The following is a 103,468-nucleotide window of genomic DNA, read 5'->3' as shown; positions in this document are numbered from 1 at the left end:
TTGTGGGGTGCAGGCATTTCCTCCCACAAGTCACCTCACCCCTATGAGGTTCCTGAAGGGTAATCTTGAGTGTTTACCGAGGGACACTCAAGAAATCCCCTCTGTAGCCACATTAGTGAGAGTGAGGTTTGATCAGTAGGTTTTGCAAAATCGGGTGCCCAAGCCCCAGAAGACAAACAGGGCCAGCTCGCACAACAACCGCTTCACATGCGCTAGATTCCCTCAGCCTGTGAGCCCTGGCCCCAGTCCCTCCTTGGCTGAGTCCCATGGGGAAAACACGGCCTCCTTCCTGCACATACTTAACCTCCAGAGGAGACTCCCCTGCCTGCACCCCCGCCACACCCCCTGATTCACACAGTGCCCTTCCCCAGCGCCTGGGTTCTCAGAGGGACGTCACATCAGCTACGGCTACTGGGTAACTTCTCGCCCCTTTGCTCCCTAATTGCTGAAGAGGCCCGTTGAAGGCTTGTTTCTCAGTCTGAAGCCGTGGCCCTGGGTCACCCCTCGGGGAGCACACTCCCCAGCTGCCTTGCTGAGTGACCCCGAAATAAAACTCTTCCGGGGGGAGGGGTGCTTGGAAACGTTCATGACAAAGCATGAAAGGATTGTGGAATTTCCCAGGAATGTTTTGAAGCCCCTCACATTACAAACCCGGATCGACTGGGCTCTGTCACTCGTCCCTGCACCTTAAACACCTTTCTGGTCACTGTGGGTTACGCATTGGGCTGGTCAGCCATTCAAAACCCCCAGCCACTCTACAAAAGGAAGGTGAGGCCGTCTGCTCACGTACAGACTTGCAGCCTCAAAACCCACAGGACCAGATCTGATCCTACAGAGTCACCAGCTCTTTGGTCTGTGCCCACAAAGTAGGTTGAACAGTGCCACCCAAAGAAAATGTCCATGTGCTAATACCTTATGATCATGACCTCATTTGTAGGACCCTGTTAAGGACCGGGGAGGAAGAGGTCACCCTGGATGAAGGTAGGCCCTCAAAACAATGACCATGTCCTTGCAAGAAGGCTGCATGCAGACCCACAGGAGGGTGGTCGTGTGACTACAGCAGAGATGGGAGGGATGCCGTCGGAAGCCAAGGGACGTCAAGGAGGAGGCATGGTCTAGGACAGGCCATCCCTCAGTGCTTCCTGAAGGAGCCTGCCCTCCCAACCCCTACCCCTCAGAACCTGTCTCCTGAGCAGAGACAAGCTGCTTCTCTTGCTTTGAGCCGCTCAGTCTGACAGACATTGGTCAAGCTGGCCACTGGAACCAGGAAGCAATCAACGACACAGGTGGTCCTTCCACTCCCCCCCCCCCAAGTGAAGGTCACAGCAGCTGCTGGGGACACTCCTGTGGGTGAGGGCAGGCCTCACCTAAGCCCCTCCTCATGCCCACCCTGACTTAAGCAGGAAGGCCTGATACCAGGACACCTTGAGCTTGACACCTGGTAAGGACTCCCCACCTCATGGTCCCCAGCTCTGCTGTCAGTGGATCAGACATTCGGTGGGCCTGGGGCTTCCGAGGGCAGCTCTCAGTGCCACCCAAACCCTGTGACATCCCAGGAGGGGATGTTCCCCAGGATGGGAGTGGCAGAACCAGTTGCCCGGGTACCTGTCCCCACTCCAGCTAGTCAGACGCCAGAGGACTGATGGGAAAGGGGGCTCAAGACAGTGGTCAATGCCCTTTCCTGCCCAGGATGGCAGCTTCAGGGGGGCAGCTGCCCCCTAAAGCCCCCTGGTCACTGCTCTACCTTACTCCCTTCTGGGCACAGCCTCACCCTGCTCCCCATTCGCAGCAGGTGGCAGGGGACTCAGCCACCTCCTCCATTTGGGTCAGGGAGGGGAACCCTAATCTGCTTAAGCAGTAAGCATCACAGACCCTGGGGCCAGTCCTGTGACCCGGAGACCTTCGAGACTGTGCGGTGAGTAGTCAGCCAGGGCCTTTCCTGGAAGCCATGGGTGGGGTGGGCAGACGGGCCGGGCAAAGGGTCAGGTCTGTGGGGGGGGTCTACCCTGTCCTGGGAGGGTGTCCCAGCTCACCAGCTCTTCAACTCCCCTGAGGCAAACCCACCAACACTGGGGTGGTGGTCTGGGAGCCTGGGTGCTTGCTCACTCGTGGGACCCACCCCAGCCTGGGCAGTGGTCTCCTGCCTGCTCAGGCTCTGTCAGGACCAGAGCCATCCCACTGGCTTGTGGTCTCAGAGCTGGCTCATTGCTGGGCAGGCTTTGCCCATGTGGGGCGAGGGAGTCTGAGGAGCCATCTGCCTGGGACCCTGAGTGTACAGGCCCCTGAGCCTCACTCCTTCCAGCTGGTCCTGGTCCCAGTGACGGAAGCTGAGTTTTGAAGGGAAGGCATTTTGGAAGGGTCACCCCAAGCCCAGATGCCAACACCCCCGCCCCCAGCCTTCCACCTCAAAACGGGCAGCCCATCCACACCCCAGCCCAAGAGAATGCTGCAGAGGCGGAATGGAGACCAGAGTTGGTCCTGGGACAGTGGGCTCGGGCTGTTTGTACCAGTGCATGGTCTAGAAGGGCCAGGGCGGCCCACTGTGGCTCTGGAGCCGGATGCGGTTCTTTCAGTACATGCCTGTGGCTCAGTAGTGAAACAGAAACAAAAAAATTAAGGATATTATTCAGCTAGTGGCGATTTCATTTGTTTGTAGAAATATATTTATGACGCTCAACTAGTTTTTAAATTGTATGGAGGGGCAGGATTTTCCGACCTCCTGCAGCCAGTGGGGGTCTTGTGGTCCCCTGGGGCACGGGGTGCCTCCTTCTGGTCCTAATAGGCTTAGAGGACACTGAGCAGCCGAGGTCACTGGGGCTTTGGACCACAGAGGCGAGGAGGGGCACCTTGTGAGCTGTGGAAGGACTTGCTTGCTCAGCAGAACAGACTGGCCGGAGCCCAGCGGGTGGTGCCTGAGTAGGGGGAGGGGGTGGGGCACAGCTGGAGCAGCGTGAACACCCAGAGCTCAGCATGTCCCACCTGTGTGTGAATGGGATTGGGTGAGGAGTACCCACTACTAGGAGGCAGAGACCGCCCCCTGCAGGCACTGCCCTGCACTCACACTCTGCGCACAAGCACGCACACACGCGAGTGCGCGGTTGGAGGCAGGGGTGCCACCTGACACTACAGGTGTCATCCTGGCCCCGTTAGATTCCTCAGGTGGAAATTACCTAAATTTTTGGCTTCACACGAGAAAGAAATTCATGCCAAAGACTAGTTTGTGATCCAAGAGAGTTTTTATAAAAGACAGAAGTTTCACATTTTATCACATTTTACAGTTAACCGAACAACACGGGACTGCACCCTTAAACACGTGGTGACCTGAGGCCAGTGAGAGAGAGAGAGAGAGGAAGGAGAGCGAGGAGCGGGGAAACAAAGGGGTGGTGTGTCCTGGTTCCACCCTTTTTGGGTCTTTGGGCTGGGAAGCATGGTGCACAGCACTGGTTGGCCCCATTGGCTGAATTAAGCCCACCTGGCCTAGATTGGGTCATTCCAGGTGTACTGCCCACCTAGATGTACCGTGCCGCCCCCCTCCCTAACCTCAGGGCCTGAATTGGTACATGCCTGGTGGGCACCCTGGTCCCTGTTCCGCTACCTAACAGTCTGTAGATAAGTACCTGCCACAAAGGCTAAGCCCCCAAATCCTAGCCCACTGCAATCAAGTCATCCCAACCTGGGTGCCTGTGGCTAGAACATGAGCGCCGCCAGGTTGCCAGGCACTGGTAGACCAGGTACCTTGAGAAATCAGGACTTCAGAGAAAGCAGTGTGGGGGTCTGGGAAGGTCTCTGGGAGGAGGGACTACTCACAGGACAAGCTGGGGGGTGGGGGTGGGGGCCAGGAGGGAGATGAGGCTGTCGGGCCCTGCAAACCTCTGCCCCAGATTTTGCCCAGGGGGACGCCCAGAGGCTTGGAGCAGGGGCCAGGCTCTTCCTCAGGGACCCCCCCCCTTACAAGGGGGCCTAGATGGGGGGCTTCTGCAGGTGGTGTGGAGAGGCCCTCCCTTTAAGGCAAGGTAGGGAGAATCGGGGATGAGATGGGTTGGGGGGGTTGAAAGCAGGGGCAAGGGTGCCCCAACTTGGGGTTGGGGACTTCCTAGGAAGATGGAGGGGATGGCAAGTTCAAGGCAGTCCGTCCTGTACCATGCCGCTGCGTCCCTTCACTGCGCAGGGGAGGAGCCAGAGGGAGGGTTGACAGGCCCTCTGCCTGGTCTGCCTCCAGCTGCTGCCCGAGGGACCGTGGAAACCAGCACCACCACTGTCCACCTCGCCATGAACTTGGAGCCCCCCAAGACTGAGTTCCGGCCAGCCACCAGAGTGACTGGGGGACCTGTTACCCCCAGGAAAGGGCCCCCCAAGTTCAAGCAGCGGCAGACCAGGCAGTTCAAGAGCAAACCCCCCAAGAAAGGCATCCAAGGGTAAGCAGGGCTGGGGGTCAATGGGGTAGGCTGTGGGGGTCACTCCAGGTGGCCAATGAAGGCTGGGCTGGCCCCCTGCTGCAACTGGCATGGGGGAGGGTGTGGGAAGACCTGGACAGGGCCTGGCTCAGTGAACCCCACTTCCTAGGATGGGGGCACCGGAGGGGCTCAGGGGGGCTCTCGTCTCCAACTCTAGGTGCCACTGCTGAGTGGGTTCAGAAGACACACACGTGTGCACATACACCCCCAAGGGCAAAGATACCCCTCAGGCACACTCACAGTGCACCCCATGTCCCTCCTCCACCCGGCCCCTTGCTCTGGCCCCATCATCTTCTGGGTCCTCTGGGGGGGGGCACCTGGAACATCTGGGCAGGTTTCCAGTGGCTCATTCTGGTCCAGGCTGGTTGTACGCCCTGCTGGGAACTTGCATCCCCTGCCCAGCTCAGGCCCCAGGTGGCCAGTGGGGCTGAGTAAGGAGCACAACTACTCAACAGGGGTCCACTGTGTGAGGGGTTCTTGCCCCTTTGGGGGCGGTGGCCTGGGGTCACTGGCCCTGTGTCCTTTCAGGTTTGGGGATGACATTCCTGGCATGGAAGGCCTGGGAACAGGTAGGATGGACTCTCCCCTCCCCCATTGTGCCTTACCCCCACCAGGCCCATGGTGTCCCCTCACCGCAGCCCCCCAGACCCAGTGCCCCCAGCCTGCCCTGAGGTTCATTTGGGGAGCAGTGCCCCCAGGCACCCTTTACCTCTCCACAACAGCAAGTTTCTATACCCCATGCAGAGGGCGGCCCCCCGCATCCCATGGCCCACTCAGAGCCAGGAGTAGGGCTAAAATAGGGAGCCCTGGGTGCCCTACAGCAGCAGGGAGCCCCCACTGACACCTGCGGATCTACATCCCGGTAGATCCCGGGATCTACCTCTCACCTCCGGGAAATCATGGGTGTAGATGGGGGCACTCTCAGTGGTGGGCTCCTCCCCATGACCGGCCCTGCCCGCAGACATCACCGTCATCTGCCCGTGGGAGGCCTTCAACCACCTGGAGCTGCACGAGCTGGCACAGTATGGCATCATCTAACCCCCCCCAGAAGCGCACTCACCTGTCTGAGGACGGCTGCAACCACCTGGAGCTGCACCAGCTGCCACAATATAGCATGATCTAGCCCCACCCCTGCCCCGCCCCCAGCCTTGCCCCGCCCCACCCCCACAGGCAGAGGAGACCCTGAGCAGAGCAGCCCAGCTCTGACCTCCCTCTGCGGTCCCTGCCCATTGTTAAGCCCGCCCCAGCCCCTGCCCACTCCCGGAGACCCTGCCCTCAACCCCTGGACCGGCCACTGACTTTGGAGATCCCCTGGCCTTGCTCATCAGGGGCCGTGTACCGAAGACAACACCAGCCCATCCTGTCTCTGGACAGTGGGGACAGTCCCCAGGACCAGCCTCAGCAGCAAGTCCCAGCTAGGAATCTGGGGCAACGTGGTCAGACAAGGGGTGGCAATCAGAGAGAGCCAAGACCCTCCCCACCTCTCGCCTGCCTCCCCACCAAGCCCATCCAGCATGGTAGAGGCTCATCTTACTGAAATAAAGCAGCTGTCCTACTAGCCTGAGGCGCTTTGTGAGTGGAGCAGGGCTGCTTGAAGGTGACAAAGGAGCCACCAGAATGTACCAGTGCCAGGGCGGCGGGGGCAGGAGGAGCTGTCTCTGTGAGGAGGCAGGAAGCCCCTGTGGCGAACAAGAGCTCCCTGAGGCTGGGCCATGACCAGGTGGGGCCCACAGCCAGGACATTGTGTGTTTGAGGTAGGCAGACCCACCTAGAGCGTCAAGCTGGGGCTGCCATGAACCCCCATCCAGGGATTCTGAGCACCTTGGGGTTGAGTTGATGGTCAGGTTGCAGCAGGGAACAGCCTGGACCAGTTAGGGTTCTGGACCTGGTGTCACACTTAGCTTCTGTCTGCAGGACCTGCTCCTGTCTCAACACCGCAACGTGGGGAGAACAGAACTGCTGACAGAGCTCTTGGGTGGTCTGTGTGGAGACAGCAGCCAGCCAGGAACCAAGAGGACCCTGTGTGGGGGTGGTGGGGTTGGGGGGGCATACAGGTGGAGGCAGTGGGGCCAGCAGAGGGGAGAGAGGAGAAGGCTAGAGGGTCAGGAGGGTGACTTGTTGGATGGAGACAGAGGTGGGCCCTAGGATGGAAACCTGATGTGGGGGCTAAAGGTGGAGAATGGGGTGGGCTTCATAGTGGGCTATAGACTGGAGGCAGGACATACAGGTGCAGCCTCAGAAGCATCCTGGGAGTGGGGAAGGAGCAGGGTAGAAACAGTGGGTGGGGTGGGAATAGGGACCAGGGTGGGGCCTCCAGGGTGGAGACTGGAATTGGGGGCTGGAGGGGGAGCCAGATTGGAGTTGGGGTGGAGCCTCAGTTACCATCCTGAGCTCAGGGCTGGGCTGCTAACATCACTCAGTTCAGAGCACAGTACCAGGTGCCCGCAGTCCGGAGAGGGCGTGGGCATATGTCCTGAAGCCAGAGGCCATCAGGTGGTGGTCTAGGTGTCTCTTGGAGGCCACAGGGCGGAGGGGGGGGGCGGTGGGGCTGGGCAGGGGTGATGATAAAATCGTGGCTGCTCACACCCTGACCGGGCTCTGGGGGCGAGGAAGAGCCATCTGCCAGGTTGACAGTTGGCCAAGTGTCCACCGGACGGCACCCACTGCCCACTGATCACGGCCAGGTTGTCAGCAGCTGCGCAGCCAGCAGGAGCTCCGTGCGGCCTGGACCACCAGGACACCCCAGTGCGCCTCTGCTGGGGCGCCCGCAGAGCAGCTTCCCCCCAGGCGCGTCCCACAGTGCTCGCGGGACTCCAGTCTCGGGCCTCTGCCTCACGCAGGACCCCCACTGCGTGGGGACGGAGAGCAACCTTGAGGGTGGGGCGGGAGTCTAGGCAGCAGGCGGACTGGACGCTTCAGGCCTGCAGCCCCGGGGAGCTGCAGTTGAAGTCCTGCTGAGCAGGCAGTGCCTTCAGATACCACCGCCACCCCCCCCTCAGCCCCCAACCTGGCCAGCCTTCAATGGTCCCTGGCTGCACATGGCCCCAGCTGGGTCGCTCACATGCGCTGTCACGTGCGCAATGCGCAGGAACAATCGAGATGCTCACACACTGATACCCTAAGCTGCATGCCTGTCAGGCAGCTCTCTGCACACTCTTACACACACACACCAGAACGTGTGCTCATGAGCCCACGTGCACACCCATCAGATGCGCATTCACGTACAGACATGGAGGCCAGTGTCCTGGGCTGTACCCCCACCTTGCAGCCTCTCCACAAGCAGGTGGGTTTGGGGGGGCCACCATGGCAGGTGGGAGATGGGTGGTGAGCTCCGTCGTCAGGTGGCTGAGGGGAGACTTAGCATTTGAGGAGCCGTGAAGAGAGACCCCTCACTCAGTAGATGCGGTGGGAGGGGTTTGAGCCCCAGACTGGGTGGGAGTGGGTGTGGGCTGGGCTCCGGGTGGGGCAGGAGTCTGCATCTATGAGTGCACCCTTGTGAGACACACGTGTATGTGCACCTGTGAGTGGGCTCACGTGAGCATCCTTGAGTATGTGAGACTAGAGTGGCTGAGTGTACACGTGTGAGCGGGCTTGAGTGTGTACATGTCAGCACATGGGTGTGTATTTGAGTAGTGGCTACATGTGTATATGCGAGCAATGTGTGTAAGAACACATATGAATGTGGGTATTATGCGCCTGAGCACATGTGAGTGTGTGAGATTAGTGAGTGTATAAGGACACATGAGCAGATGATATTGGTGACAGGATGTGCGTACACATGAATGTGCACTTCTGAATGTGTGAGATTAGTGGGTGGAGGTGTCAGTGAAGCATGAGTGTGTGCATGTGTCAGTGCGTGTGAGTGAGCGCCCTTGTGTGTGAGATTAATTAGTGTGTGTATGTCTGAGCATGTGGGAACGTGTGTGAATGTGTGAGATTAGTATATGTATATATGAGTGTGTGAATATGTATGAGAATAGTGAGTTGATGTGTGGATGTGTTTGAGTACGAGCTTGTTTGCTTGTGAGTGTGAGTGTGTTTGCGGGAGATTGGTGTGAGTGCCTGTGTGTTTAAGCCTATTCCGTGTGAGTATGTGTGACCTGTCTTCCCCTTCCCCTCTGCACCCCTGCCCCCTCATGGGTTCAGCTGCCAGTCCTGGCAGGAGGAGACCCCACAGAACCTCAGCCCAGGCTGCACCTGTTTCAGGGGGAAGTACAGGTCCAGGTCGCATGTGGGCAATGGCCACACAGAGGCTGTGGTCCAGGCAGTCCTGCAGTGGGCCCCAGAGGGCCACCATCAGGGTGTCCACCACGGCCTTGAGCACCAGGAAGATGAGCAGGCCGGCAGAGAAGCAGCACAGCAGGCAAGCGCTCACACAGGGCACCCACGCAGCTGGCCAGGCTCACCTCAATGGCCGCAGGCTCCCCGCCACCCCATCCCTGAGAACCAGTGCCAGCTGCTCATAGGTTTCCTCTAAGGAGTCTCACCTGAGAGCAGGCTGAGACACAAAGGCAGGCGGGGATGGGAGTGCTGGGTGAGCACCAGCACGTGGCCTGCAGAACACCTCCTGCCCTGAGGGGATACTCACCTGGCCAAGCAGGGGGCTCCTCTCCCCATGCTCCATCCTCTACCCTAAGGGAGAACCCCAAACCAGAGCAGGAGACCCTCCAGTTTCCAGGTGACCCGGCCATGATAAAGCCTGGCCAGACAGGCCTCTGCTGTCACAGGCAGGTCATAGAAGGAGTCACGCTGCAGGGCTTATGGCATTCCCTCAATTCCCGGAGCCTTGTCTGTTTGCTAATGTCGTCAGGGCAGCTTGAGCTTCTTCCTTCCACACCACTGACTCTTGGTCATATGCCAGCTCCTGGAATTGGTGAATGTCAACTGTGTTTTTTGGTTCCGGGACTCTGCAAGGTCAGCAGTCCAAAACACCAGCTGCTCCAAGGGAGAAAGACCTTTCTCCTCTATGGGCTTTCTATTCCCATAAAGAGATACCATCTCAGAAACTCACGGGGCAGTTCTACCCTGTCCTATGGGGTTAGGGCTCTCTATGGGTGGCCCTGGACTCGATGGCAGTGAGTTCAATTTTGAGCTTGACTCAGTATTGCAACTGGAGGCAGAATGTCTTCATCCAGGCCGTTCTCAATTAAAACAATTTTTTCAAAGCTATTTCATTCTCATATTTTAAATTTTAATAAATAATTTTATGGGGGGGGCGCTTGCAGTCCTTATGACAGCCCATCCATCAATTATATCAAGCATATTTGTACATACATTGCCATCAACATTTCCAAAACATTTTCTTTCTACTTGAGCCCTTGGTATCAGCTCCTCTTTTCCCCTCCCTCCCGCTATGCAGCTCTTTCTTTTCTTTTTTTTCACAGCAACAGCCTTACATCATTTATTGTTAAACTTGATTAGGAAGCAAAAAACCAAGGAATAAACCAGATTATTTGCCAATAGAAGTTCAAGTCATCAGATGGGGACAAAATTTGAGCCTGGGAAAATGCAGCCATGCGTGCCACCCTTCAGGGGGCTCCTTACAGCCCCAGCTTGGTTCTTCTCCAATGTCTTCTCTTGGAGTTGTACCTGATTTTATTACCGGTTTTCATTCGAATCCATTGGGGAATGGACCGATTCTGCTTCTGTTTCTTGGCCAGGAATCTCTTGATCCTGAAAGTCTTATGAGACGACATGGTGAAGTCGGAGCACCACCGCACTCGGGGTGGCAGAGAAACGGAGAGAGGGAGGAGAGGGCTAGGCAGCTCTTTCAACCTGACATATGTTGGGCTTAGTTTTCTGACAGACAAGTGGTGGAACAATTTTTTGTTGTGCTAAAAATGTACATAATGAAGTGTATTGAATATGCCATCAAGATCCATTCTAACTCAGAGTGACTCTGTAGGACATAGAAGAACTGCTTCACAGGGGTGGGGGTGGGGCAGGGGTGTTTCCACGGGGGCGTGGCCAGATGGGGAAGAGGCGGGGATTCGAGGCCCCGCCCCCGCGGGCCCGCGGCCGCGCCGCGCATGTGCAAGCCAGCCGTTGGCCTGGCCAGCCGGAACCTAGTTTTCGGGGCTACGCGCCCGGGGGAGCGCGTTGAGTGAGGCGCCCGGACGTCGGCGCTGGTGGAGGCCGGGCGAGCGAAGCTGGAGCGGCGGCGGCGGCGGCGGAGGGAGGCCGGGGCCGGGGCTGAGGCTGCGAGGCCCTCGGGGCGGCAGGCGGCGGCGGCGGCGGCCCGGGGCTCGAGCCCAGAGGGAGGAGCGGCCGCCATGGCCGAAAGCATCGTAAGTGGCGGCGGCCGGGCGGGAGCGGGGCGCCGGGATGAGGCAGCAGATTTACCGGCCTCGGCCGGTGGGGAGGCGGCCCGCGACCCGGCCCCTTCATCGCTCGCCGTGACTTTCCCCGCCGCGGCCGGGCTCCCCTCCCTTCCCCCCTTCTCCCGCGGCCTCTGGCCGCCCCTGCCCCAGCCGGACGGGGCGCGGCTCCGGCGTCTCTCCCGGGCCGGGCCGGACCTCCGGGAGGTTTCCCGGTCCGCGGAGACGGGTGGGCCTTGCAGTCAGGCGCCCCCAGCCAGCCCTGCGTCGCCCCCAGGCCCCCGGCGCCGCCTCACCCCGCCCAGCAAGTGCCTCGTCACGAGCCACCGCGAGGGCCGCGTCCGCCGGCACGGCCGCCCCCGGAGCACCCAGGCCGGAGAGCGCGGCCCCGGCCCGGCCGGAGCGCCGGGGCGCAGAGCGAGGATTCCACGGGAAGGGCCGTGTCGGTTCAGTCTCACAGTCCGCCTCTGAAAGGAGACAAGCCAGAGTGTGAAGAAAAGGAAGCCGAGCGTTCCTCACCTGAGAAAACTTTCCCAAGTTACCGAGACAGGAAGAGGAGCGGGCCCCTGGGACTGTGGCAGTCGGGGAGCTGGCACGTCCTGGGTGACAGCACCTGACAGCCACTGCACGGGGCATCCCGCGTGGTGGTGGCCCTCCTCCTGGAAGTCTGGGTCTGCAGGAGACCGGCTCTTCGCTGCCTGCCCTTTCTCAGCGCTCTTGGGGCCCTGATGTCGCCCCTACACTTCACAGCCTGGAGAGGAACCGAAGGAATAAATGGGGCCCAGGAGGAGTTTGAGAAAAGTCAATTCCTTAGGCTAGAGATAGAATCTGCTTTCAGGTTGTACCCTTAACCTGAAGAAAGTGTGGGGGCACAGTGAGTTTGAGACTTTTCCCCACAAGCATGTATGCCTAAGGTTAGGCTTTCTCACGGATAGCCTGGAGTATCTTCTCACAGTCACTTAATTTGTGAGCAGTTAAAAAGGACCCTTCAAAACAAAAAAAATAAATAAATAAAAAAATAAAAAGGACCCTTCTTTTAAAACTGCCTCCAAATGGCTTTCTTCTAAAAATCTTTCTGGTCTGACGGAATGCACTGAAAAATCTACACCCCCCAAATTTTATGGTTTCTTTCCCTTTAGATTAGGAGACCTACTTTACAAGAGGCTCGGTTTTTGTGAATGTCAGTCTGTGTCCTATGATGGGGGCCAAGCCAGTGGCCCTCCTTAGCACAGATGCTGTTTGCTTTTTGTTAAGGACTGCACTGCTCCAGGGGACCAAATATAGTGACTGAGTTTGTTGGAGCTCCTGCAGGACAGAGGGCATGCTCTCATCCCTACAACAGCGAAGGAGCAAGCCATTGAATCCCACACTGGAAATAAGAACAGCGCTTTTCTTAACATGCCTTGGTGTGGTGGAGACTCATTTCCTAAATAAGTGGAAACGTTTTCCTTGGGTCCTCAGTCCAGAGTGGAGGCCCTGGCAGCAAAAGCTTAAAAATTAATGTGTTTGCTCTTTACACGGATGAGTGATAATTAAGTAACAATTATCCAGTGCTCTTAACCTTTGGAGTATCTACATAGGGCTCCTTCTAGACAAACCATGAAAGTTGCTTAACAGTACAAGAGCCAGGATTCAGTCAAAGGAAACTAGAAAGGGAGACAAGGTCAAGCTCTTTCAGGAAAATCTAGGTTATTAATGATTTGCATCCCAGAGCAGGCAAAGTTTAGGAGTTCATCAACCTTCATGGTTTTGTCGTGTGTCTGTGAAACTTGTTTTAATACGGCTTGTGGCATTTTTCCTCTGCAATTGCATTGTTTCGGGTACAATGCCCAGCACAGGGGCTGCTGTTCACGACAGGTCCCTCCTGACTCCGGCGGCGGGGCAGCCTCCGCTGTGCTGCCTGGAGCGGACATGCCCTGTCACGCTCCGTGACTTCAGAGCAGGAACTTGCACAGTCAGTTGAGGCTTTGATCAGAGTACACACCAAGCCTGGACCATGATGCTTGCTCGCTGTCTGTGCTTCCAGACCTCTCCCCATTTCAGGCTTGCCATGAAAAAGCTGTTTAAAAACCCCACTAAGTTTTACCATGATTTTCTTTTAATCTTTGTATTAAAAATAAATGGTGGCAGATTTTGCTTGGTGTTCCCTTAATTTGTCGTGTCTGTGTATAGATCTTGGAACCAAGCAAAACCACTGTCTGAAGAAGCCAGTCATTCGTGATTGGGGGGGGGGCTTGTTTTTGTAAATCTCTGTGTCTGTAGAGCAGTGGTTCTCAACCTGTGGGTCTTGTGGGTCTTGACCCCTTTGGGGGTTGAAAAACCCTTTCACAGGGCGTCACCTGATTCACAACAGTAGCAAAATTACAGTTAAGTAGTAATGAAAATAAGTTTATGGTTGGCTCCCCACAACATGAGGAACTGTGTTAAAGGGACATGGCATTCGGAAGGTTGAGAACCGCTGCTGTAGAGGAAGGGTGGTGTTTCGTAGTGATAGAAGATCCGAGTTGCTGTTTCTGAGCGGAGCAGGCTAAGGACTGGGAATAGGGGTGGGTGGGCAGGAGGTGATCCTCAGGAGAGCGGTGTTCCCCAGATGTGGATCAGCCCCACCCTGCTCTCGTGAGACTGGGCTGGGTACTGAAGGAGGCAAGGTATGGCTTGCCTTTCAGTTTCAGTGGCCCAGGTGCTGATGCCCCATCAGGACTTTCCTATTCTGTGCAGTCACCTCCTTGTTTCGTTTACAACAGATCATCCGTGTCCAGTCCCCAGAGGGGGTGAAGCGGATTACAGCAACAAAGAGGGAAACAGCTGCAACGTTTTTGAAAAAGGTACCTGTGGGATGCAGGAGTGGGGAAGGGGGATTTCAGGAGTGGGAGATGAAGGCGGGAGGAGTGAGGGGGTGCCAGAACTGACTGATTGCACATCTCATTTTAAAGGTGATTTAACCTTGGGGGAGGGAATGTTCTAAAAGTGATATGGTAATGATTGTACAATTCTGCATATGATTGAGCTATTGAATTGTATGCTACGTGTAAATTATGTGCCAATAAAACTGTTTTCAAAAAAGGTGCCTGTGGCTTTGGCATGCATCTCCTGGGCTCCTCCTCACTCCACTGCACGCCCCTCTCTGTCCCCTTCCTCTGGTCCTCAGCTGTCCCAAACTTAGTCTCCTCCCTGCTTGTCTCTGTCATGATCGGGTTAGGTTGGGTTGCTGTAGGATCAGGTGTGTGTCCTGATCTCTACATAAAAATATAGGAGCAAGGACCACCAGGTGTGTGTACAAATATTTCACTAGAGCAACAACTTATATTTGTAAATGTTTTGTGGTGAAAATACATAAAACATGCCATTTTACAATTTCTATTTGCTACTTCAGTAATCTTGATTCTGTTCTTCAGGTTGTGCGACCGTTCTTTCTGTTTGGGTCCAAATCATTCCACCACTATTAGCATTGCCTTAAAGCAGAACTCTCACTTACCCCTCTTCCTGCCTCTGGTAAGCACTAGTAATCTGTGGCTTCTCTAAGTGGGGTTGTGTAGTATTTGTCTCTGCAACTGCGACCTGCCTCCTTCTTTGGCATGTTCTCAAAGTGACATGCATTAAGACTTCTCTTGAGAGCTGAGCAATGCTCCACTGCTCTGTGCACCGCATTTTGCTTGTCCATCCATCTCCTGGTGGACATTTAGGTGGTCCCCAGATTTTGACCCTGGTGAGTTCTGCCCAGAGAAAGATGGGGCTTTCTCCTCCTTTAAACAGTTACAGTCTCGGAATGTCAGCGGCAGTTCTTCCCCTTCTTAGAGGGCTGCTATGAGTCAGCTTCGACACCGTTGGTTTTGGTTTGAAGAGTACCATTTACACAGGGGTGCAGCCTTCTCTTTGCCTTCATTTCTGGGTCGTGGAGTAGTTCTCTGTGCAGTCTTTTGATGGACCTCCCCAGTCCTCTTTCCAAATTTCCTGCCCACAGTGGATGAGGGTGCCCCTCGTGTATGTCCTCGCCGACACCTGCTGTAACATATCTATCTGATCGTTGCCATTTCGAATAGATGCGAGGCGGTAGGCAACACAATTTTTAGGAACAAAGTCTGGAGAAAATCTCAGTGTCCCATTGGAGGGTGGCTCTAGTTCAGGCCAGGGCATGTGTGCTGCATAGTTTGAGAGCCCAGGGGCCTTGTGCTCTGCGTGGCTGGTTGAGGGAGAAACATTAGGTGGCAGGAAGAGTGGGTAGAGCATCCTATTTTCAGAAAACTGACGTATGTTAGTGGGCCCCAGGAGGAAAGGCCCCATTCTGCTTTATAGTCAGATAGCTTGGCAAGCCAGGGCCCGTGGAGCCAGCCACTAAATGCCATGACACAAGAGGGGTGGAGCCCAGCCACACACCCCTGTGCTTACATATTATGAGTGGCTGCTTTTGAGCCACCATGGCAGAATTGCATAGTTGCTAGAAAGACCTGAAAACGTTTGCAAGCCTGCTCCATGGGCGTCTCTGTCGGGGTTTGTCTTAAGCGATGACAGACATGGCAGGTTCTCTTGGTGCGAGAGCAGAGATAAGGTGTGAGTACACAGGGTCTCTTAGGCCAGCCTTTCTCTTCATAAACTGGGACTGAAGCCTGCGGGGGGAGACTGCCTGAGGATCACCCAGTGCCTGTGCTCTGCCAGAGAAGCCAGCCCCCACCCGGGATAGTTGGCTTACGGAAGGTAGTTGCTCCCATGATGCCAACCATTGCTGTGCTTAAAACCAACCCAGAGCCCATTGCCATCAAGTCCCTTCCAACTCAGAACAACTCTGAGGGGCAGAGTGACGAGGCCAGGCTTTCAAGGCTATGGTTTTTCCTTTCTGATCATTGGGAGCTCTTAGAGATTTCGTAACCTTCCGTAGTTGAGTCTCATCAAGCTCTTGTTCCCACAATCCGTTTCCAGACGTCCTCTTCCTTCCTGACCGCCTTACTATCGGCTCCCCTTGATCACATATTTTCCCCTAAACCCCAACCCTTAGTGTATTATAATCTATATGTTATCTGTACATTTTCCCCCTCTGTCTTAACACTAGCTAATGCATCCATTCACCTACAATTCTGTTGTCGCTCTCCTTGAGTGGGGTTATACAGTCGTCATGGCTGTCCAACCCCCCCCTTCCTGTGCCTCACGAAACAGTTACTCCTGTTACTTTTTTTAGGGGGGTTACCTATGTTGGTTTTCATGCATCAAACGATCTTTATTTTACTAATGACCATGTGCAAGTCTAACAAGGTTAGAACTGAAACCGTAATAGTAGGGGAGGATATGTTTAAGAACCAGAGGGTGCTTCTGTGTTTTTTTTATCAGTGCTATTCCACACCCTGGATACATCATCCCTTCCTTTTGGTCCTTCTATGAGGGACCAGTGATCTTACAGGTGGGTTTTGGGTCTCCACTGCATCCACGCTCCTTCACATCGATTCGGTTGCTTATTGTTGATGTTCGGATACCTGTACCTGTCGACATCTCATGATCACACAGGCTGGTGTGTTTCTTCCATGTGGGCCTTGTTGCTTCTGAGTTAGATGGCCGCTTGTTTAACGTCAAGCCTTTAAGACCCCAGATGCTATGTCTTAATAGCCGGGCACCATCAGCTTTCTTCACCACGTTTGCTTACACACCCTTAGTGATCTTGTCTGGAGTGTGAGTATCCTACAGGCCACATTTGTTAGAACAGACTGTTCTTGTACTGAGGTCTATTTTCTTCCTTGCTGTATTTACATATATATACACATATAAACAAGTATACCTAAACTTATGTACTTAAATATTTACATATATACATATCTATAAATAATATTTTTCTTTCCTATTCTTCCTGCTCCATCCTCGTGTTTACCCATCATTCACCTGTCAGTAATTTCACTCTAATACATTTTGATTGATCCAACATGACAAGAGTGCTATACCTTCCTTGCCGTCTATTTTAAAACTCTTACTGTTCCCCTGTCCCTGTCATAAATGGCTCACCGTTCACCTCCTCCCACCACCTTCTCTCCCTTCTGCCCCAGAACCATTGGGCCTGTCACTATCTCCTTGGGATTGCCTATCTTGTGTGGATAGACACCAAAGAAAGAAGAAGGGAAAATGAGAAGGACCATACAAATAGGACCAAGTCTAGCTCACTTTGTGACCCCGAGTAGATGAATCTCTCTCTGTTAGATGGCAAGCAGTCCCTGTCGCCTAACAGCACTCAGATCCTTTTAGTCCTCAGCATTCATGTCCGAGAGGCGCACGTCTAACAATCCCCATCACACTTCCTGTGGTCAGGATGCCCCGTGCTGCCGGTCCGTATTGCCTGCTCCTCAAGCTGGCGTCCGTCCGTCACTGATGGTCTCCCTGCCCTCCCCTTTCTTGCCTTTCCTCCTGGCCATCTGTCAGGGCTTTTGGCAACACCAGCAGGAGAGTTACACCTCTAGACTTTCCCTGTGGGCCCCTGTGAGTAACCCCCACCCATTTTAGATGAGGTGCCAAGTGCTGCCTCCAGAATCGGTCGGTATTCCTCAGGCTGGTCTCTTGAGCTCTCCTTGAAGACTGGAGTTGGCTCCTTTGAAGGTTTGCCCTCTGAAACCCTACTTCGTTCGAGTCGCTGCGAGTCAGAATGGGCTTGATGACAATGGGTTTGGACCCTTAATGAAAGCATCTTCTCTTCTGGAGCAGCTGATGGGTGTGAACTGCCGATCCTTCAGTCAGCAGCCCAATTCTTAACCCACTGCTCTTCCAGCAGCTCCTCCGGGTCCACTATAAGGAAAAAGGAAAAAGACCTAGAGGCAGTGATAAGATGTCTGAGCCTCTGAGAGAGTTGTGCTGGCCCAGGCTTCGGCCCTGCAGCAGCAGCTCTCTGTCACCGCCTTGCTCCTGGGTCCCATCCTGGGGCTCAGTCTGTGCCGGCATCTGCAGGACATCACCTGGGACCTTGAGGGAGCAATCAGTGGTTGGGGCTGAGATGGACTTCCTTGGGCCCTGTGGTCAGGAAATGTGTAACCATGAATCTGTGAGACCCTTCGGAGAGAAGGGTTTGTTTTCTGCTTGAGGCTTTAGGGCCTGGCAGGGTAAGCCCAGCAGGTGTCAGAGAGCCTTAAAATGACAGCACTGCAGTTCTGACTCCTACTACTTCCCTCCAGGTAGCTCCGGGTCCTGGCCTAGGGTATCCCGACGACGGCGGCTAGTCATTGGCCGAGGTTGGTGTAGGTGAGGCATAGTTTCACCCTGACTCCATGCCACAAGCAGGCTTGAGCACCATCATCTTTAACAGCAAACACACTAACTGCACTGAAGCGTCGTACCCAAAGTGGGAATCTTTTTTCTTGTTGTGAAAATAATAGTCTTATGATTGCATTTCAGCAACATAGGAAAGCAGAAAGAAGCACAACCACCGTTAAACTAGCCTCTCTCCATGCGCGCACGCTCCCACGCGGACACACCCACCCATACACGTGTACCCAGGAGGGGTTTGCTATACTCTGGAAGCGTGTCATCAAATGGAAGACCGCAGAGTTTAAGGAAAAGGTGGTCTCTGTTAGGAAGGCTTTCTTTCCGTTCATAGCTGATGGAGACTCGCGGCACGGAAGGAGCCGCTTTTGGTCACGTGTGACTTAAGGCAGTCATGAGGAGGAGACTCAGTGAAGCTGTGAGGAGAGGTGCCCCTGCGTGTGACGGTCAGGGTCCAGCCCGTGTCAGAGAGCCTTGCTCTCTGCTGTCAGGGGTCCTATACTCTTGATAGCTTACCTGCGGGGCTCAGTGGCCAAGCTTGGGACCCTCTCCTTGGTGGATCATGAAATGACTTGTTGGATGGGAGGATTGAGGGGTCTGAGCATGATTTTGAACGATGCAGTTGACTGTGAGGTGTGTCTAGGTGACAAAGATCTCAAAATGGTGACAATAGTAGGAAGAGGACATCTTACACGTGACTTGCTGCCTCTGTGTTTATGTCACTCAGACCCTCTACACAGCCTCCTCTCTTCAGACGCATCTGAGATGTGTGCTCAGGTTGTAACCAGTTGATTTGAGTTGTCCTGGGAAGAAATTGATGCTTGTGAGCAAGAGGCAGTGGTCATTGTCTAAATCGTTCCAGGACCGTAGACTGATCAGCCTCAGCTTTGGGCTGAGGGCAAGTTCTTTCTTCGCTCTGGCTATTGTGCCTGCTGCCCTTGTGCTTGCTTCCTAAGCCACCTTTGCTCCCCTACCCCGTCATCCAGCCACCTCCTCTGCTGGAGCCCCCGGCAGCATGTGACCCCCCAGCTCCTGTCTTAGAATACAGGAGCTTTCTTTTCTAAACACTGTAAGCTGAAGTACGTAACTAACATCATGCTTAGATAATATGGCGCCAAGGCCTAAGTGGGAAGCTGTGTTGGCTCCACAAGGCCCGCCCTGTCCAGCCTCTCTTCTGACTCGGGGCGTGGGTTACCCATCCCTCTGCAGTCTAGCTTTGCTTGGTGGTGCAGTACTTAAAGTACTTGGCAGGTATCCAAAAGATTAGGGGTCTGGCCCAAGCCACTCCCCAGGAGAAAGGTGTATCATGGCCACTCCGTCCTGGAGGGTGGCTGGTAATCAGGTTCTTTGGCTCAAGGGCGGTGGGTTTGTTTCAGTTTTTGGTGGGATTTTGCACTTCACATCAGTGGGCTTAAGCTCTGCCCCCTCGGGGTCCCCAGCTTCTTTGCTGCCTGACCTGTATTTATCTTTGCTGGGCAGGTACATTAGGGGGTACACCAGGTCTGATCACAAGGGGGTTAGGTGGCACCCTACTCTCTTATGCCTGGCCAAGATGTGCTTTTGAAACCTTGGTCCATCGTGGCAGGTTGGCTTATCTGGGTAAAAGTGTCACAAAGGTGACAGCAGTAATTTTGGTGGGACCCTCGCACATTTCTGCGTCCCTCAGAAGGGGGCTCAGCACAGGCAAGCACTGTTGCTGGGCTTTGGGTCGGGTCGGATCTGGGAATGCTGCCTCTTTTGCTTCAGGATCACCTCTCTGGAGCTGATGTGTCTGAGCTGCCCAGCCCCTGAGGACCTGAGTGTAGCCAGGCTCTAGCTCTGGTTGGTTGAGGCTGGGTGGGCTTCCCTGAGGCCCTCTGCTGCCCCGGGTTCATGCTGCCTGCTCCTCAAGCTGGCGTCCATATGTCACTGATGGGCTCCCTGCCCTCCCCTTTCTTCCTTTCCTCCTGGCCATCCGTCAGGGCTTTTGGCGACACCAGCAGGAGAGCCAGCCCCAGGACACTGGGCTCCCTTTCCTCACCTGCCCAGTCTAAGCCACCTTGGCACTTGGCACAGGCCTAGGTCCACCTGCCACAGAGTGGGACTGTACACAGGGGACTTGGTGATGCGCCTGCCCTCAGCCCTTGGAGGCCCTCTGCCCAGCTGCTGGGCCCCTTTCCAGGCTCCTTGCCTTGCAGCCTTTTCTCCCTGGCCTGGCCTCACTGGACTCTGCCCTTTCCTGCCCCCTGGTGGTGTGCTGGCCCCTCCTGCCAGTGGCACTCTCCCAGCTCTGCGGACTGGGCTGCACCCTCCTTAGCTTCTGCTCAGGCGTCCCTTTGGAAGAACCACCTCTGAAGCTGAGTCGGAGGCCCCTGTGCTATGTTCTGCACATAGTCCTTGTGCTGCCTCCAGGTCCCTGAGGGAAAGCTGGCCACCCAGTCCTTGTGCTGCCTCCAGGTCCCTGAGGGAAAGCTGGCGCCTGGCTGAGCTTTTCTATTGGGTTCCAAGCGACCTACCCTGGTGCCCGGCACAGCCCATCCAGTGACAGCCCCCTCGTCTTTCTTAGAGCTGTCCTGGGTGTCTAGGGTGTGTCACGGGTGTAGACTTAACATCTAGAGCAGCTGCTCCCCTGTACAAGCACGACTTTGTTCCCTCACCTGCTTCAGGCGCTCTCCTGTCTGTCACCTGTCCAGGCGCCTTGCTTCTCATGGGCCAATGGAGAGTGACACTGCGAGAGGAGTCCAGGGTGTGAGGGGGACTTCTGGGGACTGGGCCAGCAGCGGCTGTCACGGGGTGCCCTCTGGTAGTGCTGACCTGTCTCTCTCAACCCTGTCGTTTTGGGCTTATTTAGGTTGCGAAGGAATTTGGCTTCCAAAACAACGGCTTCTCGGTTTACATCAATAGAAACAAGACTGGAGAGATAACAGCCTCATCCAACAAGTCCCTCAACGTGCTGAAAATCAAGTGAGTGCCAGGGACGGTGGGAGGATGGGTGCTTCTCACCCCACTCAGGCCCCCGTCTCTCCGACCCGTCCTCAGAGCCCACTGTCTGGCTTTGCAGCGTCCCGGGGCCTGTGGCTGGGGCCTGAGAGGGCAGGGCTGCCCTCGGACTCTCCGACCTGTCCTCAGAGCCCACTGTCTGGCTTTGCAGCATCCCGGGGCCTGTGGCGCTGGGCCTGAGAGGGCAGGCCTGCCCTCCGTCTCTCCGACCCGTCCTCAGAGCCCACTGTCTGGCTTTGCAGCATCCCGGGGCCTGTGGCGCTGGGCCTGAGTGGGCAGGGCTGCGCACACACACCTGCACAGCTGCTTTTTGGCAGCTGCCGTGCTACTTGGAGAGCAGAAGTCTGGGGCAGCCGTGTCCTGGTCACCAGGGCACAAATCCCTACATGAATCGGGCTCATGGGGGCTCCAAAGTGTACAAACTCTGCCCTTCAGAACAGGGGCCGGGAGCCTGCGGCCCACCACCTGGTTCCAGGAGCTCTGTTGGGACACAGCCATGTGGACTGTGAACATGGGTGCGTGACTGCTCACCGGAAGCCTGGCTCCGGCAGTCATGGCCATGTACCCTGGAATAGTGGGGCTACTGGGGCATGAGGACATGGGAACTGGGTTTGAACCAAATTCAGCAAAAGTTACAGAGATGGCCATCCTGGACTGTGTCCTGGCCGGTGACAGGCAGGTGGCTCCTCCAGGAGGTCTCTTGTGCTCAACTGAGTCACCACAGCCCAATCAGCTTAGGAGCAGACGCTGCGGATGCCGCATTGAGTATAGGCCTCATCTGTTGGAAGCACGCCTGCCTGTATTTCACCCTTGTTTTTAAAACTGGGAGCCCCTGTCTACAGCCTACAGTTTGGCTGCTCGCTGGCCTGTCACTATTCTGTTTGCTCCTTGTGGTTGGAAGGTTTTTTCAGGGTCCCTGGAGGTCTGCTTGTCGTGGTTCACACAGCTGGTGGTGGGTTGATCTGATTGTTCCTTTGAACTTGCTGCCTGATGTGAGTTGGCCGTTTCCTGTGTGCAGGCATGGGTGTCTCTGCCCCGTTTGTGTCTTTGATGCGTGCATGAGAACTGTCTCCTCTAGACTTACTCTTCTGTTCTATTACTTCGGGGATTACATTCCTCACTTTTAAAAATTCTGTTTGATTCCTTTTCATATCTGGTTGGTTGTCAAAGCACCTGTGTAAGGTAGGCTAGGCTAGCTATCTACCTATCTGTTTTTAGAGGAGCTGTTTTCAAGGTGTGTCAAAAGCAGATGGTGGTGTGCCCTCCCCAGCTAAGAGAGTGATGGACGGTGGCCAGTCTTGTTGCATCTGCACATCTGTCCGCCACCTTCCTTTTCCGGAGAGGTGTTGGGAAAACCCCGGGCGCAGGGCAGCTGGGAGAGGTCCCCTCTCGTGGACACCTCCAAGGGCCAGGGAGAGTTGCACGCTGTGCTGACTGCCACGCAGCATGTCGGATCGTGTAGTTGCCCAGGCATCTGGCTGCAGACACTGGCCTTTGGCTCTACTTTGTTTGCTTTAGCTTTTTACTATGATTTAAGTGAAAGTTTATGGAGAAAAATGGGTTTTCATCCACCGCTTTCTCTGAGACACGCACATGTCCTGGCACAGGTTGTCATCCTGCCATGTCCTGCACATTTCCTGCTTCCTCCCTGTGTTTCCTGCTTCCGTTTACACTACTTTCCTGCCCTTCCTGCTGCCTGAGCTTTTCCCCGGGGTGGAGGCTGCCTGTCGGGCCTCCTGTGCCTGCTTGCTGGAGGAGCGGCGACTTCACATGCATTGGGGCCACCATGGTGAGCTCAGCAGTCTCCGTCTGACCCGTAAGCCTGGCCTTGTGCATGGGTTCCTACCTTCCTGTCCAGGCCTCCTCCTGTGGCCTTTCAGAGTGATCCAGGTCTCCTTCCCGCCTCTTCACCCTCCAGTGCATGCCCTCCTTCCTGCCTCTTCTGTGCGCTGTGCTGCTTGCCGGTCCTGGCGGCCTGCGGGTCAAGTGCTGGCTGCAATGACCAGAGTGGGTGAGGCCAGGGAAGACTGCTTTTCCCTTCACATGCTGAGCTGCTTCAAGATTCTGTCCGAACCCACAGCCGTCACTAAGCGGTGATGTCCAAGCACCATCCTTTCCATTCCCTCGGTGGCTGGAACTGAGCTCTTCCTGCACCACTGCCGCTCCGGACCAGCTCGCGGGGTAGGGTTGTCACTGCTCCACGCTATCAGCTGGGTTCCTAATGCTCTGTCAGTGGGGTTCCCAGGACTTGTTGTTCAGCCTTGTCTCGGTTCCACCTGCCTCCTCCACTGCACATGTCCTGCCGCTCTAGGACACAGTCTTAGAGCCAGGTCCTCCCCACAGGCCTGCGCACATGTGCACACAAGTCTCGGAGTCACCGAGCTCTGGTTTAGCCCCCTACCCCACCTCCCACAGGCTTGGGTCCTCTCTCCGTCACCCTGCCCCATCATGTCCTGAGCTGGCTGCTGGCCACAGTGCTCACGGGCTGCACTGCTTAAGCGCCTGCCCAGTTTCTTGGCCCTTGGCTCCCAGAGAGTTCTGTCTTTCTAGCCCGCCAGGCTGGTTGGTGCTCCACAGCTGGCATTGGGTCTCGGGCTGCTGGCAGTCCGTTTTCTGTGGTGGGGCTGAGGACCCCGGCACTGGTCTTGCTCCACCTGGTGTTGTGAACTTCCTGTAGGACTCCCGTGGCAGTGTAAGGCTCTGCGTGCAGGGAGGATGGATTGGGATGGTCCCATGGAAAGGTCACTTTAAATCTCACTTCATTACCAGAATTTCCCCCACTTGGACCTGTTTACCATTTCCCGTATGACTGCAGTCTGCCTGTTATTATCAGTCAAAGTGCTTTGTTCTGCCATCTCTTGACTGCTTCCTTGTCTGTCTGACGCAGAGCTTATAAAACTCCCGGCCATCCAGGTGATACCAGCTCATAGCGACCCTGTAGGACCGAGGAGAACTGCTGCTCTGGGTTTCTGGGACTAACTCTTCACAGGAGTAAAAAGCCTCATCTTTCTCCCAAGGAGTGGCTGGCCATGCATGACAGACCAACACAAAACCACCCCAGAGTGCCGTGCCAGCAGGGCCCTTCTTGAGAGCTTGTATTTCCTAAGTTTTCTCTTTGGGAATCCTTAAAGATGCCTTGGTTTAGTTGCTTTTCCGAGGTTTGTGTTTGCTTTGTTGGCCACGAGAGGGAGCCGTGGACCTCGAATGCTCTGGAGTCCGCCTCCAGTCTGTTTCCTGAGCCGCTCCAGTCCCGCCCCCAGATGTAGCCGAGCCACCTTGGCTGCGAGTTCTCGGAGAATCCGGTGTTCTGCCCTCAGATGTGCTGGCTTGTGTGGGAGTCTTGTGCCAGCTGGCTCACAGACTGGACTGGACCTCCTGATCCTGGCACCAGCCTAGACCACTGTGACCCTTGCCCCCTGCCACTCTTGTGCCTGTGTGCTGTGTGGGTTTGTCTAGAGCTCAACAATGTGTCCTAAAAGTCCATGTATTTGTTACAATTCATCCAGTAGCTGGGTCAGCTTTTTAGAATGTGCTGTTTAGCTTTTGAGGCCAAAATTGAAGGATTTCTACAAGTCCAGATCAGTGCCCTTCGTAGTTGCAGTGTCGGGGCCCCGAGTCCATGCTAAAGCAGAGGGAGACCCTGCCCTCTTCTGAGCCAGCCCTTGATTGTTACGCTTGAGTCCATGGCTGAGGCCATGTGTAGTCCATCTCTGCAGTGCCTGCCTTTTTCCTTGACCCTCCCTTTGCCAATTACCAAGCATGGTAGCTTTTCCCCGGGATAGGTCTCATGATCACCTGCCCAGACTAGGTGAAACGTAAGTGGGTGAGGCGACGTCTTCCCATCCTTGCTCACAAGGGGCATTCTTGTCACATCTCCTCCAGCACCAGTGTTCGTTCTTGTGGCTGCGTCACTCAGATGCATCGCTCCTTCTCCAGCTATTCATTGTCCATGGGTTTGGTCGGGCCCACCTTGGTCCCCAAAGTGACATTTTTTCTTTTTACCATTTTAAAGAGGCCTTGTGCAGATTTTCCCATCAAACACATCATTTAATTTGGGGCTGCTGCTTCCAGGAGCTTTGTGGCTCCAGGTAAACTGAAATCCGAGACAGTGGCAGTCTTTCCTCCACGTGTGTTTGTGTTTATTGCCTATTGGTCTGTTTGGAATTTTCTTTCTTTTTTTTAAATCATTTTTTATTAGGGGCTCATACAACTCTTATCACAATCCATACATACATCAATTGTGTAAAGCACATTTACACATTTTTGCCCTCATCATTCACAAAACACTTGCTCTCCACCTAAGCCCCTGGCATCAGCTCCTCATTTTTTCCCCCTCCCTCCCCGCTCCTCCCTCCCTGATGAACCCTTGATAATTTATAAATTATTATTTTGTCATATCATGCCCTGTCTGACGTCTCCCTTCACCCACTTTTCTGTTGTCCATCCCCCAGGGAGGAGGTCACATGTAGATCCTTGTAATCGGTTCCCTCTTTCCAAGCCACCCTCCCTCTATCCTCCCAGTATCGACACTCACATAGCTGGTCCTGAAGGTATCATCCGCCCTGGATTCCCTGTGTTTCCAGTTCCTATCTGCACCAGTGTACATCCTCTGGTCCAGCCAGGTTTGTAAGGTAGAATTGAGATTATAAGAGTGGGGGGAGGAGGAAGCATTTAGGAGCTAGAGGAAAGTTGCGTGTTTCATTGTTGCTACATAGCACCCTGGCTGGCTCGTCTCCTCCCTGAGATCCTTCTGTAAGGATCTGTAAGGATCTGTCCAGTGGCCTACAAATGGGCTTTGGGTCTCCACTCCGCACAACCCCGCTCATTCGCTATGATAAGATTTTTTGTTCTGATGATGCCTGATACCTGATCTCTTCGACACCTCGTGATCACACAGGCTGGTGTGTTCTTCCATGTGGGCTTTGTTGCTTCTCAGCTAGATGGCCTCTTGTTTACCTTCACGCCTTTAAGATAACCGGGCACCATCAAGCTTTCTTCACCACAGTTACTTATTCACCTGCTTTGTCATCAGCAGTTGTGTCAGGAAGGTGAGCATCATAGAATGCCAATTTAATAGAAGAACATATTCTTGCATTGAGTGTGGAAGCCCAATGTCCATCTGCCACTGTAATACTAAACCTATAAATATATGCACATAGATCTACTTCCCCATCCTCATATATAAGTATATTTGCATATGTACATACCTTTATTTAGACCTCTATAAATGCTCTTTGCCTCCCAGCTCTTTCTTCTATATCCTTTGACTTTCCTTTTGTCCCACTATCATGCTCAGTCTTCATTTGGGTTTCAGTAATTCCTCTTGGTTACATTAGCCATGATCATGCCCTCCCAGGCCTCCTACACCCTCCTCACCACCGATTTGGATCACTTGTTGTTCCCTTGTTCCTGGGTTTGTAAACACCACTACCTTTCTCCCCACATACCCCTCTCCCATGTCCCCCCAGAACTGTCGGTCTCATTTTCTCCTCCAGATTGTTCATCAGCCTATCTTATTTAGACAGGCCTGCAGAGATAATAACATGCACAAAAACAAGACAGAGCAAAACCAAGCAACAATATACAACAAACCATCAACAAACAACAAACCAATAACAAAAAACAAAACACAAGAAAGAAAAGCTTGTAGTTAGTTCAAGGACTGTTTGTTGGCCTTTAGGACTGTTTTACGGTCCAGTCTGTTGGGGCACCACACCCTGACCCCAAAGTCCACCTTCAGCTTTCCCTGGGGACCTTGCCGCTTCAGTTCCTTGCTGTTCTGTTGCACCCCTTAAGTGTTTCGCCTCGGGATCAGATCGGGCTCAATTCTCACACTGTGTCTCCAGTGTTGTCCCCTGTAGGACTATGGGTCAGTGAGAGATGTCATGTCTCATACTGGGGCCGGCCATGTGGTCCTCTCTGTGAACCGGCTTCTCTAATCAGGAACATCGTCCTCAAGGCCTGGTGGGCCAGGATGTGCTCCACTCTCTCCTCCCCCTTCATCTGCTTCCGTGTGCTCCGATCAGATAGGTCCATCTCCCAGAGCTGCAGATTCAATGCCGTCCTTTGAAATAAATTCTTCTGGAGGGAGGGGCAGGTGTCCACGTAGTAGTTGGGATTGAGGCCGGCCGCTCAGACCTCTCTACTGGTTCCCTACTGAATATAGTTTTCTTTGAGTTATAATTCATACTGAATGCCCTTGAACTTCATCACCATGTGCCTCGAGCCCTCTCTGCTTTCAGCAAACAGTTGTGTGATCTGTATAAAAAACAGTACTAATGAGTCATCATCTTCTCTTGAATTTGTCATTTCCCGCATAGTAAACCATAAAATTGTTGGACTCAAAGTATCCCATAGTAGTCCATTTCAGCATACTGATGTCTTTGTGCATTTTGTTCCATTTAGACAACTTCCAATGTCTTATGTGCACACGTCATCCCTCCCACATCCCAATGGTTATATCCTACGTGCACACACCATCCCTCCCACATCCCAATGGTTATATCCTACGTGCACACGCCATCCCTCCCACATCCCAATGGTTATATCCTACATGCACACTTCATTCCTCCCACATCCCAATGGTTATATCCTACATGCACACGCCATCCCTCCCACATCCCAATGGTTATATCCTACGTGCACACACCATCCCTCCCACATCCCAATGGTTTGGTTATACCCTACGTGCACACGCCATTCCTCCCACATCCCAATGGTTATGGGGTGCTTGTAGCTGTTGCTTCTCATTTGAGTCGTGCTTCCTCAGCAGAGGAAGATCCAGAAAACTCTGCTTCACACCCCTCATTGAGATGGACTGTACGTTGAGGATGTTGAGTGCCTTCCAATCATGCTCAGACCCCACCCTGCTGCTGTCCTTAAGGGCTCAAGGACTCACCCCTCGGAAGCGGGGCGCTGTTCCTTCTTCTTGGTCTGCAAGCTTCCTGAAACCTGTTCACCAAGGACAACCCTGCTGGGAGCTCAAGTATCAGTGACATAGCAGCAATCCTCAAGAGGCTTGGTGACCTCTTGGATGATGCATTGAGCTGCTAGCCCCAGGCCAGCAGTTTGAAACCATGAATCACTCCTGGAGGTAAAGATGAGGCTTTCTACCCCTGCTAAGATTTACAGCCTCAGAAATCCACTGGGGGCCATTCGGCTCTGTCCGTCACGTGGCTCCTCGGTGAACTGCTCCTGGTTGGCAGGGTTTCTTTGGCTTCAGCTTGTGCTGCTCGGTGGCACTGGGCTGTGGTTTGTTGGTTTGTTTCTCAGTTAACTGACAGGACATGCCCATTCATGGTCTGTGGTCTTTAATTGTGCTAAACTGTCTGTAGTTGGTTTCATGGGGTCTCTTCAGTTCAGGGTGAGAGGTCTTGTGAGCACGTCTGTGGGTGGTGGTCCATCGAGTTGGCTCAACTCCTAGCGACCCTGCGCAGTCCTGTGCCGCCTTCCAGGCTGTTGTGTCTGTCAGTCAGTCTCATTGAGGGTCCTCCTTGCCTTTTCCAGGCACTGGTCTCTCCTGACCACGTGGCCGATGTAGTTGAGGCAGAGTCTTGCCAGCCTTGCTTCTAAGAGGCACTCTGGCTGTACTTCTGAGACAGATTTGTTTGTTCTTTGGCAGTCCATGGTACTTTCAGGATTCTGCCGGTTGATGGATTCAGGGTTCCCTGCCCTCTTTCCTCCAGTATCACTGAATCCAGGAAGTCTAGTTTTCTTAGGGAATGATGTCTTTTCCCCTACATTTTTCCTCCTATGTGTGTTCTTGGTACAAGAACATTCAGTTAGGGTCGCGGGGAGCAGGGCACCCTGCACTTCTCGGGCTCTGGTGGCCGTGGCCATCGTCCTGGGGGTGGTTACACCTGCACTTGCTCTCTCTCCAGTTCCTGCGTCTCCTTGTGCAAACCAGAGGGTAGTTGGATCCTGGGTCAGGCTAAGTCTTTTGTAGCCACAGGATGTTCTGGAATATCTAACTTACTTCTGGAAACAGGAATCTTGATTAAGTTTGCCAGTTTGATCAGCCCTAGGGTACGGAAGAAAATAGAGAGAAGACCTGTGGCCGGGTTGCAGAGCGGTGAGACCAGCGCGGTTGGAGAGCTGCAGGGGAGACTCGTTTCCATGCGGCCTCGCACTATCTGTGTTTCTGGACGTCTGCTGTTCTTTCCACTCGTGGCTCAGCTTGTGGCCGTCTGTTTCCACTCATGGCTTAGCATCTGTTCGTTCAGACTTCTTTCCTGGGCGGGTATCTGTTGACAGAGTGAAATATTTATCACGTGGAGCTGCTGCGGCATTCTCTTCTTGGCCCCCTGTTGATTTTCCTGTGCTACAAACCATCGCTGCAGGCGGAGCTGGCCGAGGTGCCGCAGCCCACATTCCCTGAGCTGGTTTCTTAGCTTCAGGTTGTCCTGTGAGACCATGGTGTTAGTCTACAGTATGCGTCTGGTTGAGAGAAGTGCAGGCATTCGCTGGGCGACCAGCGTTCCGACAAGGGCAGCCGGGATGCAGGGCTTTGGAGCAAAAGTGACGCAGACTGTAGTTTTCCTAGTTTGGAATTGGAGTGGGAAAGATGATTGTGGTAGAATCCTGTGAGCCTGAGTCCCGTCAGCGGAGTGGCAGGTGAACAAAACAGGCCACTGGTGGACACCGTGCACTTGTACAAGTAACCGCTTGTAGTGGTTTGGTTATGTTGCAGGGCGGGGAGGGATTTCTGTGTGAGAAAAGATGTGGAAAGTGTGTCTTCGATTATGTCACTTTTGTAATGATATATGTGCCCCATAAACACCTTTCACAGACACGTGTGCAGTAAAGGCAGAGGAAACAGAAAGCCATATGTGCAGTGGGTGCCAAGCTTGCAGTGGGTGCTGACGAGGGCAGAAAGGAGAGGAGGAAACTGGAAGGGAGGCCGCCCAGACCCAAAGCACACGGGGCTTCCCTGCTGGCTCCCAGTGGTCAATGCCGGCAGGATGTGTGCTGTGAATTGTAATTTTTTTGTTTTTTAAAGAAAGAGCAAGTTCCAGAAATTTTTATTGTTTGAATAACAGCACACATAAAACCAGGCAGAGAAGTCCCCAATGAAATGGTGGTCCTGTTTCAGTGCTATCTATCCTTTGGTCCTTCACCTTCTACGCACTTAGATATTTTTCTATTTATGCTATTAGGCATTTATTTTGATCACAAATACAATCCAAGTGTGAATAAGTAATTGTTTTCTATCCTTTAATACTTCCCCCCACGTCCCTTTAAATTGGGGAAAGGTGCTCAGTGTCTTCTCAGAGCCTCCATTGCTTTAGAAACAGACTGACTTGGTCTTCCCAAATCCTTTTTTTTTTAATCATTTTATTGGAGGCTCGAACAGTTCTTATCACAATCCATACATGCATCCATTGTGTCAAGCACATATGTACATTTGTTGTCATCATCATTCTCAAAACATTTGCCTTCTACTTGAGCCTTAATATCGGCTGCTGATTTTCCCCCTCCTTCTCCCTCCCTTCCCCCTCCCTCATGAACCCTTCATAATTCATAAATTATTATTTTGTCATATCTTACACTGTTCAGTGCCTCCCTTCACCCTCTTTGCTGTCCATCCCCCAGGGGGGAGGCTTTACGTAGATTCTTGTAATCAGTTCCTCCTTTCTACTCCACATTCCCTCCACCCTCCAGACATTGCCATTCTCACCACTGATCCTGAGGGGTTCATCTGTCCTGGATTCCCTGTGTTTCCAGTTCCTATCTGCACCAATGTACATCCTCTTGTCTAGCCAGATTTGTAAGGTAGAATTGGGATCACAATAGTGGGGGATCACGATAGTGGGAGTGGGGGAGGAAGCATTTAAGAACTTGAGTAACGTTATATGTTTAATCGTTGCTACACTGCACCCTGACTGGCTCATCTCCTCCCCACAACCTAGGGGTATCCGGCCAAATCCTTCTTGAACTATAGCTTTTTTTTTGGCTAAATCCAGGGGCCACAGTCCTTACTGGTATTGTCGATTGTCTCCAAAAGGGGAAGATAGTCACGGGCTGAAGGCAACTGGGAGGGATCGTCAGCAAACAGAACTACCGGGAAGCTGAGCGGAGGCACATCTTGTCAACAAGATACCAGCTCCTTCCATTAAAGCGAGGAGAAGGCCACCCATTGCCGCCACCGACCCATTTCTTGACTCCTGTTAGGCACCCCTTATGATGGAGTTCCAGGGGTCGTCTTTGTCTCTGACTTGAACCCTACTGCAGTCAGTCATGCAAAACTGCCTCCCAACTGTGGCACCCTGGTCTTAATCGCTGTCAGACCCCCTCGTAGTCCGTGGCTGACTCCCACTGGGGAGTTCTGAAAACCTTTGATGGCTTGGAAGAGACCACGACCTATGGTGCCCAGTGTGCAGGCTCCACCGAGCTGTCCACGATGCTCCCAGGCAAGGGGTTTGCGCATGCTCCTCCATCGTGACTCCAGCCGCTCGCGTGCATTGTAATTTAAACTCCTGCTGCTGCTGCCCTGGTCCTGCCCTGAAGCACCCTGGGGGCTGGTGGGGCGGGACTTGTCAGGCACCGGACTCTGGCCCCACTTGGTCTGGCCCATTTGACTCTGTTCTGGGTGAAGTTGACAGAGCAAGTTAGCCTCCCACTCAACGATTTACGTGTCCTTTGTGTGGGGATGCGAGTTGCAGTTCCCTCTTGTGGAAACACTGCGTGCACCTCCGTCCTGGGATCTCTGCTGTCCCTTTGTACATCCTCCTTGCTGCCCAGCTCGTCTTGAACGGCTGATTGTGGCGCCGTGTAGGCCGTGCTCACCGTGGTTACTGTGTACGTTAGGGGACCTGGTGGTGTAGTGGGTACTGTGTACGAGAGGGATGGTCTCAGAAACTCACGGGGCAGCTCTGCCCTGTCCTATAGCATCGCTATGAGTTGGCATCGACTCGATGGTGGTGAGTTTGTTTTTAGCTGAAAGTCATCTCCTGGGGAGATGGATCGAGTTGCAGGTTTGTAGAGAATCTAAAAGCCAGAGCCATGGTTCTTCTGTTAGTCTGTCAGACCAGTACGTCAGGAGTTTTCAATGATGTGCTGTTCTCCCACATGTCTAGGACCTTCCACTGTGACTCCTTCAGAGGCTGGGAATGGTAGCTGAGCTCCGTCTCGTTCTGGTTTCAGGCTGGGGAATGTTGAGCATGTGATCCCAACTGTCCTTGAGCTTTTCGTTTTCTTCACTCTTCTCAGCCCCTCCCAAGCACTTAGACCCAGGTTGCTACTCACCAGAGTTGGAAGTAGAGCATCTTCATGGACTGTGTTGCACCCCCTCGCCTAGATGACCTCAAAATCCTAGTCCCAAGCCCTCAGTTCTTCTGGGGTGGCGTTCCCCAGATGTGGGGAGTCCCGGGGAGCGGAGGCGGCCATCCGCCTGACATGTGGTGTTTGCACAGACACGGTGACCTGCTGTTCCTGTTCCCCACGAGCCTTGCGGGGCCCTCCTCCGAGATGGAAACCTCCTCCCTGCTGGGGTTGAAAGGTTTCGGGGCGCCCAGCGTGGTGGAGGACGAGATCGATCAATACCTGAGCAAGCAGGATGGGAAGATCTACCGGAACCGGGACCCCCAATTGTAAGTGCACCGTGCCCTCCTTTAACTGCCCCTGGGCCCCACACATGAACCTGATGGTGTGCACACTATGAGTTTGACCATCTGTATCCCGGCTTAAAAGTGATCTTGTTAGCTTGGCTTCCCGTTGTTTGAATCTCATAGAGTATGTTTCCACATGTTCATTCACAGTTTGAAACTACTTGGACACGTGTGGGAGGGGAGCCCTGGCCAGATGTTTACTGTGATAGGCCCTGGAGACACATGGTCGGCACGGGGCCAACGTGGGATTTAGGAAGTCCAAAGAAAGGGCCAGATACATGGAGCCTCCTAAAACAAGCTGCTTGGCATCTTACTTGGTGCCGGCACCACGAACCTTCTGTGGTTCTGTCCTTTTGAGTGGTGCTCTCCCCCATCATCCCCTCACCCAGGGTTACGTAAGGTGCGTGTGCACATGTGCAAGACTGTTTGAGCTCTCACAGCTCCTTGTCAGGCTGTGAGGCGCTGAGCGAAGGTGCCAGCGCTTGTGCTGGCTCTCTGATTGTGGTGGCAGCTGACATTGAAGTGCTGCAGGAGAGCCGACACCGGGCCACCACGCAGCCACAGCCACGAGCCGGCGCGTGTCCTCCGTTTGCCAATTCTCCCTCTGCTGCAACCTGCCCCCTTCCGGTGTCGTTAGGAATCTTGGAAAAAGAGAGAGAGAGTTTTCTGAAAAATTATCAATAAGTGTTTCCCTTTTGGGGACAGAAAGGTCACCTTTTCTCTGGAGGGGTAGAACCCACCCTGGCTTAGCAGGCAGGTTAAGGGACCACAGCCCTCCCCTAGAAGGACAGCTCTGGTTTTTACCTCCAAAATCTCTGAGACTGGCTGTGCCAGAAGAAAGTCCCCAGCCCCCGTTGTCCCTTCGAGTGCACACCCAAAGGCTCGCGTCAGCCCAGAGGTCGTGGCTGTGCATAGGTGTCTGCCGTGCTCCGCTGCAAGCTTCCTGGCTTTTGACTCGGGTTTGAAGACCCGTCACTTTGGCTGTTGGTGGTGGGTAGGTGATGATGTCACTAGTCTTCCGCAGGCCTGCTCATCCTTGTTGGTCTCTGCAGGTGTCGCCATGGCCCTCTGGGGAAATGTGTACACTGCGTCCCGCTCGAGGTAAGAGTCCATGGGTAAACCCGGGAGTGGCCGGGCCGCTGCTGCACTGAGCTGATGGAGCCACTGCCTCCAGAGCTCCTCCTGGGCCTCATGTCCTCTGGTCAGCCTGCTGGGGGTAGGGGGAGGCACCTTTATTTATGGAAGTGACCTTGGGATTACAGAAGGCCTGGACATTGTGCTGTGGGGCCAGCCTTGACAGCGCCCCTGGACCATCCTTCTGCAGCTACATGAAGCAAGCGCAGAGCCTGCCTGCTTGTGCTCAGTGCTGTTCTGACTGATTTACTCAGAAACTCATGCTCCCTGCACTGCAGACGTGTCTGCTGAGATTGAGAGTCCCTGCATAGTGCTGACAAGGAAGGCCGAACTAGATTGATGGCAGCCAGGCTAAGTTGACTCCCCAGGCCGCCCCGCCTCAGACTGCAGCTCCAGAGTTTTCTTCTCCTGAAACTTGCTTGCCTTGGAACATTCCGTAGGTGGTGAAGGGAGATCCGGTTTCATTTTGAAAGGGTTACCCGTAAGCAGAGGAAAGCTTAATCGTGCCCTTGAGCGCATGTGCAAGCCCAGCCCCGGGACCCCTTGCGCACTGACTGAGGACACGAGTGCGTCTGCCCCGGGCCTGGCGGGGCCTAACAGGGCCTGTGTTCTCTCTCTGTGTTGGCAGCCGTTCGATGAGGACTACCTGAACCACCTCGAGCCCCCGGTGAAGCACATGTCCTTCCACGCCTACATCCGGAAGCTGACCGGAGGGGCCGACAAGTAAGCGCTCCAGGGTGGGTGGCCAAGTTAGCCATGGCCTGGGCACACGAGTTTCACGCCATCGGTGCCCATGGCCATCAGGCGGGTCTGTGGGTCCCGCCCTGGTCCTGGAGGAGAGCAGGGTGTCGGGATCGTCCTGCTCAAGCGGAGCCTACAAGGCCTGAGGCTGGGTGGCATCCTCGTGTTTCAAGTCTGTGACTGCGTTCTTCCTCTGCTCTTCAGAGAAGGGAGCTACCAGGGTCATCTCAGCTGCCCACTTCACAGCCCCTACAGCCACAGCCCTTCCCACGAAGTCCTCACAGCACAGTGAGGCCGCAGCAACTCTGCTTGGGGGTGGGCTCTCCGGCGCCTTGAGCACCTGTGGTCACAGACTTGGACGGGCAGGGCAGAGCCCGACCAGGGATGGGCGGGAACCAGGACAGGACCCAAGTGACTGAGGCAGTGGGACAAGAGAAGGGCAAGTGCAGGCGTTTGATTCTGCCCTTGCCTGTGTGGTCCCTTTTGTGGCTGTACATCGACTGTCCCAGAAGCACCTGGGCCCCGTGCCTTTAGCTACAATTCCCGTCAATCCCCCAAGGTGAAGAAGAGCTATGACCTCCAAGGGGTGTCCCTAGCACCCACGGACATCACGGTACAGCCATGACACAGGTACACGTTGGCTTACGGGTAAGGTCACAGCCGGGTCACCAGTGTCATTGTAGGAGCCAGGCTTTTGCGGTGATCATCTCCTAACAAGTTCCCATTTAGAGCAAATGTAGAAAGAGTGCACGTGTCACGGAGCATCTGCGTAGCTGTGAGTCCTGGGCTGACAAGTGCCTGCTGTTGGGGACCAGCGATGCCTAAGAGGCTCCAGGCTCTGGGGCTCACTTCAGAAGAGTGCGTGTCAGACGGGGCTGTTTCGGGGAGCAGCGGGAAATCTGCCTGTCATCTCGCACAGGGGGAAGTTCGTTGCCTTGGAGAACATCAGCTGCAAGATAAAGTCAGGCTGCGAGGGACACCTCCCATGGCCAAATGGCATCTGCACCAAGTGCCAGCCCAGTGCCATCACCCTGAACAGACAGGTGAGAGGTGGCCACACACCACAAACTTGCTTCACAGACGTTTCTTTCAGCGTCCTCCTTGGGAAGGAATGGCGGTCACACAGCAGGTGTATTCAAAACGTGTCTGATGACTGGCTGGACCCTTTGTGGCCACCATGTGCTGAGGGCTACCAGGTCCGGTAGGTGCAATTGTACAGCAATAGCGAGTAAAGATTGTAGTAAAGTTACAGAGAGCATGAGAGCTAGAAGAGAAATACTGAAATAAGTGGAGTCAGACACAATTCATAGCAGCATGCTCACCTCAGCCCCGCTTAATGGTCCATGTGGGGAGAGAGAGAGAGAGAAAATGCTGGAGGAAGTCTTTAATGCTAACTAAGGCTGCAAGCCCCCTAATGACAGGGGAAGAGGTATATCATAGGAAGGAGTTGTGCTATAGGTAATACAGTAATGGAAGAGGGTGATCTAGGGGGATCCACACAATAGGAAGAGGAGGGATTGGGGATATACATGTGACAAGATGGGCAGATCCTACATTTAGGATGGCAGCTTCATTTTGACCTGTTTTCTGGATCTCCATATAAACCATTATCAGTAGGGTGTGAACTCCACCTACAGGAACCAAGCCTCAGGGAGAAGTAATCCATTGTCCCCAGCATTAGGGTGGGGTGGGGCGAGTCAGCGGTCTGGCAGCATTGCCTTCAGGGAGGATGTCTAAGCATGCGATCTCCCCCACAGAGGGGTCAGTTGTCAAGTGCTCGCCTTCCTGGTCAGCCGGTGGGGGCAGCCTTTCCCTCATAGTAAGGGGGGTGTCTGACCCTCTGAGATGCTGCAGAGCTGCTGCCCTGTGGGTGTTCCTGCAGGGCTCTGGTCCAGCTAGCTCATCAATCCCCTCGCCCCTCCGGGCTGTGAAGAGTACTTACTCCGTGGCCTCTAAGAACTAAGTGAAAGGCGCTCCTGTGCTAGTTGTGTAAGTAACGTGCCCTTGTCTTGATGCAGAAATACAGGCACGTGGACAACATCATGTTTGAGAACCACACGGTGGCAGATCGCTTCCTCGACTTCTGGAGAAAGACGGGGAACCAGCATTTCGGGTACTTGTATGGCCGATACACGGAGCACCGAGACATACCTCTTGGCATCAGAGCAGAGGTGGCTGCCATCTATGAGCCCCCCCAGGTAGACACCCAGGGCTTGCAGTGGAACCCGTACAGGTCAGGGTGTCGGTGTTACCTTGCTCCACCGCTGTGTGGCGCCCTTTCCTTTGCATTTTCACTTGTTTTCTGAGATTTAGTCTGCGTTTGTGGTGAATAAGATCTCAGCCTGCTCGCAGGCTGTGTTCCAAAGAACACGAGTGTTCTCTCATTTCCTGCACACACATCTCAGCTTTTGATGCAGGGTTTTCACCTAAACCCCCCACCACCCCCCCACCCTCCCCGCCTTCTCATGCACACTTCACCGTCCTGGTCTCTCCGCTATCCCAGGGCGAGTTGAATGGGAATATCATGGGCTATACCCAGCGGTCTGAGACTAGCCAGACTCCAGCCACCATGAACAGGACTGAGACTGGAGTAGGACTGGGGAGAGGTGTCCTCAGGGCGTGTCCCTCCAGGTGGACGTTGCTCAGTAACTGGCTAAACCCACTGACTAGGTCCTCTCTGTGCCGTTACGTCACAGCTAGAAACACCAGGGTGGCGTGTTGGCGTCTGTCTGCCCGCCCTGCTGCAAAAGCCAAAGGAAAAACGAAGTACATTCTGGTTAGAGATGCCTTTGCTGGGGTGTGTCGGGGATGTGTGCTCTTATTGGGGATTTCCTTTGGCACGTGACTGGAAAACTGAGATGCGTGGAGTTGGATTAAAAAGGAAAAAAACCCAGATCAGATGCCCTCTGGTGGGATCTGACTCATGGAGACCCATGTGTGTCAGAGAGAAACGGCCCATGGGGCTTTCCTGGGGCTGAATCTTTGTGGGAGCAGGTCAGCATGTCTTCCTCCTGCAGGGACAGTGAATGGGTTTGAACTGCCAACCTCTCAGTTAGTGGCCCGGCACTTACCTGTATGAGTCACCTGGGGCCTCCATTGTGGGATGGATGGGAACACTCAGTGTCAGGGGTAGAAACAAAACAGGACACAGTGGATTTTCCCCGTGAAATCCTTCAACTGCTCTGTTCTGGAGAGTTCTATTACAAAGTTCTAGGAGCGAAGAAACTGCTCGGTTCTGAAGTCAGAACTGTAAACCAGGTGCACCTCCTCCCTTTCTCCACTTCAGACGACGTTTCACGCTGGCCTTCTTCAAACATGAAAAGTTTAGTTTTTTAAACAAAAGGAGACATGCATGGCCCCACCATGCACAATGGGGAGTCAGATGTTCGGTGGGAAAATTGCCATTATCTTTAATTCCCTTTTTCCATGAATGTTTTGAAGCCACCAACCCCCTCACCAGACCCCCACATACCGCTGTGCTCGCTTCTCACGTGACAGCACCATCTCCAGCCCATGCCACGTGGTGCCTCTCTCCGGCTCAGCCACGGCATGCTCTCCTCACCTCACAGCACAATTGCCTCAGCTTCCTCAGCTCACAACAGACCCCCCGTACTACATAGCTACTCCTATCCCCATCCTCACCGCCTCGCCTGAAGGCGCTTGGCTGCCTCGTCACCACTCGGCCCACGGCGCACACTCCTCACATCTACAGTTGCTGTCTCCCTCCCCTGAGTGTAGCTCAGGGTTCAACCCCTGTCACATTGGGGCAGTTTGCCAGGGTAGTGTTTCCGGGAAGTTGTGTGACAGTTCATCCACTCCAAGGAGGTGCTGGCTGTCGGTAGAGACATCACCGTGGGACCTTGAAGCGCCGGGGACTCTGTTCCTGTGGTGCTGTGATGCACAGATGCCAGTTGCCATGATTCGCTTCAAGAACCATGTGGAGAAGGAGGCGATGATGTCCCGTGCCCCTCCGCGTGCCCTCTCCCAGGCACAGTGCCCGGCAAACACGTGACTTTGTGGCTTTGGTAGAATCGGGCTAATTTTCAAGCAGCTATGAGATTGTTATAACTTTGGTATTGCCTTCACTTTCGTAGTCCTACATCTGTGATTTCTGCTCAATCTAGTACTTTCTGATGACACTCGGGCTGCATTTAAACAAAAGAAACCATTTCAAAAGTGCTGTTCGTTCCACGAATTGTTGTCCTTGGGTGGACTCAGTGCTGCCTGTGAGCCAGCAAGGCCCAGGCTCACCGTGCAAGCCAAAGCTGAGGGCTCTGCTGACACGGGCTGGTTTTCAGTGCTGTGCAGGTTGTTGGGTGCAGTGCCAGTCTCACCCTGATGGTCTGTGAGGCAGCTGGGAACCTCCCTGTGGGAGCTGCCAGCAAATTTTCCAAGAGACTCTTCTGGGGACAATTTGCCTCCTATCTTTTAATCTTGCCTGATCTTTCTGGACACTCGCTCAGGGGAGTGACTTTCAGACCAGGTCTAGACAACCTTCCCGGGCCCTGAACAAGCACACACTGAGTTCAGAGCTCCTGTGTGTGGGTCACGCCTGCGTGCGCTCTCCTAGAGTCTGCCTGGAGGGCTGTGGTGGTGGTATCTGATCCCCGTGTGGTGGTCTGTTGCCATCATTCTCTCTGGTAGCCAGAGGCCAGCAGATGGGCAGGAGCCGAAAGCTCTGAGCCCACACCACTCAGATGGCTTCTCTCTGACTCCCTTCAGATCGGAACCCAGAACAGCCTGGAGCTTCTTGAAGACCCGAAAGCCGAGGTAGTCGACGAGATTGCCGCCAAGCTTGGCCTGCGGAAGGTATAGAAGGATCGGGCTGGGGGAGGTCCTGGTGGAACAGCACGGTGTCCGTGGGCAAGGGTGTAGAGCAGTGGTTCTCAACCTTCCCCCTTTCATGTAGTTCCCATGTTGTGGTGACCCACCCCCACCCTGAACAAGGGTCGTTCAACACTCCCCAAAGGGGTCGTGACCCACAGGTTGAGACCTGCTGGTGTAGGGTATGGTCCCAGAAGCTTGTGCAGCTGATGGCTCTGTCCCTCCGTTTCTGAAGTAACGTGGGTCACTTCTCAGAAGAGCGCTCGTGCTGCAGATGCAGGAGCTGCTGTGCTGAGCGCTGTCGGCCTCCCTGACTGTTCTCCCGTGGGGGTGAGGGGGTAATGCTCCCTTCCTGGCCCAGAGATGGCCGTGCTGTGACATGCCTGCCCACCTGCGTGCCCTGCAGGCCCCTCACATGAAGGCCCTCCACTTGGCCCCCGACTAGGTTCACTTCCGGCCCAGCATGCTGACAGCTCCTGGCACACACACCAGTGATTTCCAGGTTCCTCTACAGGCCTCGGCCCAGAGCTTGCTTTTGAGTCTGTCGGCCTGGTCTGTCTCAGGTCTGGGACAGGGTCTCCCATGGGGTTCAGCTAGGCTTTCATAGATGTGTGTTTGCCTCGGAAGTCTCAGAAGTTCAATCGTAAGAGATAGCGCACATGTAATTTAGACAGGGAAGAGTATACTCTTCCAGATAGCAGGGGGAGGGGGGGGCACAGGAAATGTGATTGAAAACCAGGAGTGTCACTAAGCAAGTCACTCTATTACAGCGCTACTTTCTAAAGGAAAGTACCTACTGCTTGTAACAACTAGTCAGAATTTCGATTTAGGGCTGCATTTTGGTTTAACTTGTGCAAGTGTCTCTTCAACAGAGAACTCGACACAGTCGTTGGTCTGCAGTTGAGGCTGTCTGTGCTTGTAGACCAAGTGACTCCATTGTCTTCCTCACACGGGCACCTTGGCTTGTGTGTGTGTCCATTACGCCATCCTCTCCCCCAGCCTTCGGTTCACACGGGCATTTCTTGGCCAGGCATGTCTGTAGACAGTCCCCGGGCAAGGCTGTGCTGGCAGGCAGAAAGTGATGCCCTGGGCTCAGGGGTTGGGTGGTGGGTGGTGGGCAAGGGGTCATGGAGTCGATTCTGATTTCAGCCATCCGTGTGTCCCCTTTTTCCTTTTTATTCATTTTACGCTGTTTAACCTGGAAGTTGACTCCGGGCACTAGGTTCTCGTCTGACCATCTTTATGCAGACGTCCATAATGTGCCTGCTCAATTCCCCACCCCTTTCCCTTGGCTGGAGAGTAATGTTGGCCAGTTCGTCTCCTAAAGATGCTGTTTTGTTTTTAAAGGAGCTCATTGCACGTGCTGATAGTCTGTCTCTTGTTCAGCTGTAGACGCTGATCTTTCTTTGACCAGGTCGTTCTGCCTGCAGAGCTGCTGGTGGTGGGTATGAACCGCCAACCTTTCGAGTCACTTCTTGAAGGGAAGTGACGAGAGTACACTGATGGGCAGGGGCTATTTGGGGAGCTAGTGGGTAGGCGGGAGTGCGCCTCAGAAAATCTTCAGGGCCACCTGCCTTAGGACTCTAATCGTGCCACCCTGCCACGGATCCCGGGAACAACTGTGTCACCTCCCTCCATCTGGGGGCTTGCTCTCAGGCGCCGGCGTCATCTCTGGGGAAGGAAAACTGCTGCCGGAGCTGCTTGCTGGCAGAGAGCGAGTGCCTTGTTACTCTCTGCGCAGAAACCCACAAACTGCGTGCTCGCCTGGGACACACTGGGAGCATGTCTCCTTTTTGTTCAGGTCGGCTGGATATTTACAGATCTCGTCTCTGAAGATACCCGGAAGGGCACGGTCCGATACAGCCGTAACAAGGTGAGGCGGGGGCAGAGGTCATGGCCTATAACATGGGCCTGTGTGCCCAGCACCTAGCGCTGCTCTCCACTTCCCGGACCATGGGAGGTCAGAGCGGCTGGCTCTAAAAGAGGAGCTCATGCCCTCGGAGGGCCAGCCGGGGACCCGTCTCCTTCACAGTCCAGTAGAGGCCACCTGCTGGCCGACAGCATCCACACCCGCCTCACTCAGCACAGGCTCTGAGCGCCTCCAGCACGGTGCTTGCTAGAACAGTGCACGGTGTGGCCTGACGGGTCGTTTCTCTCCCCTTAGGACACCTATTTCCTGAGCTCAGAGGAGTGCATCACTGCAGGAGACTTCCAAAACAAACACCCCAACATCTGCCGCCTCTCCCCAGATGGGAACTTCGGATCTAAGTTTGTCACTGCAGTGGCTACAGGTATGGGCCTGGACAGGGCTGGGCTCTGAGGGTCACGTGCTGAGCGTGTGTGGCCTCCTGTTGAGCAGCTTTTCCCCCTAAACTCAGCTATATGCTGCTGCTTGACGGCCCACGAACCATGGGTTCCCTTATTGGCGTATGGTAAGAATCCTGACTCTTTCTGAACGGGGCTTATGTGGTCCTGCCTTAAAGCCAGGCTGCTCTTTCCAGGGTGTGACTTTGCCAAGTGGACTCTGCTCAGGGCCGCCCCTGCCCCGGCCCAGGCACCCTGGGTGACTGTGCAGGCTGCTGGGCAGTGGGGGCTGCAGCCATTCTCCCTGCCGGAGGGGACCTCACCACTAGGAGTGCCGTTTCCACAAAGCTTTTGAAGGCGTGGGGGGAGAGAGTGTGTGTGTGCGCGCGTGTGCGCTCTGTGTTGTTAGTGCGCTCTCTGAGAGCGCACACTCAGCTCTGCCCCCTGAAAGAGGGTAGAAAGGTGGACAGGTTGCCCCCGTCAGAGCTGTGCCCTGGGTTCTGGGTCTTGCAGTTTTCACTCCACGCTGGCAGCCGCTGCTTCAGGCCCCCCGGCCACGCCCACTTGTGGCTATTTCTGCAGGGAGATGATTCCTTGGCCACACCATGGAGACCGCACTCTCTCCCCGCATTGAACCATATCCCTGACTGCGGCTTGAAAACAATACCTGTTGACCGTGGGATTTTTGTCTCAAGAATTGGCACTTGAATGAAAGGTTTTGGGATTGTGAGGCCAACAAATAAAATGTCTGTAGCTAAGATCCACCTCTACCTGTGTGCCAACCTGTCCCCCTCGGTGACATGTGAGAAGCTTGGGACACACTCTGCCCCCCTTTCCCAGGGTCCAGCCTGCAGCGGAGGGGGGCATTCCTCACTGATGCAGATGCCATCTCAATTCTTAGTCCACACCCTGCTGGGCCAGAGTGCTGTGTGAAGCCCCGTTTGCGTACCCTCCTTTTGTGGTGAACAACCCAACCCCAGCTGGGCAGGAAGGGGCGGCACGGCTCCACCTTGTCTGGATCTTACCGTCTTTAATCCGTGCTACTCATCCAGCCTGAAACCCAGGCCCTTGGTGTGCCAGAGGAGAAGGGCGGGAGGCCCAGGCCCTTGGTGTGCCAGGGGAGAAGGGCGGGAGGCTTTGCTTCCACTCCGCAGGCAGCGCTGCCCCCACCCTTAGCATTGACGCCCACAGCACCCTTGGGCTTCAAGGATACTTCGTGAGCAACTGGTTCTAAAAACAAAACTGCATGTCACATTCAGTGATCACTTGGCTCCTCTGCAGCTGCCCCTTTCCAGGGTCTTCCACCCGGCTCACCCGGGGATTCCTGGCGGCTGACCTGTTGCCTTTGTGCTGCCCGTTAGCTTTCTGGCAAGGTGGAGTGAGCCTCAGGGCTCCGGCTTCTTGTTCCGAGTAGAAAGGAGTATCCTTTGGAGACTTTCCAGATGGGTAACTTCGCCTTTTTAACAGCTTTCTGTTTTACCGCACTGCTTTCCATCTTCCTCCCATTCTCAGCGGCCTGATTTGTCCTTCTCCAGTGGCCCACCACACTTTACAACCAAGCTACGATGCATGCCGCTTTTATAGCGCCACACCTGGGGCAACAGCTATATGCGCGCACACCTTACATCACGCCCAGCCCCAAGCCAGAGGTACCATGCTGTGCTTCCTGCCAGCGTAGGCACAGGGCACTTTTGTCCAGAACTGGCCCTGTTGAGACATCTCTGGAGCCAGTTCAGCTCAGTGTCTCGAAGCTGGCGCAGCCCGCCCTCCACGTGCAGACAGGCCTGCCTGCTCAGCTCTAGTCCACCTCCATCCCTTCTCCTGGGAGATGCGCTTGGCCTTTCTCTTCCCTGATCAGTCAGTACATGACAGAGTTTGTCACAGAAACTGAAATAGACCGAGTGCGGGTATGAGCGGATGGTGTCAGTTCCACAAAGAGTGATGAGTCAGGATCAGAACAAAACTGCTTCCTGTGAAGTGGAGCTCGGTCATGTCTCCTCTCCACAACTTTCCCACTGTTTCTGACACCAGCCATCCTCCCCAATTCCCTGCTGGGTTCAGCAGTTCATTTCAGTGGCCCCTCACAACTCCCGAATTATGCTCACAATTATGTGGCTTTTATAAAGGACGTTGTAGGCTATAACTCAGAATCAGAATCAACTTGGGATTAACAGGATACAGTTCTTCAGTCAGGGCAACTTCCAACCCAGCAGCTCTCAGCTTCTGGGCAGCGCCTGCAGGTGGGCATGCCATCCCTCAGCCACGCCCACACAGGCTTTCTCCAGGCCATGCCGTCAGGCAGCTTCACCAGCAAGTATCCAGACGCACCCTGCTTTTCTAGCAAGCCTCCTGCCCAAAGACACCCAGCTCTGCCACTCTGTGTTGGCAAGGCCACTACAACGGCCTCGTGCCAGGTTCCAAGCTCCCGCTGCTGGTACTGCTGCGACCATTCCTCTTCCACGGGGCGCTGCTGCTCTCGCAGTGTGCGCTCTCTGGGTCTAGGAGGTCTTAGCACAGGGCCCTGGATCTAAATGACCGCTCCAGCCTCCTCAACGATAATAAGGTTCCCCCCAACTTCTGTGTAATTGCCCTTAAATAAGACAACTTCTTGTCAGTTTCAAGTGCTGGTCATCCCCTTGGCGAGCCACAGGTACTTAGTTTGCACAGTAACCGACCAGTTCACCACTGGGTAGTTTCACACTCCTGACCCAGCGGGTCACTGGGCAGAAGGTTCACAGGAAGGCCCTATATAAGGAGCTCCTGGCATTGCAGAAGGCTGCGGTACATTTTGCTCTCTAAACTCAACGTGAGTGGATGTTTGTGTCCCTGTGCCACACGCACGGCCTTTGGGGCCCTCCCAGCGTTGCCTATCGGATCCCTCTCAGTAGAGGGATGAGTCACCGTGCCCCGCTCCGTCCTACTCGGCAGCTCTCAGAGCTTCATTGCCCCTGGGGTTAAGTCCTGGTGGCCACTGACAGTGGTGAAGAGTGCAGGCCAGGCTTGCAGTGAAAGGCAGCAGTGGGTGCAGCATGTGGTTGTAAGAAGGCCCGAGCTGGGGGCTTTTCTGTGTTGCCGATGGCTCCGTGGCCAGTTCCCACTTCCAAAACGTTGAGGGCTTTTACCTCAGTGGGCACGTTGCCTTGTAGGGTTGATTAGGATTTATAAAATAGAAACTGCGCTGGGTAAAATACCAAGGAGTGTATCTGCCTTGCTGTTCTAGGCTGGGCTCTATAGAGAAGCAAAACCAGTTAAATGATTACAGTACAGGGTCGTGGAGCACCTTGATAATAAAAGCTGTGGGAAATTTCCATTATATTTCTTTTAGGCTTTTCCAGCACCTGTTTTTAGCCCCTTCTTGTGTTAAAATGTACATACACACATCTATCTCAAAGAAATGTTTCACATGGTTGTAGAGACAGTGGCCAACCCTAAGTCTCTAGGTCAGGCATCAAGGATGGAGGCTTCCCCTGACTCCCCTGGCTGTAGGGACAAGTCCCAGGTCATACAGTAGGCGACTGCCTCAGGAGAACAGAGACAGTGTCAGTTTTTCCAGATATACAAGGGACTTGATTCAAAAATAATTCATGGGGGAAAAAAAACTAGCAGCTAAAGACCAAAAACATGGAAAAATAGAATTAGAAGACAGTGAAATTTTCTCATGACATTTTTGAGGTGCCCTCATATATTAGATGCAGGCCAGAACCCCCCTTTTTGAGCAAGATGGTAACTTGAGTAAGGGCATCGCTTGAGTACGCTGTACCCCACAAGCTTTAGAACGTGCAGCACCGTGTGTACAATGCCACAGTCCCAGGAACCATGGCCTGGCCCAGGTGACACATGACGTTGACCCTCACACGTGCTCTCCTCCTCTTTCCAGTTCCCTCAGTAGCAGGTTTTCTGCAGTGCGGAGCCTGGCACCGTGGAGGAAAGCTGCTGAGGACAGCTGGAGGGAGTTTGCTTTCCTCGACTCGGGCGGAATGTGCCATGGGTAGCAAGTGGTCATGGAACAAAGCGCCTCTTGGCACTGGGCCTTGGGCGTGGGACAGAGGGGTCTGCACGCCATGCCCTAACGCCTTTGAGCTTACTTTTCTGTTGGCCAGAGGCAAGAGTGACGGGTGTTTCGTAGTCCCTTGGGTAGGTTCTCGTGTTGAAGCTGTCTCTCTTACAGGTGGCCCGGACAATCAGGTCCACTTTGAAGGGTACCAAGTGTCCAACCAGTGCATGGCCCTGGTCCGAGATGATTGTCTGCTGCCATGCAAAGACGCCCCTGAGCTGGGCTACGTCAAGGAGTCCAGCAGCGAGCAGTATGTGCCCGACGTGTTTTACAAGGTGAGCACACTCTGCCCTGGGTCCGCATGGTCCACCACACTGCCATCGGAGTCTGGGATGGCAGGTGCCGTGACCTGAAGCAGAAGTGCAGGACATACACACCAAGGCAGATCATCCCAGCCTCTGGAACATATGGTCCCAGCCTCTGGGAAAGGTGTCGCCAGGGCCAGGGCAGGCCTGCAGAGCAAGGATGTGTGGTCATCCCCAGGCTCGCTCGCGTCTCGTTCCTAATCTGCCGCAACAGCTGCCCTCGCTCAGACACATCGTCGCCCTTCTCAGCCGCCTCACTTACCTTCCTGGTGGCCTGGCCCCCCACCTGGCAGCACCACTGTCCTGCTAAGGGCCCCCATTCTGAGCACTTTGTGGGGTGCAGGTGGGTCCTCTGTCCGTGACGGTGCTCCGCTCTCCAGATTCTCTGGTGATGGGCGGGCTCCTTGACCCCCGGGGTCACACTGTCCCGTGTCCATTGCATGACCCCCCGTGGCTCTGCTCAAACTCTGTTCTCACCCTGGCTTTGTGGTGGTCCTTGCATGTGTGAACTATGTGTTGTCAAGGAGGGGCAGTTTACAGAGGGCTTCATCCATTTTACATCCCACAAAGCCCTCCGTGCAAGGCCACCCTGCACACCTCTTTCCGTTTCCTCCTTCCACCACTCCTCCTCCCTCCACTTCCTGAGTTCTGTCTTTGGGAAATGCCGCCCCACTGACCCCAAATGGCTGATTGTTCCAAGGTGGGCACCTTGTCAGCAGCCCCGCACACACCTGGTTTGTCTGGGGTCTGTGGGTCTGTCGGTTCCATTGCCTGTGGAAAACGTTCGGTACCCAGCTCTCTGTGGACCAGCATGCCCCACATGTACATCGCGGTCTGTCATGGAGAGGGACGCACGCCCTTGGGTGTCCGCCGGGGGGATGGGTCTCTTTGTGACTGTCCGAACACATCCCAGAGGTGGAGGTCAGAATCGGAAAACGACGTGATGGTCTCAGGTCGGTGTGTGCGTGTGACGGTTTCTGTGATTGCTGCCACGTCTCGCCGCGGCTTCGTTTCGGCGCAGCTCCCATCCTGTGCAGTCTCCCCAGTAGGCGCCGGCTAGGGTCCTCACAGTGCTGCGAGGCTGCCACTTCATCCAGTTTTAGAACCTTGGTGCCCCCACCCTGAAGGAAGCCCTGCACCTGTTAACCGTCTCCCTGACCGCCATCAACCACTGATCTCCCCTCTGGACATTGCTATCCCAAGGCCTCCCGTGTCTCCCTTCTCTCCGTGGCACGTGGTTTTTAGGTTCCGTCACTGTGACTGGTACCAGCGCCACCCCCTTTATGGCAGAATCCCATTGGTTGCCCTTCAGCAGGTGGCAGACCCAAGATGTGGTGTCCACATTGTGTCTGTTCAGAGTGACCATGCCTATTTCCCACGGTGCCAGGGAGAGGCAGGTCTCCGGTTTTTGTTGGTGGTCACTGTCCCGTGGGCTGAGTTGTCAATGGTCTGCAGTGTGAGTCCGTCTGTGCTGCTCTCCGGAGATGGAGGGGCTTCGTGTCTTTGGGCCGAGGGTGTTAGAGGGGGCCTGTGTATGGTGGGAGTGTCCTGTCAGTTCACCCTGGGGCAGGCGAGAGCGGGAGAGTACAGAGGTCTGGGTCAGAGTGAGTGCTCGCTTAGGGGGCAAGGCTGTCCGAGCCCTCACCTGCACAGGCCTCTGCCTGGTCACTGTGGGGTGAATGCAGAGGCAGTGTGTTCAGACCACTGTGACTGCCTGCTTTGCGGCCATCCAAAGGGGAGGACGCCACAGGTCGCTGAAGGAGCCCAGGGTTCAGGCCATGGCCTGTGTGTCACAAACTCTATTGGTTGCTTTAGAAACGGTCTCTGTAAAAACAGCAAACAGCTTCAGGAATTGATTTAATGTTCTTCCTTATCAAAATCTTAAGTTTTTTCCAGATGTGAAACTTGTGAATAAATCATTGCACATATCTGAACCAATGGGATGATATGTCATTTCTGCTTTATAAAGGGTGTTGGGGCCCCTTTAAAAACCCCTGCCCCCGGGGGAAAGGAAGTGGTGTTAACAAACCCAGGGACAAGGGAACAACAAGTGATTCAAAATCAGTGGTGTGGAGGGTGTAGGGTGCCTGGTAGGGCTTGATCAAGGGTAGTGTAACCGAGAGGAATTACTGAAATCCAAATGAAGGCTGAGCATGCTAGAGGGAGGAGAAAAGTAAAAAGAATTAGTGGAAAGAACTAGGAGACAAAGGGCATTTATAGAGGTCTAAATATAGGCACATACATATGTAAATATATTTAGATATGATAAAGGGGTAGTATTAAGGTACAGATGGACATTGGGCCTCCACTCAAGTACTCCCTCAATGCAAGAACACTTTGTTCTATTAAACTGACATTCCATGATCCTCACCTTCCTGATAACGATCACTGATGACAAAGAAGGTGCATAACCAACTGTGGAGAAGAAAGCTGATGGTGCCCAGCTATCAAAAGTTAAAGCATCTGGGGTCTTAAAGACTTTAAGGTAAACAAGCGGCCTTCTAGCTGAGAAGCAACATAAGCCCTCATGGAAGAAGCACACCAGCCTGTGTGATCACAGGGTGTCAAAGGGATCAGGTATCAGGCATCAAAGAACGAAAAATCTTATCATTGTGATTGAGGAGTGCGGAGTGGGGACCCAAAGCCCATCTTACAGAAGGGTCTTGGGGAGGAGACGAGCCAGTCAGGGTGCAGTGTAGCAACGCTGAAACATACAACTTTCCTCTAGTTTCTAAATGCTTCCTCCCCCCCACCCCCCTCACTATCATGATCCCAAATCTACCTTACAAATCTGCCTCAATCAGAGGCTGTACACTGGTACAGATAGGAACTGGAAACACAGGGAATCCAGGACAGATGAACCCCTCAGGACCAGTGGTGAGAGTGGCGATACTGGGAGGGTGGAGAGAAGGTCGGGTAGAAAGGGGGAACGGATTACAGGGATCTCCATATAACCCTCCCTCCCTTGGTGATGGACAACATAAAAGTGGGTAAAGAAAGACATTGGACATTGTAAGACATGACAAAGTAATAATTTATAAATTATCGAGGGTTCTGAGCGAGGGGGTTAGGGAAGGGGGGGGGATGAGCTGATACCAAGGGCTCAAGTAGAAAGCAAATGTTTTGCGAATGAGGATGGCAACAAATGTGCTTGACACGATGGATGGATGGATTGTGATAGAGTTGTACGAGCCCCCAATAAAATGATTTCAAAAATCAAAAAGACGAAGAACCCTGCCCCAGGGGCAAGTGGGTATGGACTGTGAGTCAGTCCTAGAATGCTGTCTTGCCAGGATCCAGTTCTGGCCCCTGGGGGCTGACATTGGAGGCTGGAGACAGCCTGGCTGGTTCGCAGACCGATGGAATGGAAGCAGCCACATGGCTGCCAGGAATGTGCCCTCACTGGAGTCCAAGGAGGAGCAGAAGGAAGCACTGTGAGGATGTCGGGGTGCGAGTTTGCTCACCTCAGAACAGTAAGCCTGCCTCACTCTGGGTCTCCGTCTCCCCCTGCGTCTACGCTGGCTCGGCTGCTGGGCTCTCGGCTGGGGCCTCAGCCTGCAAGTCCCCTATGAGCTGTGCTCTCAAGTCTGGTCTCAGAGAGCCCAGTGCCAACACTAAGCCCCTCGAGGAGCAGTTGTTACAGGGCTCACATGTGGCATCAGACAGTGGCTGCTCTCAGCAAGTGCTGCCCAGGCTGTCCTAGGAGGCCCTGATGCAAACCAGCCACCCTTCTGCAGGGCCTCAGGCCAGCTGCTGCTGTGAGCACCAGCCATGAAGGCTGGCTGCAGTTCAGTCAACCCTTTGGAGGAAAATTTGTCAGTCTCTGGGCTGACGTCAGAGCCCATGCCCTCAGGAGAAGTTGACTGGGGGGGGCATTGTCTGGACCCTGGCTCAGCCTAGCAGAGCAGTGTCTGTGTGCTTGGGCAGCCGTGCTGTGGTGACCCACTGAGCGCCGGTCCCTGACAGAAGCTCTCCTCTGTCATCTCAGTGCAGCGCGGCGCCGCTGTTGCTAGCAGACCGGTGTGGGCCTGGCCCGTGGCTCTTCGCGTGAATTTTCAGAGGTGCAGATCAGGGACAGCACCACCCAGCTGGGGTCCGTGAGGGTCTCCTTTGCCACTCCCTGAGTGTGGTGGGCACAGTTGTGTGGGGTTTTCCCCATGAGGAGCGTCTGCCCTCTGCACTAGACCAGCCCTGGGTGCCCTTTGTTGTTCATGGACCGAAGATAGAGCTCTTTCAAGTCATGTTTTTGATCCGGTTTCTGTTTGAATCCATGGGTGGTCAGCATGGCACAGCCCGAGACAGGGCAGGAGGCAGTACATTGCATTGTGGCCTCTCGGTGTCCCCCCACGTCCAGAACCCCCTGACATCCTGTCTGCAGCCTAGAGCCGGCACACTGACCTGCCTTTGCTTGAGTGGAAGCTGAGTGACTGGCTGGGGAGATGGAGTGGATCGTGGGGTAGGGGGTCCTGGGGTGAGGTTGAGCTTGGAGTCTTTAGACTGAGAATGGGCACTGAAAGCTGCAGGGATGGGGTGGGGGTGGGGGCCTGAGCACCACCCAGGAAGCAGGTCATTGTTGGGAGCACCCATTCACACAGCTGAGGGGCCCTTGTCCCTCCACCAATCTGCCTGCCCACTCCTGGATCCTTCTCAAGCCGCAGCCCCCGTCTCTGTGAGGGCGCAGTCTGCACTTGGTGGCGTACTGCTCAGGACCTTGGCTGTGTAGCCAAGACCTCTATACCACCCCCCTACCCCCCCACCCCCACCCCCCACGTGAGCTCAAGCATAGGTGTGCTCAGGGCCTCACCCCTCAGCACTCCCAGCTCCTTCAACCCAGATGCCTGTGGGTATGGTCCAGGTCCTGGTCCCAGTGGGTGAGCACTGTGGGTGCTTTCTGATGGGACCACCCCTCTGCTGCCCTGTGGTCTGTGTCTGAGCCCTTGGCACAGAAGGCGTTAGCTTTCTCCCTGCTGTCGGTTTCTTGGCAAGACCCAGCAGGGGGCAGTCGTCTGGCCTCCCCCCAGCTCTTGCTCCAGGTGGAACTAAAATTGCAGACACTTGGCAGCTGTCCCGGCACAGTCCATCTGACACTTGCCCATGAAAAGTAATTGCCTTTTTAAATGGCAGGTGGGCTTGGGGTTGCTGGTGTCAGTGCTGGGGAGGGTGGGGAGGGGTGGCTCTGCATAGGAAGAGAGAGCGCCTCGCCTTTATTTTCTGGGGCAGCAGAGATGGCTGTTAATTTGAAAGAGGTTTGCAGGACACAAAGAGAGAGGTGCAGCATTTAACAAGAAGTCCCGAGGGGAGATTAAGGCGAGCAGGTGCTAGAAGGATGTTTCTGCATATTAGAGCTTAATTAGATTGGAAGCTGAATTCCAGATGGGCTAATTACGCGTGAGTTGTTGCCGTTTCCTTCTTGTCTTCCTTGGAAATGGTGATCTCTCCGTTACTTGGACTTAGTACCTGCCACCACGCAGCCTTCATCTTACTCATCTGGAAGCCGCCCTGCTGCCCCCTGCAGAGACCAACACTCCCCCACCCCCCACCCTCCTGACTGGCACCCCCTAGTGTTGGAATGTCATCTCCCGGTCAGACTCAGTGTCACAGACAGTGCTGCAGGTGGCACTGGTCACCTGTCTACCCAGGGTGGCTGGAGCAGCCCCCACTGTAGGCCAGGGAGCTTTCATACCAAGTGAGCTCTGACGTGGGCCCCTGTAATTGGGGATGATGGCTGTGTAATTTATATATGACTTGGTAAGCAATTTATATACTGTTAAATGATGATTTATATAGGAAATATGACCCCCTCTTGCAGAATCCTTAATGAAAAGCGTCGGTTCTTATGAATTTATTTCTCGAGCTCTGTATGAACTCAGCATGTCTGACATAAATCAGATCTAATTGTCATTTTATGATTAATGAACATATGCTGGCCGTTTTCCCCATAATTAAACTTTATGTACCATGTGTCTGACAAAGCAAAACAAGTTGAGACTTTGACAGATTGGTGGTAGGCTGTGTGGGTGTGCGTGTGTATGGGTGTGCATGCACGCGCACACTCTCCCCTTGGTGTGTGTCTATGGTGTGAACATACAATATGAAGTTTCTAAGAAGTGTGGGTCAAAGGTGTGAGTGAAGATTTTAAGAATTTGCATTCAGACCTGTCATTTAGGGAAGGCCCCTTTGTCCCTCTGTGTCGATCCGGAGTCTCACATGTGGTGAGCTAGGGCTGTGGGGTGGGGGAGCAGCCTCCTTGGAGACACGTTAGGTAGAGCTCGCCCCTTGCCATCCTCGGTGCTTGCACAGCGGCAAGGGATCCTGAATTTGGCTTGTTTTCCCCACAGGACATTGACAAGTTTGGCAACGAGATCACCCAGCTGGCACGTCCCCTGCCTGTGGAGTACCTAATCATCGATGTAAGCTGCCCTGTGGCGTGGCAGCCACGTGGGCTGTGTGGACGGGGCAGGGGCTGAGTCCCTGAGCTCCTGGCATCCCCAAGGCTCCCCATGTGCAGGGAGGTGGGGTCGTCTTGGGCCTGTGGGAGCTCCGACAGCCGATAGCCCAGGGCAGATGTGCTGCTGAATGAGCCCAGGTGGCAGGAGTACAGCCTTTCCAGGCAGCTGTGGCCAGCCTCTGTTGGGGTTGTTTTGAACCAGGGGTAGCCACATAAGCCAGGCCCTAACCCCTGGTGGAGTGGAGCGGGGGCCCCTGTGAGCACAGCCCATGGAAGTTCACCCTCCCCGCAGCTGGCAGCTCCAAGAAATGACTCATTTCCCTGGGCCTGGCCAGGCTACTATGTGGTCTGTGGACTGCCAGCAGAGGGACCAGTCATTGGGACCAGAGCAGATGGGTGCACAAGCCCTTAGGAGCCAGCCCCTTGAAAAGCATGCTCAGGGTTCTCTACCCCAACCAACCCTCCCTTACCTTTCAAGAGGCGTGTTGGGGTAGTAGACTAAGCTCCCTGTTCGTGGAGCCTCAGAACTGGGGGTATGGAGCCTGGCCAGGGGAAGGTCTGAGCCAGAGTGCCCCTATCAGCTCACTGTAAGGCAGCTCGCTGGGGCAGGGACAGCTGCACAGGTAGGACGCTGACCTGCAGCTCTCTGTAAATGTCATGTTCTCGCTGCCAGTGTGCCAGTAGGAGCTGCGGGAACCCGCCTCCCTGCTCAGGCGTTGTGCCCTCTGCAGTGCGTGGGCCTTGGTCTCATGGTGCCCAGAGCCTCCAGCCCCGTCTGCTGTGCAGGGAAAGGACCACCTGTAGTCAGGAGCCTCGCACTGGCTTGGGCTGGTGGAACAGCAGAGCGCCTGGCTGAGTCATGGGGAACCCTAACTAGACAGCCTGGAAACAGACACCGAAGATGCCCGGGCCATGGCACAACAGGCTGAGGGTACCCACATGGGCACTCTGTGGAGGGGCATCTGCCTGTCCGGCAGCCTCTATGGCCATGGTAGATTCGAGGACACTCTGGGCAGTAGCTTTCTGCTCCTGCCTGGTCATCGTGTGACCTCTAGAAGGAGAGAGGGGGCTGTCAGGAGGGTCCTGGGCAGCTCTTTTCTCCCCAGATTCTGGGGCTGTTTCTGTGTTGGAAAGGAGGCCTGACTCTTCCTGCCCCTGGGCTAAAGAGCTGTGGCAAGTCTTGCTCATTGCCCTTGGCGGGTAGGAGGGGTGGTTAGGATCTGCCCCCAGCGGTGCTGCTCACCCAGGCCTTTGCTTCCACCTTCAGATCACCACGACCTTCCCCAAGGACCCAGTTCACACGTTTTCTATCTCGCAAACTCCCTTTCCCATCGAGAACCGGGGCGTGTTGGGTGAGACGCAGGTGAACAACTGGCATGTTTGTGGGGGGTGGGTTGGGGTGCCTTCTCTGGATGTCGGAGCGCCGAGAGCCTGTGGGTGCTGAAACGGTGGCAGCCCCTAGGGTGACAGGTCTGAGAGCAGGCTCCATTCACCATGGCCCACCATGGGGCGGGGGGTGAGGGAGGGGAGAAGTCTTCCGTCACAGTGAGTGCCCTCTGCTCCGTCACCCCCCTCCCCTGCAGTGTGAGCACTTGAGGCTTACGCAGGGCAGACAGACACGTGCATTGGGCTCTGATGGCCCTGGGGCGAGTGCATGACAGAACGGGCCGGAGGGGTGTGCATCTGTATAGCCCTCACACGGCGTTCCTTTCAAGCTGTCTTCAGGCCATGACCCTGCGTACCTCCAGCCCTCCTGAAGGCAGAGGGTTGAGGCAAGGCCAGTGTCAATGGCAGCTGCCATCTCTGCCTTTGCCTCGGCCCCACGTGGGCTGCAGAGTAGCGGGCTTGCTCAGGCTTCTGACGGGGGTGGCACGAAGGACCTGCAGAAGGACCCTGAGGTGTGTTCACTCCTGTGCTTCAGGATTTCCACAGCCTGGCGACCTACCTGTCCCAGAACACCTCATCCGTGTTTTTGGACACCATCTCGGACTTCCACCTCCTGCTCTTCCTGGTTACCAATGAGGTCATGCCCCTGCAGGTAGGCCGCTGGGGTGGCAAGGGGGTTGGCACCCTGTCCAGCCTCCGCCCCCTGGCTCACACGTGTCTCCAGAGGCGTCCCCCGTTCATGTTGCTAGGCCAGTGTGCCTTCCAGGCTTTGAATGGGGTGGGGTGGAGGGGCGGTATTGGCCTTCGTTTGCAGACTCACGGGCAGAGGAGCAATGGTCAGTTGGGGAGTTGCTAAGAAGCGTGCCAGTGTGGCCCCCTCTGCATGTGGGCTGCATCAATGGGAGCTGGTAAACTCGAGCTCTCACACAGGACAGCATCAGCTTGCTGCTGGAGGCCGTGAGGACCAGGAACGAGGAGCTTGCACAGACGTGGAAGAAGTCAGAACAGTGGGCCACCATCGAGCAGCTCTGCAGTAAGTGCCGCCTGCAGGGGGCCTGGCCACAAATCAGTCATCCTTCCAAATGGGCACAGGTGCGGGACCTCTGTCCTTGACCTGTGAGTGACTGTGCTCAGGGTGCGGGCCCCCACGCGTGTGACAAGCAGGATGCTGGGAGTCAGGTGTCTGGTCTTGAAGTCCCCCAGACGGTGCTTGGCAGTGATGTGGCAGCCTGAGGACTTTGCTGGGGGCCCTGGCAGCCTCTCTTATTGGGGCTTTGGGAAATAGCAGAGAACACCACCTGGAAGAAATCCACAGAACTCCTCTGTGCCATTTTCTATAGGGCGGGACCGGGAGGTTGAAGCTGGAGTTCACCAAGATGAGCCCTGTGTGAAGCTAGGGCAGGTGGGTTGGGGGAGGGCGTCTGGTGAGTCCTCTTGCCAGGCCCAGGTTCTCAAGGGAGAACATGTCATTTCTGACACCCAAAGTCTAGGGCACCAGGCTCACCAGTATTGACACAATAGCTCCACTGTCCTAAGTGACCCCACAGGCTCAGGGCCTACCAGGAGGCCTACCTGGCTGTGGCTGATTCGCTGTGCATAGCTGGGAGCACATGCGCCGTCCCGGGCAGCCCCTACAGCTCCAGGGGCTGGTGTGACTACTGGGTCCTCCCCTCTCGCCCACAGGCACTGTTGGCCTGCAGCTTCCAGGCCTCCAGGACTTCGGTGCCGTCGGGGGCTCCACGCACACCGCCACCTCTGCCGCCATGTGGGCCTGCCAGCACTGCACCTTTGTGAACCCGCCGGGCACAGGCCACTGCGAGATGTGCAGCCTGCCCAGGACCTAAAGCTGCCCATCACAGGACGCCCCAGCCCTTGGGCCAGGGCCACCAGGGGGAGGGCCTCCCGCCAGGCTGTGGGCCACAGCACCCATGCTGCCTGCCCCAAGGTCAGGGCTGAGCCAGGGGCTGGATGCTGCATCGCCTCCTCTCTCCCCTCAGTGCTTTGTTCCCTCCTGCTCTGCCCCACCCGTGGTCAGTGGGCACACTCGGCCATGTCCTGTTGTGTTTCTGGGAGGTCCCTCTTCCAGACAGACAGCCATTGTCTAGCAGACTCATAGGGGCCTGGCTACCACCCCCCTCCCCCACCGCGCCCCCCGTCCTGGAGCAGGGGCGTCTCCAATCGGCATCAGCTATAATAACAGTTCCTGGGGACTCCTGCCCAGAGAACTTTTATTTATTTTTTTAAGATAAAAGCTGCACAAAGAGGAGAGAGACTAGTTTCCAGGTCATTCCCCTCTGGGTTCCCTCTGGGGACCCTCTGGGGATGTGTCCCTGCAGGTGGGTGGCCAGGGACCCACCGTCATTGACCCTTCAATGAACCTCAGTGCCTGAGACGTCCCGCCACGCTGCATGCTGACAGCTCCAGGCGAGGGCCCTTCATCCAGCACACCCTTCCCACCCTCGTCCCCTGACGACTCGGGAACACCACAGACAGGCAGGTGCCAGGTTCAGCCCCCGAGGGTGGTAGCCGTGCTGCAGGCAGTGGGACTGAGGCCAGAGGTGCCCTGTCCCCTTCTCTGGGCCCTGCTATGCCTCTTTGCCTTAATGGCAGCCGGGTCTCCACACCACCTCGTGCCCACAGGTATGGGCAGTCTCCCACATGGCTTGGGCCCCTTCCTCCTTGGGGCGTAGTAGGGACAGTAGAACCCTGGCCTAAGAATAAGGCCAGGCGAGAGTCTGTCAGATGCCCAGCCTCTCTGCTGCCGGGGAGCGTGGGGGGCCCGGGGCCCACCCTTCGTGCGTCACCAGCGCCATCTGCACCCTGAGCTGTGCTAGTGACTGGGGCCACAATGCCACCCAGCCCTTCCTGTCCACCCTTTCCTCATGTCCATCTACACATCTCTCTCTATCTTCTGGTCAAGAAAAGGTATCTGCAGAGCGATGCCCTGTGGAGTGGAACAGCTCAGCGCCCTGTGGCAAAGCTGAGCCACCTGCACCTGCCAGTGACCATACTGTTGCCATGCTCGCCACCCGAGGTCACTCTGGAGACCAGGCGCTCCTCCCTGTCCGCTCTGGGCTTGCTGGGTGCTGTGGGCCGGGTCTGCATTCCTGCCCCAACCTGCAGTGGAACCTAATAAAAAGCACCTGATGTGACATCAGTGCCTGCGTCGTCGTTGCTGGCTGGGCAGCAGTCTCTGGGGCCTCCTCATGAAGAATCAGTGGGTGGTGTCTCAAGGGTGGGGCTGAAGTGCACGCATCTGCCCATTCCCTGCCTGGAGCCGGCCAAGTACCAGACCTGTGCGTCCCCACTGCACCAAGTACGCACCCCAGATGCCTTCTGCCATGCCTGGTGCCAGCTTTCTGTGCTGCAGGTCTTCACCAACACCCCCCCTCCCGGCAATTAGATGAAGCAAAGCTGCCTGCTGTGTCTGGGGTGGGAGCTGCAGCACATGTGCCTAGGCCTGCTGGAGTCTGTGCAAGGGGATCTCTAAGTGGCTGGTGTATTCAAACCCCATACCTTACCGTTAGCACCTGCACACTACTACTATGCCACCAGGGCTCCTTTGTGTGTGCACAGTGACGCCACATCTTTGTTGGGAAACGGATTGGCTTGGGGCCAGGAGAATGCACCACTCTCTGAACAACACTGGGCAGGGTGACCCATACAGATGGCTGACCCAAGGCAACTCCACGTAGCCTGCCTTGCCTGGCCGGACTCAGCCCAGTCATCTCCAAAGCCTGGGGATGGGGCTAGTGGTGGGCCAATGGACTGCCGGCAGTTAGAAGACCGCTGCCCATCCTAGCAGTGCTGTAGTAGAGAGGGCAAAAAAAGGAGGTGTGAGCTGCTGCTGCTGTGCTTTCGGGGGGAAGTGGTGACAAGTGCCCCTTGGGAGTAGCGCTTCCCTTTCACCCCCAGGCTCATCATCCCCTTTGAGCCAGGCTGCCAAGACAGCATGTGTTCAGGGGGTCCTGGGACAGGAACAGGTGTGCTGGTTCCAGGCCAGCCCAGCAGAGGACAGAGGGCACAGGCCTGAGGTGTAAGTTCTCCAAATGCAGTGACCTTTTGCTCAGTAAGTAGGGAGCCGTGGTCTCACAGTGGTTACTTACTGGGCTGCTAATGGTGAGGTCAGCAGCCTGAAAGCACCAGCCATTCTGAGCAAGAAAGATACGGCTTTCTATTCCAGAAAAGACTTCCAGGCTTGGAACCCCCGGGGCCTGTTCTACCCTGTCCTGTAGGGTACCTGTGCGGCAGAATCGGCTGCACTGAGTGGCTTGGGGCTTAGTGTGGCCAGGCAACGAACTGCAGGCCCCAGCAAAGCTGTGGCATGCCATGCTTGGGAGGCCCGTTGGTGTCAGTAGGTAAGGGGGTGGGGGCACGACTGACTCCTGCTTCATGGCAACAGGGGAGGTCAGATACAGCCCCCTCCGTTGTCATTTACCGAACCACTTGGCTCAGTCCAGATTCACCCAGGACCCAGGGTGTCTTGGGGGGGGGGTGCTCCCACGGCCACAGCGGGTAAAGGGTTAGGTAGTTAACTGCAAGGTCAGCAGTCTGGAACCAGCAGCTGCTCTGCAGGAGAAAGATGAGGCTGTATGAAGAGTAGTCTCATAATGCAGTGTGTTCTTGTTGGAAGTAATTTGTTAATATATGTTTTAAAACGAATAATAAAAAAAAACCCAAAACGTCTCAAACCCACAGGCGCAGGCTTACCTTGTCTCCTAGGATCGCCGTGCAGTGCGTCGACATGGACTTAACAGTGAATTTGGAATTGAGTTTTGTTCTCGGTGTGGGGCTGTCCCGTCCCGGGCCCCGCTCCGATTGGTTCCCGTGAGCGGGCCACGCCTCCGCCGGCTCGCCTTACGGCGCGGGACGGCGTGGGCGGCCGTAAAGCGCGGCCGCTGCGTCCCCGCCCGCCGCTCAGTACAGGATGGCGGTCCCCGAGCGGTGGGTGGACTACCTGGCGGCTCTGGGCTGTCCGACTGGGGGGCTGGCGGCGGGCCGGCCGCGCGTGCTGACCCAGGGCACCGAGGTCCTCGTGGCCCCCGGGAACGAGCTGGTCTATGCTTTGGACACGCGGGACCTGCAGCCGCGGGTGAGCGAGGTGCGGGCGACGGTGGGGCAGGGGCGTCGCGCCTGCCGGGCCGGGCCTGACACCCCCCCGCCCGCCTCCAGGTGTTCGGGCTCCCCGAGCCGGTGAGGCACCTGGAGCTGCTGGCCCCCGGCCGCACGCTGTTCGTCCTGTGCGCTGGGAGCGGCATCTACTGCGTTGCGCTGGACACGCCGCACAGGTGAGAGAGTTTGGCAGCGCGCCGCCCTCGGGGTAGGAAACCCGTCCGCCTGCGGAGCTGGGCCCGCCCACCTGGTTTGTCCCACGCGACCCCGGGGCCAGCGCCTCTCTGTGCAGCCACTCCTGCCCACTTAATTCTGGGACTCGCCCTCCTGGAGGGGCTGCCTGTGGTTCGAACGGTGGCAGTAGCCTTGGCGGCGGTTGGTTCCCTCAAGGAACTGCGACGGTTTCACTGCAAGGACCCTCCGGAAAGGCTCCTGTGAAGACCCCAGGCCCAGCATGGCCGTGGCAGCAGCTGCTGAGGGAATCCATAGGGCGCCCCCCACCTTGCTAACAGGGCCCTCATGTCCTTGAAGGTCAGCGAGTCAGGCTGAGGACGTCGGGGGCCAGGGTGACAGCGATGTCAAGATGGGCCAGCATCCCAGCCAGTGCCGGAACCAGGCGGAAGAGGGTCACAGTGAGGTTGATGAGGATCCTTGTGAGACCCAAGAGGGTCATGTGGAGTCTGGGGGGTCACCTTCCGAGGTGGTTTCTGTAGGCCCAGATGCCTGCATCCTGCCTGATCCCTCACTCTGCGCTTTCACCCTACTCGGTGACCTGCTGGTGACTGTGTCCCAGGGCCCGGGTACCTGGAAAGTGCGGCTGTTCAAGCATCTCTGTCCAGGCCCAGGCACCGAGCCAGGAGCCCAGGTCGGTGAGGTGGTGGTCCCTGCAGAGCCCCCCCGAGCCCCCAATTTCCTTCCAGTACTCAGCTGTGTATCACCGCCCTGCTCCAGGGATCCTCACAGCTGCCTCCCAGGCCCTGGGGGCTCCACACTTCAGGAGGCCCTCTTCGGCCTGCTCTTCGGCGCAGATGCTGCCCTTGTGGAGTCTCCTGTTGTCCTCTGTGGCTTCCCTGATGGTCAGCTCTGCTCTGTGGTCCTTAAGACCCTGGTCACCTCACAGACAGCCCCAGGGGACCCAAAAGCCCTGGTCAAGGTCCTCCACCACCTGGAAGAACCCATCATCTTTATAGGGGCCCTGAGGACAGAGCCACAGGCCCAGGAGGGTGGGGACACACCTGCTGACTGCCTGGTAGCCCTTGGCCATCATGGCCGGACATTGGCCATCACGGCTGGCCGGGACGAAACAGAGACCCTGGTGCCAGAGATGCAGGTATACCGCCTCCCAGGACCCGTGCTCTGCGCCACTTGCAACAGGGGCAGCCTGGTCTACTACAGCACCCCCTCGAGGCTCCACGTGGTGAACCTGGCCCCCGGAGACTCTGCGCACCCCGGCCTGCCCCCACTGCTGTGTCAGAACAGCCTGCGTGTCTGCAAGATCGTTGCCCTCTCATCACCCAGGGACCCTGAAGGTACGCCCCGCCACTAGACCTCCGACCACCTGCCTAGGAGGCCTCCAGCTGCTGGCCCTCACCCCCAGATCTCTGAGCTGCCAGCTAAGAGCTTCCCTGGCCCACAGCTCTGCCACCTGCCACCCAGTCTGTGTGTGTCCTGCAGCAGTGGGTTTGAAGCAGATTAGGCATGCACCTGGGCCAGGGCTTCCTGGGTGAAGCCTGAGGGGTTAGCCCTGGTGTTACCCCCGCCCCAGGTGTCCTTGGAGAATGGGAGTGGAGGTTGCCCTGTGAGCAAGCCTGCAGGGCCAACAGTGGCACCATCTCGGGGACAGGGCAGTGCCTGCCAGGCTCTGGGTCCAGGGGCTGGGGCTGGGAAAGTCAGCAGTGGTTTCCCCAGAGCCCCTGCAGTGTCCCTGAGCTGGACTTGGAGACAGGCTCCGGGAGCTGGGAGCGGACATGCAAGGCCACTTCTGTGAGGTGCTCGAGGGGTTCCCTGTCCCGTACCTCTGCCCCACTGGAGGGCTTAGAGCTGCCTGCCCGTGCTGTGGACCCAAAGGACCCAAATGTACCCATGTCCTCGCTGTCTGAACTGGGGCCTCGCCTGTGTGCACCTCATTGCCACTCCTCGTTCTCCAGACAGCACAAAGCTCCTGGCCCTCTCTGCTGGAGGCCGCCTCATGACCTGCCACGTGGCTCTGGATCCTGCCAGGATGACAGCACGCCAGGCCACCTCGAAGATCCAGAACCTGCTCTCAAACATAAGCAGCGTTTCTGAAAGGTGAGCAAGCTGCTGCAGTGCCGGGCTGCGTGGGGAGGCAGGGCCCTCTCGTGCCCCCACCTCCCGGGCTTGGCCACAAGGGACATGGGGAGAGAACATCTCCTGCCCTGAGAGGGGCCTGAGGTCCGGCTCCTCTGTGGAACACAGGGGAGGAAGGGGCCACTCAGGCACAGCTTGGGGGTGAGGTAGCCGACAGGTGCCACATGATCATATGGACGGGTGTTGACCTGCTCTCCCCCTAGGGTGCTCTCTCTCAAGAAGGCCGTCGAGCAGCAGAACCAGGCCCTAACCCACCTGCACGAGGCCCTGGATGTGAGCTGTGCTCTGCTCTCCTGCCAGAGCAGCCCCAAGCCCATCATGTGTACCACCCGGCCTTCCTGGAGAGCACAAGGCCTGCACCAGGAGTTGGTGGCCACCTGCCGGCTGGAGAACCAAGGCCCGTGCAGCCTCGGCCCTGGTTGGTCCTGGTGCATCCAGGTGCTCCCCAGCTCCTACGATGGTGCCACCACCTACACGGTCCCCATACAGCAGCTGGCCCCCGGTGCCTGCTGCGAGGTTACACTGACCCTGTGCTCTGGCGAGGAGGAGGAGGGCGGCATCCCTGATCTCCCTGTGACTGTCTCCCACATGCTTTTCTACAGCCTGCAGGAGGTCGTGGGGGTGCTGCTAGCCCCTGTGGGCACTGAGGAGGACACCCTGGGAGTGGTGTGGCCCCAAGACCTGCTGCCCCCGCAAGATGGTGCCTGCCTTCCCCTGGGCTTGCATACCGTGGACCTGCTGCAGGCCCTGCGCTTTCCCAGCCTGGCCACGCCTTGCCTGCCACCCACTAACCCCATAGACACCTTCCTGGCAAACTACCAAGAGCAGGGCAGTCGCCCTGGGGGCCAGGCTGCCCTCCAGGCCCCGTACCTGCCCCCATCCACAGTGTCCATCCGGGTGTCATCGGAGCTGCTGAGGGCCGCCCTGGGAGACATGGGTACAGGTGGGTCACCTGCCCGTGACCAGAAAATCCAGAGCCCAGACGTGGTCACACACATAATCCCCATTGGGGGGGACTCCTACCCTGGCATTCTCTTGAGCCCACCGGTGAGGGTAGCACCCCAGGCAAGGGACTAGATGCGCAGGCCCATGGCCCCATAGGGGTAACTGGGTGCTCTCCCACTGATGGGCCTGTGAGCAGGATATGCAGAGCTCATGAGCCACCTCCTACAGGTGGGTCTCTGTGCTGTGCCACCCTGCAGTGGCTGCTGACCGAGCACTCACCCGTGGACGTGGGGAAGTCTGGAGCGCCGTCGTCTGTGCAGGCAGTGGCCCCTGACGGCACCAGCATCCGCCTCACAGCCCAGGAGGCAAGCAGGGCCCCGTCCCCAGACCTGGCCCAGCGTGCAGTACCTCGACCAGGGCTGTGCGTGTGGCCCATGCTGGCCGGGGCCATTCTAGCGGTTTCATTCCTGTCTCCCCCCACCGGTGCCTCAACCCCCATGTCATTCGTAACCCCCTTAATGCACCCCCCATCTGCCGCCCCCACCCCCAGCTTAGCCCTGCCAACTACTTCCCTGGAACTCAGGGTAGCTTGGTCCCGGAGACAGCACCCATTGGTCTCAGCTGGCTCCCTGGGCTCACCCTGCCCCACCTGCTGTCCAAGGGGCCCTGAGGTTTCCGTGGAGGTGGAGAAGCCAGGGACCCCTTTGTCCCTAAGGGCCGAGATGGGCGTGAGGCTGACTGGTCCGGGACCCTGGGCCTGCACTGTCATGATGGTGGCTCTTGCAGGTGTTGGTGACAGACCTGGGCTCCGAGAGCCCCATCCCAGCTGTGGAGATCCAGGTGGAGAGCCCCTCCCTCGCCACCGTGTGCCAGGCCCACCATGCCATGATCACCCGCATCCAGGTGGGCAGCCACCCTGCTAAGGCAAGACCTTTCCTAGCTCTGTTTCCACAGACAGGCCTGCCGCATCCACCCCAAGCCAGCTGAAGCCCACCCACCCATACGTGCATTGGGACCTCTGACTTTATAGGCAGGGGCAGGGAGGGGGCGAGGTAGGCAGCTGGTTCACTCCTGTTTCACCCCTGCTGCCACCCCTCAGTCTGTGCCTCCCCTGGCCAGAGGCAGGCACCAAGCAGAAGCCCTGGGCCGGGCGGTGCCTCCCGCTATGAGCAGGATGGCGGCAGCAGCTGGCTGGTCCTGCCCTGCCCCCTGAGGGGAGCATCCTCTGCGGGACCTGGAGCAGTGCTCAACCTGGGCCCAGCTAGGCACCTCAGAGCTCTTTATCAAAGCCCCCAGGACTTCCCTGAAGTGGGGTCCCCCGTCAGCACCCTTGATGCGGGTCAGCTGCCCTGCATTAGTAGACAAACTGCGTGACGGACAACACCTGGAACACAGTATGGCAGGGGCTGCTACCAGCTCCCCAGGCACGGGTCCGAGGGACCAGAGCTGTGACATGAATAGACACGTCATCCCCTCGACGCCGGAGTGACGAGATTGGACATTGCAAGTGCCTGCTGGCAGAGGAAGGGACAACTCAGCAGAGCAGGACGTGACCACGCCGAAACTGCTCACCACAGAGCGATCACGGACTCAGGCCAGGTGCAACCAGCCTGCTTCAGGGGGCAAGGCTTTCTTGGGACCATGTCTGTGGGGAGTTGAGACGGACGTGCTCACAAGAAGAGACGTCGTGTGATGATTGGGGGAGGTGTGTGTGCAAAGGCAGACACACGGAACCCTGGCACAAGGGACAGCTAGGGCAGGTGCCCCTCCCTGCAGCCTGTGGAACAAACTTGCATCTGAGGGCCTGTTTGGGTGTGGGTGGCCGAGGGAGGATGCACCCTTGTGCACCCCAGCAGGTGGAGGGCCCGTGTCTGTGCTGCATCTCCTCCCACATGTCTGAGTGAAACCTTTGCAGACCCTGCAGGATGGGCTGCTGGGTTTGACCTAACCTCAGACATCCTCAGGATGAGGGTCCTGTGTCCTACCCCGAGGAGCCCTGTCTGTCGGGGTCTTGAAGCGTGGAGAGAGAAGCCTCGGTCTCCCATTTGGAGCGGAGCGCGAAGGACACCAGAGGTGCACAGCAGTTGGTCCAAAGGACTCTGGCCCTGTGCGCTGCAGCCCAGGACGGCGCCCTCCAACCCAGACTGCAGCGCAGGACAGCCGTCCTGGGGCGGGTGCCGCAGGAGAGAGGGTGACCACTGTGGAACAGCAGGAACGCTTGTCTGGGACTCCAGCAGGGATCCATGGCCTCTCCACTGTGTTAGCAAGACCAGCCTCATGCCACCCTGCCCGTGAACGCTGACCTGGTGGGGACACATAATACAGGCTGTGTTCTCGACTGCCCAGTCTGTGGTGGGAATGTGGTCATTGGGGGGCCCGTCCCTGGAGTGGGCACCGTGCTTGGTGGAGTGGCTGCGCCCGTGGACTCAAGCAGAAGAAGCGTGGGAATGGGGCAGGACCACAGTGGGACATAGGAGCAGCCAGCTGCCGCGCAACAACAGCAACTGGAAATGGGTTTGCTTCGGCTCTGATGGGGGCGTGGCCTCCGCCCTGGAAGTCTGGGCAGTCTGCAGCTAGACTATAACCTGTTCCCTAGGAGGTACCCTGAGCCCGAGAACTTGCCACCTCTCCCCCAGAGGGGCCCTGGGGAGGTGTATATGACACTTCAGTTGTCCTAAGAGGCCAGGCCCCAGCCTTGTTGAGGTGGTGACTGCTGTGAGGCCACCAGGTTGGCCATGAGGGGCCTGCTGGGTGGGGCTCAAGTTTGCAGAGCCTAAGCGAGGGGAGAGCAGCACTGTTGGGATGGGGGGCCTCGGCATGCAGATCTGTGGGCTGAGTTGCCAGAGGCGTCTTCTATAGTGAAAGGTTCTGCCCAATTTTTGGGGGGTGGTGGTGAAGGGGGCACATTGCAGGCCACTGGGCAGAACTCTACTAAGCCCAGAGAAAAGTGCATTGGCTGCCTAGTCAGAGACCAGCTTGATCCCCAGGGTGAGGTGGGGATGGGGACAAAGTGGGAAAGGGGCCAGGCCCCCCTCTATCTTCCTCATGCCCCCATGTCTCCAGACAGTCATCATGGAGCAGGAGACGCAGGGCGCCAGCCTGCCCAGCCTGCGAGTACAATGCCTACGCCAGATCCAGGCCAACCACGAGGTGAGTGCCACCAGGGCCCCGAAGGTCACCGTGCCCCTGTCCCCTGTCCCCCTCACTCCCTACCTATCCTAGTCTAGATCCACTTACACCTGGGAGGGGGGATTTCTTGGACAGCTCATCCCTCCTAACTCCCACGTCCTCAGCGGGCGTTGCTGATACAAGGGTGTCCCCACCTGCCACCCCCAGGCCCTGCTTTGGGAGGTCCGGGCCTTGCAGGACAGGCTATCGTTGGAGAGCTTAGCTGACGCCCAGGCCATAGAGCAGCTCCTGCAGCTGTACCAGCGGCTGCGGAATCCCAGCCTCACTCTGCTCTGACGGGGCAACTGTGGCGTGTGTGTTCTCGCCCAGCTCGCCAGTGGCTCATCCAGCGGCTCAGCCGCTCATCTCAACCGCTCCACACCTAAGTGCCTCCAGCACCAGCCCCACACCTAGCACTGCCCTCGTATGGGGTGGGGCGGGGCCGCGGCCTCCCCATGCCCTCACCCCCAAGTCATATGTGGCACAGACCCTGCATGGGGGCTTGCACCTGGACTGATCTGTGGTCGGGGCCCCTCAAATGTCACCCCACCTCAGCCCCCAGAGGTGCTGCAGAGCCACGGCTCCCTCAGGAACAGGGTCGGTCTGACCTATAAATGCCTGCCCACTTGCCCTCCCCCAGGGGGCCACCAGGACCTATGAGCCAAAGACCTGCCTCAGCACTGGGTCCTTCCACCTGCCCTCAGATAAATGTCTCTGACTACCCACCTGAATGTCTCCTCTCAGTCCTGTACTCCTGATGCCACCCTGCCCCACCCCCACTCACCCATGGGTCTCAACTGGGGTGCAGGTGTCCTTGTTCCACAGCCTGGGCCCTTCAAAGCCCCGTCCATCCAGTTGCAGCAATGGGGGGCTCCCACCAGGGGGTCGGTGTAGTGAGGGTAAGTGGGGAGGGGTCTGAGGAAAGGAGGGGGGAGGCCCTGAGGTCCAGAGAGCAGGTCATCTGCCTGGCCCTGTGATGAGCAGCCAGGGGCCCCCAGGCAGTGTGCACCCCCTGTGTCCACAGAACCCCATCTTTGGGTGACAGCCCACTTCAGCCCAACCTGCCTTCTTAAGGTGCCGGGGGGAGGGGTGGGGGTCGGGAATGGGGGAGGCTAGCAGCAGCACACCCCCTAGGCCCTGTAGCCCACTTTGTCCCCCTGTGGCCAGCTCAGCGCTGCCAGGGTGGTCTGAGCTGGTTGCCCCCTCCCCTCCCCGCCAGCCTCAAAGGGCTGGGACTCTGCACCTATCGAGTAATCCCACCGAAGCCACGTGGCCCTGCTGTGACAAACGGTTTAATTGGGGGGGGGGGTCAGTACTCCCAGAGCGCCGCCCCCGCGGGCGCGTCGGCGTCCGCGCGCAGCAGCCCCGAGGCGCCGCCGCGCAGGTACTTGCCGCTGCGTGCGCGGATGGCCAGGCGGCCGCTGTCGCGGAACTCCAAGAGGTAGTCCTCGGCGCGCTCGCCGTCGCTGCGCACGCTGCCGTGGCTGCCCGTGTTCCAGAAGCCGCCGCCGCGGCCTGCGGGGAGGGGCCGGGGGTCGGCGGGGACCTGCGGGCGGCCCGCCCCGCGCCTCGCCGCCCCCACCCGCCCCGCGCGCACCTCGGATGTGGTAGGCGCCGTCGCTGAAGCTCAGGTAGAAGACGTCGTAGACGGAGCGGTTGGTGTCCAGCTGGCTGGAGCCCCGGCGCTGGCACACGAAGCCGTCCAGGCCGCGCAGCACCAGGATGGGCCGGTTGATGAGCTTCAGCGAGAACTCCTCATCCTGGCCTGCGGGGACAGGGCTGCTGGGGCCGCGGCAGCCGGGGACAGCCCCAGCTGCCCTCCCTGCGGGGTATGGGAGACAGACCCCCAGACACATGGGCCAGCTCTCTCACCCACAAAGTCGCTGACGGCCGCCAGCTGCCCGTTCTTCTTCATGCACACGTAGCGGCCATTGCTGGCCTTCAGAGCCACCCGCCGGCCTCGCCATTCCACTTCAAACATGGTGTCAGCGGAACTGGAGAGGGGACAGCGGGTGGGCATTCTGGGCCCAGCCTCCATCTGCCCCACCCAGGGTTATTCCTTGTAACCCCAAGGTCAGCAGTTCAAGACCACCAGCTCTGCCAGAGAAAGGGGCCGGTTTCCACTCCCATGAAGACCTGCTGGCACTAAAGGCCTGTCCCCTAGCTGACCACGAGCCAGAACTGATGTGATGGGTGGGGTGGGGCTGCTGCAGTAGTCCTTGTGAGCTCTCACCCTAGACTGGAGACTGCCCTGTCTCTCCTACACTACACGGAGGGGCCCCTCCCCCTGGACCCTCCCAGTGACAGTGACGGTGGTGGAGGAGATGGGGCCAAGGGATGGGTGGTGGTGATGGAGGGGTAACAATCGCGGGGGAGGGGGGGATGATGGAGTTTGAGAAGGTGGTCGAGTTGGTGCCAGGAGAAAGGGTGCTGGTGGAGGGAATGGTGCCGGTCAGACACTAAGACAGGTGGAGCTGCCCTTGTGGGTTTCCAAGGCTGTGAACCAAACCCTTAAGGGAGCAGACAACCTGTCCTCCTCCTGGGGAGCTTGTGGGCTTGTACTGCCAACCCTGCAGTGAGCACCCTCACGTGTGACCCACTGTGCCTCCTCCTGGGTCACGTCACAGGAGGAGGGGTGGGCTGCTCACACTTGTGTGGCTGTGGCCTGGATGCCCCCATGGGTGACCAGCGTCCAGTAGCCCCCAGTACTGGAATAGAAGGTGCACTTCTTTGTCTCCTGGTCAATTTGCATCAGGAAGGTCTCGTGGTCCAGTTCTTCGTCCTGATTGGCTGAGACATTGACCCCTGGAGAGAGGAGATGGAGTGGGGAGGCATGCTCTTGGGCACCCTGAGAACAGAAGGCTTTTATCTGGGACCCTCTGGACATGAGAAGGTTTGTAAGGTCCTTCCAGGGGACATGGGGCTGTGAGCACACTGCCACCTTGGGCATCCTTGACCCTCGGCCCCAGCAGGCCTTTCCATGCCAGCAAATCCCCATTCAGCTAATCAGCGGGTAATCTGCTTCCTCCTCCCTCTGGGCCTCTATTTTTTCCTTGCCCTAAGCCGCTGGCCTGGCTCATGGGGGGCTCTGACCACCTCATGCTGTGGCCAGGACACAGCCAGGGTCCCAAGGGCAGCATCCTGTCATCTCTACCTTGATTATGTGTGTGTGGGGGGGGCGGCTTCCCTGATATCTCCTGTAACCATACCTGTTTCCGTGGCAACCTATTGTATCAGATCACAGAGCTCACAAGCAGCTCAGGGACTCCCGAATGTCCTGTCCTGGGGGCTGAGAGGGCAGGCTGAGCAGAGCCCCACAGGAGCCTGAGGCCAGCCCTGCCCCCTAGGGAAGGCTGGGACCAGTCCCCAAAGACTGTTCCCTCAGGAGCCCCACCCCCATGACTACTCATTGCTCACAGTGGACACTGCAGCCCTGTGCCCCTTGGAAGGTGATGGGCAGCACTGCACTGAGTCACACCCATGGACCCTGCAGGCCCCTCGCCGAGCCCACCTCCCCTATATCACCCACGTGCTTCCTGCAGCAGCAGGTCGTTGGGCACCCAGCCACTGACCTGGTGAGAGAGGGGCTCAAACCTCCAGGAGCTCTGCATACCTCGCCCCCCACCCCTCTGGGCAGTGGGAGGCAGGGAGGTCTGCTGAGACTGGTGGGGAACATTTCTTCACGACTAAGAAGCCAGGAGCTGATGGCATCTCCCTCTGCACTGTGTGCCTGTGTAGGTGAGGCTCGGAACAGCCGCAATGTTCCTGTGACCACGTGGGGGGGGGGGGCTGCATCCTGGGAGCCGCAGCCAGTGGGAACACCACTGGAGGGGCTGATGGGCCCTCTTATGGGAAAAACCCACCTCCCACTGCTGAAAATATATATATGGAAAATCCCAGGGGTCCCCCAAGAGACTAAACCAATCTGTCTTGGAAGAAGTACAGCCAGAATGTTCCTTAGAGGCCAGGATGCCGAGACAACTTCTGTGCTTTGGACACCTCAGGAGAGACCAAACACAGGGCAGACTTGCCCCCCGTGGGTTTCAGAAACCAGGCTCCTTGAGGAGAAACCAGTCCCTGGGGAAGGACGTCATGCATGGTGCAGTACAGGGGCAGTGAGACAGGACGGTCCTTAAGGAGATGACTGACACAGGGCGGCCACAGCTGGCTCACACGTGAACCAGGGTGAGGGACGGGTAGGACCAGCGGGGCTTCCTTCTGTCGTGTACGGGCCTTCGCAAGGCGTCAGCAGCAGCTTGCGGGCGCCCACAGCGCGTGAGCCCATTGGCAGCTCCTTCCCCGTGACTGGCAGCTGCCAGCGTGGGAGTGGTGGCGGAGCCCCCTCTGGCTGGGAGCAGCCCTGACTGGCTGGCAGGAGTAAAAGGCTAGCCCAGAGCTCAGGGCCTGCCTGCTCCACTGATGCCAGTCCGCAGCCAACACTCCAGCTGCCTGTAGTGTGGGGGTGCATCCCCCGACTTTGCCCAGGACAAGAGCCCGCCCCTGCACCCTCACAGGATGGGCGTCAGGCCTGGGGGGCCCACTCGCATGTCCTCTTCTGAAAGAGGAATCGAGGGCTCTCCACCACCATTACCATCACCATCTTCACCTCCACCATCACCGTTAACTACCATCGCTTCTACTACCACCTGACCATCACCGCCACCTTACCATCCCCACCAGCATCCCCACCCCATGCCTGTTACTCCGACTGCTGACGTCACCATCCCCCATGACCATGCCCGGAAGGCATGATGGAGGCTGAGGGGCGAGGCACTGCTGGCAATCCCCATCCATCTCATCACTGTCACGGCCAGCCCCTTGCCCTAGGCTTCTCCCCAGGACAGTGTGACCTGTGGGGCTGGCAGAGCCTGCTGCTGCTGCTTCCCTTTCACTGGTGACCAGGTACAGGCAGGCAGGTGTGTGGGTCCCCAGCCAGGCCCAGCATGCTGTGGCTGGACACGTGGTCAGGACCACGGCTGGCTGGCTGGCTGCCACAGTGCTCAGCTCACTCAGTGTCTGTTGAAGGGACCCTGGCTGCCAGGCCCATCACATCTGCAGCTGGCCTGTCCTTAAGGTGCCCCAGGCTGGGACAGGACAGCCTGCCCAGGGGAGGAACCAGTGGGTGGTGACGTGAGGCAGGGGCTAGAGAGCGAGGTGCCCAGGGAGAAGGGACAGTAGCACGTCAGGTATGGTTCGGGGGCAGGGGAGGCATGGTGCCTAAGTCTCCCTTTGCTTGTGGTGCTTTCCCCAACAGGGCCTAGTTGGGCCTCCACCTTCCAGACCCTGGTACCCTGCTCCCCTCCCTGCCCTGTGGCACTGGCAGCTTACACCCCTCACCTCTGAGCTTCTTCAGGGGAGGAGAGAGCTACTCACCTCTGGAGAGGGATGTCACCTGAAAGGCCACCCAGGAACGGATCCAGTGCCTTCCCACATGAGGGCAGAGCCAGCGTTGCCCCCACCAGTGCCAGGGGCTGCTACACGAGCTCCCATTGGCCCAGCACAGTGAGGTGTGGCCTCTGCTCTGTTCCTGCTCCACCCCTGAGGGCTCCTTGCTCTGTCTCAAGAAAGTGGAGGGGCCTCCCCACCCACCGATCTATCAGGAGCTCCAAGGACCCAGCGCTTGAGAGAGGCAGCCCTAGCTGTCGGGGACAAGGATTGTTTCCCTCTGGCCCTGAAGTCACCTCAGGCCCACCTCCCACTGCAGATAGGGGCACACCCACATGCAGGAACACCCACCTGTATGTACATGCATGACGCATCTCCACACGACACGCGTCCCCATGTGCACACGCATGACAGGTTTACACACCCGTGTGTACACACCCACATCTACATACCTGTCCCCATGTGCGCACACACGCATAACACATTCCCACACAACACGCGCAGAGATACACCCACGTACACACGTCTGACATACACGTCCCCACTCAGACACACTTCTCCATATGCAAATACACACATGGTCACCCTGCATGTACACAGCAGCACACACTCCTGCCCACATGGGCACATATGTCCCCACACACAGGCACACCCACATGCACATGACATCCACGTGAGGTGAGCACACACGGGCAAACACACACAACTACTTAGGCACACATGCCTCCTTGCACGCTCACAGGGTCCCCCAGGCTGGAGGGAGCCCCACAAAGAACATCCCCACCCACTTGGCACACATACGTGCCTGCACGCACCCCCCCACACACACCCCCACACCCATGCGGGCCACACGCACAGACACTGCCCCGGTGTGCACGCTGTCACCTTGCCGCACAGACACATAGCGGTGGTTGGCAGCCATCAGCACCACCTGCGGGTGGCTCTCCTCCAGGTCAAAGAGCTCGTCCTTGCTGGGCCGCAGGTTGCGGCCGGCCCGGAGGGTGCCCGCGGGTCCCACAGGTGCCAGGTAGCGGCCATCGCAGTCCTTGAAGGCCAGCTTGCCGGCCTTGAACTCCAGAGTGTAGCGCGCACGGGTCTCAGGCTCCCAGACCAGGCGGCCGTCGCTGCGCAGGTAGCGACTATCACGGGCGCGCAGGCAGTACTGGCGGCTCTGGAAGGTGAGGGTGACCAGGGCGTCCACGCCCCACGGTGTGTTGCTGTCCGCCGCCATCTCCTCCTCCTGGGGACACAGGTGCACATAGCGCCGCCGGCTGACGCTCAGCAGGTGGGCCTGCGGGTGGATGGCCAGGTGCACGGTCCACAGCTCGGCCGGGGAGATGACCGTGGCGAAGCAGGACAGCTGGTCCTCCGTGCCGCCGAAGAAACGGCCATGCGGCTCAGACTGCAGGGCCCAGCGCCCGTCGGGCTGCGGCCGCACCAGGAAACGGCAATCGGGGCCGGGTCTCTGGGCCTCGCAGGACACGCGGCCATCCTCCTCTGCTGCCAGGTAGCGGCCCAGGTGACTGCTGCGGAACAGCACGGCCGAGCCCTGCCCGGGGTCGGGCTCCAGCACCCAGGTCTGCTTCCGCTTGAGGCTGGGCGCCGAGGCGTTGACCTGGAAGCCGAAGTGCTCAGCCGTCAGGTAGCGGTCGGCGGCGTTGACCAGGCCAAACTGGATCTTCAGCACCTGGTGCAGCCCGTTGGTGGGCATCGTCCTGCCCGGCCCCGCGGGGCGGCCACGCGCCTGGGCGCTCAGGGGTCCCCGGAGGCCTGGCTCGGCTCGGCTGGCCCGCACCCCCCTGGCCTGACTGGCGTCATGGGCTCCTAGTCGCTCTGCCCTGGCCACGGCCCGCTTCTACGGCCAGCGGGCGGGCAGCGGGGGCGGACGATGGGGGCGGGCAGAAGGTGGCCCGCTTAGGAGAACCGGCCTGTAATTAGCTCAGCTTGGATTTCAAATACCGCTCCAGTGTCCCGCCCGCCTGCCCACAGGTGCTTCCCCCCACAACCCGTGGGCTCTGGGGCCAGTGCTGGCTGCAGCTACTGTGCCCCCTCCGCCGGCCACCTTGTGGTCACACAGGGCTCCCCTTGTCTCTGGCCCCTGGCAGCCCCGTCCTTCAGGAATTGGTGCCTGTGGAAAACTTGCAGTCAGTGCCCCGCAACCTGATCACAGGCCTGCACCCAGCGGCCGCCAGCGCACGCCTTCCTCTGAGGATCCCATTACGCCGTCTCTGATTCCTGCTGCCAGGAGTCGGGACCCCCGTGGGCTGCAGCCCAGTGCAAGCCCCACATCCACCTGGCCCCTGCCCGGGTTGGAAAGGCAGCAGGCAGGAGGGCCGGGCACCTGCCTGGCGCACTCTGGGTCGTGTGCCAAGGGTGCTCCCACACACACTCGGGTGCTGGCTGCACGTGCAAGCCCCCGGGTGCTGGAGGCCGCGAGCATGGGAGACGGGCCTGCTTCCTAGAGTTCTGGAAGGTGTGGGGTGATTGGGGAGCCCCATGGACACGAATACGTGGACAGACAGCCACCTGAAGACTGAGGCCCTCAGAGAGAGACTGACGGCCGGGTCCTGTTGCCTGGCGGGCTCCCATGTGTTCTTACAGTCAGTAGTGGCTGCGCCCCGCTCTCTGGATTCCCTTTTCTCTGGGGAGGGGGGCATGGTGTTTGCAGCCAGCCACCGTGCAGACCTGCTCAGTCTCAGGGACCAGTCACTGGGCTCACCCCATCCTCTGGTCCGACTGGTATCTTTGTGGGGGTGGTCTGGGGGCCAGGTGGGTTCTTCAAGACTCCTGGGGTCTGTAGGTCAGAGAGGCCCACAGCAGGGTACATTCCCGGGTCCTGTGGGGACCCTAAGGCCCCGCCCGCAGCCACTGCTGCCCGGCTCCGGCACCTGCCTCCAGGGCGGGCAGCCAGGAGAGGAAAGCGGAGCTGGCCCTCCTGGGCCACAGCCAGGCTGGTGTTCTCTTCCCATCACAGTGTGACCCCCATACTCCCCAGGGACCAGGACTGCCATGAGATCCAGCCCCACCTCTGGGGCCCTTGGGGGTGCGGACCTGTGGGGTCCAGCCGAGCCTGGGCAGGGGAGAGGTGAGGACCGTGGCCAGGACCTGCCTCTGTTCCCAGGACTCAGAGCGGCACAGCCTGGGGCCGGTGGGAGGCTGGTGCACACCCCACCCAGGGGCTCCTGCTGGCACCCATCACGGTCAGCCTTTCCTACCAACCACGTGACAGCACCCATCTTGGAAGAGGCCACCTGGACCAGGCCCCTCCTATTACCCACAGACCCCAGGGGCTGCCAGAGATGCATGGGCGGCAAGAGATGTGGTCTCTGCCTGTCTACCCTCAGCCCCCTGTGGGTTCCCTCTGCTGCCCCTCCTAGGGCAGGGGAAGCCCTTGGGGCAGGTGTGGCCTCCCTCCCCTGCACCCCCTGTCCGTGCCAGGCTGCCAGGATGGAGCGTGCCACCCACCGGCCTCTCATCAGCATAATGGCCTCATCAACCAGTCCTGACTGGCGCTGGCAGCAGATGCCTGGCGGGACCAGCCCGGCCGCCAGGCGCTAAGTGGCCTGGCTCAGGGCAGCTTGGTGGTGGCAGAGCCAGGAGTGGCTGTGGCCCCTGGGTTCCAGGTAGGACTGGGTGCCGGTTACCCTGGTTCGAAGCCACCCACCCCCACACCCTGAGTCGTGAGTCCAGGCATTCCCCCCAGATCTTTGGGGAGGGGCTGCCGCCTTTCCCCTGCGGCTGGTGGCTTTCCAACTGATCTTTGCAGCCAGCAAGCTGCAGGGGGTGGGGGTGGAGTGGGGAAGGGGCTCCAGGAAGTATTTACTCAGGGCCTGGGGGGCAGGGACTGGGGAGCTTGTGGGAGGGGGCTGGAGGGAACTGGGGTGGCCTGCATGGAGGGCTGAACAGCCTGGGGGAGGGAGGCTCTGGCAGATGCACCTCAGGGAACAGCAGCAGTGCTGGGCACGCGTGCCTGGTGTCTGTGTGTGCACATGTATACTGCACCTGGGCATGTGTGTAAGGGCACATGAGCACGTTTGCACGCATGTGCCTGTGTGGAGGTGCACCGCACTGGTTGTCCCCAGCCTCCAGCTCCCTCCCACCTGGCTTGGCCTGCGCAGGCTGAGCCTGGTAAACTTGGGAGGTCTGTGAGCACATAACCAGTCCAGCGTGGGCAACAGAGTGCAGGCCGCCTCCCTCTCTGCCTGGTGGCCAGACTGCAGCCAGAGTGCACAGGCAGGGTGCCCTGATGTGCCTGAGGCTGTGCGTGTTGGGGTGCCCCACATGCCCTGTGCCCCCACTGGAATCCAACCAGCCTTTCCTGGGTACGGGGGCGCAGCCTAGCCTGGCTGTGATCCACGCGGTGTCCCGGCTGCTCGCTGCACATGTGTGAGATGCAGACGGGCTGCTTCCCCAAGGGACACGGAGCTGTTGTTTGAGGGGAATGGCACCCCCAGCTCCTCCTTCTGGGGAGACAGCCAGAGGGGCCTCCGTCATGGCAGCTGGGCCCTGACGGCAGGGGCTTGCCCGAGTTGTTGGAGCCCACTGCAGACAAGCTGTCTGGCCACCCCATGAGGGCAGCACCACAAGGCCTGGCGGGCCCCATCCCTGGTGTCTACCCTACCCAGCCCCACGCCTCCCCTGGGCTGCTCAGGAGAGTCCATCCCCCTCGGCTTCGCAAGAGGCACAGCTCGATGGGTGGGCCCAGGCTCTAGAGAGTCCCCCTCTCCCTGGCCCCTAAAGCAGACCCTGACAGGGACTGCAGAAAAGAGCCAACCACTTTGTCCAGAGCAGTGGCCCTGGATACAGGAGCCCAGCTCAAGCTGTGCTGGTGGGAGGCCCACGACCATGGTGATCAGTGTGCAGCAGGCTTAGTGCCGGGGCGATGTGGACGCTGGCAGCAGGAGCTGGCACGGAGCCTGAGTGTGTGTGAGGGAGGGCGGCCGGGCAGCTGTGGGACCAGCCAGGGCTTTGGGGACCAGAGGACAGGTCCTCACATCCAGCCATGCTGCCCCTCGGCCCAGGCCCGAGTTCCCCATCCCCAGGTCCCAGCAGTCTTGGCCAGCTCCCAGAGCGGCCTCTGGTTGCTCTGGTCACGGGGGCAGCGGCTCATGAGTATTTCATGGCAGAGCTATTTGCCCCTCCCGGCTCTCCTTACACGGGGTGGGGGGGGCACTCCAGTCTCTCCCCACCTGGGTTGGCTTACTGAGGCCTTGGCTGGGGTTAGGGTGACAGGTCCCAAGGGGAGGCACGGGGGAGAGGAGGGGGCTGATCCTGCCTCCTCTGGGTGGGTGGGCACCTCTCCTGTCGACCCCCCAACTCTCTCCAGCATGGCCCCATCCTTGAGGGCCTTGGTATGGAGAGCCAGCCTCTTTTTGCCGAACTTGTTTCCCACCATCACACAATGGTTGGAGGACAGGGAGCACCTTTCTCTGATCAAGGAGGGGCTGAAAAATGTCCCGGCCTGGCCTACAGTTCCCAAGAGGCCCACCAAACATCCCAACAGGCCCTGGGGCACACACCAAGGCATTGTGGGATGGCCTGGACCTGTGCACATCCTGAGGCCAAGAGGCTACCTCCCAGGAATGTCTGAGCAGAAGCCCCACTGCCCAGGCCAACCTAGAGACCTGGAAGACCCTTGACCACTCACCTGGACTTAGAGAGATTGCAGTGGCCACTGGTGGGCCAACACTGGCCCGGATGGTCAGGAGCCCCGAACCCTGCTGGTGCCCATAGCAGCCCCTGAGAGCCCTCCCTGTGTGGGGGTCCAGAAACCAGTACAGGAGCTGACCACCAGCACAGGAGCCCCCAGGGGTGGGGAATTCTGATGGGCAGGAGTAGGAGGAAAGGTGGCAGGTAGAGCGTAGAGTGGTCTCACCCGGTGGGCAGGCGTTACACAGAGCTGTCTTCGTCCTCAGGTGCTGACCTGCGTGCAGTCCTGTGCCTCCAGACGCTTCCTCTGGTGGAAGCCTGTCTGCCCGGCAGGGTGTCCCCTCCTGGCTTGACCCTCCTGTGGAGGCTCACACATGTCTTAAGAGACAGAGCCAGGGTTCTTCCTTCCTCCAGCAGCCCGTGGTGATTCAGCTTGCTTCAGCAACAGGACAATTCCCAGGGATCTGCGGTTTCCTCTGTCTGTCTGCCATCTAGAGAGGGTTCCAGGGCTGCCAACCTGACTCCAGCTTTCCAGGATGGCAAATCCATACCCAGCGCCTGACCCACAGTGCCACGGGACTGCTGACCCATTCTCGTCACTCACTGCCACTGCCGACCAGTGCGCCGGGGTAGAACCACCCCTGTGGATTGTACCTCTTCAGGGGAGTAGAAAGCCTGCCTTTCTCCTGAGGAGCTGCAGGTGGTTTCCAGCTGCTGGCCTTGAGGGTCAATTCCCCTCTAGGGTTTTCTAAACGGGCACATGCAGCCCCAAACCAGCCGCGGACAGACACACCCCAAGGGGCTTCGTCCAGGCAACGGGACTATGTGCACCGCAGGAAGCAGTGACTCGCTCATCTCTGTGAGGGCCAAGGTGACATGTCGGCAAAAAAAGTCACACCAAAAGGCCAAATATGGCCTGATGAACGACCCCGTCACGTGCCGGGCTGCTCTCACCCCAAGGTTGGCAGTTTGAAATCTCTAGCACATCCTCAGGAGAGAAATGAGGTTCCCCCTCTGCCTGTACAGATTGACCGTCATGGGAAGGCACCGGCGGGCAGTTCTGCTCTGGTCTGCAGGGTCGCTGTGAGTCAGAGACGAGGCTCCCTCAGCGGTGGGGCATGGAGACTGAACAGCGAGGTCATGGGGGCACCCCTACTGAGTAGGACACTTGGTGAATTCCACCTCCAGGGAAAAAAGAACCTGAGCAGATGTCCCCTTCCATTGAAATGTGCCTCCTGCCAAGCTGCTGATGGTCCCATCTACTGCGGGCGGCAGGCCCGGCTCCTCCCTGCCGCGTGGTTTCCGCACAGCCAGTGTGGAGCTAACTAAACCCACCCCACCTCCAGGGCGCCTCCATGCACACAGAAAGCTCACTGCTCATGCCTGGGCATTGGGAGGCCAGCCCCCGCTGTGGGCACACTCCTCCCAACCAGGCAGTGGCCAGCTCTCTCTGGCTCTGCGGGAGCCAATGTCCTGAGAGCCACCGGGCTATCCCTGCCCCTGGCCAGTCTCCCCATGCGTGAAATAGGGGGCCCACTCCCTCCCAGGAGTCCTATCAGCACACAGGTGGGGTGCGCCAGCCTGTCAAGGCAGGCAGGCAGAGGTGCTCTCTGTCTGTCTGTCCTGCCACCTGCCCCACCTGGCTCCATCCACCCATCTTACACTGCAGGGCCCTGCCAACCCCACAGGGCTCCCCCACCTCTCAGGCCTGCCACTCTCAGGCAGTGGGGCTCCCGCTGGTGGTGGGGGCAGTGGGGCTGCCTTCATACCTGTCCTGGAAGGAACAAACCCAGCCGACAGCTCCCAGCCCTGAAGAGACCTGGCCCTGTGGCCCTGCCCACAGCTCACAGAGAGCAGCCTTGTTGTTGAGGGGATGGAGCCCTGGCCCTGAGCCTTCTGCCCCCACCCTTTCTTTCTGAAACAAGAGCAGCAGGGTGCCAGCAGTCTCCCGTGTTTGGGGCGGGGCTGTCCTCTGCCCCTCCGCTGCCCCTTTGCGGAGCTGTCTGCCTGGGCAGGTAGGGTTGTGTGAGGGTCCAGAGTCCCTGACTCCCAGCTTCCGGTTGCCCTAGCTGGGGTGGAGGCTGACCCAAGTGCGACCTCCTCTTTGTGAGTCAGCCATGGCTGAGGTCACCTACCACGCCCGCCACTCCTGTCCTGACAGCCTGTCCTTCCGTCACAGGGGAGCGGCTGTCCCAGGGGCTGCAGGAGTGAGAATGAGTGAGTGAGTGAGTGAGTGTGTGTTGGGGAGCAGGCATTTCCTGCAGAGCGCAGGTGCACAGTCACTCCGCCTGCCTGGTGCCCACGGAACCCCCTGGCGGCCCAACCGGGGATGACGGGCCCCGCGGAGGAGCCAGGCTGCAGGGTCTCAGCCGGCGAGGTCCGAGAGGGCGCTGCACAGGCAGGTGCCCACGGGGCGGCCACGGGCATGCCGGAGGAGCAGGGGTCTCTGCCTGGCCGGCCCACAGCGCGCCAGGACGGCAGACCCACCCCAAGCCCGGTCCAGAGTGCGCTTTGCAGGGAACCCCCTGTGCACCCACTGGCCCCTGACTGCCTCGGAGCCGCCTCTTTGGGGACCTGGACTCTGACCCCAATGGGCATGTGCGGGTCTCGGCCAGGAGCCATGGACCAGGGCCTGAGGGTGGGTGCCGGGTCTGCTTCCCCAACCCCAACGCTGAGGCCAGCCATCCAGGCCCCTGGCCTCACTGGAGACCCGCCTACCTGGGTGGTGTCCCCTCCAGCGGGGGGCGGGGGGGCAGCACAGGGTTGGCAGTGCCATCTGTTCAGATGGTTTGCCCCCTCTTCTAACACCACTGGCCAGCCGTGGCTTCATTTTGTCTCCGTGGTCTCAGAGGGACGCCTCGGCATCAGGGGTGGGGTCATTCCTCTTAGGACCCTCTCTAGGCCTGAGCCAGCTCCCCACATCCCAGGACTGGAGTGGAATGGGAAGGGTTAAGTAGGAGCCTGCCCAGCAACCAGCTGGTCCCCTCCCTCATCCAGTGGCCACTGCTCCCAGGAAAGCAGGAAAAGGCCAGCTTTGAGGGCAGAGGGGCCCCTCAGGTCCTGCCCTAGGTGCAGGGGGCCCCAGCTGCAAGGACACGTTGCTGTCCTTTCTGGGGGGAGAGCAAGAGCAGGCACAGGACCATTCAGGTGGGGGCATGTACATGTGGCACCTGGAGCCAGGGCCTCCTCTGAGACCTGCAGTGTGCGCACAGTGGCCTGCTGCCCCCCACCCCCCTATCCTGAGAGGTGAATGGCCACCAGGAGCTCTCAGGGGTACAGGTCCCCTCTGGAGGCCAAGAGGTCCGACTTGTCAGGAAGAGAGGTCAAAGGGCTGGGAGAGGGGCAGGGATGTGGGGGAGGTGTGGGCTGGAGGGGAGGACACTGGCATGTGTGTGGCTTGCAGAGATGCGGGCCTAACTGGGGAGTCTGGGTAAGGGGGGGGCTGGGAGTTGGGTTTCATGTCAGGGGCCCGGCTGGCCTTGGCAGTCAATGCTGCATTGGGGCTCACAGTCATCGCCTTGGGGCTGGTGCAAGATGAGGTACAGTCTCCTGTCTGGAGGTCACCTGGAGGGGGTGCTCCTCCTGTGTGGGGCCCCTAGTCGAGGAATGTGTTCTTCAGCACAGGTGTGGGTGAACAGACCTACCTGCCTTCCTCCAGGACTGACCTGCTAGACACTTTCATTGGTGGGTGGTGGGGGGCGGGCGTGCTGTTGTTTGTTGGGGGCCCCCGGGCTGGGCTGTGAGCTGCTGGTTCTCCTCACCTGGTTTAGGTCTGGGGCCCCATGGAGGGAGGCCTGAGGCAGACTCCAGCCAGGCAGCACACTTGGGAGTCAGAGGCATGGAAGCCCAGTGAGCTGTCCCCAGGCTTGTCCTATACCAGATCTTGCCCCTGCAGGATGGCCCCAGAGGAGGAAACTGAGGCACAGAGGGGCCACAGACTTGGGCAGGCCCGAGCTGGGCCTAGAACCCAGGGTTCCGGCTCCTGGCTCTCTTCAGTAGTACTGCAGTGGGGCAGGACGGTGCGAGGTAAGACGGGTCTTGTGTGGACCCTCTGTCTTGTGAAGACCTAGAGTATCAGGGAGGGGTCCTAGGACACCCCAGCCTGGGGTCTCTGTCCACCACCTGCCAGTCTTCACACCAGCCACTCTGCTTCCTGAGAGCCCACTGAGTCACAGATCTGGACCCTCTGTTCCCTAGTGGCCAAAGGTCCTTGGAAACTGGGTAATTGCTTCGCCTCCATCGTGAGAACTGGAGAACTCGTGAGGGTGCCCCCACTCCCACCCCCTGGGCAAATGGCCCCAGGAGCTCACAGCCACGCTCAGCTCATGGCAAGCCCCACCAACGATGGGACCTGGGGCCAGGAGGGCCAGGGCTCTAACACCCACGGAAAGACGCTGTGGCGGTGGTGGGTTCTGTGAAGTCTGTTCTGAGCCATAGGCCCCGTGTGCAACAGGAGGGCACATGGCCCGTTCCTGGGCCGTCCTCACGGTCTCACTCTGAGGGAGCCTGGGCTGTAGGCACTGTCTGCCCGGCCCATCCAGGGTCTACCTCTCGGGCCCTGCCCCTCTGCTTGGTCCAGCATGATGGCCTGCTCCAGGGACTGGTCTCTCCTGACAATGCCATCCTTGCCTCTGTGGAGTACTCAAAGTGACCCTCCAAAAAGGTCCTCTGGCTTCCGGCTGCGTCCACAGCACCACTTGTGGGTCCAAGTCAAAGGCAATCTTGGGCAGCTTATGGCTTCTTTTCTTCTCCCGAGCAGTGGTTCTCCACCTTCCTCATGTTGTGCTGACCCCTCCCCCCACCATAGTTATTTTTGTTGCTACTTCATCACTGTCATTTTGCTACTGTTATGAGTTGGGCGACCCCTGTGAAAGGGTCGTTCAACCCCCAAAGGGGTCGTGACCCACAGGTTGAGAACTAGATACAGGTTGTTCTAGATTCTGCAGCATGATCCACACCTAAGTCTTTGACCTCCTTGGGGTGCTTCAGGCTTCAGTGTGCTCTGCACACTGAGTTAGTTAACTCGTTAGCACAACCTAGCGACGAGAACTTGCAGCACCTGCTGATCATAGACCACACAATTCAATGAAGCAAGCGAGAATCTCCTGGACCTGCAGGCCAGTGAGCTGGGGCCCCAGCCCTGGAGGGAGATGGTGACAGGTAGCAGCCGAGAAAGACAGTGGCAGCAGGAGATGTGAAGAGCTTTCCCACACTCTGAGAAAGACCGGCGGCCAGCCAGAGGTGCCCTGCCTGGGGCTGAGGGAGAGGCCTGCCTCGGGACTGAGGCTCATCCCTTGAGATCAGTTCCCTGGTTGACCCTGTGCCTGTGATGATTGTGTGTGAGCTGGATGGCAGGGGCAAAATACGGCAGCCAGCAGGGCAGTCTGGTGCCCGAGGAGCAACGGTTGGTGTCAGAAGTGGCAGAAAGGTGGGTTCCCCTTGTGGGAATCAGCCCTGGGCTCTGGAGGTAGACCCCTGCCCCCATGAAGTTAGAGAAGTTGGAGCCCTGGAATGCCATCTTTGCTCCCTGGACCACTTCAGCTTCAGGCCCAACAGGATGGAGCCTACCCCGACTGGCGGCAGGGGAGTCTGGAGTGGTGGCTTGGCCCTGCCCACCATGACAGCCCTAGGACAACTGCTCGGGCCACCTGGCCTTTAGGAGCCCACCCAGGCCCTGTCTCTAGGAGGCTGCAACAGGACAGTCCCCGTAGTTCTGAGAGAAGGGCTGGCAGCAGGTAAGCCTTTCCCCCTTGGGCATTTTTATTGGAAAATTTTTCAGTTTACAGTGATGTTGTCTTCGTCCTGTCACCCCTCGGGCTGATACCCCATCCAGTTGAGTCCACTTGTCAAAATGAAGAGGTGGTGGCTAGTTGGCCCACGGCACCCCGTGGCACCTGGCACAGAAACTGGGTGGAAGAGAAAGGCCAGGAGCTCCCGGTCACTTTAAAGTCCTACCACCCTGGTGGTCAGATGGAGTGGGGGCCATGCTCCTAAGAACGGAGTGGGCCCGATGATGCCAGGGCTGGCCAGAACGGAGAGATGACAGGCTGTCGCAGTCGAGGGGAGGTCCCCAGCAGGTTGCCTGCACCCCACCCCTCAGCGAGGCGACGCCCTCTTCCCCCCCACCCCCACCCCCGCACCAGAACCGTTTTCTCATGGGTGCAGTGAGTTACACAAGCAACGAGCCAATGGGCGCACAACAGAAACCCACCCAAGCCGGTACTGAGCTGCTCTACAAATCCAGCCCTGCACGGGTGCGGAAGGACACACCCCTCAGGGCAAACAGCTGGCTCCCCGTCCCCGCCCTTCCAAAGTCCTGCTCACCCCGGCGATCACTGCGAGGGGCACGGCCGTGGGTCTGGCTGCAAAGCGGTGAACGGACGCCGCCGAATGCACGGCCGCCGGGCGCCAGGCTTCCACGCCCCCGACCCCCGCCCGGTCTCTCGGGGCCCGCTTCGGATTCCAGCCCCTCCTGCCCACTGGGCCCCCGCGGCGCCCCCACGCCCCGGGCCGCCCCGCCCACAGGCTCCGCCGGGCCAATCGGCGGGCTCCTGGCTAAATAAGGCAGGGCGCCGGCGCCGGCCGTTACTTCCGCCCCGCCCGCCGGCCGCCGCTCTGAGTCAGGCTCGGCCGCCCGCGGGACTGCGGGCTTCCCGGCGGCGGCGGCGGCTGGGCTGCGGCGGTGGCGGGCGGGGCGGCTGCAAAACCGAAATCGCCAAATATGGCTGCGCATCGCGCCGCCGGCCCCCGCCCGCGCACCTGCGGCCGCACCTTGCGCCCCTCCCCCGCCCCCACCCGGTGACACAACGGAAAGGGAAGCAGCTGTCCCCCAGCCTGGGCGTCCCCCCAGGCCCTGCTGGGTGGGGGGCTGGCGACCACGCCTTCGCGCCCCTCAGAGCTGCCGAGGCGTCCGGCGCTCCTGAGGGACCGGAGGCAGGAAGGGGGCGGGGCGGGGCCTGAGGGTCCATCTGTCCTCACCGGCGCGGGGAGCCCGTGCAGCCCCCTCCCCGCACCCGCTCAGACAAAAGGCCTTTGAGAGGAAACCCAAGGCGAGGAGGGGCCCGCGTCCCGCCCCCGCCCCTGCCCCCGCGGGGAGCTGAGGGCCCAGGGTGAGGGGCTTCTCCCCATGCTCCAGCTCCCCCAGCCCCTGGCTCGGCCGAACCGGGCCTAGAGGAGCTGTCCACCCCGGCGGCTCCCAGCTGCCCTCTGTTCAAGACGGCCTGGGGCAGCAGGGCCTTGGGGTCAGGAGCCCCGCACCCCGCCCCGCCGCCTAGGCACAGGACTTGGCTGTGACCTGGGCCCTCGGCTGCGCCCCGCCCAGCGCAGGGTCCTCAAGCGCTAAGTGCAACTGGGAGCGGCCTTGCAGGGCTAAGGGCACCCTTAGGTGTGTGCACGCTGGGCAGGCTAGGTACAGGTGGAGAGCTAGGGGCTGCTTATTTGTCTTCTCCCCGACATTGACCCCAAGCAGACACACCAAGGGCCTGGCCCTCCCCCCAACCCTGCATGCCCTGTGCCCTTGGGTGAGTCCCTTACCACACTGGCCACACCACCCGAAGGCCAGGCCTCCCCCAAGCCCCCAGAGCGTTCCGCAGGCTTTCAGTAGCCAGGGGGGCTCTCCCGCCCACCCCGGAGCAACCGAGCACCTGCACAGGCACAGGCGGGATCCTGGGGCACGGGGGGGGGGTGTGCGGGGGGGACGGGAAACCTCAGCGCCAGGAGGGGGAGGGATGCCTGCCTGGAAGGGCCGGCCCCTGCCCTCCATAGCCCTGTCCCTGTGAATTACCCCATTTTCTAGTGGCGACCCCCACACCTCCGGTCTGAGGGTCCCTTTCTCAGCCTCAAGTTTCCTTTAAAATGTACGACTGATTACGACAAAACCTAGGTGGGCGGGGCTTACAACAGAGTAGGGGGGGGCGACCCCAAATCCCAAGTGGAGCCTGCACCCAATGGCAATAAGGCCTGCCTTTTGGGGGCTGTGTCGCTGCATGCAAAAGTTGAGGGGAGGGCGAGCGGGGAGCCTCTGGTTCCCCTACTTGGGGGGGACCGCAGTGGCAGCTTCTCCTGTGGAGGGGCTTGGTGACTCCCTCCCACCGCTGGGGGCGAGGTCAAGGTTCCCAGGTGCTCTCAGGGCTGCCAGACCTAGTACCCCAAATGCAGTCCCTGCCCCCAGCCCCGGACTTCTCGGGGCCCTCAGAGGGGTGAGACGGGAAGGTCCTGGGGGCGTCCGGGGAGCAAAGGCCTCTTAAACGGATGCAGGTCGCGGGGATACACCCGGCTCGCAGTTTCGGGGCGCAGCTTGGCCCCTCCCGCCTGGAGCGGCAGTCCCGGGGCGGGGCGGCCGCTCACCCCACGGCCCTGCCAGCGACCCCAGCCTGGCGCCCGGTGGCCTTGCCCCGCCCCGCCCCTCAGCGCCTCGGCAGCCGGGAGGCGCAGGGCCCCGGGCTCGGGACTGCGCGGGCGGGGCCGTTGCGGGGCGGGGCGGGGCGCGGGCCCCCACGTGTCCTGACAGGCCCCGCCAATGGGCGCCGCGCGTTTGGCAAGATCGCCATATATGGCCATGTTCTGGGCCGCGCGCGCCGCCGGGCCTCGCGCGCGCCCTGCGTCCCCTTAAATAGCGGCGGGGGAGGCCCGGCTCGGTCTCAGTCTCCGCCGCCGCCCGTCTCAGCTGCTTCTCCGCCGCGCCGCCGCCCGTCTCTCCGGTAAGAGGCCGGCCGCGGGGCACGGCCCTGCCTGCGGGCGCGCCGCTGCTCGCGTCCCCGCTGCCCGCCGCTGCCCCCGGCGCCCCTTTGTTCCCCTGGAGGCCGGGGGCGGGGGGCTGGCGCCCGGCGGTTACCGGCCGGCCGCTCCCTCCGGGGCCGCCGAGCGGCGCGAGGGCCCGTCTGAGTCCCAACGTGTCCCGGCAGGTCGCCATGGAAGAGGAAATCGCCGCGCTGGTCATCGACAACGGCTCCGGCATGTGCAAGGCCGGCTTTGCGGGCGACGACGCCCCCCGCGCCGTCTTCCCGTCCATCGTCGGGCGCCCCCGGCACCAGGTGAGTAGCGGGCGCCCCTCCCGCCCTCCCGGCGGCCGCCGCCGCGGGGTCCCGCCGCGCCCGCAGCCCGAGTGACCGGCCCCCTCTCGCAGGGCGTCATGGTGGGCATGGGCCAGAAGGACAGCTACGTGGGCGACGAGGCCCAGAGCAAGCGAGGCATCCTGACGCTGAAGTACCCGATCGAGCACGGCATCGTCACCAACTGGGACGACATGGAGAAGATCTGGCACCACACCTTCTACAACGAGCTGCGCGTCGCCCCCGAGGAGCACCCCGTGCTGCTGACCGAGGCGCCCCTGAACCCCAAGGCCAACCGAGAGAAGATGACCCAGGTGAGCGCTGGCGACGGCGCGCGCCCCCTCCGGCCTCCCCCCCGGGCTGTCGCCTTCTTACTTGACTTCATTGGGTTCATTTCCTGACATTCACGCGTCTCTCTCACCGTTTCCAGGGCTCTGTGCCTCTCCGGCGTTTCCTCCCCGCCGCCTCCAGGTCTCTTCGTGTGTTTCTGCCTCCCCTCCCCCGCTCCCTCCTCTCCTCCTCTCCACTCCTCACATTGGTGGCATGCGGCATGCAGTGTGTGGCACGGGGTGCTGGGCGCCCCGCCTCTTGACTAACAGCGCCCCCTCCCCGCAGATCATGTTTGAGACCTTCAACACCCCGGCCATGTACGTGGCCATCCAGGCCGTGCTGTCGCTGTATGCCTCCGGCCGCACCACGGGCATCGTCATGGACTCCGGTGACGGTGTCACGCACACCGTGCCCATCTACGAGGGCTACGCCCTGCCCCACGCCATCCTGCGTCTGGACCTGGCCGGCCGCGACCTGACCGACTACCTCATGAAGATCCTGACGGAGCGGGGCTACAGCTTCACCACCACGGCCGAGCGCGAGATCGTGCGCGACATCAAGGAGAAGCTCTGCTACGTCGCCCTGGACTTCGAGCAGGAGATGGCCACCGCCGCCTCCTCGTCGTCCCTGGAGAAGAGCTACGAGCTGCCCGACGGCCAGGTCATCACCATCGGCAACGAGCGCTTCCGCTGCCCCGAAGCGCTCTTCCAGCCCTCCTTCCTGGGTAGGCGGGCCGCCGCGACCTAGGGGGGGTGGGGGCGGGGGCAGGTCCCGGAGATAGCCAGCCGCTGACCAACCAGCATCTTCCCCCCAGGCATGGAGTCCTGCGGCATCCACGAGACCACCTTCAACTCCATCATGAAGTGTGACGTGGACATCCGGAAGGACCTGTACGCCAACACGGTGCTGTCTGGCGGGACCACCATGTACCCTGGCATCGCAGACCGCATGCAGAAGGAGATCACAGCGCTGGCACCCAGCACCATGAAGATTAAGGTGGGGGCCCCGCCCGGGGGCGGGGCGGGGGCGGGGCCCGGTCTGGAACCAACCCCACCTGACTGTGTCCCTTCTCTCCGCAGATCATTGCTCCCCCTGAACGCAAGTACTCCGTGTGGATCGGCGGCTCCATCCTGGCCTCACTGTCCACCTTCCAGCAAATGTGGATCAGCAAGCAGGAGTACGACGAGTCGGGCCCCTCCATTGTCCACCGCAAGTGCTTCTAGACAGACTGCCCGCAGGTGCTGCCACCTGCCGCCTGAGCGCGATGACAGCGCAGGTCGGCCCCTCATGCTGGCTCGTGAAACTGGAAGAAGCCTTTGGAAGAATTGTTCTTGAAGCACCAATCGTCAGACTTGTTGCTGATCTCGACCTTGTATTCACGTTAACTGTCCCCCTGGTCTGTGTTCAATGCCCTGTACATCCTTTGATTTCAACCCTAGCACCGGCAACCGGGGTGCAGGAGGCCTGGCCAGTGTGTGCAGGGTGCTCACGGAAGAGCTGTGGGCTCCAGGATCGCCCGGAGGCCAGCAGGGGACCGGAAGCAGCCAGTCCTTGCTGTGTGCGGCCTGCGGGGCAGAAGAATCTGAGCCTTGGGACCAAGTGTCCTTTCTTTAGCTGATGTTGGCCGCTGGAGCCCCGGGGGCTGTTACTTGCCTTGAGTTGGAAGACGGTTTGCATTTAAACCTGTAAATTTACTCATTCTTTTAATTTATGTAAGGTTTTTTTTTTGTACGCAATTCTCAACTCTTTGAGATGACACAACAAATTTTGGTTTTCTACTGTTATGTGCGAACAATAGGCCCCAGCAACACGGCGTTGTGTAAGGAGAAATAAAGTGCTGCAGTGAATGGCTTCCGCCTCCTGTCCTGAGTGCCAGTGGGGGCGGGGAGGGCAGTCAGCCTGCTTCTAAACCAGCATCAGCCTTTCAGAAGGGGTGCTCTCTAGCACAGGCGGGCTGGCAGGCCCACTGAGGCCTTTGGGGTAATGGTAATGGGGAGGAGGGGACACTTGCAGAGGGAACAGCAGGGGGTGAAGCTTTGAAGTGGAAATTGGGGACCCTCTACTGCTCCGCCTGGGTGAAGGGAGAAGGGGCTGCTGGGAGGCAGGGGTGGTTGGGGGCACATTTCAGCAAGGAGCATTTTGGACTCCACAACATGAGAGGGGGGCAAATGTGACTCCACAAGAGCAAGGCTGGGCATGTGTGACCCCACAGCATGGCATGGGAGATAGCCATGGTGGTGAGATGCAGGTGACAGCCCCACCACCAGTGAGTAGATGGGAGCAAGTGTGACTTGGGAGGATAGCCACCCTCCCTCCCACACCATGTGGGGAGCAGAGGGAACCTTAGGGAGAGAAGGGCAGTGGACCCTACCCTGTCAATTCAACTGCTCTAAGGCAAGGCCTGACAGCCAGTCCTGTCACATCTGTGCGCAAAGGGGTTCAGTGCCTTAGCCCTGTACCTGTGACCTTGTTTGGAAGCGGTCTGCAGATGTCAGGAGAGGTCATACCTTACAAGGGAAGGAGACTGGCAGAGGTGGAGCCAAGGCCCTGCCCAGCCAGAGCATCCAGACCTGCGGGTAAGGTGAGGCTCAGGCCGCCTGGGAGTCTCCCCTGGCCCCCTCACTTGCTGAGCTCTTAGAGGAACTCAGGTGGAGCAGCTCCACAGGATTTCCTGGTCTGAAATTGTGGAGGAGGATCTTCAGGTCCACCAGGTGGGCTGAGTTCAAGCCATTGACCCCGGCCAGTGAGCTTTCCCTAGGCGCCCAGCGAGTGGGAGGCCAGCATGAGAGAGCAGGCCCCGGAGACCACAGTGGTGGCCAAAGCCCTCCACGGGGAACTGTGTCCCTTACGGTGATGCTCTGTGGGACAGACATCCAGACTATTCCAGCAAAGCTTGTCTGACCCACTGCCTCAGAACCCACGCCGCTACATCACCTCCTTCCAAGACCGAGCACAAGTGCATCCATCTTCAGGGCAGCAGATGGCTCTCTATTCTGTGGAGTGGCTGGTAGGTCCTGTACCAAAACTCACATTCTGAGCACCTGGGCTTGCAGTGGGCTCTGCGTGGCAGTGAAAGCCCACAATCCATTCGCTGAGTCCCCACAGATGATCATTAACCAGTCATGTGCTCAGGCGGAATGCCTGCACCTGTCTCTGGCCAGCCCAGAGGGGCGGGCCTTGGTGTCTTGTCTCTGAGGAGGGGGTCGGCTAGGTTTATCCTTGATGGAGGTCACTGGACGGGACAGGACAGGGGTCACAGTCGTGAGTCATGACCTATCGGTCTCCCCCTGTCTGCCTTGGTCAGAGGGCCCAGACCAATCTTGTAACCAACCGTGTACGGGTCCCCATGGTGGTCCCATTTCTGCTGCTGCAGTCCCACCTATAACTGTGCTATATCCATTTGCCACCAATCATACTGTGGCTGCCCCCCCCGCCCTATTTATGTTCCCCAAAAGTGAACACCAAGGCACCTTTTACCTTCCTGTGGTGGCCTCCTCACCCATGTTGTGTCTGTCCTGTGTTGTCTTTGTCTTTCTTGAGACTTAATAAGCGTTCTCTTTAAATTATATTTGAGGTGGGGTCCTTTGGTACCCTAAAACAGTTCTTATGGCCACCTTTCAGTTAGCAGCCAAGCATTAAACCGCTGCACCACCCCCACCACCGGGGCTTCTTCCCAGCTCCCTTAAACCAAAACCAAAACCCACTGCCGAAGGAGTCAGCCCATCTCCCAGGGTTGATAAGTCTCGCCGGGAGCAGTTGGCCTCCTCTGTGACCCTCAGAGCTGCTGGTGGGTTTGAACTTCCACCTGGCAGGGCCACCAGGGTCTCCTGAGCCAGTGTCATTTTGGGTGTTGAGGGTCCCCAAATGCTGAGCTTTGGAGAACGGGGTGGTGCTTCACAGGTGGTGGTGGGAAAGATGAAATGGAATCTCTTGATTAGAAACTTAGGATCTGCTCACGTCAGCACCAGCTGTGGGGCATGAATTCTGAGCACCAGGGTGCCAGCCACCGCCCTCAATTCATTTGCAGACTCCCCACTGGAGGAAGCCCCAATTGAATTCCTTCGGACAATCAACCATGAAAGTGAACAGGCAATCTTGTCCTCCTCAGGCACAGTGCATGGGAAAGTGGAGCCCCACCCCCACTGAGCCTCCCTCAGAGGCTTGCCTGCAGGGGTCCCTGATGGAGATCACCACCTGGGATATGACCACGTGAGTCAGCCCCTGCCTGCCTGTGGTCTACAGGCCCTGCAGCGATGAGAAAGGCTGTCTGCCCCAGTGCAGTTAGTCTTGGAAACCCACAGGGCAGGTCTACCCGGTCCTACAGAATCGACTGGATTGGTGTTCTGTCCAACGTCATGTGTGTGTACAGTCATGGCCCTGTTCCGATTCTGTGGTCCCGCGTGTAGCTGTGATGAGTGGACCTGCCACCAGTCATACTTCTGTGACGGTTTCCTTCGTCTTCCCATGTCCTTAAGTTTACAATCTCTGCAGACCCTTGGGCACCAATATGACCAAATGGCTGTTCAAACCCCCGGGGGCCGCATGGGCAAAAATACCTGGTGGTCAGCTCCCTGGGAACACCTTGGGGCAACTCTCCTGTGTCGCATGGAGTTGCAGTGAGTCACCCAACACCAACACCACAGATAGGAGCAGGCTTTCCCTTCCAGGAAGGAGGTCAACCAAGTTAGCAGGCAGGGATCCACCCAGGAATCAAAATGGCCAAGTCTGAGACCCAGGATTCAGGTGGTGACAACACAGGAGTCAACAAAGAAGAGGCAGAAGTTTTGCGAGACAAAAGGCGAGTGCCCGAGGAGCCACTGACGGAGAGGAGTGCTGGCAGCCCCGAAAAGCACCATGATGCCCTCCTCGGAGAAACGCAAGCGCCGGAGAAGCGGCAGGCCACCTTGCAACTCCCAGCTGGGCAGAAACTAGAAACAGGGTCCTAAGTGTTGACAAGGGTGCCGGGCCCCTGGGCAGCAACATCTGAGATAGCTGGGCCGGACCATGGTGGGCGGTGCCAAGGAAATACAGGTCATGAGTCTATCCTAGGACACCCACCCCCAGCCCCACTGCTAGACATCTGCCCTCAGGAGACTCCCATGAAGTGCACACTGCAGCTGTGTGTGAGGGAGGGGCAGGCAGGGGTGAGTGACCTGCAGTGGCCGGCCACCCGCCCGCCACGGAGTATCTCTGTCCTGGCTTCTGCTTCATGCGGGGTCTTGACTAAGGGATCCCGGTGGCATAGCAGGCTCAGAACTGCCAGGTCAGTGGTTCAAGCCCACCAGCACTTCCAAGGGACAAAGATGAGACTGGCTGCTCCCAGAAAGATGTACGGTCCCAGGGGACATTAAGGAGCAATAAGCTTGCTAAGAGTCAGGGGAAACTCAATGCCAATGGGTTGGGCTGCTTTGGGATCTACCCCACAACCCCACTGTTGAGGAAGTCTTCCACCAAATAAGCTCAAGTCCCAGCCTCTGTCCCCGTGGGCATGGCCTTGTTTGGGTCTGGGTCGTTGGGATGGCATCAGTCGACCTGAGTCTGTAGCGGGGTGGGGGTCTCTCCGCCCCTCTGAGCAGTGTCATTGAAGACAGCTTACAAAGGAACGTGCACATGCTCAGTGTCTCCTCGTCCTAATTTCCTGATAGCCATCCTGTGGGGGTGCAGGGCATCTCAGTGTGGTTTCTTATTTGCATTACCCTAAGTGAGGAAGACTTGGAGCACTTGCCGATGAAGATCAAGGACTGCAACCTCCAGGGTGGATGACGACTCAGTGTAATGAAAACAAAATCCTCACAACCGGACCAAAAGGGAACCTCAGATAAACGGAGAGAAGATTAAAGTGGCCAATGATGTCATCTGGCTTGGGTCCACAATCAGGGCTCATGGAAGAAGCAGTCAGGAAATCAAAAGTCGTGCTTGAAGGTAAACAAGGAGCCATCTAGCTCAAAAGCAACAAAGCCCACATGGAAGAAGCACACCAGCCTGTGCGATCACAAGGTACCGAAGGGATCAGTTATCAGGCATCATCAGAACAAAAAATTATATCATTATGTGCTTACCTCCCCAACACGATCGCCAAAGACAAAGCGGGTGAATAAGCAAATGTGGTGAAAAAAGCTAATGGTGCCCGGCTATCAAAAGATATAGCATCTGGGGTCTTAAAGGCTTGAAGGTAAACAAGCGGACATCTAGCTCAGAAGCAACAAATCCCACATGGAAGAAGCACACCAGCCTGTGTGATCACGAGGTGTCGAAGGGATCAGATATCAGGCATCAAAGAACAAAAAATCAAATCTTTGAGAATGATGATGGCAACAAATGTACAAATGTGCTTGACACAATGGATGTATGTATGGATTGTGATAAGAATTGTACGAGTCCCCAGTAAAGTGATTAAAAAATCAAACCATTGTGAATGAGGGGGAGTGCAGATTGGGGACCCAAGACCCATCTGTAGGCAACTGGACATCACCTTACAGAAGGGTCTTGGGGAGGAGACGAGCCAGTCAAGGTGCAGTGTAGCAAGGATGAAACATACAATTTTCCTCTAGTTCCTAAATGCTTCCTCCCCCTACCTCCCGCCCTATCATGAACCCAATTCTACCTTACAAATCCTGCTAGACCAGAGAATGTACACTGGTACAGATAGAAACTGGAAATACAGGGAATCCAGGGCAGATGATCCCTTCAGGACCAGTGGTGACAGTGACGATAGCGGGAGGGTGGAAGGAAGGTGGGGTGGAAAAGGGGAACCGATTACAGGGATCTACATATAACCTTCTCCCTGGGAGATGGGCAGCAGAAAAATGGGTGAAGGGAAGACATTGGACAGTGTAAGAGATGACAAAATAATAAGAATTTATAAATTACCAAGGGTTCATGAGGAGAGGAGTGTGGAGGGAGGGGAAAAATGAGGATCTGATACCAAGGGCTCAAGCAGAAAGCAAATGTTTTGAGAATGAGGATGGCAACAAAGGTACAAAAGTGTTTGATACAATGGATGGATGGATGGATTGTGATGAGTTGCACGAGCCCCCAATAAAATGATTTTAAAAAAAGAAATCAAAAGCCCTATTGCATAAACCTCTTTCGAGCAAGGATGCTGCTTTGAGGCCTCAGATACGAGTGGCTCACGCCATGTGTTTCCAGTCGCCGCACGTGAAAACTGGCCATTGAATGGATGGGTTTGCACGGTGGTGAAGCCAGAGCAGACTGGAAGTAACCCGGCTTTGCCCAAAGAACACACAAGCCTGTCTCGGGAGAAGTACAGCCAAATTGCTCCTCAGAGGCCAGGATGGCGGGACTTCGTCTTACATTCTTTGGACCTGTTGTCAAGAGAGACCAGTCCCTGGAGAAGGACATCGCGCTTGGTAAGTAGAGGCAGGCCCTCCTCACACAGTGACACTGTGGCCGCCACATGGGCTCAACCCTAAGGACGATTGTGCGGATGACGCAGTGTCTCCCCTGTTGTGCTTGTCGGAACTCACCCAACAGCAACCGGGACTAAGGAAGGAAGCCCCTGGTGGATGGATCTGCTAGCCACCGGGTCGTAGGTTCGGACCCAGCAGTCACTCTGTAAGAGAAAGAGGAGACTGTTCACGCCTGTGCAAATGTACAGTCCCAGGAACCCAAAGGGCAGTCCTAGCCCGCCTGTAGGGTTGCTGTGAGTTGGAATAGACTCAATGGCTTTCGACTTATGAAGGAGCCGGTAGTGCAGTGATTTAGTGCTCGGCTGGCCATCGAAAGGTCAGTAGTTCACACCCACAAGCCACAGGAGAAAGCTGTGAAGATTTACAGACTCCCATCAACTTGATGCGCTGCAGCGGCAGCAGACTAATTATGTTGGGCATCTTTTCCTGTGCTTACGGGCCGTTTGTATCATTTCTTTGGTGAAATGTCTGTTCAAGTCCGGTGTCTACTCTTTTTTAATTGGGTTATTTGCCTTGCTGTTGAGCTGTGCAAGGTCTCTGTTCTCCGAGTACGAATCCACCATCAGGTAGTATGTTACTGCTACAGTTAGGCGCCGTGTCCTACAGGACAGAGCAGCACATCACTGTCATACCTGGCTCCGTGGGGCCCTTGTGTCAGTCAGTCTGTCTGGCTGACTGCTTTGCCAAGTGCCTGTTCCAGGGACTCGGCCCTCCTGGGAACGCGTCCACAGCATGTGACAAGCAGCCCTGCCGTCCTTGCTTCCAAGGAGCATCCTGGCTACTTAGCCCTATATGGGGTATATGGGTTATATCGGGTATACAGGGTATATGGGTATATCGGGTATACGGGAGAGATGGGGTGTATGGGTATGTGGGGCATATGGGTATATGGGATATATGGGGTATACGGGAGAGATGGGGTGTATGGGGCATATGGGGCATATGGTTGTATGGGGTATGCAGGGCATATTGGATTTGTGTGGTATGTGGGACACATGGGGTATATGGGATTTGTGGGATTTGTGGGCTACATGGGGTGTATGGGATTTGTGGGGTACATGGGGTGTATGGGATTTGCAGGGACATGGGGTGTATGGGATTTGCAGGGCACATGGGATGTATGGGATTTGTGGGGTGGATGAGGTGTATGGGATTTGTGGGGTATATGGGATATGTGGGGTATATAGGGTGTATGGGATTTGTGGGGTATATGGGATATGTGGGGTGTATAGGGTGTATGGGATTTGTGGGGTACATGGGATTTGTGGGGTATAGGGGGTATATGGGATTTGTGGGCACATGGGGGTATATGGGATTTTGGGGGTACATTGGGGGGGTGTATGGATTTTTGGGGTGCACAGGGGTATATAGAATTTGCGAGGAACATAGGGTGTATGGGATTTGTGGGGTACAGGGGTTGTATGGGATTTGCGGGGTACATGGGTGTATGGGATTTGCAGGGCACATGGGGCATATGGGATTTGTGGGGCATATGGGATTTGTGGGGTGTATGGGATTTGCGGGGTTTGCAGGACACATGGGGTGTATGGGATTTGCGGGCACACGGCTACCAGACGTTTGCTTCTATCTTCTAGGTTGTATGTTTACTCTCTGGACAGCGTCCTTTAAAGCTAAAAGGCTTTCTAATTGGGAGGCAGATGAATCAGTCATTTGTTGCTCACATTTTTTGGTGTCACATCTCAGTCCTTCTGGCTGGACTTCGTCCACGACGGGGTTATCGATCGACTGAGAGCTCGTTCTCTTGAGTCGGGCACGGTGGGCGCCTGTGTGGCACTCCTGGGCATGGAGGGGGCTGCTGTCCCAGCACTGCTCACTTGGGCTTTGCTCTCCCTGAACGCTTCCCTGTGACTCGGTCTCCGTGTATGGGCTGCTCCCCTGGGCTTCCTCTGCCTCCTCCTCTTCCTCCTCTAACCCTCCTGAACTTTGCCCTGGCTGCCCCGGGTTCTCCGAGGGTTGGCGCTTCTAAGGAGGTGCCCCTCCCCGGAGTTGACTGAAGCCGGGGCCCGCAGAGAGACCTAGGTCGTCCTCTCGGGGCTCCATTAACCTTTTTCTGACCAGTAGGCCTGGCCTGGCCTTTCCGTTCCACACTCCTCACTCTCTCCAGGGCTGGTAATGGGATGGCTCTCAGGGCAGTTGGCAGTGGTGGTAAGGCACCATCTGGCTCTTCTCTAGTTGTCTCCCTCCATCTCTAATGTTTCTTCACTCCGTTTCCCTCTGGGCAGGGAGAGACCCCAATAGTTATACCTCAGAGGCTCACTCGCCAGTCTAAGCCCCCAGTTGCTCCTCACCAAAGTACAATGTAGACCATGGTCTTTGTGGGTGACGTCATGCCAGCTGGCCTTGCTGTCCCCGAGACCCCAGTCCTGAAACCTCGCACCCACCCATCATCCCCTCAAGGTGCTGGGTTCCCTTCTGAGAAGTGATCATAACTTTGCCCCGTCTGGGCTCTATCTGCCACGAAGGGACAGCTATTGTCTGTCAACCTTGATGCTCTTGTGGATGCGCTCCCAGTCTCCCTGTCTGAGTGAAAAACGAGTGGGGAAAAATCATCTATATCCGAGCAAGACAGACTCCTGGACAGTGTCCGTCCTTTCTCTGTGTGCTGTGATGTGACCCACTGGTCCGGCAACAGAGATCTGCCGTCCAGAGGGAAGGCTGCTGCAATCTCTGCTCCTTGCCGGCAAGTCCTCCTCACTGTCAGCACCTGCAGAGGGCAGGGTGGCACTAAGCCTTCCTCCCGTCTTCACACCGCACTCTTCTTCATGCTCCGCAGAGGGGGCAAGTGCAGGAGAGGAGGCGTCCCTGACACGCGCCTTTCTGGACTTCAAACCATGCCGATTCTCTAGTTCTGTCCGCACCGCACGTGCTGGGATTCACACGGCACTGCGTGAATCTGCTGCACCAGACAGAGACCTCTTTAGAGTGCGGAAAGGCAAGGAGGTCACTTTAAGGACTCAGGGGCGCCTGGCCCGGGCCAGGGTCCTTTCAAGCACCCTCAGTGCAGGTGGCAGTTGGACACTGAGTAAGGAAGACCGCAGACGAATCGATGCATTTGAATGACGGTGCTCCCGAAGGAGATCGAAGGGCCGCGGACGGTTCGTTTCTTTCAGTCTTCTTCAGTATCGTTCAGTACGGGTTTGTAGTTTTCCATGCACAAGCCTTTTAGTTCCTTTTTTTTTCTTTCCTCTAGTTCTTTAATGCTTCCTCCCTCCCTCTCCCCCCCTCCCCCCCCTTTAGTTCCTTGGATAAGTTTACTTGTAGGGATTTTATTCTTTTAGATACTGTTATAAATAGTTGGTTCCTTTTCGGACTGCTCGCTGTAGAAACTGAGCGACTTGTGAGCTGAGCTTCCCCAGAGGCCTTCCTTCCTACGCCACCGTGTCCAGGGGAAGCGCCAGGTCTTTCCTCCCACAGAGCTGCCAGCGGGCTTGAACCACTGACCTGGCTCGCAGCCCCGGGCTTAGCCATCGTACCACCAGGGCTCCTTGTTGGGTGTAGTGTTCGGTACATGTAAACGAAGTCTAGGTGACTGGTGTTCAGACCACAATGTTCTTGTGAATCCCGTGTCCTGTCCTTAGCTAACGCCTGAGCAGGGACGCTTAAAACCTCCAAAGGTAGTACTGTCCGCTCTCTGCCACATCTTGGAATCTTGGATGTTTAGGGTTGCTCATCTCTAGTAACATCCGTGTCCTCGTGGACTGTGCCCGATATCCACGTGGCCATCTCCCCTGTGCTTAGTGCTTCCCGTAAGGTCTCAGCCTGGTCTCGCCACAGTGTGTTTCTTGTCTCCAAGACTCACTGCAGCGGGGTCAACTCTGGCTCTAGGGGCCGGCCCTCCAGGACAGGAAGGAGCGCCCCGTGGCTCTCTGAGCCTGCCACTCAGTATGGGAGGAGGAAGCTCGCCCTTTCTCCCGCAGAGTGGCTGCTGGTCTTGAACTGCTGGCCCTAGTAATCCAGTGTGTAACCACCACGCCACCAGGGCTCCTGGAAAGTACCACGGGAAGTGCCACAGACGGCCCAAAGGACGAGCACCTCCGTCTTGGAAGAAGTACAGACAGAGTGCTTCTTAGGCACAGGCTGGCGCAGGGCCGGCCGGGGTTTCCTTCTGAGCCCACGTCTCTCCTGGCCCTTCAGTCTCTCTTGCTTCATCCCCTTTTCAAGCGGTTTGGCTGGCACTGCGTGCACACGTCGCCCATTCAGCAATTCAGCCACGTCCCGGGGAGTCGCCCCATTGTCACCAGTCAAGGCGAGAGCTCTCTCTTCCTATTGGTGCAGTCGGTCTGCTATAATTGTGGCCGAAGAAAGTACACGACAGACGTTCTCAATAACCTCTGCGCGTGGACTTCAGCACCATTGATAATGTTCTCATTGACCTCCTCCTCCAGATTTCCTCCTCTTACTTGGGGTTTACCAGCTGCATTTCCCCCACGTGTCAGTCTTCTTTCAACTAGCATGTTACCAGTCCTCTATCATTTTAGAACCTCCCAACAGCTTAATTACACCCCCCCCCCATTCTAGCTGTATCTGTTTGACTTCCAAGTACGTTAAAACAGGACAGTGCGCAGCTACTGTTTTTGCTTTAAACAGGCAAGTACATTTCATATTCATCAAAGCAGAGAAGGATTATGTTTGCTTTACTCATGCATGCCATTTGTGACTTGGCATCCATCGGTGTGAAGTTCTTTGATATTTATTGTAAGACAGGTGTGCTGCCGATAACTTACCCTGTTTGTTTGTCTCACAAAGTGTTCATTTGCCATCTTTTTAAAAAAAATCATTTTATTGGGGGCTCGTACAGCTCTTGTCACCATCCGTATATCCATCATGTCCAGTACATTTGTTGCCATTGTCATTTTCAAAACATTTTCTTTCTACTTGAGCCCTTGGTATCAGCTCCTCATTTTCCCCCTCCTTCTCACCCTCATGAACTCTTGAAAATTTATAAATTATTATTTTCATGTCTTACATTTACCAGTGTCTCCCTTCACCCACTTTTCTGTTGTCTGTCCTCCTGGGAGGAGGTTATATGTAGATCTTTGTAATCAGTTCCCCCTTTCCACCCTATCTTCAAGCTTTTAAGACCATATGCTTCTGGGGGGCCAGCCCCAATCCCAACTACTAAGTGGACACCTGCCCCACCCCCCAGAAGAATTTATTTCAGAAGATGACATTGAATCTGCAGCTCTGGGAAAGGGACATATCTGATTGGAGCACAAGGGTGCTGATGAAGGGGGAGGAGGAGAGAGTGGAGCACATCGTGCCCCCCCATTCCTTGAGGACGAGGACCCCAACTGGAGCAGCCAGTCCACAGAGAGGACCACATGGCCAGCCCTACTGTGAGACATGACGCCCCTCACTGACCCATAGCTCTAGAGAGGACAGCACTGGAGACACCGTGTGGGAATTGCACTTGATCTGATCCTGCCACACTGAGGGAAAACACTAATGGGGTGCAACAGAACAGCAAGGGAATGGAACGGTGAGGTCCCCAAGGAATCCTGAAGGTGGACTTTTGGGCCAGGGCGTGGTGCCCCAACAGACTGGACTGGAAAACACTCCTAAAGGCCAACAAACAGTTCTTGAACTAACTATAAGCTTTTCTTTCTTGTGTTTTTTTTTTTGTCATTGATTTGTTGCTGTTTTGTTGTATATTGTTGCTTGGTTTTGCTCTGTCTTGTTTTAGTGCATGTTATTATCGCCACAGGTCTGTCTAAATAAGATAGGCTGATGAACAATCTGGAGGAGAAAATGAGACCGACAGTTCTGGGGCGACATGGGAGAGGGGGAGGTGGGGAGAAAGGTAGTGGTGTTTACAAACCCAGGAACAAGGGAACAACAAGTGATCCAAATCGGTGGTGAGGAGGGTGTAGGAGGCCTGGTAGGGCATGATCAATGGTAATGTAACCCTGGTAGGGACTGAGCATGATAGTGGGACAAGAGGAAAGTCAAGGGATATGGAGGAAAGAGCTGGGAGGCAAAGGGCATTTATAGAGGTCTATATAAAGACATGTATATATGAAAATATATTTATATATGAGGATGGGGTAATAGATCTATGTGCCTATATTTATAGGTTTAGTATTAAGGTAGCAGAAGGACATTGGGTCTCCACTCAAGTACTCCCTCAATGCAAGAATACTTTCTTCTATTAAATTGGCATTCTGTGATGCTCACCTTCCCAACACAACCGCTGAAGACAAAGTGGGTGCATAAGCAAATGTGGTGAAGAAAGCTGATGGTGTCCAGCTATCAAAAGATATAGCATCTGGGGTCTTAAAGGCTTGAAGGTAAACAAGCAGCCATCTAGCTCAGAAGCAACAAAGCTCACATGGAAGAAGCACATCAGCCTGTACGATCACGAGGTGTTGAAGGGATCAGGTATCAGGCATCATCAGAACAAAAAATCTTACCATGGTGAATGAGCAGGGTTGTGCAGAGTGGAGACCCAAAGCCCATTTGTAGGCCACTGGAGATCCCCTTGCTGAGGGGTCTCGGGCAGGAGATGTGCCAGTCAGGGTGTGATGTAGCAATAATGAAAAATACAACTTTCCTCTAGTTCCTAAATGCTTCCTTCCCCCCACCACCCCACTATCATGATCCCAATTCTCCCTTGCAAGTCTGGCTAGCAAAGAGGATGGACACTGGTACAGATAGGAACCAGAAACACAGGGAATCTAGGGCGGATGATCCTTTTAGGATCAGTGGTGTAAGTGGCAAAACTGTGAACGTAGAGGGAGGGTGGGTTGGAAAGGGGGACCCAATTACAAGGATCTACATGTGACCTCCCTGGGGGGAGGACAACAGAAAAGTGGGTGAAGGGAGACATTGAACAGGGCAAGATATGACAAAATAATAATTTATGTTATCAAGGGCTCATGAGGGAGCGGGGAGCAGGGAGGGAAGGGAAAATATGAGTACCTGATGCCAGGGGTTTAAGTGGAGAGCAAATGTTTTGAGAATGATGAGGGCAATGGATGTACAAATGTACTTTACACAATTGATGTATGTATGGATTGTGATAAGAGTTGTATGAGCCCCTAATAAAATGATTTTTAAAAAAAGACCCTAGATGCTATATATTTTGATAGCCGGGCACCATCAGCTTTCTTCACCACATTTGTTTATGCACCTGCTTTGTCTTCAGTGACTGGGTCAGGAAGGTGAACATCATGGAATGCCAGTTTAATAAAACAAAGTCTTGTGTTGAGGGAGTACTTGAGTGGAGGCCCAATGTCTGTCTGCTACTATAATACTAAACCTATAAATATATATACATAGATCTATTTCTCCATCGCTATATAAAAATATATTTACATACGTACATGCCTGTACTTAGACCTCTGTAAATGCTCTTTGCCTCCTAGTTCTTTCTTTTATTTCTTTTTATTTTCCTCTGGTCCCAGTATCAGGTTCAGCCTTTCTTAGGGTTTCAGCAATTACTCTTGGTTACATTGTTTTTGATCAAGCCCTACCAGGCGTCCTACACGCTCCCGGCCATTGATTTTAGATCATTTGTTGTTCCCTTTTCCCTGGGTTTGTGAACACTCACTTCCTTTCCCCTGCCTCCCCTTTTCCTGTGTCCCCTGGAACTTAGGTCCCCGATTGGTTATCCCGCCTGTCTTATCTAGGTAGACCTGCATAGGCAATAATAAGCACACACAAAAGAGCAAAACAAAACAGCAAAAGAAAATGAAGCAACAAAAGAGAAAAGCCTGTAAATAGTTCGAGGTCTGTTTGCTGACCTTTAGGGGTGTTTTCCAGTCGAGTCTGATGGGGTGCCATGCCTTGCCCTAGTCTATTTTTGGTGTTCCCCGGGGAATTCCTTGCTTTGCTCCCCTTGCTGCTCGGTTGCACACCCTTAGCGTTTCACTCCGCTGTGGTGGGGTCAGATTGGGCACAATTCCTGCACTGCGCCTCCAGTGTTGTCCCTTGAAGTGCTATGGGTCAGTGAGGGACATTGTGTCTCATAGTGGGGCCCTCCCTCTGGTCCACTTTGTGCATTGGCTGCTCTGAGCAGGAATATTGTCCACCTTGGGGCTTGGTGGGCCATGATGTGTTCCACTCGCTCTCCTTCCCCCTTCGTTTGCTCCCGTGTGCTCTGATCAGATGCGCCCTCTCCCTGAGCTGTACCTTCAGTGCTGCATTCTTCTGGGGGGGTGTGGGGGGTCCATGAGTTGGGACTGGGGCCGGCCCCTCAGACCTCTCTATTGGTTCCCTGCTTCATGCCGGTACGTTGCATTCACGTCTTGGCACACGGTTCAAGTCTGGTCCCCCTCCCCTCAACCCCCCCCTGTTCCTGTGGAGATAGAAACAACACCCTCCCCTTGGATGGGTGAGTGCCCTGCTCCCCTGCTCCCCGTGTCTTTTGAAAATATGCACTGGTGAAGGTTTACAAAGCAGATCAGTGCTTCACCACATACACGTTTTGCTTCTTTTGTTTTATGAAGAACAATTTTTTGTTAAATATGAGGGGAATCTCAAAACGTTCACGGATTTAAAAAGATCACGGAAAATTTCCATGAACTTTTAAAAGTTCCCTCTTACGTTATCCCATTGGCTCCTGCCATGTATTGTTTTTTTTAAGGAAGTCAACAGTAATTCTCACCTTTGCTTTTCTGCGGGGAAAGAAGAATGTCTTTTTTCCCTGGATGCTTTTTAAAAATATAAAATTTAGAAGCTTTAAATTGACAGTAAAGATAAACAGAAAGTGTGGCATGCATGTTCATAGCTGTTTCCTACCTAGATACCCAGAGGGCTGCAGACCCCAGTGAACGAGTGACTCGCAAGCAATGACCACCATTCACTTCCTGCCGCTGACAAAAACCAGAGTCATCCTTGCTGTGTCAGTGTGCTCCCACCTGTCCCTCCCCCCCCCCCCCACCGCCCCGGGGCTGCCGAGATGGGCGCGCGACGCATCAGCACCTGTCCCCACTGGGGGCACGCAGGCCGGTCCCTCCGAGTTGGGACTTCGGCATCAGCAGCACCTAACTACAACAACTTCCAGCTTACTCTGAATACACTTCTGGATTGTTTCTTCTTAATTTCTTTTCCTCGTTAAAAAAAAATCCTGATAAGCCCCTTAGGAACAGCAGTGGAAGCAGCGATACCATGAGGGTAGGGGGAGGAGGGGGAGAAACGGGGACTGACAGCAATGACTGACCCTCCCCAGGGGACGGCGACAGTGGGTGGTGCAGGATAAGAAAATAATAATGATTTATAATTCATCCAGGGTCCGTGGAATTGGGAAAGAGGGCCTTAGACCAAGGGCTCAAACAGAAAGGAAATATTTTGGAAATGATGAAGGCAACTTATGTACAAAAACAGCTTGATACAATTGATGTCTGTGTTGTGATAAGAGCTGTAAGTGCCCCCCCCCCAAATGATTTATGAGAATTAAAAAAAATTCCTATGGCATGGACATATTTAGTCAAAACCACACAACTCCCTGACCTTGAGTCCAGTCCATTCACAGAGCCCAGCAGGGCGGGCAGGGGCTTGAAAACCTCCTCACCTTCCTGTGGGCAGCTGCTGGTCTCCCCTGGAGGTGACCGCTCCCCCACCGGGGCGCCTTTACTTAAAAAGTTCAGGGGGTGTTATTTCTGCATCACAATACCCAAAGGGAAAAACTTTCCGAAAGAGCCCTGCCACTTCCCGTGAGTGGTACCTCCATGTTCTATGTTCTGAATTATTTTTGTATGAAAAAGATAGGTCAAATAGGAAATGAGGAAAAGGTGGCAAAATATTATTCTAGGCAAAAATAAGGTCAAAAGAAGTTACCATAGAGATGCTTCCTATAAAAATCATATTTGAATGTAATATTTCAAACCATTTTTATCATCTTATTGGGAGTTTTTACAGATATCTTAACATCCCATAGTTCAATCACATCAAGCAAGATTGTACAATTGCTACCAGTCAGTTTGAAAACACTTTCTTTTTGAACTCCTTGATATCAGCCCCTCTTTATCCCTCCCTGTCTCACCCTGCGCCCCACGAACTCTTAACTCTTATTATTTGCCGTATCTTCCGTCACATACATACGTCACACACCATTTGCCGTAAATCCATTCACATACCATTCTGTTGCTGGGTCCCTGCAGCCCTCAGTGCTATCAGCTCCGCCTCACCCCTTCCACTATTCCTGTCACTCTTCCTGGAGTGTAACCGAACTTGACTTCATGGATCAAAAGATCTTAATTATGCACATGGACACACACAAGTGTGACATGATGGATGTGGTAAAAACAAATAAGAACCATATTAGTAAGGAGGGA

General features: G+C 56.9%; 5 protein-coding genes across 11 annotated transcripts; 4 read left to right on the top strand and 1 right to left on the bottom strand.

Annotated features, from left to right (window-relative positions):
• The first annotated feature begins 4,269 nt into the window (after window positions 1–4,269).
• PDE6G (phosphodiesterase 6G) lies at window positions 4,270–5,492 on the top strand. The gene is made up of 3 exons (XM_075559471.1): window positions 4,270–4,415; window positions 4,983–5,023; window positions 5,416–5,492. Exons 1-3 carry the CDS (start codon window positions 4,270–4,272, stop codon window positions 5,490–5,492), a joined length of 264 nt encoding a protein of 87 aa, XP_075415586.1.
• A 5,103-nt stretch (window positions 5,493–10,595) lies between these two features.
• On the top strand, window positions 10,596–56,928 carry NPLOC4 (NPL4 homolog, ubiquitin recognition factor). Its single transcript, XM_075562358.1, has 17 exons — window positions 10,596–10,741; window positions 13,516–13,596; window positions 20,826–20,938; window positions 32,386–32,562; window positions 33,633–33,681; window positions 34,343–34,437; window positions 35,375–35,498; window positions 36,474–36,653; window positions 39,178–39,264; window positions 41,081–41,152; window positions 41,444–41,570; window positions 45,752–45,912; window positions 52,281–52,352; window positions 53,658–53,753; window positions 54,312–54,428; window positions 54,707–54,809; window positions 55,460–56,928. Exons 1-17 carry the CDS (start codon window positions 10,727–10,729, stop codon window positions 55,618–55,620), a joined length of 1,830 nt encoding a protein of 609 aa, XP_075418473.1. The 5' UTR covers window positions 10,596–10,726; the 3' UTR covers window positions 55,621–56,928.
• A 1,753-nt stretch (window positions 56,929–58,681) lies between these two features.
• On the top strand, window positions 58,682–66,056 carry FAAP100 (FA core complex associated protein 100). 7 transcript variants are annotated; one of them, XM_075562353.1, is made up of 9 exons: window positions 58,682–58,868; window positions 58,949–59,064; window positions 59,420–60,417; window positions 61,036–61,177; window positions 61,420–62,159; window positions 62,390–62,526; window positions 62,948–63,064; window positions 65,229–65,311; window positions 65,498–66,056. In XM_075562353.1, exons 1-9 carry the CDS (start codon window positions 58,704–58,706, stop codon window positions 65,550–65,552), a joined length of 2,553 nt encoding a protein of 850 aa, XP_075418468.1. In that variant the 5' UTR covers window positions 58,682–58,703; the 3' UTR covers window positions 65,553–66,056. The 7 variants fall into 7 exon arrangements, with proteins under 7 accessions (XP_075418468.1, XP_075418467.1, XP_075418469.1 ...); XM_075562352.1 differs by having other exon boundaries at window positions 65,225–65,311; XM_075562354.1 differs by lacking the exon at window positions 62,390–62,526.
• Window positions 66,057–66,638: 582 nt separating this feature from the next.
• On the bottom strand, window positions 66,639–82,441 carry FSCN2 (fascin actin-bundling protein 2, retinal). The gene is made up of 5 exons (XM_075562349.1): window positions 71,600–82,441; window positions 67,978–68,134; window positions 67,202–67,323; window positions 66,927–67,094; window positions 66,639–66,844 (listed from the first exon to the last, which is right to left on the bottom strand). The coding sequence occupies exons 1-5, from the start codon at window positions 72,423–72,425 to the stop codon at window positions 66,639–66,641; spliced, it is 1,479 nt and encodes a 492-aa protein (XP_075418464.1). The 5' UTR covers window positions 72,426–82,441.
• A 2,468-nt stretch (window positions 82,442–84,909) lies between these two features.
• ACTG1 (actin gamma 1) lies at window positions 84,910–87,590 on the top strand. The gene is made up of 6 exons (XM_075562348.1): window positions 84,910–85,062; window positions 85,267–85,395; window positions 85,488–85,727; window positions 86,029–86,467; window positions 86,558–86,739; window positions 86,823–87,590. The coding sequence occupies exons 2-6, from the start codon at window positions 85,273–85,275 to the stop codon at window positions 86,964–86,966; spliced, it is 1,128 nt and encodes a 375-aa protein (XP_075418463.1). The 5' UTR covers window positions 84,910–85,062; window positions 85,267–85,272; the 3' UTR covers window positions 86,967–87,590.
• The last annotated feature ends 15,878 nt before the right edge of the window (window positions 87,591–103,468 follow it).

This window comes from Tenrec ecaudatus, chromosome 10 (assembly GCF_050624435.1).
Source record: "Tenrec ecaudatus isolate mTenEca1 chromosome 10, mTenEca1.hap1, whole genome shotgun sequence".
Lineage (NCBI taxonomy): Eukaryota > Metazoa > Chordata > Mammalia > Afrosoricida > Tenrecidae > Tenrec > Tenrec ecaudatus.
This window is presented reverse-complemented; position numbering and strand designations above follow the sequence as displayed.

What these genes read in the sequence shown, in the direction of transcription:
- PDE6G (XM_075559471.1), top strand. Translation starts at nt 4,270, where the DNA reads ATGAACTTGGAGCCCCCCAAGACTGAGTTCCGGCCAGCCACCAGAGTG. An exon ending in CCCAAGAAAGGCATCCAAGG is followed by an intron (nt 4,416 to 4,982) that starts GTAAGCAGGGCT and finishes GTGTCCTTTCAG; the next exon opens with GTTTGGGGATGACATTCCTG. An exon ending in CATGGAAGGCCTGGGAACAG is followed by an intron (nt 5,024 to 5,415) that starts GTAGGATGGACT and finishes CCCTGCCCGCAG; the next exon opens with ACATCACCGTCATCTGCCCG.
- FAAP100 (XM_075562350.1), top strand. Translation starts at nt 58,704, where the DNA reads ATGGCGGTCCCCGAGCGGTGGGTGGACTACCTGGCGGCTCTGGGCTGT. An exon ending in CGCGGGACCTGCAGCCGCGG is followed by an intron (nt 58,869 to 58,948) that starts GTGAGCGAGGTG and finishes GCCCGCCTCCAG; the next exon opens with GTGTTCGGGCTCCCCGAGCC. An exon ending in CCTGGGAGACATGGGTACAG is followed by an intron (nt 62,160 to 62,389) that starts GTGGGTCACCTG and finishes CACCTCCTACAG; the next exon opens with GTGGGTCTCTGTGCTGTGCC.
- FSCN2 (XM_075562349.1), bottom strand. Translation starts at nt 72,425, where the DNA reads ATGCCCACCAACGGGCTGCACCAGGTGCTGAAGATCCAGTTTGGCCTG. An exon ending in CTATGTGTCTGTGCGGCAAG is followed by an intron (nt 68,135 to 71,599) that starts GTGACAGCGTGC and finishes TCCTCTCTCCAG; the next exon opens with GGGTCAATGTCTCAGCCAAT. An exon ending in GGCCGTCAGCGACTTTGTGG is followed by an intron (nt 67,095 to 67,201) that starts GTGAGAGAGCTG and finishes CTGTCCCCGCAG; the next exon opens with GCCAGGATGAGGAGTTCTCG.
- NPLOC4 (XM_075562358.1), top strand. An exon ending in CTGCAACGTTTTTGAAAAAG is followed by an intron (nt 13,597 to 20,825) that starts GTACCTGTGGGA and finishes GGGCTTATTTAG; the next exon opens with GTTGCGAAGGAATTTGGCTT. An exon ending in CCATCTATGAGCCCCCCCAG is followed by an intron (nt 36,654 to 39,177) that starts GTAGACACCCAG and finishes GACTCCCTTCAG; the next exon opens with ATCGGAACCCAGAACAGCCT.
- ACTG1 (XM_075562348.1), top strand. Translation starts at nt 85,273, where the DNA reads ATGGAAGAGGAAATCGCCGCGCTGGTCATCGACAACGGCTCCGGCATG. An exon ending in CTTCCAGCCCTCCTTCCTGG is followed by an intron (nt 86,468 to 86,557) that starts GTAGGCGGGCCG and finishes TCTTCCCCCCAG; the next exon opens with GCATGGAGTCCTGCGGCATC. An exon ending in CCAGCACCATGAAGATTAAG is followed by an intron (nt 86,740 to 86,822) that starts GTGGGGGCCCCG and finishes TTCTCTCCGCAG; the next exon opens with ATCATTGCTCCCCCTGAACG.